General features: G+C 45.4%; 4 protein-coding genes and 1 long non-coding RNA gene across 7 annotated transcripts; 4 read left to right on the plus strand and 1 right to left on the minus strand.

The window, feature by feature from the left end:
- The first annotated feature begins 11,669 nt into the window (after positions 1–11,669).
- Positions 11,670–28,931, plus strand: CDC42EP1 (CDC42 effector protein 1). Its single transcript, XM_083462359.1, has 4 exons — positions 11,670–11,870; positions 17,988–19,028; positions 23,982–26,924; positions 27,067–28,931. The coding sequence occupies exons 2-3, from the start codon at positions 18,611–18,613 to the stop codon at positions 24,818–24,820; spliced, it is 1,257 nt and encodes a 418-aa protein (XP_083318485.1). The 5' UTR covers positions 11,670–11,870; positions 17,988–18,610; the 3' UTR covers positions 24,821–26,924; positions 27,067–28,931.
- A 21,579-nt stretch (positions 28,932–50,510) lies between these two features.
- GGA1 (golgi associated, gamma adaptin ear containing, ARF binding protein 1) lies at positions 50,511–69,463 on the plus strand. Its single transcript, XM_083462327.1, has 17 exons — positions 50,511–51,161; positions 52,753–52,837; positions 54,202–54,277; positions 58,276–58,374; positions 58,905–59,028; positions 59,510–59,610; positions 60,098–60,178; positions 60,836–60,973; positions 61,857–61,938; positions 62,322–62,429; positions 62,707–62,865; positions 63,149–63,213; positions 64,261–64,439; positions 64,560–64,846; positions 66,168–66,337; positions 67,468–67,578; positions 67,838–69,463. The coding sequence occupies exons 1-17, from the start codon at positions 51,119–51,121 to the stop codon at positions 67,946–67,948; spliced, it is 2,019 nt and encodes a 672-aa protein (XP_083318453.1). The 5' UTR covers positions 50,511–51,118; the 3' UTR covers positions 67,949–69,463.
- Positions 69,464–75,985: 6,522 nt separating this feature from the next.
- SH3BP1 (SH3 domain binding protein 1) lies at positions 75,986–112,709 on the plus strand. Of its 3 annotated transcripts, none has more exons than XM_083462456.1 (19): positions 75,986–76,294; positions 76,325–76,602; positions 88,048–88,090; positions 89,735–89,839; positions 92,452–92,528; positions 94,280–94,391; positions 96,151–96,227; positions 97,959–98,094; positions 99,640–99,708; positions 101,021–101,111; positions 102,596–102,738; positions 102,812–102,923; positions 103,188–103,269; positions 104,691–104,771; positions 104,970–105,086; positions 107,409–107,506; positions 107,987–108,116; positions 108,744–108,856; positions 110,601–112,709. In XM_083462456.1, the coding sequence occupies exons 2-19, from the start codon at positions 76,541–76,543 to the stop codon at positions 111,032–111,034; spliced, it is 2,082 nt and encodes a 693-aa protein (XP_083318582.1). In that variant the 5' UTR covers positions 75,986–76,294; positions 76,325–76,540; the 3' UTR covers positions 111,035–112,709. The 3 variants fall into 3 exon arrangements, with proteins under 3 accessions (XP_083318582.1, XP_083318583.1, XP_083318584.1); XM_083462457.1 differs by having other exon boundaries at positions 76,329–76,602; XM_083462458.1 differs by having other exon boundaries at positions 76,339–76,602.
- LOC310687404 lies at positions 111,539–114,042 on the minus strand. The gene is made up of 2 exons (XR_014516408.1): positions 113,416–114,042; positions 111,539–113,131 (listed from the first exon to the last, which is right to left on the minus strand). It is a non-coding gene; the product is annotated as an uncharacterized lncRNA (long non-coding RNA).
- Positions 114,043–115,109: 1,067 nt separating this feature from the next.
- On the plus strand, positions 115,110–120,154 carry PDXP (pyridoxal phosphatase). The gene is made up of 2 exons (XM_083462459.1): positions 115,110–116,401; positions 118,397–120,154. Exons 1-2 carry the CDS (start codon positions 115,780–115,782, stop codon positions 118,720–118,722), a joined length of 948 nt encoding a protein of 315 aa, XP_083318585.1. The 5' UTR covers positions 115,110–115,779; the 3' UTR covers positions 118,723–120,154.
- Positions 120,155–125,281: the final 5,127 nt, after the last annotated feature.

Here is a 125,281-nt window from a genome sequence, read left to right on the forward strand (position 1 = left end):
ACATGGGTTTTCCTCTCTCCATATTATACTCACAACAACCCTGTGAGGTAGGTTAGGCTGAGAGGCAGTGACTGGGCCAAGGTCACCAGTGAGCTTTTGGATGAACTGGTTGACAAGTCTTATCAGTTGCTGATGTATGAGTGGATTTTATTTGCTGCTATTCTGTGCTTCTGGTGCACCAGGGTTTACACCAGCACAATAGAGTTGGCCAGGATGCCAGAAGGGATACAATTTACGAGTTTTCTCCATTATATGCACAGCAGGGGGTGTTCAGTCAACAGTGCAAAGGCTGAGCTCAAGCGTTTCCTGCTGGTTACCTGCTTTCAACAATAGGGATTGCTGTTTGGTAGTACCCAATTGGTTAGCTGTCAGATTCTAGAGCTCCCTATTGGTGGCTCTTAGGTAATTCACAAAATACAGCGTCCATTCATAAAACACAGTGTTCATTCATAAAGAAGTAACAAAAATCTCCATTGCTACATATTGGGTGTATATTTCACCGGTTGAACGTACAAGGTTATGGCCATGCTGTAATGTAGTGCTTCTGAGACTGTGAATAAAAGGTGGCTGGGCTCATTGTCTCGGGGTTTGGGAGGAAGAGGTGACAAAACCGATTTCCAATAAGTGCCCCCCCCTTTATTTCCATAACAAGTCCTTGAGTCTGTACTCTGAATAGTGACACCAGGGACATAGAAGGCTTGTCAGTCCAACCCCTGCACAGTCTCATCAGGACTGACCTTAAGGCAATTGGGCCAAATTGGGCCTGCGGGCCGCTCCTAAGGGGGCACCTGCTTCAGGGCCATCTAGATGGATTTTATTTATATCTATAAGATTTTGCAGACTTTGACTGTAAACTGGGGCCCTGCCAAAAAATAATTCAAGTTGCGCCCCACTGCTTCAAATTGGGCCCCACTGGCTAGCCCTGAGTCTCATAGTTGCTGGGCCTGAGTTGCCCTGCCCTTGCATGAAGTCTTGGGTTTACAATTTTGGGAGAGGGGAAATTGCCAGTGGAGAGCGGCCTGGCTGGCAAGGCTCCCTAGATTTAGAGGCCCTAGGCTTAAGCCTACTTAGCCTATACATAAATCCGGCACTACCTGCAACTGAGCAGTGCTCCCAGTTAATGAGGAAATATGAGCCAGGAGTGGACTCTGGGCAGAAACAGGATACTTGTTTCACCTGTGCAAGACTAGACACCCTCCCACCCACCACCCCAACCCTCAGCATCATTCCTCTCCCCCCGCCACACTCAATCAACTCTTCCTCCTCTTAGTGCGGTTTTTATGCATAATAACAAGGCCGTTTAAAACCTTTCCAATGGCAAATAGAGCTTCGTCAAACAGAAGCAATTTGCTCAGGAGTTATTATTATTGCGAACATGCGTAGTTGCTTTTCCGACGAAGTAACTCAAAGCGACGTACATTGAAAGCAATTAAAACCAGCGATAAAAACTTAAAAACACAGCAACACAAATGAAGGGCTGAAAACAGAGCTGTGGCTTAGCTGCAGGACTACAGTTACTGCCCAACTAAAAGAGGCCACAATGACGCCCTTCATGTTAGGACCCAAACACCCAGAAAAGAGAAACGCCGTTGCTTAAAATGGCATGAAAATGGCACCAGGCCATCATTGAAAAGGATGTTCTCATGTTGCCTCCCTCCAAACCACCCGTGGAATGGGCACTTTAGGAAGGGCCTCAGATGGTGGCCACAGGGCTTGAGTGGGTTCATGGGGTTACCTTTATGTGCCTAAATGCCAAATTTTGTTATATGCAGCATGTGAATACAGTGGTACCTCGGGTTACAGACTCTTCAGGTTACAGACTCCAGTAACCCAAAAATAGTAGCTCGGGTTAAGAACTTTGCTTCAGGATGAGAACAGAAATCGCATGGCAGTTGCACGGCGGCAGCAGAAGGCACCTCAGGTTAAGAACAGTTTCAAGTTAAGAACGGACCTCTGGAATGAATTAAGTTCTTAACCCGAGGTACCACTGTATTTCAAATGCCCAAAAGGGGCATCCTTGGGGAACCAGCCATTTCATTATGCTGTAGGGCAGAGGTGGGGAACCTGCGGCCTTCTCGATGTTTTTGGACCACAGCTCCCACCATCCCTGACCATTAGCCATGCTAGCTCAGTGTGGGGGGGGGCTGACTCCAACAGCATCAGGAGGACCACGGGTCCCCCACCCCTGTACAAGCCTAAACAGCACAGTTCTATGCCTGTTCACTCAGAAGCGAGTCCTTCTGAAAGGGGAGCCACACATAAGCCATGCCACGACTGAAGAAAGCTGGGGTGAAAATGTCAGAAAACATTAATATGTAAGTATTAAGTATGTTTAGGATTGCAAGTTAAACACACTTGCCTGGATCTTACCTTTGAGTAGACATGTGTCGGATTGCCTTGCCAGTCCCTTTTCTATTTCTTTGCTATTTTAATGTGACATCTCCCATACTACAGAGACTTTCTGGAAGCTGGATTTGCATTTATATTTATTTCTCTCTATTTATTTCCCAGATTTATGACCCCTCCTTATGGCTCAGCTGGGGCCCTCAATGCAGTTTACAACAAGCACTTCTATTCCAAACGTAACATAAGAATTACAAACGCAAACGCTTAAACATCTCCTGTGCCAAAATACATTACTGATATTGCCAAAAGCCATGCTGCCTCCCCCCACCCCACCTCCCGAATTACCGGACCTGTACTTTCTTAAGAGCCCTGGGAATTATAGCTCTGTGGGAAGTAAACTGCAGTTCCTAGGATTCTTTGAGTGAAGCAATTGCTATAAATGTAGGGTTTTGTGGATGGTGTTACTCCTGCTTTCCTGTATAGAGGATAGAGGACTGTGTGTATGTGTTGAAATTAGCATACAGTTGAAAGGTAAAAAGTACATGTATTCCAGAGCCTCCAAGTGTCTCTATACCTGAAGGAGCGTCTCCACCTCCATCATTCTGCCCGGACACTCAGGTCCAGCACCGAGGGCCTTCTGGCAGTTCCCTTGCTGTGAGAAGCCAAGTTACAGGGAACCAGGCAGAGGGCCTTCTCAGTAGTGGCGCCCGCCCTGTGGAACACCCTCCCACCAGATGTCAAAGAGAAAAATAACTATCAAACTTTAAGAAGACATCTAAAGGCAGGTTATTGTATTTTAGTGTTTTGTTGGAAGCCGCCCAGAGTGGCTGGGGAAACCCAGCCAGATGGGCGGGGTATAAATAATTTATTATTATTATTATTATTATTATTATTATTATTATTATTATTATCATCATCATCATCATCATCATTATCATTATCATTATCATTATCATTATCATTATCATTATCATTATCATTATCATTATTAACAGGGACATCCCTGACTTAGAAAAGCCAACCCGGTTTCTAATTTGAACCTGGAATGTCCCGCTTCTCCTTAGGACGTCCCTATTTTCATTGGAGAAATGTTGGAGAGCGTGGAGTTATCCGACCCCCGGGCCATCTGAAGGCAACCTTGTATAGCGAAGGGTTTTTGAAAAAATGTTTAATGTTTTGTTATGCTTTTATATATGTTGGAAGGTGCCCAGAGTGGATAGGGCAACCCAGTAAGATGTGTGGGGTATAAATAGTAAAATTATCATTATGGGATGGGACATCCCTATTTTCATTGGAAAACTGTTGGAGGGTATGGTATGGTATTCCTCAGCCCCCTTCAGTCTGTGACTGCATCCATCACTGGCCCCTGGAAGACCAACCAGAAAAGAATGTGGCCCTGAGACTGAAAAAGTTCCCCCACCCATTACAATTATAAAGTGGTACCTTAGTTCTTGAACTTAATCCATTCCAGAAGTCTGTTCAACTCCCCAAACCATTCGAAAACCAAGGCATGGCTTCCGATTGGCTGCAGGAGCTTCCTGCAGCCAACTGGAAGCCGCAGAAGACATTCGGCTTTGAAAAAAATGTTCAACAACTGGAGCACTTACTTCCGAGTTTTCGAAGTTCAGGAGCCGATTTGTTCAACAACTAAGCCGTTTGAGAACCAAGGTACCAATGTATATTTATTGATGTATAGACCAGTGTTTCCCAACCAGTGTTCCGTGGCACACTAGTGTGCCGCGAGACGTTGCCTGGTGTGCCGTGGGAGGGAGGCGGGCGAGTCGGGCGGCGAGAGGCGGGGCGGCGGCGGCGAGGAGAGGCCGCCCAGCGCGGGGCTCTCGCCGTCTGCCTGCCTGGCTGCCTGTGTGGCGCTGACGTCACGGGGCTGTAACGTGCCCCACATAGGCACACGTGGGGCGGCGAGCGAGCTCCCTCCCACATCCCATCGCCGCTCGCTTCGGCCGGCCTACTGGGCTGTCGCAGGCGGAAGGCCTGCGCATGCGCGAGGTTTTCGCGCCTTCGGGATTCCCTTCACGCCTTCCTCCTCCCGGGTCCTTGAGAGCGCGGGAAGCGGCAGCGCGAGACCGGCGTTGAGCCTGGTAGGTATTGCGCTTGCCAAGGCAGTCATTTGGGAAATGAAAACTTGCAAAGCAAGCAACCAGTTCAATCTGAAGTACGTGTATGCTTAATATCCTGTATCTGAAACCTGTTCTGCCCCCTCCCCCACACTTGGTGCCATTTTCATCTACACATGCAGCAGAGTAAGTTGACCCAGAATAGTACCAATTCAGATGGCAGATGGGAGAATGACAGTGCTGAATGCTTTCCCATGTAGAACAGTCCCTGCAAATAAAAACCTAGCATATTTGGAAGAGGGATGCTAGCCTAACCATTACCTTCTATGCTGTTACAATTTTTTTATTTTTTTTTACATAAGTAAAAAGTGACCTTTCCCCATCTGGCATGGTGGTGTGCCTCGAGATTTTTTTCATGAAACAAGTGTGCCTTTGCCCCAAAAAGGTTGGGAAACACTGGTATAGACTACCCAGCCTTCACCCTAAAGCAGAGTGTCCTGAACTCCTGGCCTACCTGGCAGCAAGATAGTATATCTAGTCCCCAGTTCAGGGTCAAGCCTTATGTCCAAAGTCCAAACCAAAGCACAGTCCTGCAGAGCTCCAGAAGCAGCCAACCCAAGGTCCACCAACCTGGGCAGTTGAGCAGACACAGCACCTCAGCTCTGCTTCCCTTTTGTACTCTGCATGCTGATTGCAGCATCTGAGCTGACCCTCACCTGTTCTGAGCCTCCTCCAGCTGAGGAATCACATGCCTTTTGCCTGACTCAGCCTCCTAGAGCATCCCCCTCTTACTCCCTACGCCCCAGAGCCCGCCGTGTTCATGGAGACAGGAGCCCCTCTGGCTTTCGTGATGGGTCCTGCCACTCTGGTTCCTGTGCATTGATCCCCATCCCCTCACCACCCTCTGTCACTCAGTGAGTTCTTCTTACACCAACCTCTCCTTCCCCACCCCCAGCTTGCCCCAGTGTGTCCCAGTCCCAGCTACACCCCTTGCTGGACTCCTCTTCCTCCTTTCCCCCCTCTCTGATATCCTGCCAGTTTCTGACATCAAGGTCTCTTGTGCCCTTGGCAAAGAGGTGCATAGGCACCCCTCCCCTGCCATCCCTTGTGCCCTTGGCAATCGGCAGCTAGCTCTCTGTCTTTCTTTGTGATTTTTGTGTGCACACACCCCTGGGCCTGGGCCCTTGGTGGGGGCCTACCTAGGTACACGCCTGCCCTACAGTCCCAGGGCAGGTTACAGCATTAAAAACAATATTAAAAACGATTTAAAACAGCTTCCTGTTTGCCCAGGCATTTTTTAATTTACTAGCCTCTTCTTCCCTTTGTCAAATGACTGTACAGTGGTACCTCTGGATACGAACGGGATCCGTTCCAGAGCCCTGTTCGCATCCTGAAGTAAACGTAAGACGCGTCTGTGCGTCTGCGTGTACGCAGGTCGCGTTTCGCCACTTCCGCGCATGCGCGTGATGTCATTTTGAGCATCTGCGCATGCACAAGCAGTGAAACTCGGAAGTAACATGCTCCGTTACTTCCAGGTCACCGCGGAGCGCAACCCAAAAATACTTAACTTGAAGCTACTTCAACCCGAGGTATGACTGTACTGTTGAAATGGCGACGTGATCGCACTGGCCTATTTATTCTGAATGTTTGTATGTGATGCCAATAAAGGTTTGATGATGATGATGATTTTTTATTTTATTTTTTTTGGAGGATGCTTGGAATTTTGTCCTATTCTGTTACTAATCCCCCCCCCCCCGAGTTTTGGTATTTGCCTCTTATCTCCTAGTTTTCTTCTATGTTTATTTATTACTTTTAAAATGCATTTATATGTTGTGCGAATTAGTTTTATTCACATTTTTGTACAGATGCTGAAGAAACATTGCAAGCAAGACAAACCATCTTTCTGGCTTGTGTGGTTATACTTTTTTCCTCTCCTCCATAATCTGGGCTCAAGGAAGACGCAAAGTTTCACACACCATCCATTTGAACAGAACAACAATGTCTTGCAGTGTCTCCATGCAATTTTCCCCAAACCTGTAGCCTACAACTACTTTGCCCAACAAGTCTGATGGGAGCTGGAGGCCAGAGCAACCAGCGGAGTCCAGGATGCGGATGGCTGACCTAACTGAGAAGGAGTGAAATGAGTAACCTTGCTCCCTTTGTGACTTCTCTGCACCAGTGTTGGCAGCGCAGTGGCCTGATCCATGGTGGTCGACTATTTAAGCATGACTAAATAGGAAACCTTCATATTTAAGAAGATAAGGATGGAATCACAACCCCGGGTGGTCTGACTGCAGAACAGCAAGGGAGTGTTCCATCCATTTTATTAGAAAAATTAGCAAGCCTTTGCTGCCCTGGAGTACAGAGATGCTGAGAGTTGTGGGGAGAGAAAAAGGGGGTGGGAGGGATGAAAAGGGCTTGCAGCCCCTTTCAGCTGAGAGTCTTGTGACTCCACCCCAGCCAGACCCCAATCTGGAAGAGATTTGTTCTGCATTCCCAAGCAAGGATGATTACAGCTTCTTTGGAATCAACTCCCCCCACCCCACAACAATGAGAGAGTTTGGGGAAGGGGGGTGGAGGATATCCCATGATCTTCCAGCGAAGGGGTGGACATACTCATGGGGCTAAAGTTAAAACTTCTGCTGAGCAATGCCAGCTGGGGCAAAAAGACAGAGTGAAACAATGTTCTGTGACAGGGGATGGGTTGTATGGCATCCTCAAGCTGCTACCCTGAATGAATGGGTGGCTGGGTGGGTGGGTTCAGAAGCCAGAAGGAATGGACAGCTGCTTTTAGCCAGGACTTGCTCAGACATCACGCCCTGGTGCACCCAGATCCGTGGGTTTGGCAGAAAGCCCCACCCCATCCGCCAAGGCCGAAAGAATGCAGCACTCCTGCACGTTAATAATAAATTGGTCTAGCAAGTCTGGCCTCAGAAACCCCGCTGTGGGGTAAGTAATTGTTAACCCTGTTTCACAGGCATCCGAACCCTCCAACGTTTGACAGATGCCACATCAAGCAAGGGCGAAAAGCAGCATGCTTTATCGAGCATGGAAAACCACCTTTTAAATGCTGCTGTTGCTGTTAGTCTGAAACACCAGCCATGTATCTGGTAAGTTATTGTAGAAATGTTGAATTTAAGAAACGAAGGCTGAAAGTGAGTTCACTGGGGGCATTGCTGGATGGTGAAGCAGGGCTGGCTGAGCCTCTGGCCTTCTGTGCCAAGCCCTGAATTTCCGCTCCTGCCTCGCTTTTAGAAACCTTTACAATTTTGCTTAAAGGGCAAGGGCAGCTGGCGGCAGTGAACAGTGAGTGCTAGGGGTGAGACCCCCAGCTATCCATCTTCTCAATTTGCCCAGAGGGACATATACGTGTACATTATAAGATGCAAATGTTATGTCAATTTGTACCAGGAGCATGTGCTCCAAACCCTTTAAGTACCGAGCGGTGCCCCTGGGGCTCATGGTATCAACTGGCCTGACAATATAGCTTCCTCCTTCCCAGTAAGGGTGCTGAATTACATTTCCAGAACTGTAAAAATGTAAAAGACTAAAAGACTAAAAATGTAAAAGGCTAAACCCCTGCATAGTCGTGATGCTCACTGGGTAGCTCTGAGGATGCGGGTGGCAGTGCCCAGATCCAGCCATCATTTTAGACAATAACCACATAAAACATTTTATGAGAATGAGCATCGCATCAAAAAAATGCATCCAGCCAGTTGAAGAGGGATTTGACAAGTGTCAGTCTATAATGGCAACAGTCTTAGAAATTTCTTCACTCACACAGATCTGCTGCCTCTGATGTACTAAAGGCTTCCTCAACCTCGGCCCTCCAGCTGCTTTGAGACTACAGTTCCCATCATTCCTGACCACTGGTCCTGTTAGCTAGGGATCATGGGAGCTGTAGGCCAAAAACATCTGGAGGGCCAAGGTTGAGGAAGCCTGCTCTGCTTGGTTGGGGTAACTGTCTCAGTCTCAGCTTGATCTCCCTATTGTGAAGATAAATATCAGACAGTCTGATATACCATATATACTGTCCTAAACTTATTTGCAGAAGAGTGGGACACAAACGTGACATACAAAATATGAGTTAACTAGAGAGAAGATGGACCAAGGAATGGCTCATAGGGAAAGTCAGGGGGTAATGGCATGCAATTTTAGTAAAAGATCTTGAACTCCAGATCATTTTTAGAGAAAGGGGATTTTATAGGGATGCCACCCATTTCAGGCAGGACTCCTCTGCATGAGACACAGAAATTCAAGAGGTGAAGCTTCCCTCGATCGCTGCATCTCCATGCTGAGAAAATGTTGATTTGATCCTGGCACTCAATCAATAACTTTTCCCAAAATGATAGGAGAGAGAGAAGAAAGGAGGCGTGCAAGCCAAAGTGAACAACAGAACCAAGGAAGGATCTGAAAGAGACTTAACAGCTACTATCTTTCACAGAACATTATGATACTTTCATATTTGGCGTTTCCTCCAGAACACTCCTGTGCTTTCCCTGTGTTTAAATGCACCTCTGCCCCACTTTGCCTTTAGATAGGCTCCACTTCTCTTGCTAAGAGGAGACAACTGCAATGTACCTTGGGATTTGGTGCTAGAGACCATGGATAGCCCTCAGCATCCCATGCTCTACTGCTGCTGCACATTGGAGCAAGAGTCAGCCTATACCAAGTTATTCCAAAGGCAGAATACATGAGCTTCCTTAATGCCCAGTGCGCCTCCTCCTCATGGGTGTGGGGAAGGAGGAAGCTGTGTCATCAACACAGCTTTCTGAGTTTCTGACACACAGGATCATGCTTTCTAGCCTCAAGGACATGAATGCAAAGCCCAGGTTCCTGATCCCAGCACCACTACTGTAGAGTTGGAACAGACCATGAGGGTTCTCTAGGCTGACCCCCTGCAATGCAGGAATATTTTGCCCATCTTGGGGCTCAAACCCACAACTCTGAGATCAAGAGTCTCATGCTCTACCAACTGAGTTCTCCCAGCTGCTAAATCTCCCCAGTCAACCATGAGCCCAGTGGAGGGTAGCATCAGGGATGTTTCCTGAGTCCTCAGGCCTGTGTTATCATCCAGTCTGCCTGCATTCTGCATTTACACAGCCTGTCATTATTTAGGCTGTGTAAATTTTAGGAAGTCAGTGCAGCACATACATGAATCCCCCCCCTTAATCCCCACTTGTCTGAGAAATAATTATCTTTTTATAGCATTGATTATAGGGACCCTCAGGCTCAGAGGGGCCAATGTGGCCCTCTAGTCCTCTCTATGCGGTCCTTGAGACTTGCCCAACTCATCCCCCCACAAGCCACACCCCTCACTGTCCTGCCTCTGCATCCTCCTCTAGTGAACTTACCTGGCTGGAATATATCCTTGACTTGTGGTAAGACTTTTTGCTTGATTGCCTGGATAGATGGGCATATCAGCCATGGAGCGTGGGGCGTGTCCAGGCCACACCCACTACTGATATGTGGCCCCCTTCTGGTTGCCCACAAGTAAATGTGGCCCTCAGGTTGCAAAAGGTTCCCCACCTCTGCCAATGCAGCCTGACCTAAATTATAGGGCTTTCATGAATGGTCCCGCCCAGTGCTGGCTCTGATTATTGACACTGGTTTGCAGCACCTGCCCCAAACACCAACCCATTGCTACATCTGGCCAAATGTCCCCTGCTTCTGTCCCTACTGCATCAAGGACTCAGTAACTGCTACAGCCGAGAGTCTCCCATGAACTTACCGGGAGTCACTGCATGGGTGTGTTTGCCCAGAGAACTTTATCTCAAGACTTAGCAAACTGTTTTCGCACATGGAACCTGGTCGTACCATGGTAGGATTTGCATATTTCCAGGATAAGACTTGCAGAGGAAAGTATGTTTTCTGAACTACCTTAAAATGCCTGAACAGGATGCCAGTGTTAGAAAAGAATCAAGGACAAGATAGCAAAGATCTGTGTTTGGGTTGAACCGAGTCCAGAAACAACTTGCTAACCAGTTTTGCTAGAAGAGAATAGTTGTAGTATTATCTCATCTACTGACTCCAGACCGAAACCTGGTAGCTGCATTCTGAACCAAAGGGCAGTCCCATCCGGAGCTCATTATGGCAATCTGTTCTGGAAGTAACTAGACTCACTACAGCAGGGATGTGGAACTTGTGGCCCTCCAAAGGTGGTGGAGCCCAGCTCCCATCAGCCCCAGTCAGCATGGCCAATATAGACTCAACTGTAAAGGATGGAAAGGTAGGGAGGAGAGGTGACAAGACAAGAGTTTACTGTGTGCTGCACAGCTGAAGGTCCGCGGTGTAAGGCTTATTGAGCATTCATTCTGATTTGCTTGCCCAAAGTTTACACAGAAGTTAGGTGATGCCTGGCCTTCTTTGAGCATTTGTTCTGATTTGATTGTGGGCTGGTTACACATTCATCCTGATTTGCTTCTGGGCTGCTGTTTATCTATGCCTTCCCCTTACTTGCTGGTGCATCTCATGCATAGGAGCCAACTTCTAGTGGTCAAGGTCTCTTTGGGGGCCCCTAAAAATATTTGAGGTGGGTCCAGCACCCGCCCCCCCCCAAGTTGATGGACATTGCCATTCAAATGGTCACACACACACCACGTCATGCGATTAATTATGCTGGGCAGGGCCCACTTGCCTCCCCCCCATATTTTATTCAAGTTGGCACCCCTGATCCCACATTTTGCAGTGCAACCCCCGGCGCTTTCCTATCCTAAGCACAAGAAGTCAAAATGGATTTGTCACGCTAGGGCGACAGAGCGCTTGAAGACACTTGGATGGCGCGCGGACTTAAAACTCTCCGGTATGCGCTTGAATCCCTCCCTCCCATAAAATAAGGACGGTGGGTGTTGAAAAGGACCCCGCTGCGCCACTGCCTGCGATCCACGCTCTCAAGTCCCATGCGCGCTGCTGCTCTTTGCGCGCGTGGCGCACCGTCTACTTTCTCCACTCGAGTTTTGGGCGAAAAGCAGGTCTTGTTGGGAGCGCGCGGGAAGAGGCTGGCCCTCCATTCCACTTCGCGAGGGGGGAGCAGCCAGAATGCCAGACGCTTCGTGAGGCGGAAGTCTCATGTGGAAAGACGGGGGGGGGGGAGGATGGGGCTCAGGAGTTCCTGAATTTCCCCCCTGGCCGGACTTTTGAAATCCATTCCTCCGGACTTCGTTCCCTGACGGCTCCGGATTGGTCAGGGCGGGCTGAAACTCCGCCCCGCGCTCTCCACATCCCTCTCGTGCCTCCTCCAGCGGCTCCAGTGCTGGATGCCCGCGGTGAGGGAACGGAGGGCGAAGGATTTGGGGGTCTCTCACGTCACTGGCATCCCTCACCAGGCTGTGTGGGGCGAGGGGGACCGCTCTCCCCGTGTTGTGGGCGTGCCGGCAAGTTTGCTGTGGGGGGAAAAAATAATCCAAGCTCCCCAGAAAGTCTTCTCTTTTTTTGTCCCCTCAAGATAAGGTAAAGTCCAAAAGTTTTTGGTATTTGTATGCGTGTCACACATGAGGGGTGTGAGGCAGACAGGGCTGGCAAGGGGAAAGTGGAGCTGTGGGGTGGGGAGTGACATCGGGGGCCTTAAAGGAACTAGAGCTCTATGGCAACTGCTAATAAAATCCTCATCATCATCATATGAGAAGCAGGGAATAACGGAGGGAAGCTGTAATAGGAAAATGTGAATTTAAAGAGGCCAGGAGGAGAAATGGAAAGCAAGTTGTTTGCGGGATGGGCACTGGAAGGAGAAGGGGAGAGACAATGTAAGAGAAAAGAGAAATGTAAGTAAGTTGAAAGGGGATTTGTAGATGGGGAGAAATGAGCAGAGAGGGAAGAAGAGATAGCAGGGTGGAGAAAGGTCTAAGGAGTCAAGAGGGAGCCATGTCACAGAGGAAAATGGGCACTGAAGCAGAAGTTGTGATGTGTGCGCGCGCCAGGTGAAAGTAGTTTGGATCATCTTTTCTTTGAAGGGTTAAGCTGGCCACTTTGCTTTTTCAGACAAGAAAGGGAATTCCGGGGGGGGGGGGAGTGTGTATATGTGAAGGGACTAGGAAGTACTTTGATCAAAGTCTTGTGGCTCCTTAAAAACTAACAAATGTATTATGGCGTAAGTTTTCGTGACTACTGTTCACTTCATCAGGTGCATCTGAAGTACTTTGACATTCAAGATCAGATAAACACACACACACACACACACACACACACACACGTCACTTTGCTTTCAAGGCTTATGAGGTTGACCTTCCAGACTATTCTCCCGATCTGGGCAGGAAAACTGTCTCCAACGGAAGGATCTTCTAGACTTTTGCTGGTTCCAGTTCCACATGGCTCAGCTGATATGGCTTTAAGTGTTGCCTAGCAAGGGGAAATGGGCAAGGATTCGTTGCACTCAAAAGTGTGACTCCAAACAGTTCTAGTTCTGTTCTCAGACCACCTTGAATCATCTCTTTCCTACCTTTAGGGAAGCCAATTTGGGTTCTAGCTGTTCCAAGCAAGGAGACACCTGGACCAATTCCCTTTCACTCTTATTTGACAGAGAACTATCTCTGGTGACCTCTTTGAACTTTACCAGGTCAAAACTGAAAGCCTAATGGGCAACTAACATGATACATTGATTAAGTTTAGTGTGACTATGGTGGGCTGGACAACAGCAAGCCAGAAGGATCCCCTAAAATAAGAGGCGTCATGAAGATGGTGGCCATTTCATGTTGTTCGCTCTCTTCTTTCTTTGGGGTTCTTACAATAGACGGACTGGGGTGAAGGAAAGCTGGGTATCCAACCTGAGAGATGCTAGAAAAGTAGAGGGAAAGCACCTGTGCCAACCTGGTGCCCTCCAAATACGTTGGACTACAACCCCCATCAGCAGGGGCATGCAGGGAGTAGTGGCCCAAAACATCTGTAGGGCCCCAGGCTGGGAAAGCCTGTTCTAGACAGATGGCCAGGCTGGCAAATGCTGTAAAGCAATGGCTGCAATCCTATCCACCCATATTTGGGAGTATGCAACTGTTGAACTCATTTGGACGAGCCAAGTAAATACGCTTAGGAGTCCGCTGCACATGTGACAGATGAAATACATAGACTGAGGAGCAGAACAAAAGCCATTGTTCATCTGTTGACCACGGGAGCTTTCCTCAAACAAAGGCATAACTGGATGTTTGGCCTGTGAATTCTAGTGAGTGGGAAAGATTTTTGTTGTTTTCGTTCCAGACTAATTTGGTAGTCTCAGCAAGCAGCAGCCTAGCTTGGCTGGAAGGAGAAAGAACGAAAGAGGGAGCAGGGCCAAAGATGGAAGATAAGGAGCTCTGTGGAGCCAGTGGCACATTGTGGTTTGGGCATTAGACCAAGGTCTTCTGGCTGCAGGGGAAGGGCACTGCTTGGCATTTGCCACCCGGGGCAGCAAGGACTCAAAGAGTTAGGGTTTGAGCTCATTGTATGTGTCAGGAATTATTTATTGGAACGGCTAAGGGAGCTGGGCATGTTTAGCCTGGAGAAGAGGAGGTTAAGGGGTGATATGATAGCCATGTTCAAATATATAAAAGGATGTCACATAGAGGAGGGAGAAAGGTTGTTTTCTGCTGCTCCAGAGAAGCGGACACGGAGCAATGGATCCAAACTACAAGAAAGAAGGTTCCACCTAAACATTAGGAAGAACTTCCTGACAGTAAGAGCTGTTCGACAGTGGAATTTGCTGCCAAGGAGTGTGGTGGAGTCTCCTCCTTTGGAGGTCTTTAAGCAGAGGCTTGACAACCATATGTCAGGAGTGCTCTGATGGTGTTTCCTGCTGGCAGGGGGTTGGACTCGATGGCCCTTGTGGTCTCTTCCAACTCTATGATTCTATGATTCTATGATTGCTTATTTCATATTTTTGTCCTGCCTTTCTTACAAGGAGCTCAGAGTGGCAAATAGGGTACTTCCCCTCACAACAACCCTGTGAGGTAGGTTTGGTTGAGAGAAAGTGACTGGACTAAGGTCACCCACTGAGCTTCACTAGGAATGCAGGCCTCCTAGCCCAACACTCTAGACCAGGGATAGGGAAGCTGTGGCCTGCTGGATGTTCACCCTCAGTGTTAAACCATGGTTTAATGTGATGTGTCAACCAGGCCATTGTACACTGTACACAAATAAAATGAATAGGTTCCTACACTCAAACTCACAAATGGACTGAAGTACGAGGGACTTGGAGGGAAAGGGAGAGGACAGAAGAGTCAGTGCTTATCCCTGACTGTACAGTTGTAGAGATGTCCCATGAACATGTATAGGCTACTGTGCAAGAAATGAGACCATACACACCCAGCTTCCTGCAAAAGCTGCCATGTTGGTCAGCATGATGTAGGGAGTAATAGAAATATAGTATCTGCCAACTACAGTACATTCAGGCCTGCTCACTGGCTGCACTTGAATGTGACGTAATGAAGAGCCTGAATCGGCAGCTCTAGACTGACTGGATGCAAGAGATGCCTAGTGCTTTGTACTTGATAATAGTTTGTAGAAGAGGGAATAGCAGCGGGTGCATCTTTTCTCAAACATGCCACACTGTGACAAGACCTGCTGCAAAAATTATGTTTTCTTCAACGTTGTCAAAGTTACAGGAGATCCCGTTCTCCCTTGGTTCTGGTCACTCCATGTGTCTACCTTAACCAGCACATATTTTTCTTAAAATGATGTATATTACAATTCTTTACATTCCTAGTTTCTGCTCGTAGCCTGCAAAGAGAGAAGGCTCCAGAGGAAGCAAGGCTCAGGAATGCACCCCCTTCTTCTGGAGCTTTTCAGGCAACGTGGTCCACTGATGGCTCTAGACTCCATCATTCCTGAACCTGGTGCCTTCCAGATGTTTTGTACACCAGCTCCCATCAGTCCCAGCTAACGTGGGTCTGGGTTAATGGCAGTTTTAGTCTAAAACACCAGCACTAGATTTATGAAGGCTGCTCTAAGCTGTGCATTGTATCTCTGTGGTGTATATAGGGAATGGGAGAATTAAAAGCAAGATAAATTTTCATCAACAGTCCCTTCTTTTTTTCCTGAAAGGGCTCCTGTGCCTTTCATAGCTGCGTGACACACAGAAAATCCAGCTGGAAATATTCTCAGCATGGAGATACGTTGATAAGAAAAGCCTGGGAATTTCTTGAATTTGTGCTTGTTGTGCAGCTGTGAAATGTACAGAAACACTGCCAGAAAAAAGTTGGCAACTGTTATTTACAATAACTGTATTTTAGGTTGCCACTATTTGTTATTGGCAGGGCTTTGGGGCCTCTAACAGCTGCATGATGGGAAGAATTCAACTATTGCATCTCTGTTCTTGGATAAAACTATACCTATTGAATTTTGGCCCCTGCAGCTGTTAAAGATAGGAGAGCCTTGCCATAAAGAAGGTGGCAAAACTGATAGCACTTCTGATGAATTTTTTAAAAAATATTATTTTTATATTTGATTATTATTGATACATATTATCTATTTGTCCTGGATTTCTTTTTTTTTAAAGGAAGGTGGGCTACACATATTAAAAAATAAATAAACATTGCATCTTGCATTCCTCATTAGCTCCTGTCAAGTGAATGAGAGAGTATGTTTGAATAAAGCTCATGTATTACCTCCCGGGTTGGGCGGGGGGGGGAGTGGATATTCCCTTGGGGGAAAGGTGGTTGGGAGGTGGTGGCAGTTGGAGTAAAAAGAAAAAGAAATGGACATCACTTCTCTCTCTCTACCTGTCTCCTCATAATTCATGTGTCATCCATACAGTCTCTCCACACACACAAACAACCATTTTCTCTCTCACTTCATTCATTCCTCTTTCCTCTTCATCCATCCATCCATCCATCATTCATTCATTCATTCTTTCTTTCTCTCTCCCTGCCTCATCCCGAGTTTGGGTGCTGCGCCAAAGATGGTGAAGGGCAGCATGGAGCTCAGGTGGGGTGTGGGTGGCCTACCTGTGTACAAAGTTATCAGTAAAGGCAAGCAAGCTCTTTCTTCCATAGTGATGGAAGTCATAGTTGCACATGGTAGAGGAAGGTCCCAGGCAGAAGGCAGCACCATGTGCTTAAGACTAACTCCTTCCATTATTTAAGAAGAAGGCTATAGCACTGCAGGCACTGAATGCAAGTAGCAAATAGCAAATCCACTGGGGAGAGGGAGTTGTTGTTGTTGTTGTTACTACTACTACTACTACTACTACTGCGATCCATCTTGTGATTTTTTCAGGCTGCCTTCACCCCCATGGGTGACCTCCACTTCAGTGTCCTTTTGTAGACGGACAAGTGACACTGGCTGCCCAAGGGATGAAGGGCAGAGGGTCACTGTTTTCTCCCCCTCCTGGGGTGGGGGGAGGGCAGTCAATGTCTGTCATAAATCCCAGTTTGAGGTTTTTAATCTTTCATTTGCCAGCTGCGTAGATAAGAGGGGCCCTGAGTAAGCAAACAAGAGCCAGGGCTGGGAAGGAGACGTGGCCCTGGCACAGAGCATGGCATTCTAGCCTGCCTTGGCACCTGTGCTTTCCAAGGTGATCCGCAAGAGAGGGAACAAATGGAGAGGGGGGTGGGATGTAGCTCCTGGAACGGCTAAGGGCAGGGCCGGCACAAGGCAACAGGCTAAAAAAGGGGGGGGTATTCAGCTGAGAAATGGGCATAAGAGCATTTCTTGGGAGCCAGCTCAATGAAAGGAAATTTTGTACTGGAATCTGGCAACGTGTCAAACCGGTGAACTTTTCGTCATTGTTGAAATTTCAAACCCTGAGCAAAATACCATTCAGAGCTGCTTCCAAAACATTTTAAAAATTATGGTTTTCTGTTTTTTTGTTTTTTAAAAAAGTCAGGGCAATGAGATAAGGTGAACAGTTGAAGTCAAAACAAAAAAGTGTTATCTGCTACATGCATAAGAACCCGCCAGAATAAGAGTGTACAACAAGCAGTGAAAAACAAGTGAGTGGATAAGCCAACCCACCACACTTCATAGGGCAAGGTCAGGTGTGCCTTCATCAGGGTGCTGCCCTTTGGAAGGCCCTCCCACCCCACTGAAGCAGGCTTCCCACCCTCCATGAGACACAGAGAAGGGCCTCTCAGGATCTTAAGAAGCAGGCAGGGTGATATGGAAGGAGATGGTCCCTAAGGTACCCTGGACTTAAGCCATGCCAGGTTTTAATGGTAATCACTGGTAACCAATGAAACTTATGCAGATATAATAAATTGGGACAACCTCCACCCACCATCAAATTATCTTGTTGGCCATCCTGAGCCATGCTAGCAGAGTGGGGAGATAAGGGGGAAAGTTATTCTTCCCTGCTTATTGGAAGACCTTGTGCCTTCTCCACAACTGCTTGACCAACAATATTGCACTAAATATAAACCATGAGAGCACTAAAGCATAACAGGCAGAAAACCTCACCCACCTGGTGGGGCATCTGAGATGTTGTTGTTTAGTCGTTTAGATGAAGTCCTATTTAATGGGCCCCATGGAGCACAATGCAAAAAGTGAGCTTTTGCTACACAAGTTGGCGACAAGAAGCAGTTGAGCAAAGTCTCACTTCTGAGGTTTTCAGTTTCAGACCATCTCAGCTCAGGAGCCTCACCTTCCTTTCTGTCTTTTTTTCAGAACCTCTTACAGCAGGAATCCAGGATCAAGGCATTTGACTCTGGCTCTGGCGACCTGCTGTCCCATCTGTTAGCCAGCTCCCATACCGGTGGGAGGTGGAATAAGAGAAGCCGGGAGAGAGAAAGAGCAGGCGGAAGAAGAGTTAGCGGATTAGCATTAATCCTCCAGCTTTGCACACTTCCAGCCAGACAGGAACAACGACCGGTGTAACAACAGCCTCCTTGATCACTGCTTCTCCTCCCTCTGTCCAAGGAGAGAGAGACAGGGGTTCCAGTCTACACACATCCTCTCTGCATTCCTGAAGGCCCAAACCTGGAAGAAACAAATTAGCCTGGTGGCTTCCTTAAAGCTGTGAAGAGACGCTATCTAGGGGATCTACAGAGGTGGGTGGAAATCAGGTGCCCACACCCAGCTGGAAACCTAGAAGTTCCACAACAGGTTGGTCTTGAATAGGCTGGAAGAAAGACCTCTGAAGCAAGAAAGAAAGCAGAAGGACAAGTGATGGCGGGATCCTGGACTGTGACAGGTCACTGAGACACAAACACCTCCAGAGTTGTGCCCACCTCTCTTGAACGGCACCTCGTTGTATTTCTGAGACAGTGTTTCGATAAACGGGCTAGGAGATGAGTCTTGGGAAGCTGCCGGTGATTGGTTGGGTGTCTGGCTCCCACAGCAAGCGCCGTCTCAAAGTGGAGCTGACCCCGGACATGATCAGCCCACCACTGGGGGACTTCCGCCATACCATGCATGTGGGTCGTGGCGGCGATGCCTTTGGGGACACTTCCTTCCTCAGGAACCATGGCGGCGAGGAAGCCAAGCCCAACAACTTCTTTGCTCGGACACTGTGGCACGTGAGGAGAAGCCCGCTAAGAAGCAGAGGAAGCAGGAACAAGGACGAGGCCTCTCCTACTCCCCCTGCCATCTCACCCATCATCAAGAACGCCGTATCACTGCCGCAGCTCAATGAAGGAAGCTACGGGAGCGATGGCTTTGGAGTTCCCTTTGCCTTCAAGAGCACTCCCAACAGCTTCTCTGGCTATGGTAGGTGGCATCTGGTGGTGGATTGGTTTGCCTTGCTTCACTCTTAGGTGTGCAATCAAAACAATCCTACACATATGCAAATACTTCTTTACTGAATACGTTTGAGATTTCTGTTTATTTAGGAGTGCTGTGCATGTTTAAGGGCAGCATGTTGAACTTGGCCTCTTCCGTAATAGTACAACTATTCCTCATTGCTCTTTCTCTATCTATTCCATTAAATCTCTTTTCTTCAGTTGTTTTACTTGTTACAACACAAGTCTGCAGCTTGCTGTACTAACAAATCAGTACTTTCTCCTGAGTCATTGCAACGTGTCCAATAAACAACATTAAATGACAGGCTTGCATTTAAGTTGTTCCACAGGCATCACCGGCAAACATGACTGTACATATGTTTAGGTCTAGAAGACTTTTAAGTGAGTAACATAATATAAAATGAAAGCTAAGGAGATAGAAGGTTTTTGGTTGGGACGTAGCTCTCCAGGACTCTGAGTGTTTTCATAAATCTCCCCCCCCCCCCAGGAAATGGTAGCAAAGCATTTAAGTATGCGCCATAGATCTCATCCATTTCCTTGTGATGGCTTTTCCAATATACTTCCACCAGTGTACAAGCAGTGATATTTCTGCCAAGTCATGCAATCCCAGAATGCACTGCACATACTCCTGGCACCATTAAGAAGAGGCTAGAAATAGCTACGTATGTTTTCTGGTCTACCCAGTTCTCCACAGAAGTCTGAAAGACTGATGATGGGAAACATGGTTTGGGGAAAAACAAGGGAAAAGGAAAAGAAGGGGCAGGGTAGATCTCTCATTGCAACTATACATGCTGTTAGTGAATATTACAGGAAAGCAAAGCAAAGGCCCTGGATATTTTCAGGAATGACTAATGTTTCAGAGACGTCTTATTTTCCTCAGAGTAAACATTAGGTCAGTGCAGTGCATAGGGTCTTCTATAGGACAGCTACTGATTCTTTCTTGTTTGCTTGCATACCTCTACTACCCTGGCTTATTGACTTGCTTATTACTTTTCTCTCTCATCTGTTTCTTCATTGTTTACTTTAGATCAAAGTGCTACTCTCTGATGTCCTTTGCTGGGTTTTTTCCTTCCTTCCTTCCTTCCTTCCTTCCTTCCTTCCTTCCTTTCTTTCTTTCTTTACCATGTTACTAGCAAATAAGCAAGCTTAACTTTGCAAGAGCTAAACTGGTAGAAATTAGAGCAAAATAATCAAGAGCAACAAGATCAGCTTTGCAGACATCATGAGCGAGTCAAATTAGATTAAAATGTACAAGCAAACCAGGAGAGAAAAATAATTGATGTCTGCTGAACTGTGAACAGTAGCAGACAGAGGTGTGTGGCACCATGGCTCACCTGACCTCTGGTTGGTCATATTGCTGCTGCTTACCAGGAAGTAATGGAGGAAGGGAGAAGTGGGTGGGTGCAAACACACCAGCAGGAGTGCTGGATTGTCCCTGCCAGTGTGTTTGCACCATGTTGGCCTTGCCACTGCCTCACGTCTCTATGGTAAGCAGCAGCAGTGCAAGCAACTGGAAGTAAGGTGAACAGCAACACCCAACCCCACCATCTGCTGCTGACTGCAAATGATGACAGTATGGAGCATCCTAAGGGGAGGATAGTGCTATTGCTGTCCTTGCTAGAGTTGCCAGGTCAGGTCAAGAGCATCCCAGACCCTGAAATTTCAGGGCCCAAACCAGAGTCCTTGTGGTGGCCCTTGGTGGTGTCATGGAGATGGGTCCTGGAGACAAAGGTTAATTGGGAGAGGAGAGGAGAGTAGGGCAGATGCACACACAGAGCGTGTCTATGCTATAATTTGCAGCCAGCTCATGCCAGACTGAAAGCTGCATGCACCATCTTCTTATTATTATTATTATTATTATTATTATTATTATTATTATTATTATTATTATTATTATTAAATGCAGCCTTGCCCACTTGGAGATTCAAGCCTTTCACAAGCCCTTCAAGTCTGGAAACTCTAGACATCAATTCTGCCTCATCTGCATGCTCAGTGTTATTTGTGAAAAACCCTGCACATTTACAAATTGTACCTCTGGAAAAGACAGGTTACCCCCAACTGGCATACAGGACATATGTGTGTATCATTTGCATAGCATGGAAAAGCTTTTCACAACTTATGCTGAATGTGCGCAGTGCATGTGAGTGAAGATAGCATTAACACTTTTGCTTTTAAAATATATTTGATTTGTGATTGGAATCAAGATATGTAACGAGTCTTGCTTGTATTCCCATGTAAGCCATACTGGTAGCCTTTTCAGCTTAGAATTTTTTTTTAAAAAAATAATAATAATATGTGAGACAAAAACTGGCTGGTATTTTACAGTACTGGCATTACTTTAGGGGTTAGTAAGTGTGGAAGAGAAGGAAATAAAAGATGGAGAAAGAAATCTAAGGCTTCAGTCCTGTGCCCAATTGTTTTAGAAGTCTTCAATGTGCAAATGCAGTGGAGATAATTTCACTGTCACATAAACTAGGATTGGGCTGTACATCAGTTTCCTGGTTTGTCCAGTATTGTCAGATAGTCATGGGCATGTAAGGTGGTAGTTAAATAATTTGGGAGCAGCCTTGTCAGAGGCTCTGGAAAAGCCTGTCTTTTTTGTCTCGAGTCTGGATGTTTGTCTCAGGCAACAAATGCCGAACATGCAGCTGTTAGGAAATAGGACTGCGTGTGTGTGTGTTTTGGGTAAAGAATTTACAGCATGTTTGGCAGAGGAGAAAGGAAGAGAGGGGGATATGGGGGAAAGGTGACAGTAACATGGGTCCTGGAACAGAGAGTACTGAATGGAGGGAGAAGCAGACAGACAGGGTGCAATAGGGCAACCCTGCTCCACTGGCAAAATGCATTGCCTGGTTCACCTAAAAGGGGGAACCTAGACCCTCCACTAGCCAGCATAACTAAAGCTTCTAGCCCTGTGGTGATTTGAGCTCATAGCTTTGCATAGCAGCTAGCCTGACTTTCACTGCTTAAACAGAGACGCTGCTTCCTCTGTCTAGACTCTGCATGCCCAATACGAAATGTCCACACTGCAGCACTTGCACTGAGGTGGGACTAGCAGGGAGGTGAATAACGGTCTCTGTTCTGAGCTCCTGTTGCTGCAGAATGGCTTTCCCCCAGCTGCCTGGCCCCCTCTAGCATTGCTGGCGCCTGCCTGGCTTTCATCAAGGAAGAGAGCAGGGCAACGCTGCCCTCTGTCGAACACTGCAAGCCATGCAGCAGTTGCTGCGCACACATCCTTCCGCCCCCAGATTTCTTTATATCGCCTTTTCTTTTCACCCAGATTAATACCAGCTTTATGAGTAAAGGAGAAGCCTGGGTCAGTCATTCAAATGTAGACCTGGTTCCCCATTCTCTCCAATTCATCCAGCTAATATTGCAGTGCAATCAAGCCTGCAATCTCATTGCTTGCTATTTATTTGCGGCGCAGCCAACCCTACGATTTCATCACTCAAGGCCAAATGTCCCTGGTGCAGAATTCGCCCTGCTCTTATCATAACGGTGTACACAAAAGACTAAAGGTTATTCACAAACGCTATTAACTTAAAAGTGATCAGCCTCTACATCAAAGTATCTCTAAACCAATGAGCCCCACACTACTTGTTGTAGCACTTGAGAGGGACTGGAGAGTGCCCTGAGTTATTAGGCAGTTATTGGATCGCCCATCAGTTTATGCCCAATGGATCTAGCAAGGCAGCATCAATCCCCCTCTTTCTGCCTCTGTATAGAGGACACAGCCCACCCTACAGCTGACAGGCATAGAGGCAAGGCTAGCCAATGCTGTGGTTGGACTCGCAGCTCCCATCAGCCCCAGCCAGCATGGCCAATGGCTGGAGTTTAGGGAGATGGAGTCCAGCAACAGCTGGAGGGAACCACCTTGGATACCCTTGGTTTGGGGTGATGTAAGAAGCATCCTTCTTACCCCCAAATCTTGGTATTTCACCCCTGAGCCATGACTGATTGGGCAAAGGCAAAGTATTAACTAGCCTGCCCCCTAACTCCAAGGTAAACACCTTCCTCCTACCTTTCTGGGAGCTGACTGAGTAAATGAGTAAACCCTCTGCCCTGGTTTTTGAAAGTTTGGGAAGCTCAGGCCACTGAGTTTTATTTGCCAGAGGATGGAAAAGAGAAGCAAGAAAAGTGGTGTGCAGTTATCATACTGAGATGTCACATATTTCCTCTCCTCTCTACATCTGATAGAGACTCTGTTGGAGGGAGGGAGGATACCGGGTGAGCTCAGGGATGAACCATTTGCTCTTAGCATCAAGAGCTGCTCATTGGAAGTAGCTCATAAGCCACTGAGCTGTGGCTAATTTGCATATTTTAGTTGCATGCTATTAACACAACGTGCATGAGCATAGCAAATGTGAATCAACATTAGCTTGACACAGTGCGCTCCTTCTGCGATAACCTCATCCTGAAATTGCCATCCTCTGATGCAAAGAAACCTTGACTAAGCACTTGAAAAGCAGCAAAACTGGGTCTTAGAAGCCATATCAGTTGTCAAACGTAATAAATGTGGTCTTCATTCTGACATGCTTGCTTAGTTTTCACCCTTCTTTTGCTATCACATCTGTTAACATCTCTCCAATTGTGAGGGACAGAGACTCTCAGGGTTTTAAAAAGAAAGACTGGGCCACACGAAACAGCTTTCCCTTTCCCTGGGATATCTGGAGACTAATGCTGACCCATCCATAAGTTTTGCATCATATATGGATAAGAGGATTGCCATCCTACCCCAGCCTTCCCCAACCTGATTCTCCCTAGAAGTTGTTAGATTACAATTCCCATCCCAATGGATGTGGGGGTAATGGGTGTTACATTCGAAAACATCTGAAGGGCACCACATTGGAGAAGGCTGTGTACTGCAAAGGACAGGTTCTCCCATGCTTTGTTCTGACCATTGCTTTCACTGCCTTTTCAGGAGTGGAATCTGGATTCTGCACCATCCCTCGTGTTCCGCGCTCTGAGAAGACCCAGGAAAGCTCCCACCGTGCCGAATCAGTGCTGAATCGCTCAGACTCCTTGCTGTCTTTTCGCCTTGACCTTGACCTTGGCCCCTCCCTGATGAGTGAACTCCTCCATGTCATCAGCTTCTCGGGAGATCACGGCCACAGCGACATGGAAGAGGAGGAAAGAGGGGAGGGCAAAATTTCAGCCTGCAGCGACATTGCCTCACCTCTTTGCCCAGAGGACACCAGTGGGGAGGACTCATTGCCCTGGAGACCAGGGTCTCTTCATGCTAAAAGTGAAGAGAGCAAAACTGCATCAAGCCTTTGGGTTCGCTCCGAGGCCAGTTCACCACTGGTGCAATCCGTTTGTGCCAATGGGGATTTTCATTCCAGAGAGTCGTCGCAGGAAGGGTCGCCTTGCTCTAGGGGAAAGAACCTGCCCTCTGAGCTGGGAGCAGTGCCGAAAGAAACCCACTGGCAAGAGCACCAGAATGGCTGCGACACGGAAGCAAGAGAATTCAACCGGGCAGCCCAGATTTTAGCTTCCTACCGCAGCCTGCAGCAGCGAGAAGAGCCAAGAAACCAAGCCTTGTGGGAAAGCCCAGATGCCAACATGTGGCGACTGAAGGCTGAACAGCAGGAACGCAAGGCCAGATGGCACCACAGAGTAGAGGAGGAGGAAGACGAGGAGGAGGAGGAAGAAGAAGAAGAAGAAGAAGAGGTCTACAGAGATGGAGCAAGCATTGCTAGGGAGAGGCACAGTGATTCCTTTGACTATGTTGATGAGGAGGACGATGAAGTTAAGGTTTGAACAGCTGTAGATGTTCTCTTGTGACCTCCCATCACACTCCCAGGAGAGACCAGTGTTAAAGGGAACTATGCACCTTGCAGGCCGACTGGTGTGTGAACTCACAGGGTTAGCCTTCTTTGGAGATGTTCTAGATAGTGATAGGCCGGTGAAGGAGGGAGCTCAATTACCTGCTTTGCTCTCCTGCTCCTCCTTCCGGCTTTGGTGGTCTAAAGAAAGGGACAGAAGCAAAGCAGAACCATACAAAGGAGACGGCCAGCCTTTGTTGGCTCTTTCTTTGAGGTCATGGCTCTGCGATGCAGCCAGCATTTACAGGTGTTAATGAGTTCACATTTCCCTTTAACCCCATTGGCTGACTGATTCTGTCACTGCAAATTGTGTCATGACCTCTCCATTTACTCTTAAGGAAAGAGGGGAAAAACCAAGGAGACCCTGCACACCACTGTCAAACAATTATAAGAAGGAAAGTTTTTTGAAAAAGGAGCAAACCTGAGGTCTAGGTGGAACAGGAAAAGCCATAAAATGCTAGGCTTCCTTCAGTCCCAATGCAACATTATTCACCTATCAGGAGATACTTATGTTTTCTGCTTGAGGTAAAGATCACAGTCGCTAATCTTCCAGTCCGATATTCGAACATCAAACCATCCAAGATGTCCTCTTTCCTCTGCTTATAAGGAACACCAGACTTGGATTGGATTTGACCTCAATCTGCTCCATCCTCTTTGGTGCTCCATCCGTTTCTTCATTTACTGAAACCTGGATTGGACTTGGTCTGTTTATCCTTCCTTTTGCATTCTGTTGAGGAAATGTACATTTTGGTCTTCTCTGAGGTATCACTCTGAGCTCATTCCAGGGAAGCCTATCTATGAAGTTGTTATTCACCCTGCTTCCAGGGATTGCACAGGAATTGAGTTCAGGATCCTCCATTTTGTGTAAGTGTAGGAATCCAATTCACAAAATGGGAGACAGAGGGGGGCCTCTTTTCACCCTGCTCCCTGGGTCTCCTAGAGCAGGAATAGGGCATGTAAGGCCCATAAGCCATACCTGTTGTTTTTTAACTGTGTCCCCAGCACTCACAGCCTCACTGCCATTGTGGTAGCTCACCCACAGTCTGCTTGTTCTGGAAGAAAAGCGCTTCTCAGGGTATAGCTGGGTGGAGCCCCTCAGTCTGCCTTAACATGCCTAACTTGTCCCACATAGGGAACATGTGGCGCTCCAGATGTTGGAACCAAATTCCCACCAGCAGTAGCCAACATGGCCAATGAGCAGGATGATGGAAGATGGAATCTAAAAACATCTGGTTTTCCCCATCCCTGTCCTCAAAGATGTGGCCTCGGGGGCCCATTCAGACAAACATAACGGCATTATCGAGTCCTCCAAGACAGTACCCCACCTCAAGTTTCACTAACAAAGTGGGGAGAAGTACATTTGAAATGTACCTCACGGGAAATATTCTCCCACAGCAACAATTTCCCACCCTAGAAAGAGTGAATATGGTCAAGCCTTTGAGCTGGTAAATTACACATAGGGATGCTTTTGGCGGGGAAACGCCTCGTGTGAAACATGAGCTGGGTCACTCTGAATCCTCTCATGAGGCACATTTTGAAGAGGTCCTGACAGAAAAGGCTGGGGGTTGTTGTCATCTTCTCCTATCATAGTAACAACATAAGAATCATGCTCCTAAGTCCCTTGCCCCCCACTCTGCATATTTTAGGAGATACTCATACACAGCCTTTTTCCAGCCCTGTCTGCATTTTTCTGTGGTCAAATCACTCTGCTCTCAAGAAACTATTTAGATGATAAACAAAAGGGGATGAGGCGGATGCCAAAGAGCAAACGCTTGCTATTCAGAGGACATACCAGCCATGAGGAAGAAGTCATTGTACAGCATCTGATATGGCTGCCAGTAAGAATCAGCATGCATCACACAACATGATTTCCCATAGAAATCATGTTCAGAAAGACCCAAGAAGATGCATTTTTGTTCCTCTCCCTCCCTGACCCTGTTACTGCAAAAAGATTCCATAAAGTTTGTTCTCTTGGTGTCTAGCTGGGTTGACTCAAGCAAACACCAGTCCAGAATAGGGTCTCAAGTTTCACTAACAAAGTGGGGAGAAGTACATTTGAAATGTACCTCACGGGAAATATTCTCCCACAGCAACAATTTCCCACCCTAGAAAGAGTGAATATGGTCAAGCCTTTGAGCTGGTAAATTACACATAGGGATGCTTTTGGCGGGGAAACGCCAGTGTTTGGGAGGGACAGATAAGGCAAAGGAGTCTTTTGTTGCCCATAATATATACACCCTTCAGGAACTCTTTTCTCCGCAATTCTGTCCAGCAAGGTCCAGTATTGTATACTGTTTGTATACTGCTAGTTCTGTCCAAGAGCGTTAATGATTAGAGCACACAGTGGGGAACCCTTGCCTGTCCTTTCCTCTCCTTCCTGGTGTCTCTGCTCAACAAGGGGTGTTGGATCACAGCGCTCCACGTGTCCTCTGGTTTAGATGCCTCTTGGCGATGCAGCCTCTCTGGAATGAGCCCGTTTTCCCCGACTCTCACACAGAGAGGTTTTTGTGCCAAGGCAGAGATTTCTGGGGGATGAGGTCACACAACTTGTCCCTCACAGCACTCTGATTGTTCAACGAGCTGGCAGTGGCTGGAGGAAGCCCATTCCTGCAAAAACTGCCAACGAGATCTATGTGGCAGGAGCAGGGAAAGGAAAGCAGGAAGTAACAGCAGGAATATAATAGACAAGCACTGTGGAGGAAGGCTTCGCCAACGGCTGTTCCTCACTCCCGTGGGTTTTGACTTGCTGACCTCAACCCACTGGTGGCCTGAGGAACTTGAAGAGTTGCAGTTGCAGTTATACATAAATGGCATTTGTGGAGAGATTCAATACTCGGCTCACACTGGTATTTCAGGGCTGGTCAACCTGGTGGTTACTGCGGGGTTCTAGGAAGCACTGGGTTAAATCTAACAGCCAGACTAGATGTACCTTTGCATTTAACATGCACTTTTTAAAAAAGGAAGCTGCCTTATACTTATATTTCAGGTTAAGAATGGACCTCCAGAACGAATTAAGTTCTTAACCCGAGGTACCACTGTGTGTGTGTGTGTGTGTGTGTGTGTGTGTGTGTGTGTGTGTGTGTGTATCAATGAGAATGTTAAATGCAACGGCACATTTAAGGACATGACTGGTTTAGGCCTAAAGCAGGGATCACCAAGTCCCCCCCCCCCAGCCTGTGGGCAAACCAGATAAAAGTGTTGCTGCAAGGCACCATGCTCACACCAAAACCAAGCACACATAAATACATGGCAACTACACACACATGCAAACTCCCCCCTCTGCCAGCAATTAGACTTGGGGGGGAAAGTGTCGTTGCTTCCTTTTGCAACCCCAGTGGATGTAATCTTACTGGAGAGTGAGGATGGGGAGGCAAGAGTTAACCTTCTCTCCTCAAGCTCCAGTAATCAGGATGATCGCTTCCCCACCACAATGATTAGGCGACTGTATTTTTATTATTAATTTATTAAATTTTTTATACTTTCCTTCATCAGAACACTACAGGGCGGCTTACAACATAAAAACCCATAATATAATAGTAAAAGGGGGGAAATACGAATCTTTGGAGCCTAATTGTGGTACGGGTGTGTGTGTGGATTTTTGGTGGTGGTGGTGTCACAAACCACCCTCTCCTCATTACCCTTGGCTCCACAATTAGCCTTGGGGAAAAGCTCTCCACTGGCTATGATTTCCATTGGCTTAATTTCAGCAGGCAGGGAAACAGAACCTTGTGCGTGTCAGTGAATGTGTCTGTGGGTGGGTGTGGGTCCATGAGTGTCATGTTGGCAACCCATGCCCCAAGGGATTGACGGTGTGTGAAAAACCAGTCATCCATTGGAGCTTCCATAGCTTCCTGGCCATTTTTCTATATGTTATAGGGAAGCAGAGAGGAGACCTTGTGTTGCTTGCTCTTGACAAACATCTCTCCAAGATCTTTCTGGTTTATCTGATAAGCTTCAAACCAAAGATTCCCCCCCTTCTATGTATTCCTTGCACTTATTAACTGTTCTCAATATTACAATTTTTATACACATATATTATATACTGACTGGTGATGTGGTAGTCTTTTTTTTTCCCCCTTGAGACTGGGACAACTTTAGGGATCTGGAATAAGGGTCCTTGGTTGCAAGATCCACCCATGCACCCTACACCAACATATCACACCCATTCAGAGTTCCTCCTGCAGTTTCCCAACAACTGAAGTCTCCTTCCTTAGGCTAGTAAAATGGTGATGAGACTGGGGATGAATGAATGACTAATCATTTTACCAGACTCCTAGGAAGAGTCTGATTGGACAGTGTTCTTTGGTTGTGAGTCTACATGATGCGTCAGAGGTTAGTTGCCCAAATACTCATAACCACAGAAGAAGCATTCTTCTTTCTTGCAGCAACACAGACCCCAGAATTCTCAACCTCTTTTTGCCTTACCTAGTTCACAAATGCTTTCAGCCCCCTTGAAAAGCATCTTTCACAGGCCTCAGCCTTTGTGTTTGTTACCCTGACTTCCTGCATCACTGAGTTTAAAAGGGAGGAGATGCATTTAAAAAAGATGGATTTAAAAAGATTCACAAACACAGATAATTCACAATCCCATTTCAGGCCCACCACCATCTTGGTCCAATATGTGTATTTGTAGAACGGTTCAACGGCATGCATTCAGTGCTGATTTTTTAAAAAATTATTATTTGGGGGGTGGGGAGAATTAAGTTCGCAGTCCTCAGAGGAACAAGTATTATGTGGGCTGGTAATGTGCAAAGATTCGCTTCTAGATGCAGAAGGCCAAACTGAAATGAATTGATGTGAAAGTGCGAGACACACTTGAGTGCCTGTAATGCTCCAGGTCACAGCAATTTCTGGGCTTCATCAGATGTTTGCTAGATGCTGCCTGTGGCAGATGATTGCATGAAGGACACAACCTGTCAAGGGTTTTCATTCTGTAGCAATTCCACTCCCCCTCTCCCAGCTTGAGGAAGATAAGATATGGCAAGGCCTAGTTAATGGCTAACCTGGCTGGAATTTCCCTAGAGATAAAAGAGAAGCAAAGATAATATAAAAGGAGGACTCTCTCCCTTGATGTGCTTCAAAGCGCAACACCTGGGTGCCTCTTTCCCCAAACTGAAGGTGTCTGGTACCAAGATGAAGCTGTTTCTGCATCAAACCACTAAGTTTAGGCCATGGGTAGATAAGCTAAGGCCTGGGGGCCGGATCTGGCCCAATCACCTTCTAAATCCAGCCCACGGATGGTCCGGAAATAGCATGTTTTTACATGAGTAGAATGTGTCCTTTTATTTAAAATGCATCTCTGGGTTATTTGTGGGGCATAGGAATTCGTTCATTTTAAATTTTTTTCAAAATATAGTCTGGCCCCCCACAAGGTCTGAGGGACGGTGCACTGGCCCCCTGCTGAAAAACTTTGCTGACCGCAGGCTGACTGGTAGAGAAAGGCCATAGAGCTGAAGCTTGCAGGACAAGCTACACTTTTGAAATTCCCTCTTCTACACAGCTATTAAAACCTGTCCTGTTTTTCACCTGACCATACTAGTCTGAACTGGTACTGTCCGTTCTTACCACTTCATCCTGACTGATGCAGATGTTAGACCTGCACACAGTTATTTCTGTTGCTAGGTTTTAAACAGAAGAGCTAAGGCAGCGGGAACCATGGAACGGTTGGATTTGCTGCTTGGCACCAATTGAAGGGTTACCAGTAGCATGCTGTTCTGTGCCATAGGCAAGGCTAACTACTTACATCAGCCCCCATCCCATCTGCCACATTTATTTTAAATTTCAAGAATAAAAAATACAGCAGTCTTTGATTATCTTTCTCAAATGCAAAAGAAAATGTTTTAGCAGGCAAATCATTATGAATGATTTTGTGACCTGTGAGTTCACAACATTGAAGTCTCTTAAAAGTTTCAGTTTCAGGCACATCGAAACCTCCCTTTGTGTGCCTTCTCCTTTGCAGATTTTGTCACCTTCAGGTCAAGTGCTATTGCTTGGGCATATTCAGTTAATATAGTTGCTAAGCCAAGTAGCCTCTTTTGCAATATTGTTGAGTTATGTAACTTTTTAATAAGCTTGGGCTTTAAGAAACTGTTCACTACTTGCCTCTGACACTGGAAGTATAAGCAGGATCCTTAAAGCAACAGAAACATTAGGCACATTATACAGGTGTTTTTGTTGTAGTATGAAGAGAAGTACTCATTGTGGCCACATGGACTGTGGAAATCTTCGAGTTGTAGCTAGAAGTTCACAGCACAGATCTTCCGCATCAATATCATTGTTTCCATTGTGCATCAGTGACTTTTCCAAATTCTTGCAGACCTTAAGTACATTTTCAATAGATTTTTTTGTTGATACTTTATATAACATACATGAAACCAAATAGGGGAAAACATTGGACTCTCTCTGCAACAGATTGTTATGGCCATGTCTAAGACAGTATAGCAGAAACCTACTTTGAATTTCTGTTTTGGATCTTGTGGTTCATATCCTTAGGCCTCACCCTCAAACTTCCATGTCTTTCTCCTTTTCTAAATTTCTCCTTTTTCTAACTTGTTCTGTCTCAAAGTTTGGTAGTATTTTTAGCTCCTTTGCAATCTCAGTAGCATCTCTCAAAACTTAGCAGGTTCACTATAATTCAAGTCAGGCACAATACCATCTTCTTATGCAGACTTCGCAGCACTCTCGCTTTTCTTGACATCCTCTTTTCCCTCTGTGTTTTCTATAAATATCTCCCATTTGTGAAACTTCTGCCTTGCCTTAGAGTTTATATCACTTGCAATAGGAGCACCACATCCAGCTCCCTCGGTGCTTGTTTCAACAAGGGTATCGTCATACTCTTGTTCTTCAATTGCTTTCTGTGCACAAAGGTACCAGTATTTCAGGAAGAACCCTCTTGCTTAGATTCCTCCTTAGCTTTTTCTCCCTATCGTTTGCAGTACTGAGCTCCAGATGGTGGATTGTTTTCCCCCAGACACAGCTCACTAGAAAAAGGAACACATTTCCTTTCCTTTTCTTTCTACACATAGTTTTTATTAAATCTTTCTAACGTTTTCAAACCAACTACATTGTTTCGTAAGTTGTCTTCCCACCTTCACCCCTGAAGTGTTTTTACTGAAACCTCCACAGTGTTTTTGCTCAAAGCTGCAAAAGAAAGGGAAAGTGGTCAGTAGTTGTATCTTTTTAACCTCTCTCTTATCGCATAAGCACAATGTTTGATAAAAGAGAGCAGCAAGCCAGATTATGACTATAATAATAATAATAATAATTTATTTATACCCCCCACAGTGTGATAGATATATCCATAGATATATATATTTATACCCCCCCCCCCACAGTGTGATAGATATATCCATATATCCTACTTTTAGGCTTCCCTTGTCTCAGTGGGTCTCCCGTGTTAAACAAACACACAGGAAAGTAGATATGAGAAGGAATAAAATAAGACAAACTGAAGAGGACATTCCCAGGGCAATTTATTATTACATTTATACCCCACGTTTCCTTCAAGGAGTTCATAGTATATGCAGTTCTACCCTTTCCCTGTTTTATTCTCACAACAACCCTGTGAGGTAGGTCATCTGAGGGAGCGTGGCTGACCCAAGGTCACCCACTGAGTTTCAGGACTGAGCAGGTTTTTGAACTTTGCTTTGTTCCAGTCAATGCACCAGAAAGATCAATGGCAAAAGGGGAGCCGATAACTTCAGCTGAGTGTAGCTTGTGTCACAAAAAGACACCCTATTTCTGCATCAAGGCAATCCTAATTCTGTGCCATGAAAACCTGCTCGCTGCATCAGTCCCACCCTGACCTCTTGAGATGTCATCCTATATTTTTCACTCATTCCAATATTTCTTTATGGCCTTAAGGATTTTTTAAAATTTGCTTGTTAAACTGTGCTTGGTACCATATCCCACCCTTGTGATCAGCTTCCACAGAATACACAACGTCTGAAAGAAACCCTATTCAAAACTTTTGCAAAAAAGAAAAGGTCATGAATTCTTACACTGATCCCCAGGCCAAAGCAAGGAGGCACATTGGATTGGGCTCAATTTATGCCTTCTCGACATTCAATATATATACCAGATCTGGATTTATATCACAGGGTGTTAGAAAGAAGCTTGGACCCTGACTACAAATTGTAATAATATAACATTAATAGAATTGTTTCTATTTTATTTTTTTTATGAGCTTGGGCTTGTTCGTTTATCTTTAAGTAGATCATCTCACACTTTGGATACCCAAGTGTGAAGTCATACGATTGACTGAATCAGAATTCAGGAACCGGTGCAATTTTTCTTATTTATTTTTGTAACAGACAGAGGAAGGAGGTTTGGAACAATTAACTTTGCAGAGGAAGATAGGTTGTTGTGATGAATGACAGAGGAACAGGAAAGGAACAAGACCAGCAATGAGTAAAGTGCCAACACTCTTTGCCTGCTGGAATCCTTCTCATTTCTAAGCATTTACCCTCCAGATACACATACTCGGCTTCTTTACTGTAAGAGAATTAGAAACCTGATTTAAAATAATAAAATAATAATAAATAAACCTCATTCATGAGCTACATTTAATGCTTCATGTTTCCATGCAGCCATGCATGAGCATAGCCAAGGAGGGGAGCAGAGAGCGGCAGCTGCACCCCACCTAAATCAATAAAAATACATAGCAAACTGAGCTTCTGCCCCCCCCCAACAAAAATCCTTGCTACGCCCACGCAGCCATGTATTCTTTTGACAATAATTCATTTTGGTACAGTTGCTTTTTCTGTGGATCTTCTCAGTAGGTGCCCACATAAATATATGGTAGGTTTGATGATGATGATGATGATGATGATGAAGAAGATGATGATGCACCCCCTCAGCTCAGTGTCCTATGCTGGAAAACCGCCCACCCCCACCCCACAAATCTGGTGCTACCTTAATCCTATGCAACAGAGTTGCAGAGGTTGTCTGTAACCAGATCCCACTGGAAGCAGTAGACATTGCAACCATTTATTTATTGCATTTTTAGCCCACCTTCCACCCCAAGCAGATCAGGTGAACATACTCCTTCCCACCCGTTTTATTGCCGCAACAGCATCACTGCGAGGCAGATTAAGTTGTGTGATCGTGACTGACCCAAGGTCATGCTGTTAGGCAGAGGAACAAGTTGTACGATTCAGGTACACTCTTTTTGCATAACAAGTAAAGAGAAGACAGGATGCTTTTTCCCCCCTTTTCTTTATTAAAGATGCTAGTCTGGAATTAGATTAGACTGGGAGGAAAACTAATAGGAGCGAGAGAATAGAGAGTTTCATGGTGAAAAAAAGATCCAGAGGAAAGAGGGTGCATGTTCTAAGTAAAAGAAATGTGGGTTTGACGAGGAGAGGGGAAAAATGATAAAAGGTTGGGGGTTAGTGAAGAGAGCAGAGAGGCGTCTCAGCAAGTTGGGGAAAATCAGATATGCAGCAGCAGCAGCATTCTGAACAGAAATAAAGAGGCGAGTGAAAGACTGTTCAGAGCAGTTTTTAGTCAGAGAAAGACAAAATTCAGGCTGAAATGGTTGGCCTGCTTTTGCTTTCAACAGATTAGAAGAAACCAGAAGAAGCAGAAAGCTATTCAGAGGCAACCTTGCCGACAGTGAAATTAAATTGAAACACTTGGATTTAAGCCTTAAAATTAAATGCTACGGCAATGAGGCCAAATCTGCTGTAAAAGTGCAGCTCCTTTGGTTTTACTGGGTTGCATTTCAGACTGGGCTGCCTTGAAAGAAGGACTATAAGCAGAAAGAAGAAGACAGGAAAGGAATGGGATTGTAAAGATCCCATTTGCTAGATAAGGAGAAAGCAATTATTATAGACGCCTTCAACCATCCTGAAACAAACCCTGGCTAAGGAGTGCTTGCTTACCTGTATTTTAATTACCTGCTTCTCACACAAAAACCCCCAACCCAATAATTTTATTGGTTTATTTATTTGGCTCTTACATATTAGCAGTTTTTCCACCAACAGAAATCACTGCTGAAAAAAATAAACTTTGATTTTGAGAATGACTTAAAGCACACCCGAAGCACATTTCCCCACTCAAAGAATTTTGGGCACCATAGTTTACTCCTCACAATTCCTGGCAACCTTTAAACTACATTGCCCAGAATTCTTTGAGGGAGGGGAATGTGCTCTGAATGTGCTTTAAAAGCATAAGTGTATGCAACTTACTTTGCACATAACAGAGCCTGCATTGAATGTTTCCTTCCTCCTCCCATGTTCCATCTTGAGATACACACAGAATGGCATCACCACTGGCCAAGCTATCTTATCCCCAAGGGTCTAGCACTGTCAAAAATTCAGTCAATTAAACTGCATATGTAAACCCTCTAGAAAGCAAAATCAGATTATTATTTTTAACCAAATAATAATAATTAAACATTAGCTATTTATTGAGCATTTATTCCCATTTGTTTGCAGTGAAGTGGCATCAAGCGTTACTGCGCACTTTCCTGTGCATTTCCTATCGGTTTCCTTAATGAAAAAAAGTCCATTGGGGGAGGAAGGGACTTTGTTGCACAAGAATTCCAAATCATCTTCAATTGCGCCATCTAAATTTGCTGGTACAGTCAAACCTCGGCTTCCCAAATGTTCGACGACCGAGGCGCGGCTTCAGATTGGTTGCAAGAGCTTCCTGCACTCAAGTGGAAGCTACGGCGGATGTTCGGCTTCTGAAAAACATTTTAAAAACTGGAGCATTTACTCCTGGGTTTCCGGCGTTCGGGAGCCGAATTGTTTGAAAATGGAGCCGTTTGGGAGCCAAGGTTTGACTGTATGTCGTTGAATCCCACCAGCAAAACTGTGACAGTCTGGAAGTGCCCTTAATGTATGAGGCACAAGACAGCCTTAAAAGGGTATTGAAAGATTGTGGGACAGTGACATGTATATGGATGGATGTCCTCTGTGGGCCTTCACTTCACGATCTAAATACTATGTGCATCGGCCCCAAGTGAAAAGGCTAAATATGAATACAATTATAGAGCAGCACATGGGTACTGGGTACAAACTTTCCTCATTATATAGGCCAGGTCTCCCAAGTTCCTTAATGCTCATGTTTAAAGAGTTAGTTCAGATGTGCAAGACGCAGGAAAGTTTTTGCTTATGGTGTGCTACACAGAGGGAAAGTAATGTTTAAATGTGTGTGCCAAGCCACAAACTCCTAGAAATAAATGAATGGTAATCATAGGATGTTTTGCAAAGAATATCCATATATAGAACAGTATTTCTAGCTCCCGTAGGGCAATTAGTGGCATGCGGAGTATCCTGGAAAGAAATAATAGGAAGGGACCGTACGAAGGGTGAAAACAAATGTAATATTTTAAGTGTGCCAAAGCTGAGTTGAAACTGCTGTAATTGCTCTGAAAATGCACATATATTTTGGTGTCCAGAACCAGCCACCCTAAAAAAAGGTCAACAACTTTGGGGTTCTCCCCCCCAAAATAGGGTTGACAACTATGGGCAACTGGGAGGGGCGCCAGGCGGATCTTTGCACCCCAGTGCCACATATGCTTAAGACAGCCCTGTGAACTGATGTGCCTTTCTGCAAAATCAGCCGATTTGATCCTAGCTGTGCAGCCTCTTTCTTGGATAATGTAGGAGGGAACTGTAGTTTGGTTATGCAGATTTCGTCCTTGTTTGGTGAAACAGCAGGCAACTTAAATTCAGGTGAAATAACATGGGGAAAAACTGAAAAGCTGCGCCACTAAAGAGATGGCATATAAATACCCACATCTGATAACTGACTGAGAGAACATCAGGCTAAGCAGAAATTCTGTTATTTTAATCACGTGCCACCAAAACTCCGTGGGTAACTTGTCAAATGAGAGCACAGAAATGTTTCCGGCTAGAAAAGAATACATTTAGAAAAGCTGCAAGAGTTTGCCTGGTGAGAAGCGGCAGGGGTACAAAAGGAGGAGAAAAAGGAAATACGATTGTTTCCTAGTCATCATATCTCCAACTTCAAGGTCCGGCTCTTGTGAGGCTCTGCGTGAGGGTCCCTGGAAAGCGCAACTTCAATGGAAGTCTGCAGCACTCAGCACCTCGCGAGATCAGAGGCTTAAAATAATCGCTGCATCTGCAGGATGAAACGTCAAGCCGAAAACCATATGTTGCTATGAAATTAAATGGAACACGTTCTCTTTGATTGTCTTTGAAATTAAATGGCAAGAGTCGGGGTTGGATGGTAGAGAGTGAAATGAAAAAGCTGCTGAAGGGGGCGGGAGGAAGGGGGGAGTGCCACACACAAAAAGGGAAAAATTGACATTCCCAAAGGAATGACTTGCTGCAGGGAAACAGGCTTCTGAAAAAGGGGACTTCATACGGCAGAAGAAGGAGCTAAGAACAGCCTGGGAGAACAGAAGGAAATCTGCCCGGGGAGAAACACTAAAAATAAAACAAACGGATGGACTCTGGCAGCAGCACACAGGGGAGAGAACGGAATCTAGGCTACGCAAGGGGTGTGGGAGAGCTAAAAGCAGAAGAGAAGCGCACACAGTTTCGGATGGGGCAGCTGCATATTCTGAACCGACAACAAAAAAGGACTCCCGTCTGTTTCACTTAAATTCCTCTATCAGAATAAATTACACACATTATGGGTATTTTAGGGATTAGTTCTCAGGCAATAAACACAGCTCCAGAAGTGAAACAACTTATTTCCCACCCACCCAAGGCCTTCACAGGTTGAAAGTCCAAATTCTCCCTCCTTCTCCCCTTGCTAGAAACAAGCACAGTGTGCAGGATATGAACATATAGAGTTGACTTATACAGATTGTTCACCCATAAAGTTTAGAGCCGGTTCAGCTTTTATTTCTTTATTATTTTAAAATCTATATGCCGCTTGATTGTAAGGAAACTTAGTGCAGTGGAGGAGTTATTTTAAAAATAGATGGAGCCATTGCTGACCTGATTTCTCAATACAGTGGTACCTCGGGTTACATACACTTCAGGTTACATACGCTTCAGGTTACAGACTTCTAACCCAGAAATAGTACCTCGGGTTAAGAACTTTGCTTCAGGATGAGAACAGAAATCGTGCTCCAGCGGTGTGGCGGCATCAAGAGGCCCCATGAGCTAAAGTAGTGCTTCAGGTTAAAAACAGTTTCAGGTTAAGAACGGACCTCTGGAACGAATTAAGTACTTAACCCGAGGTACCACTGTAATCAGTTCTGCATCTGTTGGTTGCTGTCCATCTAGTGATCTCTCAGGGGTTCCTCAGCTGTTTCCTCCCACTGTTCTTCTGCATCCATGACAGCTCTCTACTGTTCATCACCAGAATGTTACAATATGTCCTTTGGACTGGTTCCATGGCAAAGGCATGGGTAAAGCCCCAATCCCTCCGTGTCAGGGTTGTACCTACTATTTACTTTTTTTTTAAAAAGCAGCTACTCAGGGTCTAAAGATGAGGATAGCATAACATATTATTTGATCTTATGTTCACACCTGAAAAAGAAAATGGGTGGGGGGATACTGTCATGCAGAGAAAAGCAAGAGCACATGCAAAATTTCTGCAATTCCAGATGTGGTTATGAATGAATAAATAAATAAGGTGGGGCAAAACCAGAGACCATGGCCAGGGATAACCCATTTGCCCCAGAGTGGCAAATAGGTGTGGCCAGCAGTAGTGATCTACTCTTCTTAACACCCCATGTCTTTGAACCAATACCCAAATGGGAGCGAGCTCATCTGCAACCAACTTGGGATGCGAAGGGAACATTTTGCTCAGTGCCAGGGCATTCCCCATGCTGTAAGGCAGTGAAAGTTACTATAAATCAGGCAAGGCATGTTTTTATCATACTCAAAAGCAGTGCAAAAATGTGCCATTACATGACAAAGAACACACAATCTCATCCAGCTAGGAGATCTGATAAACGCCACTGGGAAACTAGCAAAAGATAAGTTCTCTCTTTAAAAATATATATAAATATGGCTTTATCTCCTGCACTGCCAACATGAGACATGCACAGGGATTAAAGGCACTACTGTTGGGCACAGTCAGTGACGGATCTTTTTCTGCTCCAGTCTATGCACACAGACAGCACTTGGTTGTGATACCAGCCGTTATAGTGGAGATAGGGGGCAGGGTCCCCTAGCAGGTCTCCAAAAGGCATAGGATTATGAGTGGGATTGCAGCTTGGAGCCAGGAAACTCTTGGGCCCTGCTTGCCTCACCTAGCAGCTGTAGCTTCGGGAAACTTCCCTCCCAGCTTCTGCGGACTTGCTGCCTGCGCCAAGTGCCAAAAGAGAGAGACTTAATCACTGTCATTCATGCCTTGGTGGCTTCCAGATTAGACTATTGTAACACGCTCTCCATGGGGCTGCCTTTAATGACTGTCCAGAAACTTCAATTAGTACAAAAATGCTGCTGCCTGGCACAAGTCAGTGGGAATATATTACACTAATCTTATGGCAAGTTCATTGGCTGCTAGTAGGTTTCCAGACGCAATTCAAGTCCCTGGGCGGTCTGGGTCTGGAGTTTCTCATGGTGCATTTTCTCCCACATGCCCACCCCACTCCAATGGTTTGAGATCTGGGACCCTGTACCAGTTTTGGGGATGCAAGATTAACACCCACTAGGGATCAAATTACCCATTGCCGTTGTGTAGGGGTGGAATAGGGAGCAGAAGAGCCAATAGCTATGCTTCTCCAGCAGCATATGGGAGCTGTGGGGTGCATGCAGCAGTTCTCAACCTGTGGGTCCCCAGATGTTGTTAGACTACAACTCCCATCATCCCTGAGCTCTGGCCTTGCTAGCTAGGGGTGATGGGAGTTGTAGTTCAACAACATCTGGGGACCCACAGGTTGAGAAAGGCTGGACTAGGGGGAAAGAGCTAAGCTCATCCAGTCTTATTGTTATTTTTTTATTTTTTAAAAAAAGCCACAGGAAAGAGTCCAAACCAACAGATGCACTAAATGCAGTCACACTTTTAATACATCGTAGGCATAGTCAAACTCAGCCCTCCAGATGTTTTGGGACTACAACTCCCATCATCTCTGACCACTGGTCCTGTTAGCTAGGGATGATGGGAGTTGTTGTCCCAAAACATCTGGAGGGCAGAGTTTGCCTATGCCTGGTGTATAGTTTCTCCCTAGGAACAGGGCCTTTTCAGCTGTTGCCCCCATACTGTGGAATGCTCTCCTCCAGGAATGCAGACCCTCCAAGTATCCTTATTTTCCAGGGTCATCTCTGATTTAGAGAAGCTGTCCCAGTTTCTGATTTGATCCCAGAATGTCCCGCTTTTCCTTAGGATGTCCCTATTTTCACTGGAGAAATGTTGGAGGGTATGGGAATGTCTTACTTTACAATCCTCTTTTTTTAAGGAGTCCTGTTTGAAGGGCTAGTTGCCCAGTCCGTCTGGTTATAAATATATAGAACCATAAGAAGGGAGGACATGGGCCTTGAACTTGTCCATCAACACAGCTACAGAGACTTGTGTTGCCAACAGGCACACAGGTAACCTGCTCACAGTCTTCCCCACTATCTTGAGATATATATTGTGCTTCTATTTAAACTTCAGCAATTATTTATTCATTTTCATCTACGCCTATAAATTTGCACCTGTAAATTCTAGGCACTTCCCCATCTGCGTTTGGGGTCAGGGTTTTCCTCCTTTCCTCCTGCGTAAGTGGCTCCCCTGCATCAAAAGCTTATTTGGCTCTTCCATTTGGCTGTTTTCAGAGACAGTTAAAAAGCTTTTCCCGGTCCGCTTGAAGCAGAAGCCCTGTTTACAAAGAGGTATTGAAAACGGATATTGCTGCTGATAGCCAAATAGCTTTTGATTACTTTGGCTTTTTGTTTCTAATGGATTGCACTTTGTTTTTTAAGGTTAGGAACAGCTTTGCAAATTAGGTAATTGAAAAGCAGTATATAAATACGTGAATCCATCAAATCAATACAGGAGCACAGCCTGCGTTGGCAGAGAAATATAGCTCTTTAAAGGAGCTGCCTGCTTAGCTCTGTTAAATTCAAATGCTGCTCCACTCCACCGGGCAGAATCTGGCTCTCCCTTTTCATTTTTGGCTCAAAGATACAGGAACTCTCTTCCTTTTGTAGTTGGTAAGGAGGGAAAAACACCACCCCAGCCTGGAGATTATTAAAAGCTTGAAGGGAAAAGGAGGAGGAAAAAATCTTCAGCCTACTCCTCCAGAGCACCTTCTTCATTCTGATGTCTGGCCTTTCTAATTTCACAAGCACTGCCTGTTACTGGAGTCCAGCTTTCTGCAAGAACCTCTAATCAACCCTATTCTTAGTTGGACGGTGCAGAGCCTTCGTTGAAGTGGGAAGGGGAAGACTACACTTGCAGAAGATTCTTCAAAGGCAGCATGTGGAGCAGTGCAGGTGCAGGGCTCAGAAGGGGAGTGAGAAATACGGATCAGTTTCAAGGGACCAGAGAGAGTCGGTTCTTCTACTGGGCCTTATAGACGTTCAGAAGTGATGAAAAGTTCCCCCATTCATTCATACGGGGCTCAAACTGTTAAGTTGTGGGTGAACATATCAGACGACACAGCGATTCTTCAGACAGCTCTTGTTTATTCACAGGCCAGAACAGAACTGAACTGAAGGGTTCAGCCAACCTGCTTATACAGAGCTCAACTACAACGCAACAGTAACAACTTTCTGTAACTATCCAATCACTGAACGTCACTTTCAATTCCTTATTTGCTTATGTGGACCTGAGTGAAAACTATCTACAGTATCCCCCTGCTGGCCCAGGGTGAGAACTTCAGTACATAACACAGACCAACTTGGATGTGGCATTGTGTGCTTTTAAAATGCATGCATGGGGGACCCTGACCAACACTGGGTCTGCAGTAGTTGGCGAAGGAGAGTTTAGTCCTTCCCATCACCACCATCCTTGATCCCAAGGAAAATTCCCTCTCAAAAGCTACTTGCACCAGGAGGGAAGCCTGTTTCCTCCAGATCTAAACAGCAGCTTCAGATGGTATTATATTGTGTGTGTGATGATAAACCCTCTTGGAGGGTAAAGAATTCAGCGGCCACCAGACATGATGGTGATGCTCTGCATCTAGTGCCAATCTGATCACAGGCCTAACTGCTGGGATAGCTCAGTCAGTAGAGCATGAGACTCTTAATCTCTGGGTTGGGGGTTCGAGCCCCACAATGGGCAAGAGATTCCTGCATTGCAGGGGGTTGAACAAGATGGCCCTTGCAGTCCCTTCCAACTTCAAGAGGGAGGGAAGAGAAAGGATGCGTTGGAAGATAGAAGCATGGGCAGGAAGGATGTCATCCAGAAGGGAGCTGTTTGGCCCTACTTCAAGGGGAGGCAGAAAAGGCGACTCAGCCAAAATCCCAGGTACCTTCTACTGCAGACAGCTAACACAGGGAAATTAGCAGAGAGAACAAAAGCACTGCGGTAGATCAGTTGCTGCTGCCCTACAGCATAATGCAGAGAAGGGAGGAAACCAGGGGGTGGGGGGAGAGAGAGAGAAAAAACACTCTCCTCCTGGTGTATGAAAATCTCAGGCAAGGGGGGGGGGCAGGGAACAAAAGAGACTCAAGAGCATGGAAGCCAGCATTACTGAATGAACTGTGCAGAAGCTGGGTTTAGATCATCAGGCTGTAGAGGCAGACAGGCTCAGGGGAAGATGACAACACACACCCAAGTTCCAGATGCCTAAAGCATAGCACCTGATGCAAACATCTAAAATGCAACGTTTTTCGCTGCTGCTTATTCATGTCGACTGCAACTCAGTGGACCCATAAAACATTATAGCACCGAGGGACAGAGCTAACTGAGCATAGGGAATCATGATAATATTACCAGATAGTTTGATTGCACCCAAAACCTTCAGATGGACCAACTTCAGCCAAGTATGAATGCATTAGAACTACACAGCTATATGGGTCACATTCAGGCAGGGGGAAAGGGCAAGTTAAACCTGAGTTCCACACCCAGGAAGGTTACTTATTTGTGAATTGCTGCGAGGCTTTATGCAAACATGAAAATCCTGTGGATTTCAACCACAACTAAGCTACTTTGATCTCAGGTTCATCTGCTGGCAATGTCATTTAAACATAACCTGTGGCTCCTGGGCACCACAATTCAAGAAGGACACTGACAAACTGGAACGTGTCCAGAGGAGGGCAACCAAAATGGTCAAAGGCCTGGAAACGATGCCTTATGAGGAACGGCTAAGGGAGCTGGGCATGTTTAGCCTGGAGAAGAGGAGGTTAAGGGGTGATATGATAGCCATGTTCAAATATATAAAAGGATGCCACATAGAGGAGGGAGAAAGGTTGTTTTCTGCTGCTCCAGAGAAGCGGACACGGAGCAATGGATTCAAACTACAAGAAAGAAGATTCCACCTAAACATTAGGAAGAACTTCCTGACAGTAAGAGCTGTTCGACAGTGGAATTTGCTGCCAAGGAGTGTGGTGGAGTCTCCTACTTTGGAGGTCTTTAAGCAGAGGCTTGACAACCATATGTCAGGAGTGCTCTGATGGTGTTTCCTGCTTGGCAGGGGGTTGGACTCGATGGCCCTTGTGGTCTTTTCCAACTCTATGATTCTATGATTCTATGATTCCTCTTTCGACTTTACCAATGAATTACCTCGAGACGTTGCTTTGAAGTGGACTTCTAAGCAATCACAAGGTCTAAGCAAACTTCGGTGCTGCCAGTTCTTCAACCTGCTGCCCTCCAGATGTTATTGTTTGATTGCCTCGTGAGTACGCAGTCCAACCCCTCTCTATTTTCTACTCACACCCACCAAATGGAGTACATTAAGCTGGGCGAAAGTAACTGGCCAAAGGTCACCCAGTGAGCTTTCTGGCTGAGTGGGGATCCGACCCCTGGTCTCACAGTCCAACACACTAGCCACTACACCAGACTACACCGGAGCTGATGGAAGCTATAGACCAAAACATCTGGAGAGCATTGTGGTTGGGGATGGCTGTTGTAGGCAAGTGCAACAAAAGTCCAGCCCTGAAGGCTATCCTACAGTGAGTTCACGCTTCCTTTGTCTCATGCCTGTTGTGGCCCAATCCATATTTTCAAATAGCAGGTCAGAAACTACCACCACCAGGTGGGTGGTTGCCAGGTGGCTGATCAGTATCAGTGACTTTTAGTATGGAATAGAAGACATTAGATGGTTCCCGTTGTCTATTCCTGCATAACAGAACAGGCCAAGAAGTGAGCCTTGAACAATTCCAACAAAGAATCCTAGAATCGCAGAGCTGGAAGGGAGCCTGGGAATCATCTGGTCCAACCCCCTGCAATGCTGGAAGATGGGGATCAAACCTGCAACCTTGGCATTACCAGCACCACACTCTAACCAGCTGAGCTATCCAGGCAGATCTCCTAAACAGAGAGCCATTGGTGTATTTAGAGAATATGTCATGCAAATGGGCAAGTTGTAGCCTGGTTTCAGCACCAATTCAGCTGTATCTGAAGCTTGAGTCAATATTTTGGATGCTTTTCTTGCTGGTGTGGTCCAATAAACAGTGTTTGACATTAAAGTCCCTTTTTTGGTCATGGACTCCAGGGGTGGCTTTGAGCAAACCAATATATGCCTCAGTTTTCCCCAACTTTGAAATGGGAAAAAATATTCAGCTAGTGCACAGGACTGCTGTGAACAAAATAATAATGGAAAAGTCATTTGCATATTAAGAGGTATAGTAGTGCAGTACTGAATAAAGTTCTCTGTCTCACAACCTAGCCTTTTCATAGGGTTTACTGAAGATAAAAAACATGTAATGGTCATAGGGAATGCTGAATTTTCCAACTTTCCAATTCCCAAAATGAGGGGTGCTAAAAAGTTGTTACATGGCTTGGGAATTCAAAATATATTTTGGTTAAATTTATATAATTTAGTTTTGCTTGGTAAGTAAAATGTGCATAAAATTGCATAGGAATCATTAAAACGATTGCCGGGTTACATTACATAGTATTTATTTTTATTATTTAGCATTGCCTGACATTTTCTGAACGTAAAATTAAAATTCTTTGGTTTCCCGAAAGCAGTTTATGTGCTTCTCCATCAAACGTAGACTTACCAAGCCAAATGTTGTCCAATCACAAAGAAGATTAGCATATTTGAATTCCACACACCCACAAGCATATTTTTAAGACTGAAGAAATTTGCAAGACTTGCCACCCACTCCATGAGTGGTATTGAAGCTAAGCTTTACTCAGTATAGACCTACTGAAATCAATAAGCATCACTAAGTTAGGTCCATTAATTTCCACAGGTCTTCTCGGAGTAAAGCTTAGTGCACTACCACCTTATATTTACTATTGTCCACTTTTGCCTCCAGTCTGCCCATGTAATTGCTTTGTAATTGTTTTGGGGTTCTGCCGTATGAAGAAGAGCAGGTTAAAATAGCATTTCCCTCATTTGCGGGTATAAAGCTGGTGGGACCGGATGCAAAAGGAGAATGCTCCAAGCCAAGGTGTGGGTGTTCCCTCCTAAAGAAGGAAGCATGTAATGGAAAAAGAACAGGTAATTCTGCCTTAATAGGAGCCAGCAATGTTCTGTGCAATGAGCAAACAGCTTTGGCAAGAATTTCCATGGTGATTATCAATGGGATCAAAAATTTGGCAGGATTCAAACAGTTTCTATTTATTTTATCCAAACACCCCAAGCTATTGTAAGAGATGCATTAAAGCACATAGGCGTTTTTGGTAGGAGCTGCCAACACTCTGGGTTTAAGCCAGCTTGCATTTAGTATATATTGAGAGGGATCTCCCTCCGAGGTCAGGTTATCACATCCCTGCTTATTGCAGGGATTTCTATGTCATCTTCTTTTGAAGAATTGGTTACTTTTCCTTTTTCCTTTTGCCTGACGCCACACAAGCTGCCCATCCTAAGCTGATCTGGAGCAGTAGTGACTGATTATTAGCAGGATGAGCTGTGAATGCAATAATCTCTCACTGCAACGATGACGCATGTGAGAATTTCTCAGAACATCTTCCCTGCAAGGAGGGGAGAAACAATGTTGTCTCCTCATTGCATGGGAAGTGAACGGCTGCGCAAACAGGTATAGAGAAATGGCGCTGAATAGCAGCAGGGCTAGGGACCAGTGCTGCCATTGTCTCAGATGGTGAGCTTTAGCATTTGTCTCAAAATGTAGGAGCATCCCCTGAGCCTATCATTTGGAAGAGAGCAAGAACAAAGACAGAACACAGATTTAATACAGAGAGCTCAGTGCATGCCCCTCGGCCATAAGACCCCAACCCTCTTAGCTTTACAACTGATATGATAGATGTGCACATTGGCAAATTGAACCCTGGTTTAGGAACCCTTCTTGATCCTGCCCCCCATTGTTCTACAGACAGGCTGGCTGGCTGGCTGGCTCCTTTTTATTTTCAAAAAGTGTCGCAAAAATCTTCTGTGTGTTCATCCATTCATTCATTGCCTTGTCAACTATAGGAAATGAAAGTTTTACAAGTACAAAACTGCTCCAGGGATTGCAGAGGAAGATTTCTGGGTGGCACTGGGATGGAGGTGGAAAGCAGCAGCCAATCGGATTCACCACCATACCCAACTTCGAGTTTGAATCCTGCCCCTGCCACCCAGATCTTAACACTAGAGAACTTGAACACACAGTACTGTCCTCTGTCTGCCCACTTGTGATTCCAAGCAACTGGCAGTCAGGGGAATACTGCCTCCAAGAGAGGAAACAGAGCATAGCCTTATTCTCCACTGCATTTCTATCTCATATTTCCTGAAAAGACCTGTAGCTCATGGGTAGGCAAACTAAGGCCCAGGGGCCAGATCTGGCCCAATCGCCTTCTAAATCCGGCCTGCGGATGGTCTGGGAATCAGCATGTTTTTACATGAGTAGAATATGTCCTTTTATTTAAAATGCATCTCTGGGTTATTTGTGGGGCATAGGGATTCGTTCACTCCCCCCCCAAAAAAAAATATAGTCTGGCCCCCCACAAGGTCTGATGGACAGTGGACCGGCCCCCTGCTGAAAAAGTTTGCTGACTCCTGCTGTAGCCGGTGTACTTGTGAGTCTCTTATGCAGGTGCTGACCAGACCTATATCTGCTTAACTTTCTCAGGTTGCTTTCTGGACCAAGCTCACTATCTCAGATGACTGTGAAGGGATGCTTCTTTTGTGACTGAACAGGCCTTAGAGATGTCAATGCTAAACGTACTGGATCTACATTCTGCGCCATCACATCTAAATAGGTGAGATACTTGGAGCCGTCCTCTCCATTAGGCTGTGTCCGTCTGCAAATGGAGGACTCTGCGGGAGTGGAGCTGGCACCTCTTCTGAGCATTAAATTAAAAGCACTTCACAGAGTTAACATACAATGTTCCTCCAGGACTGCTAGAGCAGAGAAAAGTAAAGCAATTTTTATTAAGTGTCATAATTACAGCCAGACTAGATTATTGAGGCTGAAGGAGACGAAGGACAAATAGCTTATAAAATGGCTTGTTTTCCCCCCACGGGATTGTTTAACTCCCTCTGCTTCGAAGAAGGAGGAACAAAAGTGCCCTACAAACTGGAAGAAAACTCAACCACTTTTTTGAGCCAGAAATGGGGAAATGGCACATTTCACGATGTGTTTGATTCATCAGTTTTCTTACTGTGACTATTCACAAAGCAGTGTTGATGACAAAACGAACTTCTTCACATTGGGAAACTTCCTACATTCCTATCTGCTGCAGCTTTCAACAAAGGATCCTTGGGATATGGCTGCATTATCTGTAAATGACTTTTGGATATCCAAGATCTTAGTACCCTCAGTCCTCCACAATACTCAGCTTCATGTCATCCTCTCTTCCTACCTTGGTTCTTATGCACATTTGCTGTCGACGGGTTATCATATTCCATTATTTCTTTCTATCATTTTAACCTTACATTGACCTCTCCAACCACAGACAAGATAACACCTATTTTGAACTACAATCAAACCTCCTCAACGTAATCTGTTGAGAAGCTGAGGAAAGCTCGCCATCTGAACTTGTTACAGACTCATTTGGCTCAAATGATAGGGTCAGAGTCCCTTTAAGGTTGCACTAGCATCTGTGACTAAGCCCCCTGCACTTCCATTAGAAGGAGTCATTGTTATAGCCTTGCAGATGGTGTGAATGTTTTAATACCCTAATACACAAGCTCAGAGTAGCCAACTTGGCACTGCTGCCAAAGCCGTAACTTTCCAATTTCCAGCTTCTGGTTCATTTAAGGTCTTGGGCACATCATTTTCAATTACTGCAGTAAATAACACTAGCAGCATTATTATTATACTCAGAAGGAAGTAAAGAGATGCATTAGATATGATCCTAGCTGCTTGAGCTCTCGGAAACAGCAGAGGAGCCAAGAAATCATTGTACTATCAGACCAGCAGACCTCTAGCGCACCTGCCTGCCTCCAACAAATGAGTATCTTGTATTTCAGAGAAAGGGGTTGAATACTAAACAGAGAGATAGAATAGTTACTTAATTGATAACTGGAAGTGGTCTGTCAGAAACAAAGTGGCGACATGACAAAGTGATACTGTGACTTAGTACATTACTGGGCAATATCCAATGTTAATCATAAGCCTATGGATTTCAATGAATCTACTTCAAGTTTAACTTAGTTGAGTATCACCCATTATTTATATCTGTTTTTCTATTGCATTTATCCAATGCAGTGATGGGGTGTTACTGGCAAGGAGAGGTAACATGGAAATAAACGGGAAGCAAGATTCCTAAAATGTGGAGGCAGATATAATTCCATCTACAGTGATTTATGTGCTGGAGAAATAGGGACAGATTTGTTTCATGGGTTGCATCTGATGGCAGTGCAGTTGCCTTCTGTAGTCAAGGACAGCAGTGGAGAATCTGTGGTCCTTTAGGTATTGTTCAACTCCAATTCCCATCACCCTAGCTGCATGTCTGATGGCCAGAGAAGAATGAGAGTCCAGCAACATTTGAAGCGCTACAAGCTCTCCATCGCTGAGTCTAAAAAGATTACATGATCCCCCAGAGGAGCTGTTCTCTTGCTGAGGTTTTCCCAGTCTTAAAAACCCAATAATTGAACCTTGACTCCATTGCAGTCATTTTGCTACCCTATTCATATCCAGCAGTGGACAAGGTGACCCTTTCATTCTTTCCTAGAATTAAGCAATAAAAAAACCAAAAACATTTAAACACAAAAACCTGGAAACTATGGACAGTTCTGTGATCATTTGAAAATATATTCTGTATACTTTTTAAAGGGAGGGATACAAGAACTGAAAGCACCTCAACCTTAATATTTCTCATATTTACACTGACTGGAGTCCAAATTGCATTTTTTACTAACAGTGACACTTAAATGAAGAACAGCAGTTTCCAGAGGGTGGAGGGGTTGTGTTTTGCCCACTGCTGAACTTTAAATATGGGGAATAGACTAAATATTGTCCTGAACTTTTCATTAAAGATAAAAATGTATGAAATGGAGAATAAGAATGGTGTGTAAGTCAAAAAGCAGACATGCAATAATTTTAAAGAATATTATCTTTTCAAGCTAATCTTCCAAGGACCTTAAGATACTGCTTAACAACCCCATGTGTAATCCTGTACATATCTAGTCAGATATGGGCCAGCAGGGTATCTCCATCAGTTATGAAGGGAGTACCAGTTCCACTGGGTTCCTCCCTAAGCTGACAGCTCAATAGTCATTCTATTAGGCTTTAAAGGAGAGAAATGGGGCTGCCAGGCCTCTCCTTCATTTCTCATCTACAGGAGTCATTTCATCAAACTGCAGGAGAGGGACATGGGACCAGCTAAAGAGGAAAGCCTTTCTGCTCAACACCTTTAATTACCTTGCAAAAAATGTCAGTGACTGGAAAGTCCCCTCTTGTAAATAAATCAAAAGGCATCATAGTGCTACAATGCTCCTTTAAGTGGCATTTCAGTTTAATTTTAATTTTTTTTATATAGCTAGAAAAATCATATTGGAAGCTTTCTATTAGTTGAACAGCCAACTAAAAATGCATTTTTTTAAAAAAAAAAAGCGTGTCCATTGTATTCAATGGGCCTCATCACTAGGGTTGCCATATTTCAAAAAGTAAACACCAGGACACCCGACAGTTGTTTAGCTTTGTTGCGGCTTTTTCGGACGCGAATTCCAGGTCGTGTCCTCAAATATCAGGACGTATGGCAGCCCTACTCATCACTCTGGGCGAACTGTGAGACCGCCTCTAAATTTAACTTGCTTGCTTTTATAAAAATAAATAAAAATATAGAAACAATGTGTTTTCTTGGCGCCGAATCAACCGATTCAAATCACCCTGGACGCTGAGGCTGACACTCGTGCCTCCAGTGCCACTTTGCGAATACTGGCAGGTCCCGTAAACAGGCCTTTGTTTTGCTTTACTGGCTAGGCGCATTTTTTGCCAGGAATGCGCCCCGCAAAGGTGACAGCCCAACACGGGGAGCGCCTTCTGACGTTACAGGACGGCTCCCACCCGCTGTCTCCCTTAGCCACGCCCTTTCTCGCCGTCGACCAATCAAACCGCGCCACCATAACCCCGCCTCCGCGACAGCAACGCCCTATGGCAGCTATGCGCCCTTTCCTCTCCGTAAATTTTCAAACAAGGACACGGGACTCAGAGCGGAAGTTAATGCCTACGTCTCCCCCGTCCCGCCCTTCCCGTCTCCCTCGCAGAAGCCTTCGCGCTCCAATCAAAGGCCGCCAACCACCTTGACACAAGCAGTAGCAAATCATAGACGCATAGCTTGAGACGTTCTAGGCCCAGGCGTGATTCTTCTATGATATCCCGTCAGCGGCTTCCGCGTTGTACCATAAAGATGAAAAAGCAACCTCCCATGTAGGACTTCAAAACTATTGTGTTTGCCTTTCTCTAGGACTATCCCAGCCCTTATGCCAGGCTTCCGGCTTCCGTCGTTTCCGCCGCGGCCCAGGAAGTTTACGCTACTCGTAAACTCCTCATACGGATATCAACCGCGCTCGGTGCCCATTTCACTTCCGCCCTCGGGGACGTTCTAGGCGCAGTCTGTCAACCTCAGTGACTCGGAGGAGGAAGCGGCGGACGGGGTTGTTTTTTTCTTTGGTTCTTTTTTTTTTTAAACCCCGCTCCCCGGGGGCGCTCTAGCCCTCACTTCCGCGGCTGTCTATAGTTCCAAGAACGGCCCACTCTCTAGACTGTTCTCTGGAGCAGTTCCTTCTCTATGGCTCCGCGCCGCCGGAGCGGGAGGGCGGCAGGGACGTCGCGTTTTTAGCCGGGAGGCCGCGGCGGCGAGGGAAGGCCGGGAGCAGATGGAGCCTGGCATGGAGGCGGAGACGTTGGAGTCGAAGATCAGTGAGTGCGGGGGGGGGGGTCGCCTCGGCGATTTCTGGCCCCACCCGGAGCCGCAGGTGCTGGTCCTGAGGGGAATCGTTGCCCTGGGCCTAACGCTCACCAGGGAACGGAGCTCGGAAGCTCTGGGCCAGGTAGCAGCCCAGACGCCACCCTTCTCGCTTTTGTTTCCTCGCGAATCGCCGGGATGCTTTGCTCCCCTGCCCCGACCCACGCAGTTCGTAACGTGCGAATGTGCAGGCGTGTCCCAGGAATACGCAACCCCAAGTAAAGTGCTGTTGGATTCAGTAGGCTTGCTCTGCAGTCAAGCACACCTAGAAGGATTATTTTTCCCATTTCATTTCTAATTGGTAAACCGCCTTTTTACATTACCTTACCCAAGGCGGTTTACACACACACACACACAAAGCAAAGATTGCACACCTTATAACGATCTGATCCAGTGCAAAAAAAGAAAGTCATAATAAAAGCATAACTTTAAAATGTGTGCAGCCACTGAAAGAGAGGGGAAGAGACGCCTCTCCTACCACACTCTTGTCAGCTCTGGTTGTAAAGTAGTAAGGGGTGCTTAAAATACATTCAGAGACATAGGCAATGGGCAATGCCCAGTGAAGTCATACTTGAAAGTTAAGTCCATTGATCTCCCTGGTTCTGCACTTGAGTGTGAGTAAGATTGGATATCACCCATAATTTGCACTTGAATTGACAGGGAAAGAGACATTAGCTTGAGCTAACAATCTACCCCAAAATGAAGTGGACAGGTTTCATTTGGGGGCTATCCACTTTGAAGATCTACCTCCATTTCACATGAGAGTGAGCTCTGGTCTGAAAACTTCTGTCACAATATGGTTGTTGGCCTTTAAGCTGTATTTCTTTTCTAGAGCTTCTTTCTGCCCCTTTTATTATCTATCCATACTGAGATCATTGTGTCATTCTGTTCTCCAAAGCAGCTTGATTAATGCTTTAGGATTAACCCAGCCTACAGTTGGCAGATCATTATAAAAAGGCATGTTGTTCTTCTTGTGCCAGAAGATTGTTGATTAGTTATACCAAGATGAAAGCAAAATAACAAACAAACAAACAAAACACAGTGTAGTTATTTTGGCTATGGTGAGCATCTGGTCCTTAATGCAGCTTCATTTCACTTCATTTTTTTACATGATGCTTAATAATGTAAGCTGGTGAAAATGTGGGTATGTCATCTTCCCAAGAGTTGAGGAGCTGGACTGAATCACTCTATGCTCCAGTCCCAGATCTCATTCATGATCAAATGAAGCTATCTAGATTGAGTCATACTGTGGATGGCACTCGCAGATCTTTTCTAATCCTGCTTTGAAAGAGCTTTTCTAGCAGTGGTGCTAGGGATTGAACGTGGGACTTTTTGCGTGCAAGACATGTGCTCCTTTCCTGAGTTATGACCTCTTTCAGTTGCCTAATTCCCACTGTATGTCGTGTCACCCTTGCAGGAAACTGTCTTTTTTAAAAACTTCCCTTTATGTGGGATACCGTTGGAAAACCACTCTGGGAAACTGTTGTTCCCCTTGCAGATAAGATCTGCTCTTGACAGAAGTTTTTCTTTTCTTTATCAATCCAGATAGAGCTACCAACCCTCTGAACAAGGACCTGGAATGGGACAGCATTAATGCTTTCTGTGACCAGCTCAATAAGGAACTAGAGGGGTTAGTATACCTAATCTGTTGCCCTACAAATTATAGACAGATTAACTGTTTTGTCTGTGGAGACTCCAAATAACTGGTTAAATGAGGGGCTTCTAGAAAAGCATTCAGAAGAAGCATATGGCTGCAGCAGCACCCTGTTGTTTCTGCTCTTCTGGTTTTGTGTTTTGTCATCCTTGCCCCCTTCATTTGTACTTTGATGTCCTAAGACTTTGGTTCATTTTCTTATTTTACATGAAACTGTGTTTCCTCTCATTGGGATAACATTTGGGGGGGGGTGTTAGATATTAAAAATGGGAACCTACTTCTTTGTGAAGTAGTCAGGAGTTGGGGACTGATGGAAAGACAAATAGAAAAAGGAATTAGTTAAAGAAGACATGGTTTATTGGATGGGTATGCACAAAATCAGATCTAAAAGGGTTTGTTGGCACAGTATGAATGCAGAGTTAGAGAAATACATTGTGTGGTGTAAACCTGTTTAAATGCTATGGGGATTTAGCAGATTGCAAAAAAGAATTGCTGTGCTGTGTGGGTGGGCTATAATAAATAGATAGTGTATAAGGAAATGGGAACATGGCACACCTCTCTTTGTCTGTAGTGAGTCAGGTTTCACAGTGTGTCCATTTTGGGTTACTGGAATCTTTGACTAAGGTCTTGAATTAGGATTATGAATTCATCATGGGATAGACTACTCAGACCCCAGCCAGCATGGAAAGGGATGATGAGATTTGTAGTCCAGCATAACTTAGAGGGCACCATGTTGGCTACACCTACTTCTGGAGCAACAGAAAACAAATTTGACCTCTAATCTGCTCAAATTACTACTATTTCAAATTACTTCTAATGTATTTCAAATTACTGCTGCTGCATATCTTCCAAACCTGAGACCTTGAAATTATGGTCTCGGAAACCACAGTAAATTACATAAAGCCTTTCAATAAAATGCCAGAACCGCTGATCTGTCAGGGGCAATTCCATTTCAGAAACCTAGGCAACCTCAGTTGCTTCAGATGCTGCTGCTGCTGCCTGGCCTCTGGGGGCTGCCTAACAACAACTGCTAATGGGATCAGCTGAGCTAGGAGGGACAGGCAGAGGCAGTGGCTGGGTGTCTTGGCTGCAAGCCCAATTCTGCTGTAGCTGGAGAGTGCTGTAAACCAAACTGCATCAAAAGTGTGCCGAGGTTGCTGGAGCTAATTGGACTGTGAAATAAAATGAACACGGGAGTAAAAGAAGGCATCCAACAGGTCCTACAAACTGCAGCACACACAGGAGTTAAGGCCAGACCATTTACCCCAAGTGTTTTCACAGCAAGATCTTTATCACAGCAGCAAGTCCTTCAGTAACCATTCCTGTGTCTTATCATTCAGCCCACCGCTTGCCACTCGACTTCTAGCCCACAAGATCCAGTCACCACAAGAATGGGAAGCCATTCAGGCTCTTACGGTAAGAGGTTGTGAACCATTACCTGCCAGTTTTAACTAAAGCAGGTGTGTGGAACGGTTGGCCCTCCCAATGTTGATGAACCACAACTCCAGTCAGCCCCAGCAAGAATGGTCAGGGATGTTGTGGAGTTTTAGTTCAGTTTTAGTTCCCCACACCTGGACTAAAGGCTGGAGGGAGGGAGGTGAAGTTTCCGTGTGAATATCTCAGTCTGGGGTGTCATAACTTTACGTTTTGGATGCAGCCTTGGGCAGGAGTTGACCAAAGCTTAACACGAATCTATTTGAAGGCTGAGGCAGTTGGCTCAGGAGGGTTGGTGAGTCCCCCCACTGTATAGCAGCAGGTCAGATAGTTTTGCCAGATGCCTTTGTTTTCTCATGGGATTCTCAGTATTTCGGAAAAGGCATTCTAGTCCCATTGTTTTCAGCACTTCAGGGACATAGCTGTCAACTTTTCCCTTTTTTAAGGGAAATTCCCTTATTCCGAATAGGATTCCTTACAAGAAAAGGGAAAAGTTGACAGCTATGTTCAGGGATGATGTGGGGAGTGTTGGCCCTGAGGAGTGTTGAAAAACTTGCTCAAGCCAACAGCCTCCATTGAAACACTTTGGCAAGTTACAACTGATTTGTGTAATTCTAGACACAGGATCAGTATAGAATTGGGGCTTGAATGGGCCTGATGATTATGTACACTATGTACATGTCAACGAAAAATCAGATAAGTGAAACAAGTGAACCAACTCTCACGTTGCAGTGAGAGTTTTCCCAGTCCTCCCACTACTGCCTCCAAAGAGATTAAGAACAAATAGATTTCCTAGGCTAATTTCTGATCCTCAGATGGACAAACGTAGATCGTGAATAAAAAATCATTTGTTTATGCCACACATGTTTTTTGTCTTGGCTCTTCTATCACAGTCTTTCATACACAGCACTTCCCACTGTCCTATATAAAGTGGGAGAGGATCCCCCCCACCCTTACATATTATTTAGGAAATTTTCTAGCCGGTTATGTTTTCCACCCTAATGAAGGTCTTTTCATCCATGACTTAAGTATTCTCTTCCATTATTTTACACCATGAAACCTGACTTCAGTCTCAATTTTTTGAACTGATATTTTCTTGACAGTGGCTCTTGGACTATTTAAGAAGTAGATAAATTGAAAACAGTGCATACAATGGGCTAGTAATGGTACTTTTCTTGGACACACATTGAAGCACTGTAGAAGAGTTGTTTTAAGTCGTAGTTATTGAGATGTAAACAGTTGTCTTATGTAAATAGTTGCATGATGAAAAAGTGAATCATAGCCAATATATATTTTTTCTCCACTTCTGTGATGTCTCACAAACCATCCCATCTTTTGAATTTTATCTTCAGTGAGTAATTTTGGCATGATGGCGAGTGAGACAAGTACCGTATTTTTCGCTCTATAACACGCACCTGACCATAACACGCACATCGTTTTTAGAGGAGGAAAACAAGGGAAAAAATATTCTGAATGAAACAGTGGACGTATCATTTTTGTGATTCATGCTGTGGCCACAGACATGTGATCTGATGGTGAATTTGGGGTGACCCAATGCAAAAATCCTGAGAATCCCTGTGGATCCATGCTTTGTAACCACGTTTTTGCACCATTGCAGCCCCAGGCAACAGTGGGTGCGTGATTTTGGGGGGGGGGCAGGCTGTAGCCATGGACATGCTATGTGCTCTGATGGTGAATTTTGGCTGACCCAATGCAAAGATCCTGAGGATCCCTGTGGATCCATGCTTTGTAACCACGTTTTTGCACCATTGCAGCCCCAGGCAACAGTGGGTGCGTGATTTTTTTGGGGGGGGACAGGCTGTAGCCATGGACATGCTATGTGCTCTGATGGTGAATTTTGGCTGACCCAATGCAAAGATCCTGAGGATCCCTGTGGATCCATGCTTTGTAACCACGTTTTTGCACCATTGCAGCCCCAGGCAACAATGGGTGTGTGATTTTTTTGGGGGGGGACAGGCTGTAGCCATGGACATGCTGTGTGCTCTGATGGTGAATTTGGGGTGACCCAATGCAAAGATCCTGAGGATCCATGTGGATCCATGCTTTGTAACCACATTTTAAGTGGGGAGGGAAGGAAAAACACAGAAGGCTAAGAATGCAGGAGAGGGCTATAACGTGAGGAAAGGAAGGCAAAAGTTTTCCCCCACCCACCCACACAAGCCAGCCACTGTTTAAGGATTTCATCCTTTTAAATGGAAGAAGGCATATTTGAATGCTGTGTGTCTCCAAAAACAAAAAGCAGGAAGTCAAATCAGAATTTTAAGCCGAACCTGTAATCTCTCTTCCCTTCACAAACATTGTTTCCTCCGGAGCAGGGACAGGATAGAGCGACGCTCTGCTCTCCTCTCTACTTGCCTGGAGGGGAGGGGCTTTCCCTGCTCTTTGTTCCGTTTGAGCAAACACAGCAACGAAACAGAGCAGGGTGGGCAGTAAGACCCTGAGGCAGAATGCAGGGAAGCTGCCACTTCCTCTCTTCAGGCTTCCCTTCTCCCTGAAGCGCGGTTTGATTTTTGCCTTATTTTTCGGCTACAGGGACCACACATTCGCTGCATAACACGCACAGACATTTCCCCTTCCTTTTTAGGAGAAAAAATCTGCGTGTTATAGAGCGAAAAATACGGTACTTTTTCACAAGCCCGATTATTCTAGTCCTGCTCCTCTTCATACCACCTCTTCAGAGTCATGAGCCAGCTCCTTGAAGTCATGGGATTATTTTCTTTCAAAATATCTGAGCTCCTTTGAGAAACTGCATTTCTCTTGTTGAATGCTTCTTTACAGCCATGACGACTAGGAAGTTGTCTTGCCTGTGGCAATTGTGCATTACGGTTATGGCATAAGGGATTTCTTCCCCATCCACACAAAACAGTTGCTTTAGATGGTTAGGAACAATAAAAGTGCTTATAATTAAATGAGCGGAAATGCTAAATGAATTGCCAAACAAGAATTAGGCTACTTAGCAATATCATATTAAAAAAGAAATTCATAAACTATCAATTTAAAAACATCTGAATAAAAATGCCTCAAATGGTGTTCTATTTAAAATGAAATTTATAGTCACAAATGGAAAATCCCTGTTATTTCTTCCGGCCCCACTCCTTACATTCATCTTGCATCATGAATTGAGGGGACTCTGACCAGCCTTCTGCTGATGTGATGGAAGCTTTCAGATTCTAGCAAGAGTAAATGCAGTTGGCACATAAGAGCTTGGGAAAGAGTAAACTCTCATCTGACTATTGACATGTGAAATATAGGATCAGGTGCCTAATAAGGATACTCTTGCAGCATTCAGTGTGTCTAATGAATTCTACTCACCTGTGCACACAGCAGCGGAGGAGGGCGGGATATTTTGAGTCTCTGGGAACATAAAACATTGGTCAACACATGTCATTGACTGGTTATGTCATTATGCGTGAACAGTGGTCAAGGATGATGGGAACAAACACCTGGAGGGCGGTGGGTTCCCTATGCCTGGGATAAGGAGATTCAGCCCCTACTCAGAGGTGTACCCCAGAGGTGTCAGGAAGTGGTGGCCAATTCTGCATTGAGTTCAGATGGGATTCCCTTTGATTATTTCCAGCCCTGTGAGATAGGGAAGGTAACTTGTGCAGGGAGCCACGTGGGAGCTTAAAATAGGTCTCCAAGGGACCCTATTAATAGCTGGAGTAGATTTACTGGCTGGATTCAGCCAAACATCAATGTAAAGCACAATGATGAGGTTTACTGCTGTGAGTATGGGCATCAGGAGGACAAAATGATAAACACGGTAGTACATTTTTTAAAAAATGGGGAGAAACGTGTGGTGTCTTCTGGTACATATATTTCATAGGGTGCTGTTTGTGCCCTGTTCTAAATAGCTACCCAGTCCTCTGTTCTATTGCACCCTGAAGCAGGGAATGGGATTAGGGCCTCCTGGGGGTTAGATATCCATGCTCACTCCCTGCTGTCTTGCCCATGCACAGGTGCTGGAGGCCTGTATGAAAAGCTGTGGAAAACGCTTCCATGACGAAGTAGGCAAGTTCCGCTTCCTTAACGAGCTCATCAAGGTGGTGTCGCCCAAGGTGAGTCTCGTCAGTGGTGTGGCAGGAACAAGAGGGGTGGCGACATAGGCTTCATTGAAACAGCAAAGAAGGAGCTGTTTTGCGCCATGCAGACTTTTCAGCAGACTTCGATTCCAGAGCAGTAGAAGGCAATTTAGGGATATACGTTGGCTTTATGGCAATAGCGTGGGAAATCCAGAGCTGCTTGACAGAATATGTCTTTTATTTGTTCCTTTGATTTGTGTCCTCACTCATGCTTACAAAAAGCCTCAGGTTGGCTTTTGAATCCCCCTTCTCCTTTTGTGGAAATGCTGAAGTAGAGATCAGATTCCATTCTGCCAGCAGCTACAGATGGTTTGGGCTGGACTCCTTAACTTTCAAAATACAGCAAAGGGGTAAATCCTCACTTTCCACCCCAACCAAGTACACAAAATGTCACCTTGAGCTTGTTACAAAGCTCCCTGGGACCACGGTGCAAGCCTTTCTCCCAATATAAATTCCTCCTCTAAGTCCCGTCATGTTTGATGTGGGTGTGTGCTTGTTTCCCTCAGTATCTAGGAAGCCGGACCCCAGAGAAAGTGAAATCCAAGATCTTGGAGCTGTTGTATAGTTGGACATTGGGCCTGCCTCATGAAGTGAAGATTACAGAGGCCTATCAGATGCTGAAAAAACAAGGTGAGAGACCCTTTCTGAGCCCAGAGAATCCATGGCTTCGCCGCTGCCCCCCAGCTATGTGTTCTGATGCAGAAGAATGTAGCTTGTCAAGCTTTATTTATTTGTTTTTTACATTTTATTTCCCAACTTTGCCTCCAGGGAACTCAAGGTGGTATACCTGGTTCTCCCCCCCCCCCAAATGTCACCTTCACAGCAGCCCTGTGAAGTAGGTTAGGTTGAGAAATTGTGACTTGCCCAACGTCACCTAGTGAGCTTTAGGTCTGATTAGGAGTTTGAACCCTGGGGCTAGTCCAACCCTCTCTAACCACTACACCATATTGGTTAACATTTTGGCATTTTAAAAAAAAATCATGAACTGCACATCAGCAGCACTGGAAGGGTAGTATTAAGAACTGAACATTCCCTTGTCGTTATTCCATAACAAAAACCATGAGAAATGCAGAGACCTTTAAGTTGGTAAAAAACTGCTGTTTGCTTGCAGGGATTGTAAAATGTGATCCCAAGTTGCCGGACGATGCCCCCTTCCCGCTGCCTCCACCCAGGCCAAAGAATGTCATCTTTGATGATGAAGAGAAGTCCAAGGTAAGCACTAAATAGATGACTTTAAACTTTTCTCATTTTTCTTGTCCATCCAAGATAGAGTTTTCCGCTGGGGGAAATACTTCCAGGTGCAGAAGGAGCCTCTATCGGCCCCTTTAAATTTTCTCAGTTTCTTACCAGCTGCAGTTTGTTCCCCCTGCAGTAACAGGCAAAAGTCTCCTGCCAAAATGGTGGGATTTCCCTCTGTATTCCCTTTAAACATCTTAATTTCCTGCTTTGTTGCTAAGAGACAAGAATGTTATAGCAGGCTACCAAGCTAAATGTAAGCTACCAACCATGTGTGGTGGGTTCAAGAGACCTCTTGTTTTTGCTGCCTGCCTGGAACTACCAAACTAGGGTTCTGGCAGGTCCCAGTATATAGTTGTTGGGCTAAGTGGTTACAAGCTGTAAGGCAGGGGTACAGAAATGCTCCCAGAGCAGCCTGTTTGCCCCTCAGGACTGCTTTCCTCTGATCTATGTGCCTTTGCAGATGCTGGCTCGCCTGCTCAAAAGCTCCCACCCTGAGGACCTCCGGGCTGCCAACAAACTTATCAAAGAGATGGTTCAGGAGGTAAGCTTTCCCCACTGAGAACTCTTTCCACCTCCAGCTGTCAACCAGGTTTGTGCCGTTTGTGTGCCATTCTGGTCTTTTCCAAGGGATCTTAGAGCAGAGTCGTATCCCCACGATGTAGTTCAGGTAGTGAGTTGCATATCTGTGCAGGGATTCGAACCCGGATTCCATTCTGTGTCAAGCCCTCTTGCCTGGAGATGTGTAGGTGTCTGGTGGGGAGATGGGAGGGTCCTTCATAGCTCTACTCTTGTCCCTCCGTCAACATTGGGTTGAGGGGAGGAACAGTAAATACATGGCTGGAGCAGAGTAAGAAAATGGGTGGTGTGTTTTTGCCTGTTCCTAGGTTGTCCTTTGCTGTTGCGCTGAGGGGTGGAGGGGGAAAGAGATTCTTGAGCTTCAGAAGTACAGTTTGCTGTTGTAAAAGGAGCTGTAATAGTTCTCTACAATGCAGCTGGGTAATGTTCCCCAGTCTCCAGGGTGTTGTGGCATTCTCCCAGCATGCAGCAGTGTTGGTGGTGTAAAACGGGAGGGTCTCAAATCACTGTCCAAACCAGAGTCCCTTCCAGGTGGCATTCCAGAAAGTGGGCCACTCATTCTGAGTTTTCCAGAGGGGTAAGGAAGAAACCCAGGCTGCTCTCACCCTTCCACTTCTTCCAGGACCAAAAGCGAATGGAGAAGATCTCCAAGAGGGTGAACGCCATCGAGGAGGTGAACAACAATGTGAAGCTCCTGACCGAGATGGTGAATAACTACAGCAAAGGGGAGACGACCGAGAGCAGCGAGGACCTCATGAAAGTAAGAAAAGAGCTGTCCTAGTTGTGGGAGCTTTTTACAGTGGTACCTCGGAAGTTAAACGGAATCCGTTCTGGAAGTCCGCTCAACTTCCAAAACTTTTGGAAACCAATCGGAAGCCATGGAAGTTGTGTCAGACGTTTGGGTTCCAAAGAACGTTCACAAACCGAAACACCACCTGGGTTTGCAGTGTTAGGGAGCCAAAACATTTGACTCACAAGGTGTTCAGGATCCAAGGTACAACTGTCGTTCCTTCAGCTGGTCTTGGTGAAGTTAATGATGATTTCAGATTGACACAAACCATAAATATCATTACAGAAATTTCAGAAACCTCCCCAAATACCAAACAGTTGTGTTTTTAGACTGTATATCGGGAGTGGGGATTAGGTTCCAGCTGGAGGTCTAGATCCTGACCACCCCCCACCTTCGCAGGCCATTTTGACAAGTGAGCAGGACCTGTCAATCCTGGCGTCACAATGACATCAGGTGATGCAATGTAACAGATTTCCTTTGTGGGCATGAATTGAGTTCCACCTGTTGGGGAAGATCCTTTGCGTTGCTGGCTTGAATTCAGGTTGGCAGCGCAAAGAAATATTTGTACTGAAAGCAAGCCCTGCTTTGGATCTTGCTCTAACTGTTGATCTCAGCCGGGCTTGCTGTCCAGGGCCAGTCTGGTGATTTCCACTGACAGCAAGTCTCCTTTGTCAAGGAGCAGCCAGAAGCATTTTTTAAAGTTCCCAGGTGTTCTATGTGCCGTTTCTCTACCTGACCCACACGTGACATCGCCTGTGATATCAGGTGTGGGCAGGTGTGTGAGACTTGCGGGGGAAACGAACTTGTAACCCCAAGAGAGCATATTATAAAACCGACTCTTTCCCCATTGCAGGAGCTGTACCAGCGTTGTGAGCGCATGAGGCCCATGCTTTTTCGGCTTGCTAGTGATACAGAGGACAACGATGAGGCACTAGGTAAAAGCAGCCTGCCACCCTAGATGGTGACAAGGGCCTTCCTATTCTTACCCATTCCCACCCCCCAGGTTCCCTACTTCCACCTCACGCTGAGCTGTTCAGGACATGCTACTTGGATGGGTGGGTGGAGGTCCTTGAGAAAATATTCCAAATTTCAAAACTGGATAACTGGGACTGTTTCAGCTAAGACTGTACTTTAATTGCATCAGTAGACCCACCAGGATGGCAATCTAACTCTCAGTAGCCATCTACATGCTTTTAGTGGTGCGGTACATTCTTGCTGCGGAAAATCAAATTTTAGGCTTCAACATTCACATACATTCTTGTTGAATAATGGGGTTCTGGGGCACCCTGTGATCATCATCTTTGTCCTCCTGTTGCAGCGGAAATTTTGCAAGCCAATGACAACCTGACGCAAGTGATCAACCTGTACAAGCAGCTTGTGAAAGGAGAGGAGATCAATGGTGAGACTGCGGCTGGTTGTCTCCCAGGTAAGGAAGCCCAAGGAAAGGACTGCCCTAAAGGGAAGGTTTTGCTTTGTCCTTTCCAAAGCAAGACCCTGACCACGAAATATTGCCGAGTGAAATTGGTTGGGCATCCAAACTTGCAATTAAGGAAGTAGAAAGAAGAAGGTCTTGGCTGCTCTCTTAGGTGAGTTTGCAGTCAGCAGACCTAGAGCTGGGTCAGTCAAGCAGAAAACATGGGAAACGGGGGATTGTGGAACAAGCATCTAACTAGCATAATTGACTCGCTTGCTTCTTCTCATAGGCAGCACTTCAGCACTTCTGGATCTATCCGGACTCGACATGCCAACCACGAGCCCCTCCTACCCAGCCTTACCAAGCTTCTCAAGTGGTGGCTCAGCAACTTCTGTGCCAGAGCAGACCAGCTCCGTCTCTCTGCTGGATGATGAGCTCATGTCATTAGGTGGGTCCAGGAAATAACAGGAAATAACAGAATACAACAGTAATCTTTAAACACACACACACACATACATACACCACCACCACCATTCTGTAAGAGAGCAACTCAGAGCCCAAGGAAGGCTCTACCAGTTTGCAGAAGGCCATTAAGGAAGATGAGTGGCCTTCCCTGGAAGGGTGTTCCAAAGGCAAGATACAGTTTACAAACCTCTGCCTGGTCCTACGCTCTTTGGATTCTCCATTCTGGCACCATGGGATCTCCTTTATCTTTTTCTTCTCCTCTCTAGGGCTTAATGATCCAGCAACTCCCTCAGCCCAGGGTACAGATAACAGTGGCTGGAACAATTTTCAGGTAAGGGCTTGGTTTTTAGAAAATATTAATTTCTTTTTAAGAGAATTCAGAACCCTTTTGGGATGGGAGAAGAACTGCAGCTGATGCTGCAGCTTTTTCAAGGAGGAAAGAAGGTCAGCTGTAAGGCCAAACTGTATTCATTTTCTCCATTGAATTTGTCCTCTGAAACCTGCACGTGGATGATCACAACTGAAGACTGTATGCTTGTATTTTTGCTCGGAGTGCATATTCTGACAAACTGAAATTGGCTATATTCCCACGGCATGTGTACAAGGGGTGGGGTGGGGGAAAACATGCATACGTACGTGCAGTCATTGAATATGGCAATTTGTGTCTGTATGTGGTTTCTACGTAGAAGTAACGTATGAAGGAAATGCTGTAAATTCTGAGGTAGTTCTCATCATCTACTACCACTTCAGGATGTTGGCTCTTCAACTGGGAATGGGGAGAACTTTCAGTCGGACTAGAACAAAGCTCCATTGCACATGAAAACAAATCTCCCTGCTCCTAGTGGTCTTAGTGAGAGGAAGGGGAAGTCCTGCTTTCTTGGAGTGGAGAGAAAAGGATGGAAGTAGCTTGAGGCTGCAGCTTCCCTTCACCATATGAAAGCTAAGTCTCCAGCAAATGGAGAGTTGCCTCTTATTTTTGTGGGTGAACAGGCATTTCCCTCTATTTCTTGAGAGTGAACATTAATCTCTGACTGCTGCATTGTTGGTATGTATTTAGCTCCATGCCTCAGCGCCAAACCTTGCAGTAATAACATTCCCATCATCCCCATCATTCCTTGAGTGGTGCTGTCAGTGTGGGGCTTGTGCAAGTCTGCTCTGTGGAAATGTACAAACTTGCAAACCACTGCAGTCCTTCCAGCTGTGTTCTGAAGCAGGATCACAGTAGTTTGCCAGAGCTGTCATAGTGTGTCAAAGGCCGTGTGTTGAACTGTGTTCTTTGTACTGGGTGGTAATATCGCTGATCTCGCTGCCAAGGGGTTTTGCTTCAGTTTGCTTGCTCTTGGTTGCATTGCTGTTAGTTCTTCTCTTTCCACTGCAGTCTTCTGACAGCCCTGAACTTGGCGCGCCCCCAGTCCCACCCACCCCAGTGGGGAAAGCTGATGCTGGACCACCTGCTACGACACCTCCAGCTGCCGCCAGCGGTATGGATGACCTGGATCTGCTGGGCAAGACTTTGATGCAACAGTCTCTTCCCCCAGAGTCTCTGCAAGTCAGATGGTAGGAAGCAAGGTGGGGAAGGGCCGGCTGCGAGGAGGGAGAGCAGCTTCTGGCTGAAGTGGAAGCCCGCCTTCCTGCTCCTTCTCTCAACAGCTTGTGTCTCTCTTGTCCACTTTGCAGGGAGAAGCAGCCCCCGCCACGGTTGACACTGCGTGACCTCCAAAACAAGAGCACTTCCAGCCCAGCTGTGAGCACCAGCAGCGCCCTGCCTCTCTTCCCGAGCCTCTCTTCAAACCCTCCTGCCCCCTTGCCCCTGTCCTCTGAGCAGCCAGCACCTGCCGCAGCCCCTCGGGGGCCCCCAACACCTTCTGGAGCCACGCCCCCCACAGCAGGTCTCCCTGCTTCCACATCCCCCCTGGAAATCTCACTGACAAACGTCACGGTGCCTCTGGAATCCATCAAACCAAGTGAGTCTGGGCAGAGGTGGAGGGTGGCCTTACCCTGGGACAGGTGGCTTGGCTCAGCTGCTTGAGAGACTTGGGGCTATTCATTCTGCAAGCACCTTTTCTCTCAGATGGGTGGAAGGGGCTTGATCTTCACCAGGGTGGGTTGATGAATCTTACCTCCCAGCAAGGTGTTGGACTCCAGGATGCAAGGTGGTGGCTCTCCTAGTTCTTCTCAGCTCTCTGATGGACTGGTAGGAAAGAGCACATATACAGGAGGCCGCCATGTGTTGAAACCCTTCTTGTAAATAAGTCTCAGCCCAAGAAGGTCTTCTGCACCTGTTGCGAAGCATCTTCACCTGCCCTGACTTTTAGTGGCTAAGTGTTAGCTGGGAGCAGGGCCATCTTTAGCATATGTGCTGCCGGGGTGCAAAGATCCGCCCAGCGCCCCCAAATTTAGTTTAGCGAAACATCAATCGTGTCAAAGGTGCCGCTGCACAGCAGCTCAATACAATACGGAACATAATATTTTGATGTAAGAGTTCCTTTCGCATGCACGGCACTGTTGTGAATGACAAGCGCCATCATTGAGTCTGACAAGCACCGCTGTTGTGAATGATAGGCACCGCAGCTAGTGCAACGTGTCTTTAGTAAATGAGCGCACAAAGCCGAAAGTCCTTTAGTGACATGGTAGGTATACATTTCGGTAATACCTAGGTATATATGTATTTCGTTTTTCTATCTTGCTCAAAATTATTTATTATTTCATAACAGGTAAATAGTTAAGGGCTTAGGCGGCTCCAGTGGCGGGCGCCTGGTGCCCCCCAGAATTCGGCACCTGGGCGCCCTTGCACCCCGGGGTAAAGATGGCCCTGGCTGGGAGGAGATTGTGGGGAAGGACTTATGATCTGCTTTTCAGTATTGAAATTGACGTGTCTTTGCCTCTTTACACACCTGTTGTTGCCAGCCTTTGCTGTATCTGAGAAAGGATGCGCTATTAACTTAAACAGCATTAAACAAGGAGATTGAGTCACAAGCTGTTCTTAGCCTTGTTAGGGCTTCAGAGGGCGCCTGTGGCAGCACAATGGGTCAGTGCGTCTGGCAGCTAACCAGAAGGTTGGTGGCTTGAGCCGCCCAGGGACAACTGGGGGCAGAATTCCTGCATTGCAGGGGGGTGGATTAGAAGACCCTCGGGGTCCCTTCCAGCTCTACAATTCTGTGATTCAAATGTTATAATGCCCAGCGTGTAATTGCATTTAGCCAGCGAGTGAATTGTTTGCCTCTGCGGAATGAACCAATCCTCTCTCTTCTGTTTTGTGGTTCTCCTGGTATTTCTTTGCTCCAGGCAACATCCTGCCGGTGACAGTGTATGACCAGCATGGATTCCGTGTCCTTTTCCACTTTGCCAAGGACTCTCTGCCTGACCGGCCTGATGTGCTAGTAGTGGTCATCTCCATGCTCAGCACAGCCCCCTTGCCCATTAGGAACATCATCTTTCAGTCTGCCGTCCCCAAGGTATTTTATTGACTTACTTCATTCATATCCTGACTTCCTTTCGGTGCAGGATCCAAAGCAACTCACAGCATGAATGAAAACAGATGCAGCCAAAACCACAATTATAACTAAAAGCAATTTTAAAAAGTAACTTATTATAAGCAGGTTCTAGTGCAACACACTAACCACTACTCCACACTGCTTTGAGAAGGTAGAGGAAGACATCAGGCCTGCAACCCTTCCCAGGGCCCCATGAACACTACCTGTCCAATCTTCATACATTCCTCTTGCCTCCATTTTTGATAACTTAGGAGTGGGAGGCGGTGTAGCTCTGTGGTAATAACCATGCTTTATTTTCAGAAGGTCTCAGGTTCATTCCCCTGGCATCTCCTGTTAAAAGGATCTTGAAATATCAGAGCTAAAACGGGGAAGATGCTGCCTGAGACCTTGGAGTCCTGCTGCCAGTTGAAAAAAGATGTCCATGGGCTTTGTCTACCAGTGATCTGGTTTTATACAAGACCATTTCAAATGTTGGCCCAGCGGTCATTTGCTGCCAATCCCCATGCCAGCGGTGTGGGACCAGTGTTGGACTTCAATTCCCATCATCCTCAGCCAGCATGGCCAGTGGTCAGGAATGCGGACGGCAGGAATTTGTAGTCCAGCATCATCTCAAGGGTTGTGGGTCTGAGACCCACACTGGGCAAAAAGATTATTTGCATTGCAGGGGGTTGTGTCCCATTCAACTGTACAGTTCTACGATTCTATGTACTCAGTTGTATATTGGCACTTGTATTGTAAAGACTAGTTGTATTTGAAACACCAAATGTGAGGGCCCTGCCCCCTAAAACAGTCAAAGATCGGGAAAAGTATTGGTCCGGTTTACATTTCCTGCCATCCACTGTGAAAAAGAAAGAGCCAGGTTTCTTAAATCATGAGCCCAAAGCACCCAGATTATTGCATTAAATCAAGGTTCTGGCACTAGGGGGAGCTGTTTTCACAGCAGCATAGATGGAGATGGAGCGTGGAAGACTAACCAGGTGATCTTTCCATCTTGGCTGCTTAGAAGCAGGTTTATGAGATTCTCCAGTTTGTGCTCTTTAACAGCTTCAGGTCAGTCACTGAATCCTCCTAATGCGCTTTTGTTTCTGTAGGTGATGAAAGTGAAGCTGCAGCCACCCTCGGGGACAGAGCTCCCGGCATTCAACCCTATTGTGCCCCCCACTGCAATCACCCAGGTCCTCCTGCTTGCTAACCCACAGAAGGTAATGGCACCTCGGCAAAGGGGTAGGGTGGGCGGCATTTCTTGTCCTATCAGCGTCAAACTGCTAATGCCCTGCCAGCATTATTTCTTCCCCCTCCCTCCTTTATTAAGAGCCCTGCGGGATCAGGGCAGTTGCGCTTTGAGTCCGCCACCTTTTCCCCAGATGCCAGTAGGAAACCCTCAATCAGGACCCCCTGAGCGCAAGAGCCACCCCCTAAGAAGGGAAACCTCATCTGTTGCTCATCTTTCCCTCTGTCCAGGAGAAAGTAAGACTACGATACAAGCTGACCTTCACCATGGCCGACCGAACCTACAATGAGATGGGCGATGTGGACCAGTTCCCCCCTCCAGAGTCATGGGGCGACCTTTAGTTGCTGCCGCCGCCGCTGCACTGCGTCTGGCTTCAAAGGATCCTGCCGCCTCTAGGACAAGAGCTTTCCCAGAGCTGGCTGGCCCTCAGACCAAGCTCTCAGACTGGAATGGCTGGCAGCTGGCCGTAGGCTGTGTGTGGAGGACAGTAGGCCGAGGGGAGGCCTGCTGGGGTTGGCAGGGGCAGGGCTGGTTGAGTGAGTTGTTCTCCGTTCTTCTAACTTGGTTTCTGAGCCCCCTCCTCTCAGCTTGCTCTCCCGGCTCTTGCTTTCCCCCCCACGGAAGAGGGCAGTCACGATCAGCTCCGAGAAGTCCGGGGAAAGACTCCTGGGACCGTTTCCCCTCCTCTTTCCTGCTTAAGGTTATGTTGGACCTGATCCCCCTTCCCAACCTTCAGCTCTTTTCACACTCCACCCTGTCCACACACAAGCTTGATACTTGGGAGCGATGCCCCTTGCTCTGCTTCCCTGTGTCGCAACACGAAGCTGAGCTGGGGTCTCAGACGGGGCAAAAGGCACCACCGTTCTGCCACCGGAGGCCTAGTTGTTGGCGCCTGTTCACGACTCCGCTGGCAAAACAGCCTTGACACAACAGGAGGGTGTTTGGGTCTGTTTTGCTCACGAGGCCTCTCCTTCACCCTGGGCTGGATCATGGCTGTGGGCTAACGCTCCCCATGCTGAATGAGCCACCAGTGAGCCGAGCCTGACTCAGCTAATGGGATGGGCGAGGAGGAAAGCGGATAGCGTGCCTCGTCTATTATGCCTTACGTTCAAAGGGTTGGTAGTTGCAGCCTGTTGTGCAGCTGCAAGGGAGGGGTTGTAGCCCACACTCTCCTCTCCTTTCTGGGAGAGGAAGCCGACAATACCAAGAGGCTGCCTACAGGGTGAAGAGGGGCCCACTATATTGCCTGTGTGGCACAGTGGAGCTCCTGCATTTCACAGCTAAATATGGCACAGGCCTGGTACTCGGGAGGAGGGCGCTGAGGAAGAAAGAGTTGCCATAACAATGTCTGGTTCCCCACAGACCTTTGCCAGCTGAAGCTGCCCCTCTTCTCCCGCCCACCAACTGGTGTGCTCACAGGATTTGAGCTAGGAAGCACCCACTCTGACTGACTTGAGTTCTCCTCAGGCCTGGGTGGGAGTGAAGCCTCAGCAAGTTACTGAACAGGCTGCTCCCCGGCAGGTGGACTTGAGCTTTACGGTTGAGAGCAGTGGGTGGGGCTGTGAAGAACGATGTTTTGCCCAGGGGGCTTACGCCCCTGTTTCTGACAACAATTGTCTCCTTTTGGTAGGAAAGCCTTTCTGAAGTGGGGTTCGGCTGTGACTGGATACTTTTACTTTCTGGTCTCTCTTTCAGGGTACTCTTTGACCCCTTTCTAGATTCGGTTTGGTTTGGTTCTTGAAACAGGCTTGTATATATATTTTTGGTGAAAATTCTGCCTATAGAAAAGGACTTTAAAATAGACTCTGTGTGAAATCTGCTGTATTAATGGGAAATAAAACAATTTCTTTCCTGAAGCGCATCAGTCAGGACCTGATTGGAAGGGCACCAGGATCCCATGCTCTGCCTATCTCCAACTTGCAGGCCTCTGCCCATCAAAATACTATTTTGAGAAAAGCTGAATTCTGTGCTCTATATTATGCAAATACACTTATTTTTCATTTGTTTTACTCTACCCCTCCTAGTTGTAAGGGGACTGCAGTTTTACTCTGCTTTGGCAGCACTGTCTGTCTAATTCTAAATGTTTTGTCTTGAGGGCTAGGAAATTGCTTTTTAAAAAAGTAGAAATTCTCAAGATACTATAATGCACGCCCAGTTCCCAATTCAAGACTTGGGTGTGTAAGCACGGAATACGCACAGCTCAGTCTGTAGTTCCACACCTGTCGATTTCAAGAAATACTCCAGAAGTTGTTGGAAGTAAAAATTGCACATCACCTAGTAACACCCCCCCCCCATATTAACCCTGTCTATCTCAGAAATGGAAAATGAGACCACTTTTTCTGTTACGTTTTGCAGTCGAGGAAGTGCTGCAATAATCAGTGACTTCAGGTGTTTAAATTGTTTAGACTGGATAATTGCATATGTTCCGGTCAGGACAAAGAGGTAGAAGTTTTAGATGCCTGCAATGACTGTGCCCTGGAACATTTGGTCATGAAACTGACTAGAGGGGATGCAACCCTTAACTTAAGGGGCATCCAAGACCTGGTGCAGGATATAAATGTTGAACCATTTGCAAAAAAAAAAAGCCCCTGCCAATAATGTTATTGTAGAAATCTACATTCTGGTTGCCTCACCTTAAAAAGGATCCTTGTAGAGCTGGGAAGGTTCAAAATTTAAGGGCAACCAAGTAACTTGAGGGGCTGAAGCAACTCTCCTATAGGAAAGGAGATGATATTTGGGCCTTCTTAAGGTTAGAAAAAAAGGCAAGGGGACATGATAGAGGTGTATAAGACTATACTCAGGGACATCCAAGGAATGTTGCTGAAAGATTGAAACGCAACACATAGTTAAACTACAGCATTCGCTCCCACAAAAGGTAGTGATGGTCACCAACTGGGATGTCTTTAAAAGAGGATTAGACAAATCCATGGAGGATCAGGTTATTGATGGTGACCAGCCATGATGGCTGTATTCCACTTACCATATTGGAGGTGCTGTTGGTAGAGCATGGGACTCTTAATCTCAGGGTTGTGGGTTTGAGTCCCACATACCTGCATTGCAGGGGGTTGGACTAGATGGCCCTTGTGGTCCCTTCCAACGCTAAAGTTCTATGATTCTGAATACCAGTTGCTGACAATCACAGGTGGATAGAGTGCTGCTGCTGGCATTCTACGAGCATCTAATTGGCCACTGTGAGGTCAGAAGACTGGATTAGAGGGGCCATTTATCTTATTAGAGGACTCTGAGCCCCAGCAACCATTTCCAGTCATCCCAGCTTCTGTTCCTCTATCTCAATTCCTGTTTCAGTGCCAGGAACATCCATGTGACATTAAGATACGAATATGGCAACCACCGTTGGCTCCTTGTTTTTGTTAGGGTTGCGATGGTGCGATAATCTCAAGAGTCAGACTATTTCTGCATTTGTGGAGGCGTGGAATTGCTACCAAAGCTAACCAAGGCATTAACTCTGGAAAATGTCACCTCTTCCTCCTCCTCCTCCTCCTGCCGGCAAGCTTGGTCTCAGCTCAAACTTGTGGGCTTGTCGTTTGTGGCTGGGTCTGCTGTGTGCATGCGAAGAGCTCACACTTCCTCTTCTTCCCCACTTCCCACTCCTTTTGCAGAGGCCTCTGCAGCAATAATTGCTGCTGTGTGTCGCAGTGGTTGTGGAGGCCAGAAGGTAGCTACTTAACAGCGTGCAGCTGGATGTCTTGTTTGGGAACATAATACTGCTCCCATCTCCAGCTTAGGAGCTGTCTTGAAGATCTTGTCTTGCAAACTCTTTAAAAAAAGAGTCCAAAATCTGATGCAGTCTCTAGAGAGCACAAATCTCGCGTTCCATTCCTTGCAATGGCCCTCTAAGCAAAATGGCACTACTATTGACAGCTTGAATCCTCTGCAGTAAGGTAGACTTCCCACACATATCTTAGTAGAAACAGGTTGAGTTACAAAAAAAGGAAGCTGGAAATTAATCATCATTTGCATTTTTGTTGTAGTAGTAGTAATTTATTATGGTCATTCATTTTTTACAATGTTTATTATTATTTCAACTTGCATCCCAACCTTCCTCCCAAAGGAGCCTAATGAAATGACTTGCGTGGCTTCTCCAAATGATGAGGAATTGTGGTGTGATGGACTACAGCAGTGGCATTGAGGATAAGTCACTGAGCATTGATATGTCCAGATAAGAATCAGGAAGGTTGTTTCCAGCTTCCTCTCTGATAGACGTAACATATATGCAATTCTTCTATCTGCATTGCAGCTTCTGAGATGGTAGGCACAGTCCCACAACAATAAATTCTGTGCTTGTTTATTTTGTTGGGGCTTAGATCCCATTTCTGTCCTAGTGGCCTGGTCTCTCCTGAGTAGGCGAAGCTTGATCCTCCCCATGGAACCCAAAAGTGGCATCTAAATGGCATCTTCCCTCCTCGTCCCACTGGATGCCCATCTGTCATGGATGCTTTAATTGAGATTCCTGCATGACAGGGGGTTGGACTAGATGACACTCAGGGTCCCTTCCAACTCGATAATTCTATGATCTCTCTTGTCTGCAGTAGCACCTGAAGAGAAGCACACTAGGGAAAGCAGATCCTTTTTTTAATGATGTTTGGTATTCATGCCCCTGAGAAGTCCTAACTAAAAGGGGTGGGGAAGGGACCTGAGATGATTATGATCATTGATGATGATAATAAAATTTATACCCCGCTCTCCCCAGCCAGGACCAGGCTCAGGGCAGCTAACATCAAGCTGTATAAAACGTTAAAAACATAAAATCAAACAATTAAAATCACATTAAAATCAAAATAAAATCCAATGGCAACCCACAAATTATAACTATAAGGGTTGGGGACATTTACTGCTCACCAGGCCCAAGAAGGGGGGCAAGCACTTTGGAACAGCCCAGCTGCAGTTCATGGGGAGCAGGAGGCAAATTGGCTCCAGGCTCTGTCCATTACAGCCTGTTGAGTAATAAATTTAACTTCAGCAGCCCCTTTACATCACAGGCAACACTACTTTCCATCTTGTCTCCGTGTCAGATAAATCAGCTGATGCAGGCTGCATTCTATATGCACGCTTGCAATGAATCTAAAATTTGAGCGCTCAGCTGCAGCATAGTGGCTTTGCCAAAGTATGTGCAATGAAGTGGTCATAGTAGTAGTAGTAGTTGTTTATACTTTGTGGTAGAATTGCTACAGGAAATATATTTGACTGGAGAGAATCAAGACTAAGCCCCAGAAACTGAGTGCTGGAGGGCTACAGGCTCTCAATCCTTGCCCTTAAAGCTTAATAATAATAATAATAATAATAATAATAATAATAATAATAATAATAGATGATGACGACTGAATAATAATTTAGGCCATCACATTCATGTGTGCTTGATAAAGGTAACCTCAAAGCCTGCATAGCCCTAGCTCAACAGATTGGTACCAGTAATTTGTACAAGATGGAAACAAAACACTGATAGCAGTTCTAACCTAGCCCAGCTAATAGATAAATTTAGCAGGCGCAAGAATGCAACCTTTTTAGTAGCCGGCCTGAGGCAGTTCTTTCCTCCTTTCCTTTCTCATTTACAATTATAGAACTTTATCTCTCGATGTGCGCACTCTGACCACTTCCTCACCTTAATTTTCCCACTTCTCAGTAACTTCATGCACTTTGCCCCCATAATTCTTTGCCTGCCTGGGCTTTCTCTGCAACGAGTGGCTTGCAAACGGCTGCAAATTGAGAGATTGCTGACAGAGTTGGGGGGGGGGGTTGGGGGTTTAGAACACAACAGTCATTTCCATCCAGGGTGTGCCTAGGAAGAAAACTTAATGTCACCTCGTTGAGCACTGCTCCCAGCATCATCGCTCCATATCTCATCACACCATGTGGCTGTGGTCCAGCTCCCAAACGATCATGTGAACTGCCTCGATGGACAAAGCAATAGGTGTTCAATAATTTTTTTTTGGGGGGGGGAATTAGTATAATAGTGCCACTGTATTCTGCTCTGGTCAGACCTAACCTGGAGTACTGTGTCCAGTTCTGGGCACCACAGTTCAAGAAGGACACTGACAAACTGGAACGTGTCCAGAGGAGGGCAACCAAAATGGTCAAAGGCCTGGAAACGATGCCTTATGAGGAACGGCTAAGGGAGCTGGGCATGTTTAGCCTGGAGAAGAGGAGGTTAAGGGGTGATATGATAGCCATGTTCAAATATATAAAAGGATGTCATATAGAGGAGGGAGAAAGGTTGTTTTCTGCTGCTCCAGAGAAGCGGACACGGAGCAATGGATCCAAACTACAAGAAAGAAGATTCCATCTAAACATTAGGAAGAACTTCCTGACAGTAAGAGCTGTTCGACAGTGGAATTTGCTGCCAAGGAGTGTGGTGGAGTCTCCTACTTTGGAGGTCTTTAAGCAGAGGCTTGACAACCATATGTCAGGAGTGCTCTGATGGTGTTTCCTGCTTGGCAGGGGGTTGGACTCGATGGCCCTTGGGGTCTCTTCCAACTCTATGATTCTATGAATTGTTTGAGGCAGTGATGTCAGGACTTTGGGGCAGATGCCCAGGACTCCACTCAGCAAAAGGAGCAAGGTGGTCCCTGAATACATCAGGGCTGGCTTCCCACATTTTGAACTAATGCACATTACCATTTAAAGGTGTGCGCACACTACGTGATAATAGGCATTCAATGCTGGGTGACAGTCACCTTTTCCTGGAAACATGACACAATCCCCATATTGTCAATAGAGTCACTGTGGAGTATTGGCTGGAGTGTTGGACTAGGACCTGGGAAACCAGGGTTTGGATCCCAACCCAGCCATGAAGCACACTGGGTGGCGCTGGGCTAGCCGCTGTCTCTCAGCCTAACCTACCTCACAGGGTGGTTGTGAGGATAAAATCGTGAAGGGCGAACCATTTATCCCGCCTTAAGCTCCTTGGAGGTAAAGGTGGTACAGTGGTACCTTGGTTTATGAACTTAATCTGTTCTGAAAGTCCATTCTTAAACCAAAGCATTCTTAAACCAAGGTGTGCTTTCCCATAGCAGCAGGGGACTCAATTTACAAATGGAACACACTCAACATGTTCTGCTTCCAAGGCAAAGTTCACAAACCAAAACACCTACTTCCGGGTTTGCAGCGTTCTTAATCCAAGTTGTTCATAAACTAAGCTGTTCTTAAACCAAAGTACCATTGTATATACATGTAAGAAATAAAAAGAAATAAATATAAAGCACCTTCTGCTGGAACAATTATAATCCGTTTAGTACTGAGAATGTTCTTCTCAAGAGCTTCCTGCCTACATACATGCGCTGAGATTTCCCAGGGCTGGGCCATTCCTCCTCACCATGCTTAACTTGGGTATAAATGTAACAGGCAAAATAGGAAGCTGCACAGTGACTTAAGTCACCTCTGTATAACAATATAGTTGTACCTTGGATCTCAAATGCCTTGGCTCCCAAAAAAATCGGCTCCCAAACAATCGAAACCCGGAAGTGAGTGTTCCGGTTTTCAAATGATTTTCAGAAGCCGAACATCTGGTGAGGCTTCCAATTGGCTGCAGGATGATCCTGCAGCCAATCAGAAGCCACACCTTGGTTTTCGAATGGTTTCGGGAGTCAGGCGAACTCCCGAAGCACATTCTGTTCAAGAACCAAGGTACAACTGTAGATCTTCTGCATTCTTCAGTACATATGCAGAAACACAGCAGTTTTCAGCCCCTTTCGAAAACGAAATGTGTGTTTTGTTTTTTTAAGGCAAGGAAGCTATGGAAATGCTTTTTGAGGGGAGGGGAATAGAGAACACTGTTGCACGTGAAAACATTCCCACTTATGTGCACAGACAACACAGATGGTAAATGAAATCATGTGAAGGTGTGTACAGTTCCAAACCACTGTGTAGTACTGTGGGAAAATGACCCTTGTGCATTCCAAAGGCTACATGTGTTATAATTTAGCAATTTCACATTGCAGTTTTCCTTTGCTCCAGGAAAGGAAATTGCTCCTCGGGAAATTGGTGTTGAACGTTGTGCGTGTTTTATGGAAGAGCACACAGTCTTAAGAAGTTGGTCTGCAGTATTGTGTGTGCAGTATGCAATTAGATACTTCAGAGACAGGCAGGACAGAGTATTAATATTTATAATTGCAGGTAGTAATGTATGGTGCCCAGGGCTGAACTAGCAGGAGCTGTTGCACACTGCTAGCTTTGCTATCCCAAAATCTATTGTTTACTTCACCTTGCCAGTAATGCTGGTTGGGCCAACCTGAGAAAGACCCTCTCTGGGCCTCTGCTGCAAAAGCTACACCCCCATCCTCCTGAGTTCATGCAACTTTATCAGCCAACCGTCTTCCTCACCCCAAACCTCAAGCTTCGTTTCAGCGTCACCCCCACGCTGTCAAGCGTAAGCTGAGCCAGAGAGAGAGAGAGAGAGAGAAAGTAGGAAGTGCTACCGCGCAAGCCCTTGCAGCGTAAAGGCTTGTTCTGCCTTGTTGCATGTTTGCTGTAATAATATTTCCCCTTTAAGGCTTGGCTGAAGTTATTTTTATTTTTTTTCCTCTTTTGGCGGGGTGGTGACAGGAACTGAGAGAGGCAGCAGCAGATCTTACCTGAAGATTGTGAGGGAAGGATATCGGAAGAAAGGGAAATAAGAGGAAATCAGTGAGGGTTGAGGAGGAGGAGGAGGAAGTAGAAATGGGAAGAGAAGGGTGAAGTCAGAGAGAGAGAGAGAGAGAGAGAGAGAGAGAGAGAGAGAGAGAGAGAGAGAGAGAGAGAAAATAAAATAAGACCAGAGAATGACAAGGAAGTGACAGGAATAAGCCTGCTGACAGGAGGAGGAGGAGAGAATCATCGATGGCAACAAGTGCCAGTGGCTTGTGCTGAAGAGGAGGAGGGAAAGAACACCCAGCTGGTTTTTGGTTGTTGTGGTGGGACTGCGTTATCTTTCCCCCAAGATGATGAAGAGACAGTTCAATCGGATGCGGCAGCAGCTCAGTCACCCCAGCATTGGCGGAAGGTAAGGAGGACTAGCTTCTTGGCTTGATAATTGACAGGACCCACCCTTTAGGCAGTATACAGGTTAGGCCCTCTGGACTTTGCACAACTTGTAAGTTGGGCTCAGATGGTGCCTAACTGGGCAGTAGCTGCTTCTGAAAACTTGACTGCTGGAGAGCTCTGAGTGCGTGGAGACACGCTTGCTCGTCTCTAGTCCCAGCACCACCAGGTGCTAATTCTAACTCCTGCCCCCTCCTTTCCTGAATTCAGTTTATCAGGGAGTTTATTTAGCAGACTAGAGGCGACCACATTTCCATGCCACTATCTGGAACCATTGTTGGTGTGTGTGTGTTCAATAACTTTTGGGTTTTCCTTAAAAAAGCTCAACCCTACCCTTGCCTGAATCTTCCTTTGTCAGGGATGGAGAACCAGTGGTCTTCTCTTAATACTATTGGGCTCCAGCTCCTACCAACCCCAGCCAGCATGGCCCAAAGGTCAGGGAACTATGGGAACTGTAGTCCAGCATCTGGAGGGGGGGTGGGCACAGGTTCCATATAAGGCTGCCTACAGAACTCATTCAAAGCACATGTAATTCCCTCAGAAAAATTCTGGGCGCTGCATTTTTGGGAAACTGGAATTCCCAGCAACCCTCAACAAACTCAGAATTCTTTGAGGCAGGGAAATGTGTTTTGAATGTGCCTTAAAGTGAGTACACAGCCAAAGTAAAGGGCCACCACTTTCACAACCAGTGGGCCACCAGTGGCAGGATAGATGCGCATATAACCAGTGACCAGGCCACTCAACAAACTGTGCCTGTAACCACTTAAAAATCACTAAGGAACCAGAACATGAGAGCCCAGGTGAGACTCCAACCCCTCACCCCAAAGCATCAAATGCTATGGAACTGAGGCCCCAGGTACGTGTTCAGGGTCAGTCAATAACCCAGCCTCTCCTGCTTTTATTCTCTGCTGCATCACCCTGCCATCCCCATGCACCCCTCTGGCAGGCATATTTGTCTGTATCTTCTTGCCAAGTGGTAAAGAGAACTTGACCATGCAACAGGATTATCAGGGAAATTTATGGCCCTAGACTAGTCTTCCCCACCCTGGTGTCCTCCAGATGTTCTGAACTGCCGCTCCCATCCGCCCCAGCCAGCATGTGGAACAAGTGCTATGTCCCTGAGATCAGAGGGTACTGTGTGTACTCCGCAAGGTGTGCTTATTTCTGAGGCAAATGGGCGCAAGGAAGCTATGTAAGGCACTAGAGCACCTTACTTCAGCTGGGGGGGGTGAGATCTGAGTTCTCAGCCACATTTGCCCCTTGGGTGACCTTGGGCCACTCACACATACTCACGCCTAACCTGCTGCACAGAGAATAAAGTGAGGTAATCCACATCCACGAATGCCATGCTCAACTCACCAGAGGAAGAAAAATAGTAACAGCCATGTTCACTGGTGCAACTCAGCAAGCCCTCTGGGTTTTGTTTTCTTGTTTCTTGGAATTTTTTTAGTGGTTTTTTTAGATTATCCAGATACTTCTAACCCTATTTTTACAATACATGCAGCTCTAGGCTCTTTTGGGAGGAAGGGCAGGATATAAATTTAATATGCAAACATGTTCTTTTCAATGAAATCTGAGGTTCTCGGATGGGTTCTTCTCTTGTGTGGAATTCCAGCAATTCATATATCCCTGTCTATGAGAAAGAAGCAGAGAGCTGTAGGGATTTGCTTTTTAGCAACTCCCTCAGGCCATTAAGTACCTGGTGTCAATGGAAGGCCCATGTCTTCCATTTTGCTTTGTGGTGTTGGATATCAAGTATATCTGGGGGTGGGGATCTGTAGATATGAAGCCTTTAGACCACGCTGCACCAGGTAGTAACTGCTCTAACTCTCCAACGTCCCATAATGATAATTTTACTATTTATACCCCACACATCTTACTGGGTTGCCCCAGCCACTCTAGCTAGCTTCCAGCATATATAAAAACACAATAAAACATTAAACATTTAAAAACTTCCCTATACAGGATTGCCTTATGACAGCTTGGGGGATGGATAACTCCATACCTTCCAACATTTCTCCAGTGAAAATAGGCACATCTCAAGGAAAAGTGAGACATTGCAGGATCAAATCAGAAACCAGGATGGCTTCTCTAAATTAGGGATGTCCCTGGAAAATAGGGACACTTGGAGGGTCTCTAACTGTAGGTTGATAAGAAAGGGATCAATAGCTGTTGCTGTTTCAGCTAACCACTTTGTGGAGCAGAAGGTTCAAAGGTCCTATAAGTTATCATTACCAGTATCATTAATCTGTACAGTGTACTGGTTAGAGTGCTGGACATGGATCTGGAAGACCAGGGTTCAAATCCCCACTCAACCACAAAGTTCACTGGGTGACCTTGGGCCAGTCATTCATTTATTTACTTATTAAATTTATATTCTGCCTTTCATCCGTGGATCACAAAACCCCCCACAAAAATACATGACATGATGCAAGAGAAACAACAACCCTCCCCCTTAGTTTAAAAGGCCATGGATTGTTGAATTAGCCAAAGCCTAACCTTCATCCCTCCCTCACAGGGTTGCTGTGAGGATAAAACAGGGAGCAGGAGAACTATGTATTCCACGTTGAGCTCCTTGGATGAAAGGTAGAATATAAATGCAATACATACATACATACATACATAGCTATTACAGATACCTTAATCAAACATATTGAGCTTTTCATGATCTGTAAATAACATTAAAAAAAATAGTATTGACTTGATCAGGTATGGCTAACATGTCTCCCTCCAGATGTTGCTGGACTCCCATCAGTCCCATCCAGCATGACCACAGTGATCAGGGATGGTGGAAATTGTAATTTCTAGATGATGCTAATCTAGAGGGCCACAGGTTCCCCATCCTGAAACCTGAGGCTTGACTCTTTTGTTGTGTTTTTGAGTTGCCTGACTGACCCCACTCAGTGAGTCTATCGCTAGTTTAAAATGCAGCAAGGACATTCTTTTCTCAATTCTGACTGAAGCTAGTTTGGCGGGAAACACATCAAATGCAGGATTTCACAAGAAACGAAAGGATAGATATGGATTGTGGCCAAGGTTGTGTGTACACCACTTCCCGAACCACTGGGTGGTGAGTCATTGGCAGTGTGTGCACAACCCACAGCTGGATGGGATTAGTACTCTGAAATCCCAGTGCTGAGAAAAGTATGTACTCCGCTAGTCAGTAGGGATGGGGAGAAATTTGGTTCACTTCTCATTTAAAGGCAAACCTTCCTAATCAGAGCTTTCTGAAACAATCTGAGAACCTAAACACAGCTGTCCTTCAAAATTCGCACTTCTCTGAATTTTGCAGTGCCATTCTCCAGCCAAGAAATGTGTATAAAAATGCACATACTAGCTTACAGTGTGCACAAAAATGCATCTGTTAGTGAAACTAACATTAAAATTGCTTTGCAAAAATGTGTTTGTTAGGAAGAACTACATACAAAAAAAAATGTGTATTTGGAGAAATTCACACTAAAACGCTGGTGAATTTTCACGAGGACTTTGTGGGGGTTTTTGTTGTTGTTTTGTTTTAAATCCAAACTGATATGAAAATTTGGAGAACTGAGCTTACGACTGGAGAAACCGAAATTGAAAGAGTTGCCCACCTTAACTAAACAGACCAAAAAATGGTTTGATGGAGACAGGAAGTTTCTCAACGAGTAGAAGATCCTTTCTCTGTTTTACTGTATTTTTCCACCTGGTCTTGCCCAGCCTCTACCATCTCCTGCTCTACTTTTGAAAGCACAAGGAATGACATAAGCGGCAGGGCTGGGCACTTGGGTGTTCCAGAGCTGATTTTCCCGTCTTCCCTGTCTAGCTGTTGTGATGTGAAGGTTGAATTTAGTTGTTACTCATCTCACTCCAGGCTGGGTGAGGAAGAGAATCTTTTGCAGAGCAAGTAGTTACTCACATCAGCCATTTTCGCAAGAGAGATTTAAATACATTGCTGCATAGGGGAAAACCTACACTTACTACATTGTGCTTTCTGTTTTAACCCTCCTATATATCAGTGAAAGAGTAAGAAGAACCCTCAGAGTGAGGACAATAGGGTAGATGCAGACTTGGATTAAATCAACAGGATTTAAGGCATGATTACTAACTTTCCACGTTCAATTTCAGTGGAGCCTAAGCACAACCTAGCATGTAAAACTCCACTCCCCCTTAAACTCTGCAGCCTAAATTAATATCTCCAGAGCTTTTTAGTTTGTTTTTTAATGTACAAATATAGTTCCTTATATCTATGCTTTAAAACATTGGGGCCATCTGAGATCCACGGCGATATCTCTGTATACTTGTAAGAAAAAGTCAGTCTAGATTGGCAACATTAAATTAGAATAATTACAAACTACACACCTCACCGTTAAAAAACAAAAACAAATTGTGTTTTTTGATAAAGTGTCTATCAATTTAACTGTTTTTAATGGCTCCCTCCTACTTTTTAACCCACTTTAAAAAGATTCGCTCACAAGTGCTGTATTTGAATAGATTTTGATACACTTGTATCCTGTCAATGTGTGCATATTACATATAATCCAAATAAGTATACATTAACCCCCAAACAAGTGATATTGTTGTTGTTTAGTCGTTTAGTCGTGTCCGACTCTTCGTGACCCCATGGACCAGAGCACGCCAGGCACTTCTGTCTTCCACTGTCTCCCGCAGTTTGGTCAGACTCAGGTTTGTAGCTTCGAGAACACCATCCAACCATCTCATTCTCTGCCGTCCCCTTCTCCTTGTGCCCTCAATCTTTCCCAACATCAGGGTCTTTTCCAGGGAGTCTTCTCTTTTCATGAGGCGGCCAAAGTACTGGAGTCTCAGCTTCAGGATCTGTCCTTCCAGTGAGCACTCAGGGCTAATTTCCTTAAGAATGGATGCGTTTGATCTCCTTGCAGTCATAGAATCATAGAATCATAGAGTTGGAATAGACCACAAGGGCCATCGAGTCCAACCCCCTGCCAAGCAGGAAACACCCTCAGAGCACTCCTGACATATGGTTGTCAAGCCTCTGCTTAAAGACCTCCAAAGTAGGAGACTCCACCACACTCCTTGGCAGCAAATACCACTGTCGAACAGCTCTTACTGTCAGGAAGTTCTTCCTAATGTTTAGGTGGAATCTTCTTTCTTGTAGTTTGGATCCATTGCTCCGTGTCCGCTTCTCTGGAGCAGCAGAAAACAACCTTTCTCCCTCCTCTATATGACATCCTTTTATATATTTGAACATGGCTATCATATCACCCCTTAACCTCCTCTTCTCCAGGCTAAACATGCCCAGCTCCCTTAGCCGTTCCTCATAAGGCATTGTTTCCAGACCTTTGACCATTTTGGTTGCCCTCCTCTGGACACGTTCCAGTTTGTCAGTGTCCTTCTTGAACTGTGGTGCCCAGAACTGAATACAGTACTCCAGGTGAGGTCTGACCAGAGCAGAATACAGTGGCACTATTACTTCCCTTGATCTAGATGCTATACTCCTATTGATGCAGCCCAGAATTGCATTGGCTTTTTTAGCTGCCACGTCACACTGTTGGCTCATGTCAAGTTTGTGGTCAACCAAGACTCCTAGATCCTTTTCACATGTACTGCTCTCAAGCCAGGTGTCACCCATCTTGTATTTGTGCCTCTCTCTTTTTTTGCCCAAGTGCAATACTTTACATTTCTCCCTGTTAAAGTTCATCTTGTTTGTTTTGGCCCAGTTCTCTAATCTGTCAATGGTACTCTTAAGAGTCTCCTCCAGCACCATAATTCAAAAGCATCAATTCTTCAGCGATCAGCTTTCTTTATGGTTCAGCTCTCACTTCCATACATCACTACTGGGAAAACCATGGCTTTAACTATACGGACCTTTGTTGGCATGGGATGTCTCTGCAAGTGATATAGTCCTTGCTAAATTCATTGCTACAACAGTTCCTTCTGTTCCCTGGCTGCATGCATACCATACATTTAAAGCACACAGACCCCCAAAAAGAATAATGGGAACTGTAGTTTACCCTCCCTGACAGAGCTACAATTCACAACTTTCTTAACAAACTATGTTTCCCAGTATTCTTCGGAGAGAGGGAATGTACTTGAAATATATGCATGGTGCCTGTATGCACAGCTTCTGTCTCCCTCCCCCTGCCTCAGTTGATGGTTTCCTGTTCTTTCACAGCAGAAAGCATTTCAAGGCCTGCTCCACTCTTCACATCCTCTGGTGCGCTTGGGTCCTTCAGCTAAAGCTGGATCTACTCTGCAGTTGCTTAACATTAAGGGTTTATCTACACACCACAGACAACACTGGTTTAACAGTCACTCCTTCTCCTCAGGAAACCTGGGTAGAAGATTCAGTGAGAGACTTCTAAATTTCTAGATTTCTAGCTGGGTCTTATTATATTTCCCAACACTAGGCAGAATTTTATCAACCTTGATCATGTCCCTCTTTCCTTAATGCCCCCTCCCCAAATTTAAAAGCCCCACATGGATTAAATTCTCCTCATAGATGAGTTGCTCCAGCCCACTGATCAGTTGGATGCCCAGTTCTGCCCCTTCCCAGCTCTTCCAAACCCTTTTTTATTTGTGGCAACCAGAATGTGAACACACCTGTGGGAAAATGATTGCTTGTACATGAGAGCATGAGCAAAGTTCTTATTGTTACAAGGTGATTTCATAGCTAGAAGCATCTTTGGAGCATGAACAGCGCGTGAACAGCTCGTGCTGTCCTATATGATTGGCTAACGTAGCATGGCCTGATCGCTCGCATGGTCTAGTACGAAGGTCTTTATCTGCTGGCTAGAACAAATTGCTTGGCTTGTATTTTTTGTATCTTTCTATTTCACACAATAAAAGCTGTGCTGCATTAGCCCTAGGAGCAGCCATATTTCGGAACCTATCATGGTGTGAGACTGATTTTTCTTTGGATGCCGAGCTGCAACTCGACACACACCAAACATATAAAGTATCTGTATAATAGGGTTGCCATATTTCAAAATGCGACACAATAGGTTTTTTAAGGGTTTGTTTGTTTTTTTTAGTTTTGGCCAAAGTTGTTGAGCTTCTTTGGCAAATTCTCCACAAAAAAATATTTTTTTCTGTTAGTGAATAGTAGAATGGGATGTGAAGGGAGAAATTCAAACTGCAGAGGAATTCCTAGGTTAGCCTATGCAAAATGATCTGGCCACGCTAGGGCCATTAAGAAACAACCCAAGGCCATTTTGAAGAACGGTCCTTCCCCCCCTGTCCTGAGGTGTGAACGGAGACAGGAGATTTGGAAGGTTGCCATGGTAACCGTGTGATGTCAGGAAGACTTGGGGGCCTTTGGCACAACTAAGAAAATGGCAAAACAATATTGGCTGGCTGGCTGAAGGCAGGTGGGGAGAGATGCTTCACTTCTCGAGATGACCATGCTGTAAGATCTGTACTCCCTCTCCATAAATTAAGGGTGTAAATATGTGTCATTAAACCATATTTCTAAAGGCACACCAGTGTTGGGTCACTTTTCTAATAATCACTAGCGTGGAATTCACCTTTTCAGCAGCTGCTGCACCCAGGGTTGACATTTGCATTTCTGTTCTTAGCTATCAAAACCTCATGTTCTCTTACCACCAGCTGAGTTTTCATTAGCACGTGTGTGATGTTGGGAATTTTTGCTCCTATGTACATCATGTAAGGACGTGGGTGGCGCTGTGGGTTAAACCACAGAGCCTAGGACTTGCCGATCAGAAGGTCGGCAGTTCGAATCCCTGCGATGGGGTCAGCTTCCGTTGCTCAGTCCCTGCTCCTGCCAACCTAGCAGTTCGAAATCACGTCAAAGTGCAAGTAGATAAATAGGTACCACTCCAGCGGGAAGGTAAACGGCGTTTCCATGTGCTCCAATGGTTCGCCAGAAGCGGCTTAGTCATGCTGGCCACATGAATCGGAAGCTGTATGCCGGCTCCCTCGGTCAATAAAGCAAGATGAGCGCCGCAACCCCAGAGTTGGTCACGGCTGGACCTAATGGTCAAGGGTCCGTTTACATCATGTAAGTGCTTCTAGAGATAAGTTTATGGTGCAATTGGTGTTCCTTACATATGCAAGCTTCTGAAGTTTCCACATGAAATTCTAGCATATTTTTTTGTCCATTTCATCCAGATTTACCCTGCCTAGGAGTAATCCAATAAGAAATCATCATCATCATCATTATCAAACAAACCAAACCAGCAGCGCTGTTGCCAATGGCCTGATTACAATATTAATCCCCTTTCTATAAACACCCTTATTTATCTCCCTGTCTCCATGTCTGAAGCAACAGGTTTTCAACAAGCCTTCATTTAAAATGTGGAATAGGATGCAAATGAAGTGTTTTAGATCTGTAATTGTCTCAGAAGTGGAAAGTGAGGTGGTTAAGAGAGCAGGTTTAATGTTAAGTTACAAACCGCAGGAATTATTTCCTCTGCTGCGAATGCAGGATTCCCATGGTGGGAAGGAAGGGCCTTGTAAACATTTAAATCCTGGGAGCTTTTGTCTCCTTATCACCCTTTCCGCTGCCTCAGCAACTTCTTCATCAATGTCATAATAATAATAATAATTTGTTCTTTGTACCCCACCCATCAGACTGGCTTGCCCCAGCCATTCTCTTTAACTTTATCCTGGAGTCTCTATGCAAACCCTCTTTGAACTGTGTCACACACCTCAGTATTGCTGAGAGTTCCTCTTCCCCTACCCTTCATTCTGGGTGCAGCCTTGTTCCTGAAAGGAGAAGAACCTGAATTGCATTCCCCCCCCCCCGTGTAAGTGTAACCCTATGACAGACTTAAGTAGTAGGTGGTAGAGGCGGAGCTACATGTCTGAGATTTCCTCTGTTGACAAGTGATGCTGAATAATCTGCCCTTGGAGACAACTGATTTATAGTTCCTCTGTTTTTAGGCTGCAGTGCTTTCTAGGGTCTAAGAATGGGTGACAACCACACGATACATTTAAAACATACTGCTTAAACAGTCATGGACCCGGGGACTGCAGCTCATTGAGGGTGCTGGGCATTGTAGCTCTGTGAGGTCAGCACAGTTGACAAACTACATGATTCCCAGGATTCTTTGGGGGAAGCCATGATTGTTAAAATGGTGCAATAGCGTTTAAGTGTATGGATGTGGTTCTCATCTCAAGGCAAGTTCAAAGGTATACTAGCCACTGGGAATACCCAGCCTTTAGCATGAAGGATTCAGCTGACAGTCTGAAGGAAAGCAGGAAAGCAAGCCAGACTAGAGTGCTAGAGTGGCAACATATGCATTGCCAAAAGAGAGGACATAGATTTGATTGCAATTTTGCATGTGCTAATGTATACATATAGAGATAAATTTAGAACTAATTACTACAATTTAAATAGAAATACAGTATATTTCATCATAATGAGAAAGATGGGATAATCCCCATCCATCTCCATTCAGTCTGTCATACAGCAGTCTGTCTCCATTCAGTCTGTCTCAGCAGCAGTCTAGATTTCTTGCCTTGAAAGACATAGTCATTCAGAAGTATGTGCCAGTGTTTTCATACATTCAAGTTGCGGGAGATGGAGAAAACCTGAAATGCATACAGAAACATTGGAATTACCATATTTTTTGTGTATAAGACTAGGTTTTTTTCCTTAAAAATAATGACCAAAATTGGGGGGGGGCGTCTTATACACGGATAGATCTTCCCCCATTTTCTTAAAACGGAGCCCCCAAAAATAGGGGGTGTCTTATACATGGGAGTGTCTTATAGATGGAAACATACGGTACTTTCATCTGGATCACTGCAATCCTCCTTAATTAGGACAATCCCCTCCCCCTCAGCACCTCCTAATTATTTTCTTTACTTTTTTAACCAATTGACGACAATTTAGAGTAAACAATTTCCTTAATTTTTGGAGTATAAACACCCCCCAGTACTTATTTCTCTTTGGCCACAAAGTGCAGCCAGTAGCTCCCTCTTTTGGCAAACTGGTATGGCACTGGCATAGAGAGTCAAATGCCTGGGTCTGGCAGCCACCCAGTGCCTGGTTCAGGACCCCTGGTGCATTAGGGTCATCCAGTCTAACATTCTGTAGCATTATAATCTTCCATTTTGTTTTATGGGTGTTTTGGGTCAGGGGTTTTGTGCTAAATGCTCCGATTTTTTTCAGGGATACTTTCCCTTGTTATACGCAACCAACAACAGAAATCATAATCCAACATGCCCCTCTATCTTTCTGAAACTCCTGGGCAGGCAAAGGCAGCAACATTCTAGCAGAAATCAGAATTCTTTTCATGAAGTATATGGCATGAAAAAGAGAAGAAGATTAAATGTGAGAGACAGAATAATAAGGCTAAGGGCTGTAGTCCGTAAAGTAGTTGTTAGCACTGCATGGCCAGCGAAACTTTCCTCCTCTCTTTTCTTCACGTGTGTCCCCTAAAGCCCATTCTCAAGGTTACCCCAATTCTCCAGAGCAGATTTGGGTGGTTGCATGGGGAGAAGAGAGGAAGGAAAAGTTTCATTGTGCAAGCAGAAATCTTTGTGCCAGCAGAATCACTTCATGGAGCGCTGTCCTATGTTCAGTCATGTAAAAATAATTCTGGACATTCTAAGCAGGTACAGTGGTACCTCGGGTTAAGTACTTAATTCATTCCAGAGGTCTGTTCTTAACCTGAAACTGTTCTTAACCTGAAGCACCATTTTAGCTAATGGGGCCTCCTGCTGCTGCCGCGCCGCTGGAGCACGATTTCTGTTCTCATCCTGAAGCAAAGTTCTTAACCCGAGGTACTATTTCAGGGTTAGCGGAGTCTGTAACCTGAAGCGTATGTAACCTGAGGTACCACTGCAGTTGATAGAGTTAATGGATTTGGAAATGGAAGTGCTACTCAGTTGTGAAGTTCACCAGAGGACCTTAGGCCAGCCATTCTCTTTTCCAGGGAAGGATTAAACGGGATCTCCAACATATATGCTGCTCACAACTCCTCAATAAAATGACCTGGTACAATTGTGATAAAAAACGCAACAGAGATGCAGACAAGCTTTTCCTACTGTCCAACACTGATGTGTTTGAAAATCTCAAAGTATAAAAGCCCAGTGCTTTTTTTTCCTAAAAAAATAATTGTTTAGGGGTATTCTCATTTTCCTACTCATACTGAAATCCTGCCCCTCAATGAGGCCAAACTTAGATTCACAAAATGTTTAGGGCTATGCGTACCCCTGCGTCCCTCCAGAAAAAAAGCACTGTAAAAGCCTAATAAACACAGTATTTCTTTTAGCCAGAGTGTTCTGCCTTATTGTACAAAACAGGCGGCAGATAAAATAAGTGTGTCCTGATATCGAAGACAAGTTTGTCAGTATCTATTACTTTGAAAGAACTTTCTTCTGATTTCTCCCTCTGCAGCCACAAATGAAGAACGTGCTAAAAGATAGAGCATTAATGTATAGTTTGTTTCTTTGACTCTTGTTTTTTGCTGCCTCTTCCTAGAGCCCAAGAAACAGCAGAATACTTGACAGAAGACTTGCTCCAGGTGAGGCGTGGGTCTGATCAGTGGGCATGTGCTTGCCTGTACCTGCAGGCATGGAGAGAAAGAGTCCCTTGTCTTCATGTGTAATTTATTTGCTCTCTGCTTATGCCTGAGTCACAGGACAGTTTTGCTCTGGGTTTTTACCCACTCCCTGAAGAATGATCCAGATGTTCCAGTGGGAGAGGTGACTTTTAAGCTTCAAAGAGCAACAAACGTTACTGTTAGAGTGGGTCCCAGGAGATCTCAACAACTCAGAGCAAGGGGCAGATTTGAAAGCCGCTAGCGCAACTAATCAGACCCATTTGCAAAAGAATGGTTTCATGTACACACAGGCACACACACACACCCCTATTCTGTACCACAAAATCTGCACTTCTATGATATTTCTAATGTCTGTAGTACTAAGCCTATGAGATAAAAGCAGGCTGCTAATAGACAGTAAGTTATGTAGAAGAAAGTATTCCACAGCAAACATATTCTTGCCTATTTGTGCTTCAATTTATTCAATTGGGGTGCATTCTGCAGCATGATGCCATAACTAGCCCAGGGTTGCAGGAGTTATTAGAGCGAAACCAGGTCATGGAATCTGATTGCATCTCTCTCCATAGAATGTTAAGAGTTGCAAAGAGCCATCAAGTCCAACTCATGGCAGAATCATGTGGCCTTGACAGGTGCCAACACATCCATCTACTCCTTAAAGATCTCAAGCAAATGAGAGCCCACCACCAGTTAATCTAATATTTGAGGAGTCGCATAATTCAGAGTTCCCAGGAGCTGCCTTATACTGAGTCAAGCCTTTAGTCCATCTAGATGAGTACTGTCTACCCTGACTGCCAGTGGCTCTCCAGGGATTCAGGCAGGAGCTTTTCCCAGCCCTGCTGGGAGACACCCAGGATTGAACCTTAGACCTTCTGCATGCAAGGCAGATACTCTCTGAATGTGCCACTGTCCTTCTCCAGGCATAATTGACAAGGTGTGTTATAGAAGACTAGAGATGGACAACTGAGAGACAGAAGAGCTGAATAGACAGGAATGGATGAAAGAATGGTGTGGTGCAGAACAACTCAGCTCTTTAAGTCCATTGGCAAACATTGACCCTTAATCTGAAGATCTAAACACATCATTTACTTGGGCACTCAAGCTTCCTCTTTCATTCTTGATCTGCACACATGTTCCTATAAATGTGTGTATAGATTGTCTCTGTTTACTTAAATTAATTGTGTAGTCTTTATGGGCTGCAAAACCTCTGTGACTTTGACAGTTCACCTGTAAGCAACCTCAGGGTGGGGTGCATACCATTGACAGGTCAATGGGTGGTAGCCAACCAATTTTTACTCAAAGCAGACTGTTAACATTAGTTCCATTCATTTCAGTGTGTCTACCCTGCCTAAAAGTCGGTTGAATACCACCCTTTCTGTTTTCAAATATCTTTACATTGTTGAGAGCCAGAAAAACTGAGAAATCAGAAACCCAAATGTTGTCCCTAATGCCAAAATCTGCATGGAATCTTGTGGAAGATGAACAGAACAAGACGCTTCCCTCTGTGGTGTTGCAGGAGATCTTGGAAGGAGAGAGACACTCTCAAACAGGGACAGATGCAGTGAGGGAATCTTTCCCCTCATTTTCTTTCACTCTCCTTTTTTCCAGATTGAACAGAGGATTGAACCAGCCAAGCGTGCTGCTCACAATGTCCAGAAGAGGCTCCTGGCTTGTCTCCAAGGCCAATATGGGGCAGACATGGACAAACGGGTGGTAAGAGTGTTTGCCTCTCTTCTTTCAGCGTCAAGTAAACCAATGGTTATATGGGAGTTCAGTGGTTGGCATATTTTTCTTCTTCCTTAAAAGTGGCTTAGGGTCATAGCACAGAGGAAGAGGGTCTAACCCAGGAATAGGCAACCAATAGCCCATCAGATGTCCTGGACTACAACTCCCATCAACCCCAGTTTGGCCACAAGGGTCAGGGATGATGGAAGCTGCAGTCCAGCAACGTTTGGAAGGCATCAGGTTGTCTTCCCTTGGTCTCTGGGTTGTGTTCACATTACTGCCTCCAAGCAGTGAAGTCCCCCCCCCCCAGCCCCTGGTGCATTTCACAGCTCTTCACATCAGCACAACTTCATTAGTGTCAGATTCATTTCTGTTTGTGTACACACCAAGAGTCATTTTGGATAACGTTGTGTGAACACAGATTTAAAAACCCGCACTGGAAACTCAGTGAATGCACAGTAAAGGGTGTATGAACACAGCCCTTAATCTTTGCCCTGGGCCAGTTCCCCAATACAAATTCCTCTTTCTGCTGCTCGTAGCTGCTTTGAATGGTGGGGATTTTGGATTGTGACTGCAGCACAGGGGCAAAGAGTAAGATCCTCCTGTCCACAGTACTACTGCCTCTGCCCTGACCCTAATTACCTTCTATGGCTGTTTTATATGAAAAAGAAAGAAAGACATTGAGATTTCTAATCACAGACCTCCAAGTTTATTTAGACCTAGCAGTCTCTCTTGGGAATCTCCCAAAGGTTCATTCTGCTATCTTGATTCAAAATGGTATCCAGTTGTACCCAAACAGAGATGAAAACCTGCCCTTGATTTCAGGAACTATCTAACAGAAATTGGTTGCCATGTCTTAAGAGGTGTTTGAATGCATAGTGAATGGACAGGCAACTTTCCAATATACCGTATTTTTTGCACCATAACACTCACTTTTTTCCTCCTAGAAAGTAAGGGGAAATGTCTGTGCATGTTATGGAGGGAATGCCTACGGGTGGCATGCCTACGGATTTTCCTCCTCTAAAAACTACGTACGTGTTATGGTCGGGTGCGTGTTATAGAGCGAAAAATACGGTCCACACACTAGGGGCTGAATGCGCACGTGGGTTGATTTTAAAAACCCCTGCAGATCTAATTCAGCCTGCTCTGTAAGATTTTGTCTTTCATAGGAGGGGATCTAAACAGGCTTCCTTGATCTGTTCCAGGGCTGGGCATAAAATTTAATCTCTACAGGTATATCCTGATTGTTGGACGTTGTGTAACTTTCTGTTGATAACTGGCACTAAGTAACAACACATCCTATGATCTGTCATCTTTGGCTAGTGTTCCCTTTGTGGGTTTCGTAACATGTGTGCTTGTGCTCAGATATTTTTGTGGGGGTGGGGGCAGAGGGGTAGCAGCTCAGGCAAGACAGCCCTGTTTTTCCTTTCCACAATCATCTGCTTGCTTGCGTTTGCTCTGGACTAAATCCCTAGTACAGTGGTACTTTGCTTCTCGAACTTAATCCATTCCGGGAGTCCGTTCAACTGCCTAAACCGTTCACAACCAAGGCGCAGCTTCAAATTGGCTGCAGGAGCTTCTTGCACTCAAGAGGAAGCCGCGTCGGATGCTCGGCTTCCAGAAAATGTTTGCAAACCGGAACACTTACTTCCGGGTTTGCGGCATTCGGGAGCTGATTCATTCGGCATCTAAGCCGTTCGGGAACCAAGGTACCATTGTACAACCCTCCAGAAAGGAACATGCAGGTGTATGAGCAGGCAGTGACAGCTGCTGTTCCTTCCGCACTGTGCCTGCCCTTACTGAGTTTCAGGCCTTGGCAAGTGTCTGGTACTGCCAACAACTGACACTAAACCTGTCTGTATCTCATCAAAGTAGTAGACATACATAGGATTGCCCTATTTCAAGAAGTGAAAATCTGGACACGAAACTTGCTGAGCTTTTCCAGCTGTTTTTAGTGAAATTTGCCAAAATTCGCAATTTGCGCCTGGACGCTGTTTCTGATGTCCAGTATTTGTTCTGCTGCTGCTCCCCAGTTACTGGAGCTTTTAAAATTTTGTTCCAAATTTGCATCATAGTACCACTGTGCCCACGTTGATAATAGGCAACTTGCTATTTCCCCCCTCCTAATTGCTTTCAATTGGCATTAAAGCAAGCTACTTAGCATCCCAAGTTTTCTCCACCTTCCAAACAATATAGTGCACCCAATATTTGAACGTTCCACTAAAGCAGTTTGTATTTTTTTTCTTAATTGGTTTTTAGTTAGGTAAATAATGTGTTCTACCTGCTCCCATACCTGCATTTCAAGAATATTTTCATATTTTGTTTAAACTCTGTTTTCCTTTAAATTGGTCTTTAAATTTCCATCTCTTCCAAGTACATTTTTCTTGACAACGAAACGGACCAGGCTACAAACTACTTGATCTGGTCTAGCTAATTTCACCACCCCATTTACTTGTATGGGACATGGGGTAACTGCTGCAATTATGAATTATGAATTATATATTGGCAGATGTTGGAGAGCTTCACTCTGTTTCAGGAGAAGGCTGTGTATTTATCTTGTTTGCTCATTGCATCTTCTCACTTTCCAATTCTTTCTGCAGAAAAAATTGCCTTTGATGGCGCTATCGATGACCATGGCAGAAAGCTTCAAAGAGCTAGACACTGATTCCAGCCTTGGGTAAGAATCAGTGTGTTGTATAGATTAAGCTGTACACAAACTGTTGATCTGTAGAACATAAGCAAGCAACATATATCCCAAGTTGCTCACAGGAAGGATGCCCTTATTTTGTCATGATGGTATGAAAAATCACCACCAAATCTAATTACAGATAGGTAGCCGTGTTGGTCTGCCATAGTCAAAATAAAAAAATTCCTTCCAGTAGCACCTTAAAGACCAACTAAGTTAGTTCTTGGTATGAGCTTTCGTGTGCATTGGTATCTGAAGAAGTGTGCATGCACACGAAAGCTCATACCAAGAACTAACTTAGTTGGTCTTTAAGGTGCTACTGGAAGGAATTTTTTTTATTTTCACCAAATCTAAAACAGGGATCTTCTTTGCAGGATAGAACTGTGCTTTTTTTAAAAAATGCAGTGTATTTCTTAAAAGGCAACACCCTTTCTACTTAAAATGTGGCTGACATTGATCTAGAAACCTTTCTGCAGAAGTAGAACAGCAAACTGAGGGACTCCTGCATTGGTGTTATATCATGGACTGTGTTTGCCCCGTCTGTTTACCATGCCTTGCTTTGGGTTATGGCTGTGTGCTTTAAGGTGCTTCTCAGGTATAAAATCTGCATTACACACCATTCAGCTGCTGGGCAATACCTCTGCACAGAAAATAGGGGTCAGCTTCAGTAGGGAACCCTGTCCTATGCCACATCCCCCCCCCCCCCGTTTAACAGGCAATATATGTCATGCTGTTATCCCTTCCTTCTTCAGCTGTGCAACACTATAGACAGAATGGATGGCAGCTGTCTTTGGGAACTGTGGTGTTAAACCCAAGTGGAGGGCAGGAGGACACCTCATAGAAAAGGCACCAGGAAGAATGAGGGTCACTAGGTTATTCTAGATGACCTGCTTATTGAGCATCCATCCTGATTTGCTTGCCCAAAGCTTCTGTGAAGGTTAGGAAATGTACAGTTTTTGCTGAGTATCCATTCTGATCTGTTTGCAGGGAAGTTATATTGACAATTTGCATTCATCCCGATTAGTTTGCATGGTGGTTATATGTCTTCTCAGTGATAACCATTCCTCCTACACCTTTCAGTCCATTTCCGTTACTTTCCTAACCGCAAGAAGTCCACTTTTCCCCTAATTGAAATTGTTTGCGCTTTAACCTGGTCTGCGCCTCAGTTCCCCCCACAAAATATTGACAGTCTGGAAGCAACCACTGACTGATATTGTGCCACACAGGCTGATCTCCTGCTAGATCCATTTGATCTACCTTTCATCGGATAAATGCCGCATCAGCGCTGAACACAAAACATGACATCTGGGGTGTGTGTTTTTAGGAAGGGCCATGGATCAGGCCCTGGGGCTCAGATTAAAGCCTGCATAAGTTCTATAACCCCCAAGGGCTGTGATTCAGAACTGGGGCCAGACTAGATAGAATGGTAACTGGTTGCTTTTTTTGTTTAGTAAATAGCTGCTGGGTATATAAAATGGCACCACAGTGGAGGGGGAAGAGAGGTTTTAACCCACCTTTTTTTTTTTTACTGCTAGTATATTGATGTTTTCACATACACAATAACATTTCCCTCCCACACCCTGCAATCTCCTTTACAGTGATGGTTTAGTTCTGCCAGATGGAGCCCCAGAGAGAGAGAGAGAGCTCACTGAGGACTCATACTCCTCATTTTTCAGGTTGTTGGAGAGGTATTGGCTCTGGTTATATACACTATGTAACTCTTCTTCCTTTTTTGCTTACAGGAAAGCTCTAGAAATGAGTTGCTTCATTCAGACTATGCTAGCCAGAATCCTTGCTGAGTTTGAAATGGCCCTCGAGCGAGACGTCCTACAACCCCTCAATAAACTGAGCGAGGTATACTTCATCTCCCTCTCTTCTCATCTTCCGTTTCCCCTCTTTTCTGCCTGGTTTTCTGGTTGTTCCCTCTCTCCTCCCCCCACCCCACCCCTTACTGCTGCATGTAAAAAGCTGCCTCCAGATGGGTGTCTCCTGGCACTGACCAATCATTGCTCTTCCACTGTAAGCCACAAGAAGAACTGCAATCCACTTTCCACATTCTTGGGAAGCTCAAGCTTTTTCTATGTGTACATTCTACCGTGTTGTTCTGTCCAAACCAAGAGGAGTGATATAGCTGCTGGAGGTGAGGAAAGCAAAGACCCAGTTCCCCTTAACTGCCATTTGAAGCTAAACACATATTCACTACAATCTTTACAGTGGTGACTGACATTTTTACTACCCATCAATTTTGAATAAGCGCTAAAATGCTTTAAAAAGAAATTTGCATAGTGAAATGTAGGGATGAACAAATCTGTCAGTTTTGGTTTTTCACACTTTCTCGTTTTTCCATTTTTAAGTTCAGTTTTTCACATTTCCACATCACTTTGTGGTTTGTTTTTTTAAAAAGCCCTCATGAACATCCATGAACATTTTACTGTGACTTTCTCCTATTGTACACATTTTCTATGCCATTTCCCCTAATATACACATTTTTGCAGACCAATTTCCCCATAATACTGCATCTTTGTATGTTATTTTCTAAATTATTTGCATTTTGATACCCTTTTATATGTAATAATGCTATATTTAAACAGTCATGAAGGGGAGGAATCCTTTTCAGACCCTGCAGTTTTAGCAAGATGGTTAAAAGTTTCCGTCATATTTATTTCTTCATCTGTTAAAGATGAGCATGGTAGGGTATGAGCTCTATGGAACACTCTTTTATATATTTAAGGAATTGTTATCATCCTCTTCAGCCAAAAAAAGCTTGCATAGAAACTTAGGGTGGCTCCGGAGAACGTCAGTATTTTTCAAGTTCATGCTTTGGGTTTGTGCATTTAAAGTGGATTAAAGCACTCTGTTGCCCAAGCACAACAAATCCACTTTAAAACAAAAAAACACAACCACGGCATTATCCAATGACTTCTGGTGTTTAGTGATAACCTGTGTGGCAAGGGGTGCCATTTTTTTGTAAATGCATGCTGACTTGTGATAATGACATATTGTGTAGGTGAGCCTACCACAAGCCAGCACACATTTACAAAAGTGACATATTGCGCAAGTGTGCCGTGTTGTGGTCGGCTCACCTGCACTATATGTCACTACCCACATCAAAGCCCTGCTTTGCATCTACACCTGTGGAGATTGCACTGCTCTTCCATTCTGTACAAAAGTCAGGCTTTTTTTGCAGTCTGGGAAAAGTTGGAGGAACAACAGGGAAAAACACAGGGTGGCTATGATTGGCGATGTAGATGCACTTAGCCCTAAAGGTTCTAAGGTGGAGTGTGGCTGGTGGGGGAAATGGAAGTGAATGAAGTACAGTGATTCCACATGTATGGAAGGGCTTCACCTTAGGGAAAGGGCAGCTGCTTTTCATATAGGAGGTGCAAGCTTCAACCCCTGCCATCTTTAGGTAGGACCAGGAAGGATGCCTGTTTGAAACCCTGGAGAGCTGTGGACAATACTGAGCTAGATAGATGAACGATCTGACTTGGTATAATGCAGCTTCCTTTCTTCGCAGTAAAAGCCTAGTGTGGAAGTACTGGTGGTGATTCCTAACCAACGGGCAAGTGCTACTGGTGTGTGACTCATCCTTCCCCATCCCCATCTCTTCCAGGAAGAGCTGCCCACCATCCTGAAGCACAAAAAGAACCTTCAGAAACATATTTCAGACTGGAATGCCATCAAGAGCCGGTACTGAGAGGGGGAGGGAAGGGGAGAGATGGTGCAGGAAAGCTTGACTAATTTGGCAAAAGAGATCCATTGGGATCTGGCTGCTTTTGCCCAAGAGCAGAAACAGGACTAAGTCCTTGAAATGTGGCCCTTCCTCAGCCACGGGTCCATCATCATGTTTGGGAAGTCATTTTCTGTTACATCAGCTCTGCTTTAAACACTCTCTGTGCTGTTCAAAGGCAGTGAAATAACTGAGTAACTTATTTGTAAAGGGGATTGTAGGCTGACACAGATGGTTCTGCACAGGGCCAGCTGATGAAGCTTCTGACTCTACTTTAGTCATCATCCTTTTTCTAAAACAAACAAACCAAAAAAGGAAAAGGCTGGGGAAGATGGGGACATGGGGGTGGCAGAAGCATCAATCTTTCAGTATTAGATCAACATGGACACTGAAATGATATACACCCTATCCACTGAGCCTCTTGGGCTTGCTGATTGGAAGGTTGGCAGTTCAAATCCTCTCAATGGGGTGAGCTCCCGTTGCTCGGTCCCAGCTCCTGCCAACCTAGCAGTTTGAAAGCATACCAGCGCAAGTAGATAAATAGGTACCGCTGTGGCAGGAAGGTAAATGGTGTTTCCGTGCATTCTGGCTTCCGTCACAATCCTCTGTGCACCAGTAGCGATTTAATCATCTTTGCCACATGACCTGGAAAGCTGTTTGTGGACAAGTGCCAGCCCCCTTGGCCTGAAACGAGATGAGTGCTGCACCCCATAGTCGCCTTTGACTGGACTTAAACATCCAGGTGTCCTGAGAGCCAGTGTGGTATAGTGGTTGAGAGCAGTAGACTCCTAATCTGGGGAACCGGATTTGCGTCTCCGCTCCTCCACATGCAGCTGCTGGGTGACCTTGGGCTAGTCACACTTCTTTGAAGTCTCTCAGCCCCACTCACCTCACAGAATGTTTGTTGTGGGGGAGGAATGGAAAGGAGAATGTTTGCTGCTTTGAGACTCCTTTGGGTAGTGATAAAGCGGGATATCAAATTCCAACTCTTCTTCTTCTTCTTTACCTTTTACCTTTTCCTACCCTAGCCATGTCTCTAATGGCTATCTCCACCTCTTTGCCCATTTAGCTGTGTGTCAACAAGTTGGTCTCCCCTGTGATGGGAGCCTGCACCACAGCACACACTCTGTTTTCCTTGCTGGTCTGTATAAAAACACACATACGCAAAGACTCTGATCACATGCAGTGATACCTACCTTTTTAGCTGTTATTGTTTTTATTTCCACATTCAGCAGCAAAGTACTTCATTGTGACTTCACCAAGGATTAAGCCAGAAGGAGAGTCACTTTGCTAGTTCTCTGGTTGTTGACTCACTGCTGCTTACCATGGGAGAGAGGGGAAGGGGTGTTGTAGTGTTGAGCGAGTCAGGTCAGTGTGAACGCACCAGCAGAGACCACCCAGCATTCCTTCTGGTGCGTTTGCATCACACTGACCTCCCCACTGCTTCACCCCTTCCCTTCCCAGTAAACAACAGTGACCCACCTGCCGGGAAGCTAACACAGCAGTTTCTTGATTAGCATGCTGTCTGAAACTGGGCTCATGGTTAAGCCTTCTCCTCACCATCCTTGAGCAGACGCCTACAATGTGAGGTTAGCTGCATGCATCAATCTCTATGTCTAACACATTGTTGTATAATTTTTGAATGCCATCAACTCAACTCTTGCCTCTGGCTCTTCTTTGGGAATCTGAAGTCTGAACCAAGCTGCCAAGAACTCCAGCAATAATACCAGTGGCGCCGCTGGCCCAGGCCCATCATCTGCTGCCATCAAACTAGAAAATCTGAAGGAAGAGGAAGAAGAGATGAAGAGGAGGGTTGAACAGAGTAAGGTAGGTGTGAAATGTGGCTGGGGTGCTGGGGATTGACATTCCCCTTCTCAGTTAGAAGGAAGCATGTTTGTATAGGAAATGCCCAAAGATGAGGGGTGGAGAGAGAAACATGACAAGAGTGTTGGTGCAGACATGACCATGCAGAACTCCTATTGATTGTGCTACGCTGTGCTGTGGGTCATTGTTTAGATCCCACAAAGGAGATCCAAATGGCAAACTAGAGCAGTTGTTGATATTGGTGGAGGAGAAATGTGATTTGGTTCACATTTAAAAGCGAACCTCCCCAATTTACACTTTCTGAAACAATGCACAAACTGAAACACTGCCATTTTTTCAAATTTCGCCTTTCTCTGAATTTTGCAGTGCCGTTCTCCAACCAAGCAATGTGTATAAAAATGCATGCACTCAAGTAAAGTGTTCATAAAAATGTTCATGTTCATGAAAATGGAAAACAAAAATGCATTATAGTAAGGAAATTTGTTCTGCAAAAATGTGTCTGTTCAGTGAAATAGCATATGAAAATGTGTATATTTGAGACATTTGCACTAAAATGCTGAAGACGATGTTTCTTTTAAAAATCACAAACTGATGTGGAAAATGCAGAGGACCGAAGTTAAGCATGGAAAAATGAGAAGCCAAGAGAAACTGAAACTGACAGATTCACCCATCCCTAGTTATTGATGTGATTATTATCCCAGAAGCTGCATGAGATTTAGAGTGGAGTCAGTGTGTGCCAAGTCACATTGCATCATATTCTTCCTACTTCATAAGGTATTCAGGACCTTGCAATATTTACTAGGTTGGAGTAGGAGGTATAGACACACAGCCTAATGATTTCTTAGATCCCACTTGTAGATTTTTTGTGTGTCCTGAGATGTATTTATGCTGTGTCTCCTGGAAACAGGCCACCACTAGGGAAGAGGGAGAAAACCATTTTAGTTCACATGTTAATATGAATCCACCTAATGCACACTTCCTGAAACTATTTGTGAACCAAAACACAGCTATCCTTTGAAAACCGCACTTCTCAAATTTTTGCAATGCAGTTCTCCAACCAGATAATATTTACTAGGCATATATTAGGGGGAAGTGTCCATTAAAATGCATATGCTGGTGAAAGGAACTTGCAGCAATGTCTTATATTACATAGATTTGCCTGCTAAATTGTGTATATAAGACAAAATTGCATATGTAAAATGCTGATGAATAATAATAATATTAATAATTTATTATTTGTACCCCGTCCATCTGGCTGGGTTTCCCCAGCCACTCTGGGCAGCTTCCAACAAAGATTAAAAAATACATGAAGACTTTCTGCAAAATGAGGCAGAAATGTAGAGAACCAAGAATGGAAAAATGAGAAACTGACAGTCTCTGAAACTGACAGATTAATAGATCTCTAGTCACCATCTAACTGTGTCACGGTGAGGATATTGCAGGGAGCTGCGAAGGTGTAGTTAACAGGAAAGGAGGCTGATATATTTCTGTGGTTTGCTCTTTGTGAAGGGAACAAAGTACAATGCTTCCCCCCATCTCATTTTCTAGGATGAGTACATGGCAGACCTATATCACTTTTCAACCAAGGAAGACAGCTATGCTAAGTACTTTATCAAAGTAAGTCAGTTCCCTTATCTCTCTCCTTTCCTTTGCTCCATCCTTCATTGTAAGATGGTTTTGCATACCTTTGGATAATTCTCAAAGTCTAAAGAGGCATTTTGTTCTATAATTGCACCTCTCAATTTTCTTCTTCCTGTTTTGTGAATGTATATTTTCCTTCCACAACTACTTCCCTTTGCTCTGTTTTCTATGGGCCCCCTAATCCAAATCAGGGACTTCTGCAACTATCAGAAGACAAAAATTATGCTGGGAAAGGATGCTGTTTTCTGAGACCTCCCCCCCTCAAATGTCTAGCTTGGTCTTTCCTTAAGACCTACAACCCACAGTCATCTCTGCATCTCTGTAAAGAAACCCACCATCATTATCATAGAATCATAGAGTTGGAATAAACCACAAGGGCCATCGAGTCCAACCCCCCTGCCAAGCAGGAAACACCATCAGAGCACTCCTGACATATGGTTGTCAAGCCTCTGCTTAAAGACCTCCAAAGAAGGAGACTCCACCACACTCCTTGGCAGCAAATTCCACTGTCAAACAGCTCTTACTGTCAGGAAGTTCTTCCTAATGTTTAGGTGGAATCTTCTTTCTTGTAGTTTGGATCCATTGCTCCGTGTCCGCTTCTCTGGAGCAGCAGAAAACAACCTTTCTCCCTCCTCTATGTGACATCCTTTTATATATTTGAACATGGCTATCATATCACCCCTTAACCTCCTCTTCTCCAGGCTAAACATGCCCAGCTCCCTTAGCCGTTCCTCATAAGGCATCGTTTCCAGACCTTTGACCATTTTGGTTGCCCTCCTCTGGACACGTTCCAGTTTGTCAGTGTCCTTCTTGAACTGTGGTGCCCAGAACTGGACACAGTACTCCAGGTGAGGTCTGACCAGAGCAGAATACAGTGGCACTATTACTTCCCTTGATCTAGATGCTATACTCCTATTGATGCAGCCCAGAATTGCATTGGCTTTTTTAGCTGCCACGTCACACTGTTGGCTCATGTCAAGTCTGTGGTCAACCAAGACTCCTAGATTCTTTTCACATGTACTGCTCTCATCACCTCCCTAATTCCTCTTTACTCTTTCCAGGACAGGGATGGAAATTCTGATGGAAGCTCAGCAACATTGGTGGTTGCTGAGCTTCCATCAGCCCCAGCCAACATGGCCATTGGTCAGAGATGATGGGAGTTGAAGTCCAGCAACATCTGGAGGGCTACAGAATTCCCTGTGCCAACGCTACAGGTTTAATAGGACTTGCAGAAGAAAAACACCATTCAGGGAAAAAATACATGTGCATTTATTTTTCTGTCTGGCAGTTGATGGAAATTCAAGCAGAGTATCACCGGAAGTCCCTGGAATCTCTGGATACTACTTTGGCAGAGGTGAAAGAGACTCACAACCAGCCAGGTATTAGTTGAGCTGCGTCTTTTTATTTGCCACATTGGAGATAAGTTTGTTCATTCTGGGTCACCTAGAGCTTGGGTGATGCAGTTTATTGTTGCTGTTTTTTGGTGGCTGTAATAGGTATGAGTTACTTGTGCGTAAACTGGTGCCTTTCTCGGTTAATTTGCCTTGTTAAACCTTTCTGACTGCACAGCCCCTTCTCATCGTGGGTGCCTCAGTCACTGGCAGAATCTGTCAGTGGGCGTTTCTTGAACCTCTTCCAACATAAAAGTTGTTTGACACCCAGTCTCCTCCTCCTCTCACTGCGCGGGAGTCTTCTGCGCAGGGAAGGCATGGGTAGCGGAGGACCTGGGCTCTCCTCACTGATGTCCAGTGAAGAGTCCTGGAGCCCTCTCTCCAATTCCCCCGTCTGCCCCCCTTTATCCCTGGTGTTGCGCTGATTGGCTTCCCCCTCTACTGAGTTGCTTCTCCCCCTGCTGCTGGGTCCTTCGCCAGCATCATCTGGGAGCCTCCCCTTTGCCTCTCGCTCCGATGTCAGTTCCCTGACAGTGGCTTTCCCTGTATGTACGTCACTGTATTTTATTGTGTTCCCAAATGTCTACATGTAGTGTAGCTTCCCAGTGTGACACTACGTACACAGCTCATTGAAAGTAGGGCCCCTGCTATTGCTTACGGAGAGCTGCCTTCATTAGTCATTTTCAGGGCAGCTTTAGTGATGTTAGCCAGGGACATGGGAAAGACAACAGGTAACATGCAAAGCACAAATTCTGAAGCGCCTCTGACGCTACAGTGCAGCTATTTTTGTAGCTGGACGGTGAGATTGGTACTTTTTCAAATTTATTTTGTATTGCATGTTACTGTATTTCTTATACACCACTCTCAAAACATCAGTTGAAAGTTGGCCTAAAAAGATAGACAACAAACAAAGAGTCTCTGAGACCCACTGGGACTGAAAGAGAGTTGATTCTGCAGAGCAGTGTGTATATTTCAGTCCCTGAAATAGACTTTTAAAAAACCCCACTTCCTGTGAGGAAAAATGACACACCAAGAAGAAGGTTAGGCAAAAAATTCTGCTGCTTGCATAGACCAGAACTGAGAAGAAGGGCCGGCTCGACCATTAGACAGAGTGAGGTGACGGTGTCAGGCAGTTGTGGGTGTCGTGAAAGCAGAGCAAAGTGTTAATTGTTTCATTTATTGTATTTTTACTGTCAGGGAGATTTTCTGCTTTAGACATCCAAAGAACTTGGTTGGCTGTGAGTTCTAATATGTAACTTGGCTTGGGTGTGTGGAGACAGAGCATCATTTGCTGCTTGCCTTTGCTCTGCCTGGGGTCCTCAGGAGCTTTTGGTATGGACCACTGCTGGGCTGAGCTGGCTCCTGAAAACCAGGCTCAGCAGTTAGATGGTGATGAATTTTGGAAACTTCCCATCCCATATGCACAGTGGGCTTTATTCTCTCCCTCTCCCTTCCTTCCTGCTGTTTTTCAGACTCCCCATTCCCAAGAGATGCAGCTGTGGTAGGGGTGTATGGGATGCCGCTGGAGACACACCTGAAGGCTTCTGGCCGGGAGATTGCCGTCCCCATTGAAGCTTGTGTCATGATGCTGCTGGCATCAGGGATGAAGGAAGAGGTAGGTGCCACTCACCTGCCCAGCCCTCCTTTTGCCACCAATTTCCTTGCCTCACCTTTCTTCCACTCTGCAGGGGCTCTTCCGGTTGGCAGCTGGAGCATCTGTGCTGAAGAAGTTAAAGTACAGCCTTGCCTGTGGCTCAGGTGCCCTGGGTGAATTCTATGCAGATCCTCATGCTGTGGCAGGTAGGATATTAAATTAATGCAGGGCTGGGGAACCTGTGGCCCTCCAGATCTTGTTGGACTCCATCTTCTGTTAGTCCTAGCTAGTGCCACCCAGTGGTCAGGGGTTTCATTAGGAGTTGGAGTGCAATAACATGTAGAGTCCACAGATTTCCCCAGCCCTGATTAGAGGTATCAGATAATTAAGCAGCAGGGAGTATCATGATCCGGGAGAGAGGGAGAGGCATGTTCTACCTCTAAAACAGCATCTCTTTGCTTCCATCTCAGGTGCACTGAAATGTTACCTGCGAGAGCTGCCCCAGCCCTTGATGACCTTTGAACTCTATGATGATTGGCTTAAAACTGCAAGGTACATTGGGACTAGGAAGATGGGCTGCCTTCTTACAGCTCACACAGTTTGCGATTTCACCTCAATGCTAAGATTAAGTTAACTTGACTAGCAATGGAAATTGCTTGTATTATTGCCTACTCTGGGAATGACTGAAACCTGTTGCAAATCCTACTAGAAATTAAAATTGCATGTGTCAGGGTGCACACAGAGTTGAAGAGGAGCAGAGGGTCTCATTACAAATCTAGCAAGGTAGGGGGGAGTTAAGAAGAATGGCCCCTTCCAGCTGGGTTTTTTTAAAAACACCATGAAAAGTGTTATGATTAGTAACATACTCGGCTTAAGGCAGAGTTGGCCAACATGGAACCCTGTGGATGTGTCTGGCCCAGATTTCCCACAATCCCTGACTATTGGGTTTGCTGCTCCTCAGCATAAATCCCTTTGGAAAAAGTGAGACTTAGTTCTAGGGCCAAAGTAGATGAAATGTAGAAGATCTGCCACTGGCTGTCCCAGAAAATCAAGTTCAGAGCATTGGCACTGGGGTGAAGTCTCTAAAATCTATTTTTCCCATCTTAATCCCCACCTAAAGCTGTTGTCTGCCTCAATGGAGTAAACTACATGTGCTTTTTCCCCAGAGGAGAAAACAGCAGCTTGAGGTTGGGGATGGGGGATTTAATTTAGTTGAAGAAAACAGTTTAACACTGTCCTTCAGCCCCACAGCTCCCATCAAATTTGGAGTTCTCACCCACTCTGCTTTAAAATAAAAATATGAATGTCAGGAAATGCTTGTGCTGATCTTCTGCATCTTAAGTTGTTTGGTCCCAAGTAAATATTCATTGGGTATTATGTCTCTCTGGAACTAGGTGAAATAAGATTTCCCCCCCAACAAGTGATGTTGGACTGCCACTTGAAATACCAGGTGGCACAATAGTTAGAATGATGGCCATTCACACCCAAAGCACATTAATTCCCCCAAAGAATTCTGGGAACTGTAGTTTCCCCAATGAAAGAGCTACAGTTCCAGCAGCTTTAACAAACTGCAGCTCCTACGATTCTTTGGAGGCAGTCATGTGCTTTAAAAGTGCTTGAAATGGATGGTGTAGATCTGCCCTTGATCTGGGAAACCTTGGCTCTGATCCCTGATCAAGCCATAAGGCTAGCTGCAGGACCTTCAACACGTTGCTATCACTCACACCCTAACATACAATACAGGGCTGTTGTGAATTTAAACAGAGTAGTCCCATCCAGGGTTGCCACTCTGAGCTGATAGGAAGAAGGATAGGACTTACACATGTGGAGCTGCAGCAGCAGACTGGCAGCCAGACAGTGGTCGAAATGCCCATGAAAAAATAAAGATAAGACTCCATATAAGCAATTATCATAATAGATGGATCCCTTTGCTTTTGAAGCTTGTTGTAGCCCTCCTCACCTCTCCCTTTCAGTATCAAAGAGCCAGAGAATCGACTGGAGCATCTTCGGGACACTTGCAGCCGTCTCCCCAAGGACAACTACAACAACATGAGGTGTGGCACACCTGTTAGTATTAAGGGGCTTTAAGATGAAGCTTCGTAGGTGGCGCTTATACCATCACTGTCGCTCAGTGCTGGAAAAGCCTGCTGCATTTCTGTTGTTACTCAACAGACAGGCAAAAGAGCCCCACCTGAAATGTCAAGACAGTGGTTTTCCTGGTTTTCACTACAGTACTTGCCTTTTCCCAACAGGTATCTGATTCGTTTTTTAGCCAAGCTGGCTGAACAGCAGGAAGTGAATAAGATGACCCCCAGCAACATTGCCATTGTCCTAGGGCCCAACCTCTTGTGGCCCCAGCAGACTGAAGGGTAACTGTATAAAACTGCCAGAATGCATTCTCCTCTGGGGTACAGGGGAGGGGAAGTGAGGGGCAGATGGGGTTCGTCAACCTGGGAAGGTAGCCCATCTAGGAGAAGGAAAACTCTGATCCTAAACCTCCACTGCCTTGCGGGACATCTTCAGAAGAAGAAAAGGCTAAGGAGTAAACCCAACACAAATCCAGACTGGAGTCCCCAAGGCAGGTGGATGGCGCCTTGTACACCTCCTTCCGGCAACGCCTGCAGCCAAGCTCATGTCAAACATATTGCTCTGCTTTCCTTTGGACAGCATCAGTGAGGCCGGTGTGTGTGTGTGTGTGTGTGTGTGTGTGTGTGTGTGTGTGTTATTGTCTGGGTAGCCTAGGACCTCCATACACATTGCCCAGGCTTGCATTCTGGGGAGGTCACTTTGGCAGCAGTTTTACTTCACCCATGGAGGCACACTCCATTGTCTCCACTTTTTGGCTTAGCATGTATTCAGTAATTGAACTCTTTAGAAATATACATGCATCAATTGTAATTGAGAATGGTGCTGTGTACACCCACCAGAACCTTATCATACCAAGAATTCCAGAGGCCATCCAAGGCAGCTTATCCAGAACTTGAAAACGTCTAGAATACATGTGGAGAACTGCTGACCCTCAGGTCTAATTAGGCCCCACGGGCTTCCCCATTTGGTCCATGGTGCTGTTTTTACTAAGCTCAACCTACCCATGCCAGAAGTCACACCTGTCCCCAGTTATGGGACAGTAAAAAGACTTTTTGGGGGAAAATATATGATGAATTTAAAAAGATGATGGGGATAACTTTTACTAAAAAAACGGAGGCATTTCTATTAAGTATTTTAGATAAAGAGATCCCCAGAAATCTAAGAGAGGTATTCTTGTATGCAACCGCAGCAGCTCGTATACTTGTGGCCAAGGGATGGAAAGATCACAAGGCTCCAAAAATAACAGATTGGCAAATCAAATTACAGGAATTGGTGGAGACGGCTCAACTGACTAGTAAACTCAGAGGAAACTCAAAGCAAAAATTTGCAGAAAAATAGGATGGTTATAGAAGATATGTTCAACAATACAATAATAGTTTTGACTCCATGCTAGCATTCGAGTGATAAAGGAACTAAAAGGAGGTGGACAACAATTAAGGATTTATTATGTTTTTAGAATGTATTGGAAAATTTATATAGAAAGCTTTATTGTTTTGTGTACATTCGATTGTAAGATAAAATATATGCAAAAGGACTTGACAGGAAGTCAAAGTTGAAGAAAAGATTTTGGAAGATAAAAGGGGGGAAAATATTTACTTTCATTATTATCATTTTGTGTGCGGGTGTCTGCACATATGTGTGTTTTTGTATGGAATGTTTGGGAGGAAATAAGACGGTAAATAACAAATAAACTAAATATTAATGTATGCAATTTTTATTTCTTAATTATATTTAGTGGTAGTATGGCTGTATTGTTTTTTGTAACATAAAATCATTCAATAAAAATTATTTTAAAAAGAAAGACGTGGCAAAGTGGGGTTTGCAGACACTGCCAATCAGCTGACCAGGGGTGCCTGCAAACCCCTGCCTCACAGCACGCCTTCAGAGTCTGTTTGCAGACTTTGTTTGAATTCAAATCACATATGCAAAGAGATGTTTTCCCTCCCTGTTTGCAAGAGTGGTTTGAATGCAAACGGGTCCTTTGACGGTGAGCTGTCAGTGTCAATCACTAGGTTGGTTCTGAGAGTGAGCTCCTTTTAAGCTGTCCCCTGGCATTATTATGTATAGACCTCAGGTGATTAATCAGTAGGTGGACTTGTGGGAGATGGGGGAGGTAAGGATCCCTTCCACCAGCCAGATCCAGTTCCTCCCCTGTGATCTCAAAGGTGCCATTTTCCTTGTCACTACAACAGATTGATGGGAGAAGTCCAGCCTGTGGAACATCTGCTTTCCTCTGAGGTTCTGGGAAAAACTGAAGACTTGTCCCAGATAGGATATGGCAAGTCTAGAACTAACTTTCAGTTATGTTATTAAAGCACACGTCCTTTCCTTCTCCTCAAATGGAGGAAAAAAACAGGTTGCGATGCTCTAACAGAAGGGAAAACACTCTGTCTGGTTCCTCCATGAACTTTAAAGAGCTAATATCTTAATTAAAACAGTCCTAGATTTGTCACCTCTAGCCTTTAAAAAGGCTTGTATAACTTTTATGAGCTGCACGGAAAGAGGAATTTCACTGACTTCACTCTCTCCCATCAGAAACTGTAGAGGAAAAGTTAGGATGAACAGCCTTTGCTTAACATAGTTCTTGTTGCTGTCTCCCCCAGGTGCCAGGTGCAACTAGATATGGCTTCTGTATCCTCCATCCAAGTTGTGGGAGTTGTGGAACCCCTGATACAAAATGCTGACATCCTCTTCCCAGGAGGTAGTCCATCATCTGTTGGCCTGAATTTTTCTTTACCCTGGTGAGGAGCTGCATTACAGCTTCCATCATCCCTGACCACTGGCTGACCATGATGGTGGGAGCTGGAGTCCAGCAACATCCAGAGGGTCACGGGTTCCTTGTCCCTGCCCTCATAGAACTGGCCAAGTCTAGGAATACAATTATATGATCTTAACCCCTTCATGCATTAACTTGCCCTCAGCTTGGTGGTTATGTTTGACTGCAACCCCACCAAAAATACATAAATAACCACCTAGTTATAAGGAACTCTTGGCCAGGGCATCTCCTATTGTCTATGATCGAGCTGCATCTCCTGGATCATAAAGACCATGAGCCATAAGAGATGGAAGATACCAAAATTTGAACTTCCTCCTGCAAGGGAAGACTACAACATTTCATAATGGGTATGATTCAGTACTTCAGATCATCTCAATAACTTTGTCTTTCTCCCCTTTTTTAAAGATATTGACTTTGACGTATCTGGCCTGTTCACTCCCCCATCAGACATTAAAGATAGAGATGTCTCCGCAGCAGAAGAACCCGCATCTTTGCTTCTCTCTGCTGAACCAGCTTCACCACGGCCCGGAGAAAGGCAAGTAGTATAAGCATATGTTTTGTCACAGTTTTTCCAGGAACTGTGAGATACATTTGTTTATATAGAGCCACCCAGGCACAACTTGCTTAACAAAGATCTGGCAGGTCTCTACTTCAAGGAGCCTACAATTCTATGATACAGAAGCAGCTTTAGTAACACACAGAAGCATTAATCATGCTCTGCCTCCAACCTGTCAATGCCCTACCCTCTGCTAGATTTAGTAAGCTGGGAGGGACAGGGGTCAAGAAGGCATGCAGTTGGGCATATAGCTCTTGAAACACACAGCCCATCTAGCCTGGTGCTAGACTGAGTAGCCAGATGGACACAGCTGAGTCCGCTTGGGGCCATTCAGCTCACCCAACCAAGTCTTAATAATACATGTCAACCCCTTCATCCATGATCAAGCTGTGGATAAGCATCGTCTTATTATGGATTGACATGGCATCCAGTAACAGCACCACCAAACTAGAGGGCTCAACATAAAGAGAAGCCTATAGTGGAAGAGTTTGCTCAGCTGCTCAAATCCGTTTGAGAAATCCAGCCTACACACACACACACACACGTGTCTTTTTGAGCCAAGAGATCAGACTACAAACAGCTTACAAGCTTTTTACCAACTGACAGGAAAAATTTTGAGGTGACCCCTGGAACAGTCCTCTCAAAGGTGACCCAACCTTCTACTGAAGCTGCAGTCTCTTTGCCTACTCCTGTTCCTGCTGAGGATGCTTCGAGGAAGTGTAAGTCTTGTTCTTATGGGTGCTTCTGTAGGAACTGTTTGCTCCAGAATAGGCTCTGTCAGCTTGTGCAGCTCTTCTGGGGAATCCAGATAACACTGCTCTCAAGCTGTATTTGTGTGCTCTCCCCCTGCCAGGCCCATACACACACTTGGCATCAAATGCGATTGCAGCACTATCCTTACACGAGTTGAGCTCCTTTTTGAAGGAGAATATTCTGTGAAACAAGTAGTATCATTGCCTGGGGACTGGGTGCTTCCAGGTGGGTGGTGGTTTAGGGATGGGCACTGCTCATGCATTCTAGGGTGCTTCCAGACAGGGGCTTAATTTGCAAGCACACCATTGGCAACAAGCTTTTTTACTTATTGGGTTTTCCCTGGAAAGGGTAAATTTGATTCCCAGTGGTGCTAATGGTGTCATGTGGACCCACTGCAAAAATAACTTGCATGCATGAAGAGACTCCATCCCCTAATAAACCCACATCTGGCAGCAATCTGATTTTTTTAACATAGTCCACACAACAGTTGTAGGAATCAAAAATGCCAATCCATATTTTCCCCCATTAAATCCAAATTGCCCTTTCCCAGGAAAAATCTGTGATTTGTAATCTCTGAATGACCCATTTGCAATACTGACCACCCCCACTGGAAGCACCCAGTCTCTTTTTCCACACCTTACTTTTTCCACACTCTTTTCCCACACCGCATTGCATTGCTTGTTAGCATATCTGTCATTTGCTTTCCTGCAACACGGTCCCTTTTAACATTTTCCCACTTTTTTTCATTTGGCACAGAAGAGCAATAGCTCTTCAAAACATATAAATCATAATGTTTTATTATGAATGTGTTAAAGAATGATTGAAAATCGGCACAGCTTACAAAGCCTTTTCCCTACTGTCAGGAAACTTGTGATTCTAAATGACAAAGTTTTGCAACAGTGATTAATTGTTGTAGCTCTTTTTATCAACATGGCTGGAAACAATGGCTGCATACATCACAAATTTGTAGTGCAGTTGGGGACAGCTGGACATAATCCAGGTTTCAATAAACTTCTCAGGTTTTAGTTATGCTTTGCACCATTTTAATCTACTTCTTTTTCATAATCATCACCATTAATTGTGAAGAGCTACATTGTGCAGTGGAACTCTTGTGCCTGGCTTGTTCCTGCAGCAATGTACCAGAGTTGAGATCCAGCCACTTTTGTTGTGTTTTTGTTTATGCCAGGGATGGGGAAGGTATTGGACTCCCATCAGCCACAGCCAGCCTCACCAATAGCCAGGGACAATGGGCGATGGAGAGCCACAGCTTCTCCCATTGCCAAATTATGCATTTGTAGTGTGGATGGGAATGCTGTTAGTGGAGGAAATAACTCACTGTGTGGATCCACAGTTTCCACTTTCAGATGACCAGAGAAAAGCATTATTTGTGCAGTGTCGCAAGGCCGTAGTGTGGAAGCAGCCTATGCCTCTAGATGTCTGTTGCCTCCACAAGTGGTTTGGGGGACTTGATCTACAGCCTGCTTGTAAGGAAATCATAGCTTTTCAGAGGAATGGGAGAGAATCCTTAGAAGGGAATCTTTCTTCCAAACTTGCAAAAATACACTTGAGGACAAGCACTGGTAGGAGAAGATATTTGGAGGGGTGTGAGGTGCAGAGCTGCTGTGTGGAGAGACCATACAGATAACAGGTGACATCCACAAGGCGAAAATTCTCAGAACCTGGATTTTGTTTCACTGTTTTGCTTTGCAGCAAAGCGAGTTGCTCCACCCCGACCCGCGGTGCCTCCGCCCATAGCCCAGCCTCGAACCCCACCTCCTGTGCAGCTTCAGACCCAGCCTCCTGCCCCAGACTCTCCTTCTATCCCTAAAGCAATGCCTCGAAGAACCGTCGGAGGAAGCATGCGAGCTCCCTCTGTCCCTCCACCACTTCCACCCCAGCCGGTCAGGCGCCAGAGTCGCAATGCGTCCCCATCCCCGAAGCCTCCTTCAGAAAGCAGGACCAGCGAGGCAGATGAAGCACCTCTTTCTCTTCCTGGCGACAGCAGCCTAGAAACATCCAAGGAATCCCTCCCTGTGACAACAGAGCCCAGTGAACCCCCACCTGTAGAAAGAAGCAGCTCTCCATCTGCACCGGATCTGGAGGCTGATGCTCTGGAGAATAATGAAGAAGGAGCTGCAGCGTAAGGAAGGAAAAGGTGCAAGATCAGGTGTGACCCTGAGCACATCACACAGGCTAGCACTCTTGTGGGGACATAGAGGTGCCATATTGACATCTGTCATTATTGTGGCTTGGAAACCAGCACTCGCGTCTGCAACCTCAAAAGCAATCTCTCTTCTTCCATGTGCCTCTGCTTCTTGCTGCCTTTTCATGAATGGCTCTTTTCCTACTTTGTATTATTTTGAACTCTCCTCCTGGTACTCCTCTGACCTTTCCCAAGCAGCATTCAGATGCAGAGCCAGAGACATTAAAAAAATATATCCTTCCAGCATGTAGTTAAGTTGCACTGTATAACCTTGTTCTTGATGCAATAGTTCATTCCAAGCTGAGAGCATTCAAGCATATGATTCACTTCCCTGCACTGCTGTGTGATGTGGTACTGTCCAGAATTCTTCCATTCCGTCTAATGCTCCATTCTGTATAATGTGCAGATCTGCTTTTTTATGCTTCTAATGTCTTTGCTTTTTCCCCCCCTTGAAGAGAATTCAGAACCTCAACAAATCCTAACAGGGTGTGTCCACTTGATTCCATTCCAGTTGCCCTACATCCCACCTTAGCTCAGTCTCAGGGATTATTCTGTCCTTTTACAGTGATTGGTAGGGATGTGATTGGTAGAGAGGGTGGGCCATTTGAAAATCAACCCTATGTATATCCAGGTTATATGCGATATTTGTAGTTATTTTTTATAAGGGCAGCAGGTGCAGCACAATAAAAATCAAAAGTGCAGGCCAAAACACAATTGTCAGCTGTGGACCCCAAAAAGGATCTTGGACCTTGAGGAACTAATGGAACTAATTTTACGTGCAGCTTTTCCCATCATAGAACTGTAGTATAACGCTAGAAGCTGTCAGCAATAGACTCCCCCTTTTGGCTGCTCTTTAAAGGTAGAGGCTGGATCCTAGTTACAGTCAGTGTATGTATTCTCACTGTGGAGAGCCTAGATACAGGGCTTGTTCACGTATGCAAGCACATTGCTTTGTTTCTCTATGCAATGATTGGCAGATAAATGTGTGAGCACCTTAACTAATGCCCATTTTGTTTGAGCTGATCTGAAAATTTGTCTGGACTTTGCCACACAACGCCACACTCGCACATGCAAGTATTCAAGTGCAAATGTGTATTTGAACCACTCCTGAGTTTGAAGATGGATGAGTGAAGGATAGTGGACTTCCCACCTTATATTCTGGATGAGCTTTTTGCTGCAGGCACACCTGCCCTGCCACCTTTAACCTTGGCTTCTCCAAGAAAGTGTATAGCAGTAGTTTTGTAATAAGACTTTGAAAGAGATGTGTAGTACCCCATTTAAGGAACTACCATTCTCAGGATCTTTTGGGAGAGGACAATTAAGCTCATTTACACTTGCAATGCAGACATGACCTAATAAACTCTTCACATGGGTTTCCTTAGGATTGGAAAGGTGACCACTTATTTTTATACATAGCTGGTAAATTATTTTTTAACTGTACGGTCATATTTATGGCTGAGAGAAGGAGCACGTTCCTTCATTTTTTTAAAGAATGTGTCTGCTTTGCTTGTGTCAGAGACAAACTGAACTCCTGGATAGTTCTTGAGAAAATCCTGTAAAATGGCAAGAGTGCTCTGTGGCATCTTAAGGATTTAATAAATATATTGCAGCATGCATTTTCATGGTCCAGAGTCCTATTCACCAGATGCAATTTATTAAATACATTATTTTTATTGCTTTTTGTCTTTAGAGATGTGCAGCTCTTTCTCATACCTTCACACATAAGAGTTTTGTTTGTATTATCAAATACTGTAGAGTCTCTTACTATTGTCTTGTGTTGCTTTAAATGTATTCGGCATAAGCTTTTGTGGGATAAAGTCAATTTCATAAGATGCTTCTCATGGAGTTGACTTCAGCTTTGGGGATGATTGCCATACTTTTTAGCCTTCAAGGTGACCACAAGTCTCTTCATAGTTTTTCCTACAGCAAGCTGACAGAGATACTAACCCTCTGCAAATTCCCACAACAGCATTACTTCTGTTGTGCAAAAAACCAGGAGTATTTGCCTTCTTTGATGGTGTAATTCCCCATTATTTCTCTGAAATTTAAAAACATTGAATCTTCTACAATGCAAATCATATTGGCACTTGTGAGAGAGGTATCCCCCCCCCCATATTCACTGAGCAGAGATGTGTCACCTTTCTGCAGAGAAGAGAGCAGCAGAGTCTTACAATGATGACTCTGTTAAAATCAATTTATTTATAAATTGATAGGACAAAAAGGACGCACACCACTGCAAGTGTTGTTAGTTGCAGAACCCAGCAAACCACGAGCAAGCACACAGCTGTTTCTGTGTATAAATAATCCAGTCAGCTCACTCACCAAGCTGCAGTCATGTGCACGCTTTTCCAGAAAATCACTTTGCATTCTGTCACATGATAAAGGCAAACAGGCTGAAGGGCATTCTGCACAAAATAATTGTCCACATGATCAATCTGAATGGATCTCAGGGGTGCAGGGGGGAGGGACAGGGCCAAGGAAGCAGTTCCCACACTGGATTTAACTTTGTGCTATGTTGTTTAGATATGCAGGGAAGATCAGCTAAGATTTGGATTTTTTGAGAGTCCAGATGAAACCAGTGGTTAATAGCAGAATTTGTAAATCAAGCTGCAATCTTATACAGCAAGGATAGGAAACCTCCAGGGCCAAGACTGACTGTGATCCTTGGGGACACTCCCCAAAAGACACCCCCACAACCCTCTTTAGTGCTTTTGCCTAGCTGGAATGTATAATTGAAATGTGAATAATGCATCTTTTCTGTGTGTATGGAAGGTGGGTGGGTGTGGGTGTGTAGGTAGATAGGAACTGCTGGCTTTTGTGTGGCTAGAACCCATGGCATGTGGTTCTCCTGAGGGACTGCAGCCCTCTGGCTGAAAAAAAGTTCACCACCCCAGCTATACTCTCTTACCTAGTAGTAAGTCTCATTTAATTCAAGAAGTTAAGTACTTCAGACATGAATATGATTGTATTCTCAGTGTTGCTAACTTCTCTTTAGTGCTCCGAACAGACAAGATCTATTGTGCTTGGTTTTCATTAAATCTCCATAAATTACAGACCCAAGAGTGGTTGGCCAGGATCATGTTTTATTTATCCTTAATGCTGCTACTTTAGATATAGTCATGCTTATTCAATTGCAGCTGGATAAAATTAAGGTGCCCTCTTAATAGGAGCAGTGAATCTGTTTTATGGTGGAGGCTGCATTTCCCGATATCTCAATTTGCCGTGGGACCACAAGTCAGCCATAGTCAGGGTGAGTAGATGGGCCAATTCCTTTTCTTCCACCCAGCTGCTAGTGAAAAGCCATTTATTTGTCCTTTGCTTATAGAGGGCGAAAGCCAGGTAGGCATCCACGGGACTTCAGTTCTGCCAGGAGGAGGACGAAGGGGAAGTTCTGAAGGCCCTCGCAGCCACCCTTCGACTTGAGCCCATGCCACACTTCTCAGGCACATTCCTGAAGTGTAGGCGGGTTCCCACAAGGCAAGACGCAGTGACGACAGCAAGAACCTTGATTGGACTACATAACTGGGGAACAGGGGCAAAGCAGCTGCTTATATACATTCCTGAAAATCTGGGCCACTCCCACTCCCAACATGATTGGCTGTCTAAACTTCCAAGCTGCGAATCACGACTCAGAATTCAAGGACCAATGGCAGAGGCCCAAATCCTGAAGTGTTCTGTGATTGGAAGTCATGTATCAAATCAGAACACAGGAGCTCAGATTCCTTAGTCCAGACTCAAGCTCAGGCAAACACAGACCACAGAATATGTAACGGTTCCATTTCCCTGTAATCCTGAGAACTGTAGTTCATGAAATCTACTGGGAATTGGCACTCTGTGAAGGGTAAACTACAGTTCCCGGGGTTATTTGGTGCCAGTTGCTGTAAAAGAACCGTGTGTAAGCAAGGCCTTTCCAAGACAGTCATTGGCTGGCCTTTTTTTGCTCCGCCTTCTTTTTTCATTCTGAAACCGCCAATTGGCGTCAACAACCGCCTCTCATTCTTTCCCCGACCGCCCTGGTTTGTTTACCATCTGATGTATTTTTTTTTTAATAGTCTACTTCCTTTTTCCATTTTAGTCCCGCCTCCGCTCTTTAATTACGATAGGTAGATAAGGGTGTGACGCCCACTTTTCGCTAACGCTGTTGTTTTCGTTCGCCGTATTTTATAGGCTACTAACCTCTATTCTTCTACCTGATAGGCTTACAGCAGCTGTCACTTTGCTCCGGGCCTCCATGCCGCTTTCTTCCCATAGGCTACGGCGGGAAGGGGCGGGCTTTTCAAGTCCTCGGTTCCATCCTTCCCCCCCCGCCCGCTCCGAAAGCCCATCCAGCGCGCTCACATCTGGATCCTCTTCCCTTCCCAATCACTGTAACGGGTTGCCATGGCAACACAGTCCCCGTCCTCCCCGCCCCGCCCCTATCACCATGGCTGGTAACATCCGCCTCGTCCCTCGAACCTGCCAGTCACGGGTCTTCCTGCAACGCGGTTGGCCGCTGAGCCAGGGCCCGCTTCTGTTTCGCCCGACGCGCCTAGTCGCCGAGCCCCTCGATTGGTGCTCCCGCGCCGCCGCCTCCCCTCCGTCCGTCATGGCGGCGCCGCGCTCCTGATTGGCCCGGGCGGGAGCGGAGGAGGAGGAGGAAGAGGCGGTGCGGGGGTGGCGGCGGCGGTGAGAGCGGCCGGTCCCAGCATGGCGGGCTGCAGGCGGCTGAGCGGCTCGTGCCTGCGCGAGGTGCTGGGCGAGGCGCAGGGCGTCCTCTTCGACTGCGACGGGGTCCTGTGGACGGGCGAGCGGGCGGTGCCCGGCGCCCCGGAGCTGCTGGAGCGCCTCAGCCGCAACGGCAAGGCCGCCCTCTTCGTTTCCAACAACAGCCGCCGCTCGGTGCCCGAGCTGGAGCGCCGCTTCTCCCGCCTGGGCTTCCGCGGCGTCCGCGCCGAGCAGGTCTTCAGCTCCGCGCTCTGCTCCGCGCTCTACCTCCGGCAGCGCCTGCTGGGCGGCGAGAGCGGCTCCGGAGACTCGCCCCCGGCCGGCTGCGTCTTCGTGCTGGGCGGGGAAGGGCTGCGCGGGGAGCTGCGGGACGCCGGGCTGCGCCTGGTCGGCGAAGGAGGAGGAGCAGGCGGGGACGACCAGGAGGAGGAACCGGCCGGGCACGAGAGGCTCCCGGTGCGCGCCGTCGTCGTCGGCTACGACGACCAGTTCACGTTCGCCAAGCTGACCGAGGCCTGCGCCTACCTGCGAGACCCGCAGTGCCTGCTGGTGGCCACCGACCCGGACCCTTGGCACCCGCTGAGCAGCGGGCAGCGCACCCCGGGTGAGTGACGGGGAGCGGGGCTCCAACAAGGAGCCTCTGCGGCGCCTGGATCCTGAGCATGAGCAGAGCTCCCTTTCCGCTCATGGCCGAGTGACTGTAGTTTGCCCTGTTCCCTCCCCTCCGCCCTCGCGTTGCTTAGCTTTGGAGAGGGATTTCCAAACCGACAGGACAAGGAGCCCAGGGTTTTTAAAGTAAGGTCTGGAACCTCAGCTGGCGAACTTTAGGGTGTGCCCTGGGTTCAGATGGTAAGCACTCGTGACTGGTAATGGATACCTGGAAAATCTTAAAATTGGGGTAGTGCTTCTTAAGCCTTATGGGGCTTGTTCCCATGTTGCTGTGGTTCAAGCAGAACAGTACGCCGTCTCGCTTGTAGTATTTTTACCATAGATGCGCAAGCTGAGGCCAAACTCTTATGGCTTACTTAGACACCTCATGAGTTGAGCTAGGGTTTGAATCTAAGTCCATAGACCACCCTTCTTGGGTCAAGGGTTAAGGATGGTTCTCCAAAAGGATCAGGTGTCCTTTTCCCTAAAATACCAGTTAAAGGAACACTACCCTTGTGTCCCATTGCTGGCATCTGTGGAGCCTCTTAGGAGCATCCTGGACTAAGGATGGTATTCCCCTCTGGGTCTGGGAGGAACTCCTGGCCATGTATTATGTCATCAGTGGTCAAGCACTATTAGTTTGGGAGCCCATTCCTGTATCCTGCTCATCAGATGCTAAAATACTATGTCTGCCAAGTATGGGGTCCTGTAAAGCTATGTGATACATGGTACATCCCAGGTACCCAATATTCTTGGTAGGCTGTTTGGGTTGTTAGCTAGATCTGCAGTATTACGGTGCCTTACATTGATCAGTATTGTGAGTTAGCCATACAGTTCCTCAAACCATCATGAGTAGCCATCCACTTTCCTTCACCTGTGCATCAGGCTCTGTGTGACAGTGCAGGCGGTGTTTTCTGTACCTTGGGGAATCCCAAACCTAGAATCTATTAAGGATTGTAAGAGAACTAAAAAAAGTGCTACAATTCCATTAGCTGGCTTCAGGTTCCTGATTTTATTTCCCTAGACTTCCTAGTGCCACACTTGTGAGGCAGCTGACGTGTCTGTTCATTCTTTATTTGGAAATATTCACTGTTAACCTCAACAGTATCCCAAATGTGACCAGTTTACATCCCACTTTATGCCAGTGCTAATCAATCAAAGGAGAAGCTTAGTGGTAGTCATACAGGACAATGTGTAAGTTACATGACACAATGAAAGGAAATTCAAATATCTAGCCTAATGCTAGAAATGTGTTCTTTCCATGAACTAACACACCAGCAGGGGGTGGAGTAGAATTTCTTTTCATCAAGGCCTTGGAGCCAGCTCTCTCATCCTGGATAGAGTTTGTGCTTTTATCCTTGGATTAGGATTTAAGTTCTCGGACTAGGGTTTAAGATGTGTAGCAGCCTTGTAATAGGAGATAAAGACCTCTGTCCTTCCTCCACCAGCTCACTGCATTTCTATCCTGGGGATGGAGGTGGGACCTTCCCTTGTCTTGCAGTCTGCTTGGTTTCTATGCCTGGCAAATAGGAGGGATGGAGTGCTATGCCTCTCCTTCGCCTTTCTGCTAGATCACATGCATTCAATTCCTTGTTGCATTTGGCTACCAAGCAAGTGCTTATCTCCAACACTGAGGCTGAGGTCATAGTGTGTTGGGCTGCCCAGGTTGGCTGCAGGTGGGGACTGCATGGTTGAATTCTCCTCCATGCAATTGGAGGAGCATTCAGTGTCCCTGTCTCCTAAAGGGACAGTTGCAGAGTTACCACCTCATTGAGACAACTAGGCCTGTTCAGTTTCACCATTTGGAGGCTTAAAAAGTTGCTCTTTTGCACATCCTTTGTCAACCCAATCTAGCTTGATTGCATAAATATGTAGGCTATGCTTAAGTTGCTTAATGAATTGGAGACCAATCTTTTCACATGGGGGTGTCTTGTTGTCTTTTCTCTCTCAGGAACAGGGAGTCTCACTGCTGCAGTTGAAACAGCATCTGGGCGCAAGGCAATGGTAATTGGGAAGCCCAACACGTATATGTTTGAGTGCATTGTGGAGCGCTTTGGTGTGGATCCGTCCCGCATGCTCATGGTGGGTGACCGGCTGGAGACAGATATCCTGTTTGGCAAGAACTGTGGCCTTGAAACGGTCTTGACCCTGACGGGAGTCTCAAACCTAGAGGAGGCACAGGCATACATGGCCAGCGACAGCCCTGCTGCAAAGGACCTGGTGCCTCATTATTATGTGGACAGTATTGCAGACTTAATACCCGGCCTGGATGAGTAAGGGGAGATGTGGGTGGGCAGAGTTCCTAGTCCCATTCCTGATTGCCGCCCTTTCCTACTTCTGCTCCCTCTCTCCTTGATTCTGGGCTCATCACATTCCAGTGTTTCTTCGAGAATGAAGAGAGGGGTGTTAGTTCATTATTTGAGGTCCTTTTGTTTTACTTTAGCCAGCTATAAGGGAACAGAGAATCTTATGTGAAAGTGGGTTATTTATAGGCCGAACCATTATTTATTTATTTCCCCCTCCTCTTGGCATGAAGTAGTTATTTATTTAAATTATCTTGGTTTTACTGTTGCCACTAGTGGCCTTCTTACTGTTGTCCTCGGCTTTTTTTTTCCCTTTGAAACACAGCAATGTGCTTGCTGTGATGTTTGCTGTTCCCAAGCTTGAATGAAGCAACGTTTGTACCGGTACTATTTATCTCTCTTCTATAGCCACTGTCATTCCATGCCAGTGTTGGGGTAGCGGGGTTTATCCCAGAACTCTTGCTGTGAAAAGGGGAGCATTCAAAATCCAGTTCAGAAGTAACACAGTTCTTCTACAGAACGGCTCTTCGGGGAAAATAATTCCTGTGGGTGTATATACAAGCTTATCATAACACTACAACTTGCTCTGAAGTGATAAGGGCTGAGGGTAGGTTTCTGATGCACGTTACATGTTTGATCCATTCAAACTTTGTCTGGCATTTTCATCCACAGGAATTACTCCCAAAGTGCTGTGTTGTGCAGGTGGGGAGAAATTGCCAACTAGCTCAGTCAGAAAGCATATAAGTGTGGTAAATCTGGAATATGTAAAACTCTTTTAACTGTGAATTAAATATGAAAGTGGTTTTTTCTGTCTTGAGAGTTTTCTCAGGTGACAGAATTTTTATCACTCCAGTTTAATTTTGGGATTGCTGCTGTAAGGAATGAAATGCATAGAACAATTTTTTGTACCCATGAAGTTCTGAATTGGCTGTCACTTCGTCTTGGTAATCCTTCAGTAATAACAGCCTCCAGATATTCCTGCCTGTATTGAGGTAGGAACACAATGTGTTTTCCCCCACCCCCTTCTCTCTGACTGGGTGGACCAATGAAACATGTCCGTAAATTAATTCACTCCTGTCTGTGCCTGATAGGATTCACCACTCTCCTAGGTGGGGGGTGAACCTTGATCCGCCCTCTGACCTGCTGTGGTGTTCTTTGATTTGTGGGATAACGTTGGCATTTCCAGTGCTGTCAATGTGCCACAGCATCCCAAAATAAGTCCTTGCTTGTCTTTTTATGGTTTATTATGTATTTATTAAAGTGTTTGTATAAATTATGCTGATGAGTTGTGCCAAAGTGGGTATGTAGCCTCTGGGCCCACTCACTTACCTGTACCTCCATGTTGTTGTGGTTCTCTGACATTCGCTGTCATTCTGCACATAATAAAATGCAGGCACAAGATGGAATCTGGCTTTTTTCCCCATTAATCTACTCAGTGGCATGCTGGAAATATATCAGATCAGAGATAGCTGTGTATAATGACTGAATAAATTAGTTGATTATCTTAACACACATTATCTTTTCAAGTTTGGGGGGGGGGGGGCAAAAGAAGCCTAAATGGAAGGTGCTGAAATTGGACACAACGTCTTACCAAGCAAGGGTATACTTGCTGATGAGCTCTGTTTCATTTTAGAAATGCAAATAATCTGCCTGACATAATAGCTGAGAAACTGAATTGAGGCAAATACAAAACATCACTCAAGTTTTGGAGTCGGTGTGAACTGGAAGGTGGTTTGTTTTTTGGTAGTGAAGCCCTTCGAAGACTTGCTGTGACTTTGCTAAGATTCTTGTTGTGTGTTAACTTACCGCTCTTCCTGATTTCTAATTAAAATTCCTTCCAGACAATATCCAAATGTTAAGAAATTAAGTCTGGGCCAAGTGAACGTGGTGACATAGTGCAACTCAGGCGAGTGAATTCAGTCCTGTTCAGTTGCTTGAAAGTTTCCTGCTTGGATGTTTACCAGAAAAAATGGAAGAATTGAACTCTTCAGCTTTGAAAGCTTTAGGAGAGACAGTAATTCTACAGAGGTTTATCCCTAATCAATGGAGCAAAGCTGATATATTTCACGAGAGGATACACATTTTTTAAAAGCTTAATCATGAAGCCAAAGGGTACCTTGTAATACACAAAAATCCATTACTTGATACTTCTGAGACTCATTAAAAGCCAGACCAAACTAGGTCATAAAAATATTCTGTTTTGAGTCTTATCCAAGAACTATATAACTGTTGAGCAGCCACTAAGTTCATACGTAGAAGAAAGTGCCAAAGAGGAAGGTGAGCAGAGAAGTTGTGTCAGATGAACTGAAAGATCGCTTGGCAATCTTTTAGTTCATGTGAAAGCCATTCAGTTCAAGCCTAAGCTCTGAAATTCAGGCTTGCGTCACAACAGTTATAGATCTATTATCCCAAGCACTGAGATCATTGAGGTGTGCTGTTCCACTGTGTTAGATGCTTCAGTTCTGAAAAAGCCCTTTACTGATGGGGAGAAAGAGAGGTCCCTCCGTCTGATCTTGGGGCTTGGGCAGGTTCAGAGAACAGGTGATTCAATACATCTTTCTGTACACTGCTGTTGTGGGTGTTTGCAGCCTCTTTTTGCATCCCTTCTCCACAAACACTACCATCCTTTTACCCCGATGTTGCGGGATTCTGACTCCCACGATCCCTGCCCATTGGCCAGGCTTGCTGGGGCTGATGGGCCTTGGGAGTCCAGCAACATCTGGAGGGACACAGGTGCCCCATTCCTGCTTTGCTCTTATTTGCAAAACAAACCCCACCTATGGGATACCTCTTTCAACTCAAGTCTAAATATCACCAGAGCAAGCTTGTTTGCTCTTATTAAATTCATCTTTCATATGTCCTTTCACGGTGGGGAAACAGGATGCAGACTTGACCTTTTAGTTCAGCTCTTTTGAGGTACTACAGAGCCTGCAGCTAATTTTGTCAGAGCTGGGAGATGCTGAATTTAAGCCAGTCCCAAGGGCAATGAGTAAGTTAGCTGCTGCTGCTGCTCTTGCCTGGCTGTTCTGGTCATGCTTTAGAGATATAGCACACATTGTTTCACCACAACAGCCTTGAAAAGTGAGAAGTGGTGCACAGAAAACAAAGAGGGCATGGTATGTTACAGGTGATTCTTCATTTTCCTTGGGCTTCACTGTACATATAACATGATGAGCCTGGCAACACAGCTGTGGCTCCCTTGCCCCTCAAGCCAGCATAACCTGACTAGGATGATGGGAACTGTAGTCTTTCATGGGTTCCCCATCCCAGCCCTACAAGAGTCAAGCGGACGGACGTTCCTGGTCCAAAACAAATTCCCTTGGCAACAAAATGGTATGTATTATCCTGTGTGTTTGCTGTGCAAAACTATAGTTGGGCTGTAACGTGCTGCATTTTTTAAAATGTTGCTCTAATTGTGGTTATAAACACAGGGTGATGAATAAGCGAGAAGCTGTCATTATCTGGCTTCTGTGGGTGGATGTGGAGTGATCTTCAGTGGAATATTTGACTTACTATCCAGGGTTGCAAAATAAAGAAGCCCAAGTAACAATGAGATAATAAGAGAGAGATTAAACTTAACTATGGATAATAAGGCATTGCAGGCTTATTCACACAATCAGTTTAAAGCATCCATGTTGCATTGCGGGAACTGATCCGCTTCAGAAGTGAAAGGCTGGTAAATGTGGAAGTAAAGGACTGTAATGGATTGGAGGGTAGTTTTGTTCTGAGGGTTGCTGCTGAAAACCTGTCCCTTTCTTAATACCTGATAGAATGGTGGTGCATTCTAGCTTATACATGGGCAGGGGAGAATCCTGGTAGCTATAGGGGAAAATGCATTTCCCCTGTTAGGTTTTGGGATATCTCCATTTCCTTGAAGTGGAAGCACTTGAAGGGTTTGATTCCCCACAACATTTGTTACGCTGTAAAACTGTCAAGCTTGCCCAGTCCTGAAAGTCATCGCCAGTACCAAACCTTTCAAATCAACGTTTCATCCAGCAGAGGGCTCCCGAGTGCAGCAGCTGATGCAAGGAGCATTCGGCTTAAGGTGCCAGAATAGTTTGTTGTAAAATGTGCTGATTCCTTGCGTATGAAGCAAGTATATTTATTCAATAGATTCTATATTCCTACAATAAAAGTTAGCAACCAGTTGCCTTCCGTGGGGCATGAATTAAACTCTTCCCTTTCTCAGCCTTCTGAATTTCATGGGATTAGAGGGCAATGGCATGGCCTCTTCTCTCATCCCATAATCTGTCCCACCCTGCCCTGGACACACATACACCCAAGGCAGCAAGCACTGGGCTGCCCCTTCCTCCTGTTCCCCACTAAGTGGTCTACTTGCCAAGTGAGAGTCCTAAAATAATCAAAACATGTACTGGCCACCAAAATGCAAACGGATGAGCAGGTCTAAGCCTATTTAAACATTTACAAAGAACTCCTAAGGTACCAATTAAAGGGAGAAACAGAGAAGCTAACCATAGGAAAGCTTGGGGCTCAGCTTGAACCACAAGAAAGCAGAAGGAAGAAGTGAGAGTCCTAAGTTCTGATTCACATACTCAAATAACATAGCTTTTACTAACTCTTTGGCTGCTAGTTAGCATAACCTACTCCCATTCATTCTTTCCATGGAGTGATTCAGCTGTCTTCTCCAGGATCGGTGTATGGCCTTCAAGCACAAATTATTATATGTTAGATCAAACTGGGATTCTATTTCTGCCCTTGCTAGTTTAGAAAGAGTATTGTTATGAGTTTCTGGTTGGTGCCCTGAGTCCTTTTCCATTCTTGAGATCCTGTATCTGTAGGAGTAGAATGTATGAGAGCAAGCTTGCCCAACCAGTCCCTTTGTCTAGGACTAGGTAAATTGCTTTGGGTGGCTAGCTAAGCACCACCATTAGCACAACCAAAGAAGTTGCTCTGTGCCATTGAACAAATTGGTGGACCTTCCCACACCTAGCTGCTAGGTATGAGAAGAGTAGCCAGAGTTGTGTGAGAGCTGGAAGCAGGCTGGAATCTGGAGACACAGAGACCTACTTACTCTGTGCTGGATTGAAAGCTGCAATGAATGGAGAAGCAAGTTCTTTTGGGGTGTTAATACTGTGACCACCTCCATCCTAAAGACACCAGGGTGCCTAGAACACCTGGAGTCTTTGATGCAAAACCTCAAGAAGTCTATACTTCCCAACTTTGCAACCTTTTAAAAGGAGGGCTTGATCCTGTTTCTTTGTGAAACATGGAGGCATTGGTAGTATTTTTCACTGTAACCCAGCAGTCTTGAGGTCTTCTCTGCTGTACCTCACTATTGATTTGTATTGTCTCCATGCCTAGGATGTGAGAACTTTTGCTCATTCTCTCACACAAAAATATCTCAACTGTATTGTTATTAATTTCATTTCTATACTGCTTTATATTTTTAAGGGGGGGGGGTCTCAAAGCAGTTTACAACACATTAAAACACAAAATAAAATAAGCCAGAATAAAACATTACGGAAGAAAGTCAAAGTATACATTAAAAACGTCTTAATTAACCGGAAACGAAAATATTATCTTAAAGATTTCAAAGTAGAATCATGTGAGAGAATCCACAATAATCTAGAAAGAGCTGATGATCCATAGATGGATTTCCTAATTCCACATCCCCAAAGCAGCCATGTAACATCAGCAGTCAGCAGAAAAAAGTGAGTGTTGTCATATGAACTGGTAACCAGTTTAAAAAGCAGAAGCAGAGTATATAAATAAACAGACAGCTTTTCCAGGGGAGGGAAGTAGGCAGTGGGGTCCTCCAAGGATCTGTATTGGGAACAATGCTGAGCAGCTTGTCTTGGAATTGGGAGTAAGCAGTATTGCCATTGGTCTGCCTTGCTCGGCCTTATCTTTTCCATTGACTAGGTGTAGCTGGTCCAAAGGAAAGCAGAGCAATATGTTCGGCACCAGCTTGGCTGCAGGAATTGCTGGAAGGAGCTGCACAAGGCACCATCCAACCATCTTAGGGACTCCGCTCTGGATTTGTGTAGCGTTTATCCCTTAGCCTTTTCTTCCCCCAAAGATATCCTTCGAGGCAAATTGATTGGGGGAGGGAGAGGAAGGAAAATGCCACAGGCCAAGTCCTAAATATGAGCATCTGGTGCTCTGATGTATTGTGTGCAGCACTCATAAAACACTGAGCTAGTTTTGTTTCTAGTCCACCCTGGCAGGGAGTGGGCACCACAAGCCAAACTGTACCATAGACAGGCACTGGGGGCATTGGGGCCTTCCAGCTCAGGTGCACAAGAAACTTCTATTGGCTGTGCCACTTGTGATTCCTGTTGGCACCTAGGTGGCAATGCCACAAGCTTTGGGGGAAAGCGTTACCCGTGTGAAGAAGGTGGCCAGGCAGACCTGATCCCAAGGCTGCCCTGCAAGAGAAGGGCAGCATGTGCTCCTGCATATTGGATTCAAAAATGTTCCAGAAACCATAGTTGGACACACAAGATATACTAGTTTCTGAAGAAGTGCAGGTGCAGCGATGCAATTTTTCTCAAGAAAACGTGGGCGTCGAT

The sequence above is a fragment of the Podarcis liolepis genome, assembly GCF_965112155.1.
Source record: "Podarcis liolepis genome assembly, chromosome: 10".
Classification (NCBI taxonomy): domain Eukaryota; kingdom Metazoa; phylum Chordata; class Lepidosauria; order Squamata; family Lacertidae; genus Podarcis; species Podarcis liolepis.

Coding starts and splice junctions, on each gene's coding strand:
- PDXP (XM_083462459.1), top strand. CDS start 115,780: ATGGCGGGCTGCAGGCGGCTGAGCGGCTCGTGCCTGCGCGAGGTGCTG. Junction 116,402..118,396: donor CAGCGGGCAGCGCACCCCGG/GTGAGTGACGGG, acceptor TTTCTCTCTCAG/GAACAGGGAGTCTCACTGCT.
- SH3BP1 (XM_083462456.1), top strand. CDS start 76,541: ATGATGAAGAGACAGTTCAATCGGATGCGGCAGCAGCTCAGTCACCCC. Junction 89,840..92,451: donor CAGACATGGACAAACGGGTG/GTAAGAGTGTTT, acceptor TTCTTTCTGCAG/AAAAAATTGCCTTTGATGGC. Junction 96,228..97,958: donor TGGAATGCCATCAAGAGCCG/GTACTGAGAGGG, acceptor GGGAATCTGAAG/TCTGAACCAAGCTGCCAAGA.
- CDC42EP1 (XM_083462359.1), top strand. CDS start 18,611: ATGAGTCTTGGGAAGCTGCCGGTGATTGGTTGGGTGTCTGGCTCCCAC. Junction 19,029..23,981: donor CAACAGCTTCTCTGGCTATG/GTAGGTGGCATC, acceptor CTGCCTTTTCAG/GAGTGGAATCTGGATTCTGC.
- GGA1 (XM_083462327.1), top strand. CDS start 51,119: ATGGAGCCTGGCATGGAGGCGGAGACGTTGGAGTCGAAGATCA. Junction 52,838..54,201: donor CTCAATAAGGAACTAGAGGG/GTTAGTATACCT, acceptor CTTATCATTCAG/CCCACCGCTTGCCACTCGAC. Junction 64,847..66,167: donor TCTGGAATCCATCAAACCAA/GTGAGTCTGGGC, acceptor TCTTTGCTCCAG/GCAACATCCTGCCGGTGACA.